The 137145-nt window shown below is 32.9% G+C and overlaps 9 protein-coding genes, 2 long non-coding RNA genes, 1 other non-coding gene and 3 pseudogenes across 13 annotated transcripts; 7 read left to right on the forward strand and 8 right to left on the reverse strand.

The window, feature by feature from the left end:
- Nucleotides 1-16324: 16324 nt before the first annotated feature.
- Nucleotides 16325-17836, reverse strand: LOC123915377 (annotated as a pseudogene).
- Nucleotides 17837-25730: 7894 nt separating this feature from the next.
- On the forward strand, nt 25731-33033 carry LOC123913287. The gene is made up of 2 exons (XR_006811621.1): nt 25731-25860; nt 32982-33033. It is a non-coding gene; the product is annotated as an uncharacterized LOC123913287 (long non-coding RNA).
- LOC123913286 lies at nt 31912-33952 on the reverse strand. Its single transcript, XR_006811620.1, has 4 exons — nt 33811-33952; nt 33611-33705; nt 33428-33531; nt 31912-33077 (listed from the first exon to the last, which is right to left on the reverse strand). It is a non-coding gene; the product is annotated as an uncharacterized LOC123913286 (long non-coding RNA).
- Nucleotides 33953-36064: 2112 nt separating this feature from the next.
- LOC123913288 (putative disease resistance RPP13-like protein 1) lies at nt 36065-40692 on the reverse strand. The gene is made up of 2 exons (XM_045963979.1): nt 36788-40692; nt 36065-36341 (listed from the first exon to the last, which is right to left on the reverse strand). The coding sequence occupies exon 1, from the start codon at nt 40559-40561 to the stop codon at nt 36788-36790; it is 3774 nt and encodes a 1257-aa protein (XP_045819935.1). The 5' UTR covers nt 40562-40692; the 3' UTR covers nt 36065-36341.
- Nucleotides 40693-42760: 2068 nt separating this feature from the next.
- LOC123913289 (putative disease resistance RPP13-like protein 1) lies at nt 42761-47896 on the reverse strand. The gene is made up of 2 exons (XM_045963980.1): nt 43686-47896; nt 42761-43495 (listed from the first exon to the last, which is right to left on the reverse strand). Exon 1 carries the CDS (start codon nt 47734-47736, stop codon nt 43699-43701), a length of 4038 nt encoding a protein of 1345 aa, XP_045819936.1. The 5' UTR covers nt 47737-47896; the 3' UTR covers nt 42761-43495; nt 43686-43698.
- A 6129-nt stretch (nt 47897-54025) lies between these two features.
- Nucleotides 54026-55571, forward strand: LOC123915378 (annotated as a pseudogene).
- An 8512-nt stretch (nt 55572-64083) lies between these two features.
- LOC123913291 (aspartyl protease AED3-like) lies at nt 64084-69006 on the forward strand. Its single transcript, XM_045963981.1, has 3 exons — nt 64084-64694; nt 67075-67549; nt 68267-69006. Exons 1-3 carry the CDS (start codon nt 64239-64241, stop codon nt 68623-68625), a joined length of 1290 nt encoding a protein of 429 aa, XP_045819937.1. The 5' UTR covers nt 64084-64238; the 3' UTR covers nt 68626-69006.
- A 1716-nt stretch (nt 69007-70722) lies between these two features.
- Nucleotides 70723-70796, forward strand: TRNAN-GUU. The gene has a single exon. It is a non-coding gene; the product is annotated as a tRNA-Asn (tRNA).
- A 2305-nt stretch (nt 70797-73101) lies between these two features.
- LOC123913292 (trihelix transcription factor ASIL2) lies at nt 73102-75172 on the reverse strand. Its single transcript, XM_045963982.1, has 2 exons — nt 74283-75172; nt 73102-73687 (listed from the first exon to the last, which is right to left on the reverse strand). The coding sequence occupies exons 1-2, from the start codon at nt 74892-74894 to the stop codon at nt 73280-73282; spliced, it is 1020 nt and encodes a 339-aa protein (XP_045819938.1). The 5' UTR covers nt 74895-75172; the 3' UTR covers nt 73102-73279.
- Nucleotides 75173-78249: 3077 nt separating this feature from the next.
- Nucleotides 78250-82925, forward strand: LOC123913293 (thioredoxin-like protein CITRX, chloroplastic). Its single transcript, XM_045963983.1, has 4 exons — nt 78250-78554; nt 79406-79528; nt 81912-81992; nt 82527-82925. Exons 1-4 carry the CDS (start codon nt 78330-78332, stop codon nt 82641-82643), a joined length of 546 nt encoding a protein of 181 aa, XP_045819939.1. The 5' UTR covers nt 78250-78329; the 3' UTR covers nt 82644-82925.
- Nucleotides 82926-100801: 17876 nt separating this feature from the next.
- Nucleotides 100802-103419, reverse strand: LOC123913294 (transcription factor IIIA-like). Its single transcript, XM_045963984.1, has 6 exons — nt 103213-103419; nt 102835-102972; nt 101869-102160; nt 101509-101744; nt 101253-101396; nt 100802-101168 (listed from the first exon to the last, which is right to left on the reverse strand). The coding sequence occupies exons 1-6, from the start codon at nt 103339-103341 to the stop codon at nt 101022-101024; spliced, it is 1086 nt and encodes a 361-aa protein (XP_045819940.1). The 5' UTR covers nt 103342-103419; the 3' UTR covers nt 100802-101021.
- A 1503-nt stretch (nt 103420-104922) lies between these two features.
- On the reverse strand, nt 104923-118072 carry LOC123913295 (E3 ubiquitin-protein ligase KEG). 2 transcript variants are annotated; one of them, XM_045963986.1, is made up of 16 exons: nt 116875-118072; nt 115019-115381; nt 114693-114923; nt 114169-114291; nt 113742-114078; nt 113493-113650; nt 111017-111174; nt 110368-110489; nt 110153-110287; nt 109173-109297; nt 108868-108972; nt 108525-108758; nt 107727-108060; nt 107460-107648; nt 107045-107350; nt 104923-106596 (listed from the first exon to the last, which is right to left on the reverse strand). In XM_045963986.1, exons 1-16 carry the CDS (start codon nt 117621-117623, stop codon nt 105382-105384), a joined length of 4884 nt encoding a protein of 1627 aa, XP_045819942.1. In that variant the 5' UTR covers nt 117624-118072; the 3' UTR covers nt 104923-105381. The 2 variants fall into 2 exon arrangements, with proteins under 2 accessions (XP_045819942.1, XP_045819941.1); XM_045963985.1 differs by having other exon boundaries at nt 107460-108060; nt 116875-118046.
- Nucleotides 118073-119003: 931 nt separating this feature from the next.
- On the forward strand, nt 119004-123342 carry LOC123913296 (putative disease resistance RPP13-like protein 1). Its single transcript, XM_045963989.1, has one exon. It carries the CDS (start codon nt 119356-119358, stop codon nt 123079-123081), a length of 3726 nt encoding a protein of 1241 aa, XP_045819945.1. The 5' UTR covers nt 119004-119355; the 3' UTR covers nt 123082-123342.
- Nucleotides 123343-126319: 2977 nt separating this feature from the next.
- LOC123915379 lies at nt 126320-129307 on the reverse strand (annotated as a pseudogene).
- Nucleotides 129308-132903: 3596 nt separating this feature from the next.
- On the forward strand, nt 132904-134118 carry LOC123915380 (F-box/kelch-repeat protein At3g23880-like). Its single transcript, XM_045966503.1, has one exon. The coding sequence runs from the start codon at nt 132904-132906 to the stop codon at nt 134116-134118; it is 1215 nt and encodes a 404-aa protein (XP_045822459.1).
- Nucleotides 134119-137145: the final 3027 nt, after the last annotated feature.

The raw sequence follows: 137145 nt of genomic DNA on the forward strand, positions 1-137145 counted from the left end.
CAAGGTGTGTCTTTTACATTGTGAGATAGTCATATATATAGGAGATTACATGAGCCAAGAATATGGGCCTAGACTAATGGACATCCACATCTATATTATTCATAACACTCCCCCTTGGATGTCCATTGATGATATGTCTCATTAAAACCTTACTATTAAAAACCCAGTGGGAAAAATCATAATGAAGGAAAAAGAGTACAACATCCTTTGTGTGTGAACTGCCTCGTTAAAAACCTTACCAGGAAAACCCAGTGGGACAAAACCACGGTGAAGGGAAAAAGAGTGCAGAACATATTTATATCTCCCCCTCATAAAGACAATTATTATACATGAGATGAAAAATCAAATAATCTTCTGTACTAGCTGCTCCAAAGTTTTACTAAAAGTTGACTCTGTAGAAAATTCTGTCATATCTTCTTTATTATACTCTTCTCTAAATTAGCACTGCGTCTGATATTATCTTCATGTTGAGTTGTTGCAGGAACCATCATTTTGTAATAAAACAACGAATTTCTTGTATGTGTTGAATTACAATCCTCAACAAAAACATCTTCTCAGCTTGCTTGACGTAGTGCTAAAATCTTCACATGATTGGATGATATTGTTGTTTCTTTAAAGTATAAATAATTCTATGTTTTGCTTTACTTCAATATTTGGGTTGGATGAATAGGCAAAAATAAAATACTACGAAATTATAGCAAATATATTAGTGAGCTTAATTGAATTAAGATATGGTACTTCAGGACCAATTCAAATTGTTCATCATTTTCTTGAGGCATGACACATCAAATGACATTGCAACCATTTTTAGTATACAACAAATTAGATTTGTCAATGTCAAACTGTTTTAATACTTTTGCTATATAATCTTATTTAAATTATAAATTTAAATGAGAATATCTCATAAGCTCTTCGGGAGTCTAGATGATATTTTATCATTAATATAAGCCTCGGATATAAATAATTTATTGTCAAATATAACTAAATCCTTCAGGGATCATCATTATCAAGTGAGCCAGTAAAATACGTTAAAACACAAATTTCACATGAATTGAGTATTTCAGATGCTACTCAACTTAACTAATTTTTGAATTCACTTCAGGTGAATATGCTTCTTGAAAATCAATGATTGACATTTATCAATATACTTGATAAACAATTCAAACTCTAAACATTTTGTTTTTATTATTTTTCTCTTGAAAACTTATTCATATCGATTTATCTCCATCTGCAGATGAAATGGACTACTGGTCCAAAAACATTTCGCTTTGCAAAGCTAGTTTAATTTTGTATCAATTGCGTCTATCTTATTTAGTCAATCATTTCATTGTCTATAATCCTTAATAGACTTTGATTTATGATCCTCATTGTCATTTATCACATATATAGCGCTTTATTATGTGCAAAAATATTGTCAACGTTGACTTCATCTCGGTTTCATCGTATTCCATTCATGACATAATTTATTGAGATCTCTTTATTTTCATAAATTTTAGGTACCTAATAAGTTCTTCTGGAACTGAAAAATCAATTATGTCAAATGCTCTTTTGAGATTTTCATATCCTCACTTGGGTCATCTTTCTCTTTTTTAGCTCCTTATCTTATTTGAGGAATTTATCCTTGAAACCGATTTGCTTACCATGCTTCAAGCGTGGTTAAGAATCATTTGCAATATTAGATTGTCCAACAGAGACATTCATTTTTATTGGAGCATTAGCAGCTGTTGATTGATTTCATAAACTTTGCAAATGAGTTATCTTTTGAACTTCTGGTTCATATTGATTTCTAAGAGGATCAAAATAACAATTATTAATTTATTTCAAAACATTTCAATTGAACTTCTAGTTCATATTTTTAGCTGCTTATTATCTCCCCCTAATATTGGGAAAACTAATTCACCAATTGATAATCAGCCCATAAAGCTGTAAAAAAAATCTCCAATTATTGGCTCACTTTGGAGATTCATATAAAAATTATTTTCCCAATATTCTTTTACTACTCATTTAAATGCATTATATTGGAGCAATTGAAACGTAGCCAACACATCCAAAAATGTTTATATGGGAAAATATGTTTATAAACTAAAATTCAAATAAATTAGGGGAGAGCTTATGTATATAATAATTTGTTGGCATGATGATATTCAATATCTCAACATACATGTTTGAATGTTCCAAACTATAACTTAGAATGGATCTTCAAGTCCATTATTTTTTTGTTTGTATGAACATATTTCATAAGATGTTTGGTATAAATTTCAATTAACATATGATATTTATCAAATACTTTCTAGAATAATATATATAAAATGATCACTTAAAAATAATCTCACAAACTTCTGGTTGTGAGTTTATAACAAACATACATGTGACCATTTGGTTGATGCATCAATTCAAATTTTAGAAATCTAATCGGTCCACATGATCGGTGTATTGATTTACAAATATCACCTTATATATATTCTAAAAAATAAGAGACACTCGTTTTCTTAATTTATCAATTTTCTTTGCGAGCTAGTAATACACAAAAAAATATTAGATTGAATGAACTTCTGGCCATTCAATACATATCCATAGAAACTTTTCGCATCATAATAGATCAGAGATGACCCAACTGATCTTGCCAATTACAAACTTATTATGATTTGTAAATTTCTGGTTTACAAGAACATGTGCTTCAATTGCACAAATATATATAAATATACCCCAAACTAGAGGCAAATGTTGATAATATGTCTCGTAATGTATAGAGATACAAGATCTCATCCATTTCTTGTTTCAATAGGATATTCATTTATGCGAATATCCTTCAAACATAAAAAAAAATCTTTAAGGCTTAAAAATATACAATATATTGGCAAAGTGTAACTTTATTTCTCGATATAACAATGCATTGGCTCTTCTGGAACCTTCAATAATTTTTGTACTACTAAATATAAAAGTTAATTCCTTCCAAAAAAAATATATAAAATTTAATTTTTCATAAATAGTAATATCAATGAATATTTTCATGCTAACAATTATGTTTATGTGGATTTCAGCAGAATTATAAAACAGTTATTTTTTTTTATCTAATAATTTAAAATCAATAAATTGATTTAAATAAGTAACAGAATAATTAAAAACCAGTTTATATTTACAAACTGTAACCGAATTATAATTATAAGTAATTAAGAAAATAACTGTATTCAAAGCTTAAGAAAACATTATCACCATAAAATAAATTCAAAGTTTAATGTATAAAAAGCTAAATGTAACTTTTTGCTTAGCATATATTTCATAGGGAATAATAATCGTCTACCTCATAGTAAAATATAAAATAGATAGATAGAGATCTTACTAAGTTGTGCATCGAGAAATAAAGTCGAATTATCATGTAAAAACTTTCACATTTCAATTGATAATTATTGAAATTGTACCAATCTAAAATATGATTAACCAAATATTTTTGAAATTATTTTCATAAGTTTGCTACTTCAGGAGCATATTCAAGAGACATACATAATCGTTCTTTTAATTTTGGTCCAATTTATACTAAGATCAAATAGATCATGTGGACTTTAATCATGTTGTAAAAAAAAATTAGTTCTTCAGGAACTCAACAACAAATCTCTATTCATAATGGCTAGAGAAATTCACAATTTTACAATCTTTCATGAATGGTTAAATTATTTGTTCTTCAAAAATTATACCAATAATATTCATAATATTGGTTAAGAAAATGCACATTCTTTGAGCAATCCATCAAAGATGCGCTAATATTAAAGCTTTAGTTTTTCAAGAACTATATCACAAGTGATCTTCATATAATGATCACAATAATCTTCATAATTTCTTCAAGAAAATTTTATTCTTTGAGCAATCATTCAAAGATGCTTCAATATTAAGGTTTTCCTTTTTTTTTCTTTTTCTTTTCTTGTTCTTCGGGAACTAGCTAATGTCACATATATTTTCAATAGTTTTGCTAATTTTCCCACTTTTTTCCGGGGCCATGACTATTACCACGACCATAACCACAATTTTGTCCATGATAATCGTGTGTTGCTACATTCACTTATGTGAATGGAATAACATCAGTGGGTCGGACTTCATTCACTTCTGGGAATGATTTTTCATTCATTTCTCATTGATACTATCATCAAATAAAATTAAGCAAATAATTAGATAAACATAATAAACACAGTCAAATAAAAAATTCTAATTATCTTTATTAATATTAATATAATGTAACATAAAATTTTATAATGCAAATTAAATAGTAACATAATGAAATTAATAATTATTATAATGTAACCTATAATAATAATTATAATGTAACGTATATTAATTAGTAAGTTATTGAAAAAAAATTGGCATATGCATAGAATAGGTAAAGTATGAAAAATAATTTGTTTATACTTTTCAATATGATACATGCAAAATTTGCGTATGATATGCATTTTTTTTTTATTTTTTTTTTATGTTTTGTACAATATAACAATAAATAAATAAATCCAATGAAATTTGTAGATTGCAAAATTTTTATAAAAATCGATAAAGCTATCCCATGGATATGTATATTGAATTCTTCTCGAATTCTTAGGAAATAATTTGATTTTTCTTTTAAGTTCTTCAGGAACTATATAATATTGTTATAATGTAAGAATAATCCTTTATGCAATCCTCATAAGAATAATCCATATTCTTCGTTATATTATAATATATCTAATTGTACAATCCTTCAAAGATGTATCCGTAATGAATTCTTCAGGAATTCGTGGGTAATACAAATTGATTTTAAAATTGTTTAAGAACTGTATAACGGATCAAATATATATTCAATCAGTTATTTATCCAATCCTTCAGGGATTGATGTTCATTTTACTTATATCTATGAATCTTCAGGATTCATATTTTAAAATTTCATCATAATATGAATCTTCAGGATTCATATTTTAAAATTTTATCACACTATGAATCTTCAGGATTCATATTTTAAAATTTTATCACACTATGAATCTTCAGGATTCATATTTCAAAAATTTCACCCCGATACTTCTGGATCGAAGGTTTGTGAATCAATATAAAAAAAAACAAGAAGACAAAAAATTATCTGAAAGAATAGAATAAAAAAAATCATACATAAAATAAAATTGTCACTTCCCTTTGTTGCTATACCTTTCTTGAAAGGGGAGAGACTATCGTGCTGATAACGTGTTATGAACTATTCCTAGAGAATAACAAGAATAGAGAAGAAGAGATGAAGGAGAGAAAGAGAAAAGAGAATAGACTATTGTATTGTTCTATTCAAGGTGTGTCTTTTACATTGTGAGATAGTCATATATATAGGAGATTACATGGGCCAAGAATATGAGCCTAGACTAATGGACATCCACATCTATATTATTCATAACAGAATTATTGTTTCATTGATAAAATTAAAATTGTAAATTAAATTAGTGCAAGACTTTGTTGTTTTACTTTTTAAACTCGATTTATGAAAATAAAAAACTTAAGTCAAACTCCAAACGGCATCCAAACCTTAACAATTTAGATTCCAAAAGTCTAAATTTAGCTAGACATCTAGAGGACGGTTGTCTTTTTGTGAGGGTCACGTTGAATAGTACATGAGGACATTTGTGAGGGTCACGTTGAATAGTAGTAGTACATGAGGACATAGTGGATAACCTCCACTTTTCTTTATACTATGGCTTTACTAAGATGATAATATTTATTTTTATAAACAAAGACATACTATTGATAATCTATAATAGATTATGGGGTAAACTATCAAATCGGTTCTGAATTTATAAGACATTTTTGAATAAGTTTCAAATTTTAGTGAAATATATTGAATTGAAACTTGATTGTTTTCGGACCTAGACTTGAATGATAAAATTGTTTTGGGGTCGTTGATGTCAGACTGATCAAAGAACCTTATTGAGGAGAGGTGATACTTACGCATACCGTGATGATCAATTTAGTAAGTGCTGAAGGTGAGGGGTTGTTGGACATAAATTTGGTATTTATCAATTAAATATAATTGGTGGGTCCAATATTTATTTTGGAGGTCATATTGTCAAAATAAAGCTTTCAAAGGTGGTGTCGAGAGCTACCTGTGTCGAAGCGAAAGAGCGTTTCGAGGGCTGTGGAGGACACGTCCAGTTTTGGTTTGGCCAGGAGGCTATCGAAAGCGCGAGATCGAATCGAAAGATAGTTGGGCCAAGCCCAAAAAAGAAACAACAAACGGCCCAAGAGGCATTGGCGCACGCTGAAGGAATAGAAGATGAAAGTGGGGAACGTGGTCGACGTGGCAGATCGAAGAGCGTCCAGATAATCAAGAAACAGTTACCACTTTGTAGTAGTATTTATAGCAGTTTTTCATTCAGAACAAAGGTCACAAAATTTTATACAAACACTCTCTCTAAAATTCTAAGTACTCAGCGATCGAACGAAAGGAATTCAGAGGAGAAATGTATGTTTTGTGAACCATCTTTATTTATAATTGCTTTTCATTCAATGCAATTTGCTTTTCAGTAATTTTCTTTAGTTTAATTCCAAATACTTGCTCGAGAAACTGCTACTTCGAGGCGATTCGAATTAGTCTCTCTTGTATCAATTGAAAACGTTTTAATTTCTAAGTGTTTGCTTCCTTGTTAAAACGAACATTCAAACAGTTTTCTTAAACGAATAAAACACAAAATTGTCCTGAGATTTACTAGTTGATCTCGCGAGTTTAAATACTTAAACTAGCGGTTGTTTACCAAATTTCCACGTAAACAAATTGGCACGCCCAGTGGGACTGGTTTTGTGTTTATTCAAACTGTGTTCTTTTTATGTTGTGGAATGAAAAACTTGTTACTTGCATATAACTGATGATAAGTTAGGTTATGGTTAAAACTACTCAAAGATCTAATCCTAGTAAAAATCAAAATTCTAGTGCGATGAGTAGCGAAGCAAGTTCGAGTGGTGGAGTCGATCCACCTCCACAGAGTTTGGTAACATCTGAGTTGGTAAATGTGCCAATATTCTCCAGTCCAACCATTTCGACTGTGCATGATGTTATTCCAACTTTGCCAATACCGACTATGGCAATTCCGTCCGTGACTGCTGGTTTTGGACGTTCGAAACCACCATCAGGTCAGGGTTTTATGTATGGGCCTCCCCCTACCCTTGGCTTAGGGATGCCAGTTTTCGAATCTGATAGGTATACTTCGTCAAGGGTGACTCCCACACCCTTAACGACTGCGTCTGTGTTGTCTTTGAGGCAGCAAATGGATGAGAGCAACCATGAAATGGTTAATCTCTTAACACAACAAATTGGTACTGTGTTTAATCCATTAATTCAGAATACCAACGAGAGTTATCAAATGTTGGCATTTCAAATGAGTCGAATTGCAGATTTTTTTGGGACACCCCCACCACCTCCTAGAGTAAATCCTGTTACTCCACAAGTGATATTACCTGCAATGTCTTCGACTCCAGTACAGCAAAGGCCAACTTATGTGGCCAATGAAACAGTTCCTAACCCAACACCTACGCCAGTTGTACAAGAGGAAACCCATTATCCTCACGAGGTTAATCAAATGCCTCAAATAGTAAATCAAAATCCTCCTGTTGTCAACCCAAATCCACAAGGGGTACATCAGAACCCTCCAGTGGTAATGGTTAGGAGGAACCAGGATCCTGATGAGGTAGTGCAAGAGGTGCAGAACAATAACTTGCTTGGCCAACACAATTTGGCTAACATGGTCGAAACAATTTTGGCCCAAAACGGCCTAAACACGGGTTGTCGAAGGCCAAATTTTGTCTCTGCCTTCAATGAATACGTGCTGCAAACAGAGTTACCGAGAGGTTGGAAAGTCCCAAAATACACTAAGTTTGCTGGGGACACTAATGAGTCAACCGTAGAACATATTGCTAGGTATTTAGCTGAATCTGGGAATTTGGCAAATAATGAAAATTTGCGAATGAAGTATTTTCCTAATTCGCTTACCAAGAATGCATTTACTTGGTTTACAACTTTGCCTCCCAATTCGATCCATAGTTGGGCCCAATTGGAAAGAACTTTCCATGAGCAATTCTATATGGGCCAAACCAAGATAAGCCTGAAAGAGTTAGCTAGTGTAAAGAGAAAAAACCAAGAGTCAATTGACGACTATTTGAATAGGTTTCGTTTGCTGAAGTCCAGGTGTTTTACTCAAGTGCCTGAACACGAGCTAGTGGAAATGGCTGCTGGTGGGTTAGATTATTCGATTCGAAAGAAATTGGATACCCAATACCTTCGAGACATGTCACAGTTGGCTGACAGGGTGAGACAAATCGAAAGGTTAAAAGCTGAAAAAGCTAGAAATTCTAAGTTTCAGAAAAAGAAAGAAGTAGGTTTTGTTGACTCCTATGATAATGAAATTGATTATGAAATTAGTGATGAGTACTTAGATTTCGATGATAGTGATATTAATGTGGCTGAACTAAAGCCTGGGCCTCCTTACACTTGCAAGTTGTTGAGGCCGTCGAATGGAAAAAATCCAATCGAACCAAAAAATGATAAGTTTGTTACGAAGACTTATACCTTCGACATTACTAAATGTGATGAAATTTTTGATTTATTGGTGACTGACGGCCAAATTATTGTGCCAAAAGATATGAAAATACCACCAATAGAACAAAGAAAGAAAAGAGGTTATTGTAAGTTTCATAATTATTTGGGACATAAAACTTATCAATGTGTTGTTTTCAGGGATTTGGTGCAAAAAGCGCTGAATGAAGGAAGGATGAAGTATGCTGATAAGGCAAAGCCTCCAATGAAGGTAGATTCAGACCCCTTACCACCTGCTGATGCTACCTATGTCGAAGTCTATGACTGCAACATGGTTGAAGTGATAGATGCTGCTGCTCCAGTCAAGGCTGTGCCCGAAGAGGAGTATGAAAAGAGGGTGCGTGAAGTGTATCCCAATGCTGAGGAAGAACTAGTGGACTTCCTGAATAGGTGCAAGCTGAAGAATGCTGAAGTAATGCTTTGCCCTAGATGCAGTGCTGTGTGCGACAAAGAGGCCACTGCAGGCCTTCAAAATGTTGTACCTTATGCTGAAAACAAGAGAAAATGGCCAAAAGCTAATCCAAACCAAAAAGCTTGGCCTTACAAAGGGGCCAATTGGGGAAAACCCATGACCAAAGGCCTTTCGATCCAGCAAAGGCTAGGTCCCCAAAACACTTTCAAACCATCTGGGAGAGCACCTGTTAACCGATGGGTGAGTGGACAGTACGTCACTTTCAATCGAAGGATGATGGAAAATGGAAGCTCTAGCAATGTCAACGTGAACATTGTAGCTGAGCCCAAGGGTTCAAAAGTGGTAGCCGGAAAGGAAACAGTGAATGCTGCCACAGAAGTCAACAAATACTCTTATAGGAACAACTACAAGGGAAGAAATCCTATGACCCGCACTCAGTGGCGAAGGTTTCAGAGGAAGCAGAAGTTGACAGCAAAAGAGGCTGAGGCTGGGGGCAAGGTTGTTGCGACCCAGAAAGCTGAAAAGGTTGAAATGGCCAAGAGGCCAGCAAAAGAGAGGCTTTCCATAGTATTGGAAGAGCCAATAGCTGAAAATGCCCAAGGAAGGGCGGAAGGTGAAGATGACATGGAGGATGATGACCTCCTGGATGAGGGGTCTGATTTCGACGTTATGGTCAATGTGGTGTCCATTCTGCCTCTAGAATATGATGTGCCTACGGAAGTCAATGAGTTGGAAGAGGACTTTGAGGCCCTCAATTTGGCTGATCATAAGCCAATGTGTTACTATGTTATGCAGAATGGTTGTGTCGAAGAGCAAAAAGCCGTCTTCGAAAAGCCAGACCTGGGAATGCAGAACCACTTGAAGGCTTTGTTCATTAGGGCAAAATTCAATAATGTGGGAATCAATAAAGTCTTAGTGGATGGAGGAGCTGTGGTGAATATCATGCCTCACTTCATGTTGAAGAAATTAGGTCTCTATGACACAGACCTTCATTTCCACAATGTGGTGCTGGCCAACTATGAAGGAAAAACTGGCCATTCCCTGGGGGCAGTGCAATTGGAAGTATGTGTTGGTAGCACAGTTCGAAAGACTTTGTTTATGGTCATAGCTGCCAAACCTAATTACAATCTGTTATTAGGCAGAGAATGGATACATGGTGTTGGAGCTGTTCCTTCAACCATGCACCAAAGATTAATCATCTGGAGAGAAGATGGTTTAGTCGAGAATGTGGAAGCAGATCAAAGTGCATATGTTTCAGAGACAGGTACTGTGACTTTACAGAACTTCGACAAAAACCTGGCTTTAATTGCTCCTTGTGGTGAGCAAGATGCTGCCTTCGATCCAAATGAAGTGGTGTCAAAAAATGTATACCACTCAGTTAAGTTGCATCCAACCCATGGTTTTTGTTGGGAAAGGGAAGACATAGAGAAACCCTTGTGTGAGGATGCACACCCACCAGTGTCTGGATGGGTCAACCATGATGAGTATGATGATTGAGTCCCCAGCATGGGATCGAATTACGGCTTACGTAGCCGAAAATAGAATCAAAATGGCCCTTGAGGCCATTAATGTTCAAGAAGATATGGCTGTCGAAGCCAATGGTGACTTAAGAGACGAACTGGCCTTGGAGGCTAGTGAGGTAAATGGTGGAAAAAAGCAAAGGTTGGATTGTATCTATGATGATGAGCCTTTGGGTTTTGAAAAAGATCCACATAGTTCGATTCAAAGAATGCAAGCCCAAGATCCTTTGCAGGAAGTTGATATTGGAGATGGCTCTGTTAAAAGGCCAACTTATATTAGTGCCAACATTGATTCAGCCCTAAAAGAAAGAATGGTCGAGTTGCTTAAGAAATACAGAGACTGCTTTGCATGGGATTATAACGAAATGCCTGGGCTAAGCAGAAATCTCGTGGAGCATAGGTTACCCCTTCGACCAGACAAGAAACCTGTAAAGCAGCTTCCAAGGAGGTTTGCACCGGAAATCATGACAAAGATCAAAGCAGAAATCGAAAGGTTGCTCAAATGCAAGTTCATTCGAACAACCAGGTATGTGGAATGGTTAGCTAATATTGTTCCTGTTATTAAGAAAAACGGATCACTTAGGGTTTGTATAGACTTTAGGGATTTGAATAATGCTACACCTAAAGATGAATATTCCATGCCTGTAGCCGAAATGCTAGTTGACTCAGCAGCAGGACATGAATATTTAAGTATGTTAGATGGCTATTCAGGTTATAATCAAATCTTTATCGATGAAGATGATGTGCCAAAAACCGCATTTCGTTGCCCTGGTGCTTTAGGCACCTATGAGTGGGTGGTGATGCCCTTTGGATTGAAAAATGCTGGAGCAACATACCAAAGAGCCATGAACTTGATTTTTCATGATTTTATCGAAATATTTATGCAGGTTTATATTGATGATATTGTTGTGAAATCCTCCTCACAGGATGAACATATCGAACATCTTAAAAAATCGTTCGAAAGAATGAGAAAATGTGGATTAAAGATGAATCCACTAAAATGTGCTTTTTGTGTACATGCAGGAGATTTCCTTGGCTTTGTTGTGCATAAAAAGGGCATAGAAATTAACCAAAACAAGACAAAGGCTATCATGGAGACAAAACCTCCAGGAACGAAGAAACAACTTCAATCCTTGCTAGGGAAGATCAATTTCTTGAGAAGGTTTATATCAAACCTAAGTGGCAAAGCTCAACCTTTTTCTCCACTGTTGAGGCTCAAGAAAGGTGATGTATTTGAATGGGGAATGGAACAACAAAAGGCATTTGATGATATCAAGGCATACTTGTCGAAGCCTCCAACTTTAATGCCTCCTATTCGAAACAAAGCAATGAAGTTGTATGTTGCAGCATCAGATTCGACTATTGAAAGCATGCTCGCACAAGAGGATGAAAATGGCGTGGAAAAGGCTATTTATTATTTAAGTAGAATCTTAAGTGATGCTGAAACTAGATATAGTTCAATCGAAAAACTTTGTCTATGTTTGTATTTCTCTTGTACCAAACTTAAGCAATATATCAAACCAGTTCATGTTTATGTTTACTCTCATTTTGATATCATTAAGCATATGTTGTTAAAACCAATCTTGCATAGTCGAATTGGGAAGTGGGCTTTAGCCTTAACTGAATATTCATTGACTTACCAGCCTCTGAGGGCTGTAAAAGGTCAAATAGTGACTGACTTTCTGGTTGATCATTCAGTAGTTGAAATTCCAATAACATATGTGGAATCTAAGCCTTGGGTGCTATACTTTGATGGCTCGAAGCACAAACATGGTACAGGAATTGGAATCTTAATCATTTCTCCTTTAAAGATTCCAACAAAGTTTAAGTACAAGATTAATGGAACATGCTCTAATAATGAAGCCGAGTACGAGGCTTTAATTACAGGTCTAAAGATTCTGTTAGACTTGGGGGCAAAACATGTTAAAATCAGAGGAGACTCTGAGTTAGTAATAAAACAATTGGCAAAGGAATACAAATGCATTCAAGAACATTTGATGAAGTACTTTGTTATTGCCTTCTCGTTACTAAAACGATTCGATTCATGTGACATCCAGCATGTGCCTCGGATCGAAATCCAAGAAGCAAATGATTTAGCCCAAATTGCTTCTGGCTATAAGGTAACAGGGAAAAGATTAGATGAGTTAGTTGAAATTAAAGAAAAACTAATCTCATGTGAGGTAACACCCCATCAGCTGGGGGCAAATGAACCAAGTGTCGAAATGGAGTCAGAAGTGGCAGATGCACACTTTGACGAAGTGATGACTGAGATCTTCGTGATCGACAATTTGGCTGACAATGATTGGAGACAACCCATTGTTAAATACATAGAAAATCCAACAGGTACAACCGATAGAAAGGTTAAGTATAGAGCCTTGAGTTACACAATCATGGGAAATGAGCTATTTAAGAAAACACCTGAAGGAGTTTTGTTAAAGTGCCTCAACGAAAATGAGGTGTATGTAGCGATTTCAAACGCCCATAGTGGGGCCTGTGGCGCCCATCAAGCAGGCCACAAAATGAAATGGCTTTTGTTTCGACAAGGTTTGTATTGGCCGTCCATGCTTAAGGATTGCATAGAATATGCGAAAGGCTGTCAAGAGTGTCAAAAACACGCAGGGATACAACATGTCCCAGCCAGCGAGTTGCATTCGATTATCAAACCTTGGCCTTTTAGAGGCTGGGCTTTAGATTTAATTGGTGAGATTAGGCCTGCGTCGTCAAAGAACCAACGTTATATATTAGTTGGGATCGACTATTTTACCAAATGGATAGAGGCTGTTGCCCTAACAAACGTGGATCAGGAAACAATGATCAATTTTATCCAAGACCATATTATTTATAGGTTTGGGCTTCCTGAGACGATCACTACAGACCAAGGAACAGTGTTTGTTGGTCGAAAGATGCAAGTTTTTGCTGAGCAATCGGGTTTTAAACTAATGACTTCGACGCCTTATTACGCCCAAGCAAATGGCCAAGTTGAAGCGGCCAACAAGGTCATAATTAGTTTAATTAAGAAACACGTTGCTCAAAAGCCAAAGAGTTGGCATAAGACCTTGGATCAAGTCCTATGGGCATGCAGGAATTCTCCTAAGGAATCAACAGGTTCGACACCTTTTCGACTAACGTATGGTCATGATGCTGTGTTACCTGTTGAAATAATGATGCAGTCAATTCGAGTGCAAAGGCAATGGGAACTACCTCCTAACCATTATGGGAATTTAATGTTAGATGAATTAACAGACGTGGATGAGGAGAGGTTACAGGCGTTAGATGCTTTGATTCGACAAAAGGAACGAATTGCAAGAGCATATAATAAAAGGGTTAAATCCAAACTCTTTGACGTAGGAGATTTAGTTTGGAAAGTTATCCTTCCCATGGACAGACGAGATCGAGTCTTTGGGAAATGGTCACCCAATTGGGAAGGGCCATTTAAGATTTCCCAAGTATTGTCAAATGGAGCTTATGAGATTGAAGAGTTAACTCCTGAGAAACGTTCAGTCAACATGAATGGCAAATATTTAAAGAAATACAAGCCAATGTTGCAAGAAATAAGCATAAAAAATGAATAACGCAAGAATAAAAATTTGCGAAATGGTAAAAGGAAATGCCAAGAATCAATCTTTATTCATAAAAAATCAACAATACAACCAATCATTCAAGAATATTCAAGAAAGTACAAGAACTGGTTGAATGTTGAAGGGTAACCATTTAAGGTTTACCCTGAGCTCGAGCTCCTTCATCTTTTGAATCAGAATTGGAGAGTTCTGAGATCTGAGAGTCTTCATCCTCAGAAGAAGGAGTCGGAGTTCCTCTATTTTATTTTTATTAAAAAAAAAAAAAAAAAATTTTGGAGCCAATCCAAAGTTTTGAATGGCAGCCTAAACGATAGGAGAGATAAATGGAAAAGAAAGATATCCATTAATACTTTCAAAAACGCCACTTCCTCTTTCGATAGACACAGTCGAAAATGACATTTTTGGGGGGCAATTTGTTGGACATAAATTTGGTATTTATCAATTAAATATAATTGGTGGGTCCAATATTTATTTTGGAGGTCATATTGTCAAAATAAAGCTTTCAAAGGTGGTGTCGAGAGCTACCTGTGTCGAAGCGAAAGAGCGTTTCGAGGGCTGTGGAGGACACGTCCAGTTTTGGTTTGGCCAGGAGGCTATCGAAAGCGCGAGATCGAATCGAAAGATAGTTGGGCCAAGCCCAAAAAAGAAACAACAAACGGCCCAAGAGGCATTGGCGCGCGCTGAAGGAATAAAAGATGAAAGTGGGGAACGTGGTCGACGTGGCAGATCGAAGAGCGTCCAGATGATCAAGAAACAGTTACCACTTTGTAGTAGTATTTATAGCAGTTTTTCATTCAGAACAAAGGTCACAAAATTTTATACAAACACTCTCTCTAAAATTCTAAGTACTCAGCGATCGAACGAAAGGAATTCAGAGGAGAAATGTATGTTTTGTGAACCATCTTTATTTATAATTGCTTTTCATTCAATGCAATTTGCTTTTCAGTAATTTTCTTTAGTTTAATTCCAAATACTTGCTCGAGAAACTGCTACTTCGAGGCGATTCGAATTAGTCTCTCTTGTATCAATTGAAAACGTTTTAATTTCTAAGTGTTTGCTTCCTTGTTAAAACGAACATTCAAACAGTTTTCTTAAACGAATAAAACACAAAATTGTCCTGAGATTTACTAGTTGATCTCGCGAGTTTAAATACTTAAACTAGCGGTTGTTTACCAAATTTCCACGTAAACAGGGGTATTAGAATTTAGTATTACATATCTGGTCTAGATCATGCGTTAAATATTTATAGATAGATAATTAAAATTTCAAGGTCCTAGAACCTTCTTCTGGAAAATCCCCGAGGACAAGAGTAGGCGGATCACTTAAAGAGTGAAATTTGATAGTTCGTATCTCATAGGAACGTGATCTGATGCGATTATAAGGCGTGCTCATGTGATGGTCTATAGAACTTAACTTAGTTCAGATGACCCGATCCAATTCTCAAATGGACCTTAACTCAATCAGTAATAAAAATGCATACAAACATTATTAATTAGATAACGCAATTAGAAAGAAAAAAAAACTAATTAAAAATGTTGTATTAATTTGAAAATTGAAATGAATCGATGATTTTAAAATAATTTCTTTTTATAATATGTAAGTTTTTTTTACGGTAATGTAGTCCACCATAGGAATTTCAATCCACGAACAAACCGATGTCCAAAGAGATCCAAAAGTACTATTGGAAAGGAATAAGTGATGGGCCGACTCGACCTCTCCACATCCAAAGACACAAAGAAGAGTTGTAGACGATAAGATGCCTCTGGAAACCAGATTGTCTTTGGTGGACAGTCGATCCCGTAATAAATGCCACGCAAAAATAGAGACCTTCAAGGGTACCTGTTTGTGCTAAATAAGATCATAACTAGCATCCAAGATAACCGAGTCATGAGAAGTCGAAAGTTGATAAGCGCCGCGAACAGAGTAAATTCTATAGTTGTACCTCCGGTCAATTTCCAATCTTCCCACTGTAGCATATTATCAAATTCTAGAGTCTCCAAGAAGGAAAATAGTTGAAACAAATGGGAATCACTTCCATAGAACTCAATGTCGACACTCTTTACTGATATCATACCGCAAATCAAAAGCTCTTTCAGATTACATAATTGTCCGAGGGGTGGAAGTCTTGAACAATTTTCACAATGTGAGATCCTTAAACACACCATGTTGCCAAATAAAGAACCACCCAACCAATTTGGAAAGTTGTTTCCACCATAGCCATTTATAGTGAGACTCTTCAAATTTGGAAAGTTGCTTCCACCAACCTAATACAATATGGAGATGAAACTATCACAGCCAAGTCATTGAAGAGGTCATGCATTTCAAAGCCTATTTCATCATCATCAATCGATTTTTGACGTATCAGAGACCTCGACACTAATTCATCAAAGTATTCATCCGCTACCTTTTCCCAACTTTTCTCACTTTTAGGCTGAGGTACTAAGCCTTCTGCAATCCACAACTGGACTAACACTTTTTTCTCTAAGATTGAGTTCTTCGGAAAAATTGAACAATAAGCAAAGTATCCTTTTAAAGAAGCGGGAAGATAACGATAGCTCAATAGCAGAGCTGGTTGCACCTCATCGTCTGTCAATTCCCAAATACTACTTTTTAATACATCTTGTGACAATGTTGTCCGAAGAAGCCCCCCCAATGCTACTGCTGCTAATGGTAAACCAATTTTTTCTAGATTGGATCGTTGTTGGTAGTTTCTTGCTACAAATGCGTGTCTTGCAAGCAAAGACCAGCAGTCTTCCATTCCTAAAGATCTTAAATGGTGGACAGAAAGAAAGGTTTGCATCGCGGTAGTGCAACTCTTTCATCTCGTGTTGTGATGATGATCTTACTCCCTATTTTCCCGACATTAAAGATGTCAATCAGATTATTCCAACCAACATACCTTCCATACCATATATCATCCGATACAAGTAAAAAAAGTTTATTGGTTAAACTTTTTTGCAATTGTTCTTAGGAGAGTATTCAAGTCATTAGCCTGACTTGTTTCTCAAGTTATAGATTCAAGAAGGGTTTTAGGGACATTGACAACATCAAAATCTTTTAAGATATGTACCCACCCTCCCACCTCAAATTTCTCCTTCACTTTAGGGTCATTGTAAAGAAGCTTAGCTAGTGTTGTTTTTCCTAACCCTCCCATACCGACAATGGAAATCACTCCGATTTTACTTCCATCATCACTACCATCATCTGACAGCAGAAACTCTTTGAGTTTCTTTTTGTCTTCATCTCTGCCATAAATAGCAGATTCATTCCCCACAACAGAACTTGTAGGTGTTCCATGCCAAACACTGCCGGAAACACCTTTTAAACCAAGATTCTGGTTTCTTAAATGTTCTAATCTTTCAAATAATGTTTGCAGTTTAGAATTTATCTTCTTATTAAAACTTTTGAAACGAGAAGAAAGTTTTTTCAGCACCTGAGCAGTAGAAGTTCGGGCTTCCACTTTGCAACGCAATGCCTCAGTGTTGATTTCATCAAACAAATCGTCAACTTCAAAGACAGCATCACGCATCATATTCAGCCATTGCTTGACAGAAGGGTTGGCGATCTGTTTCTCCTCAGCATCATGAAGTACAGCTTGAAGACTCAGCACTGTTATGTTCATCTTTTCCAAGAGTGCAACGTCAAGTTTGGTACTCCGAAATAAATCAACGAACTCGCCAGAAACAATCTTTCCCACCAACACCTCCAAAGAAGGTGCAAGAATTGCTTGTCCGACAATAGTCGCCATTAATTAGTTCCTTCAAATTTGCAACAAAAAGAAATAGCTTCAGAAATTAAGTCACAACAAAATGCAGCATAACTTATAGTAGTAATTTTAATTCTGAAGTCACTTACCACACTAATCGGTTGTTATTCTTCAAATTCCAATGAAAATTAAGTTACAACTTACAAGCAGTGTCTCCTGTAAGTAGGTATAAGCTCTAGTTTTTTTTCTTTTGATTCTTAACTGCTAACCCACATTTATCAGTTAACACCTTATAATTCAATGTAACTAGGCAACAACTTATACTCCCTCCGGTCCTTATTATAAGAAACACTTTGACAAAATCACACCGACCAAGGAAGGTAAATTTTCTCGTTAATGATTCTAACATTTTATATTATATTCCAAAACTAACCTTTGACTAGCATGAGAAATAGGTCTTTCTAATTAATGCACTAGCAATATAATGAATTATTTGATTGTATTTAATAAGGGTACAAATGGAATTGTGTCAAAGTGTTTCTTATAAAAAGGACCAAATAAAAATTCCAAAATGTTTCTTATAAAAAGGACCGGAGGGAGTACTTTATTAGTATATATACTATATACTAATATTAGTCCGTGCAAAATTTCAGCAATTTTCATTAATTACATATTATGACATGTGGTCGAATCCAATTGAAGGGCTAAGAGACACACTGGACAATCTCTTAATGAAAAAGTCAACCAGAGAGGATCCATGTCTGTCACGTATACACACAACACAACACAACACAACACACAAATAAAGAGGAAACTCCCAAGATTCTTTCTTCAATGAGCTTGTGAAGATAAGAGTAATGTGAATATGGGAAGATAAGAGTAAATGTTAACTAATACTTCTTTTTTTGAATGGCATATTTTAATTAGTACTAATGCCTAAAGTTCATACTGTTCGTTAGATCAGTTTTGTCCTTTTATGTATGGAATTTTGACTTTTGAGTGCGTACGAGAAAAGTTTCTTGATTAGAATTAGAGTCTGTGCAACTAAACAATGGCATTGCATACGACGCAAGTGAATAAAAAAAAATCTCTTTTGAATTAAAATAAATTAATTTTACATACAAAAATTAATATGTGAATTAAAATCGTGGATGCAATATAAATTTTTATGAGTTGTACTATTAAAGTAAAAAATAATGTAAGTAATTACCAGTCGGCAATTGTTTGAATTTTAAATTGGACCAAACTTATGTATAGTTTCATATACCCAGTTCTTACTATGCTAAATTTTTTGTGGAAAGATGTACCAAAAAAAAAAAAAATTTTTTTGTGGAAAGAACAAGAAAAATTACATCTAAAAAAATGCATATAGATTTTATACTTTTAAAATTCTCCATCTTTTACAATTTATAGTGCATGAATTTTACCACTAAACCACTCGACTAAAAACATATATAAATAAATGAGTAATTGTTTTGAAATGATGTAATAGAATGGATCCCACTTAAATCCTAATATTGGATTGCACTACCTGGCGGTAGAACAACACATTCAAGATTTTGTATTCCTCTAAATATTGACGAGTTTTCAACATGTACCATAGTTCCTAAAAGCCATTTGGCGCTATTAATACAAAAAGCAAAACTCATTATATGGGATGAAGCACCAATGATGCACAAACACTGTTTCGAAGCTGTTGATCGAACTTTAAAATATATTCTCAAGTCTGTTGATGAAAAAAAAATAAACACGTTCCCTTCGGTGGAAAAGTTGTTGTTTTTGGCGGAGATTTTAGACAAATTCTACCAGTAATACCCAAAGGTACAAGGCCAGAAGTTGTTTATGCTACTATTAATTCTTCGGTTCTTTGGAATTTTTGTGAAGTTTTAACATTGAGTAAAAACATGAGGTTTCTCAGTGGTGCTTCGGGTGCAGACGTTGAACAAAGAAGATTGTTTTTTGAATGGGTTTTGGGTGTTGGCGATGGAGAAATTGGAGATGACAACGACGATGATTTAGAACTTGACATTCCATCAGATTTATTGATTCCAAATTCAGGTGATACTCTTGCTTCTATCGTTGAAAGCACCTATCCCCAACTTTTACAGACATGAACGATATAACGTATTTCCAAAATAGAGCTATACTAGCTCCTAAAAATTTAATAGTCCACTCATTATATATGTTGGATTTAATTCATGGTGAAGAAAAAACATATTTGAGTTATGATACTCCACTCACACAAAATGTAGACGGTCAAACAGTGGATGATGTTCATACTCCCAAATTTCTTAACACGATTTATACGTCAGGACTTCTAAATCACAAGTTGATACTTAAAGTTGTAGCTCCAGTTATGCTATTAAGGAATTTGAATAAAAAATTAGGATTATGCAATGGAACAAGACTTATTATTATGAGATTGGGAAAACATGCTCTTGAAGGAAAAATTATTTCATGAAGTAATAATGGTGATCAGGTTTTCATACCTAGATTTTCTCTGACACCATCTGACGTGAGAATTCCTTTTAAATTTCAACGGAGACAATTTCCTATAATGATTTCTTTTGCAATGACTATTAATAAGAGTCAGAGACAATCTTTAAAGCATGTTGGGATATATCTTCCGTCGCCAGTGTTTTCACATGGTCAGTTGTATGTTGCAATTTCAAGAGTTACTTCTAGAAAATGATTAAAAATATTGATCATCGATGACGACGGTGAAGATACGACTAAGACTTCGAATGTGATTTATAAGGAAGTCTTCCGCAATATAACATAATTTTCTTTGTATGAATATTTTTCCAAAATAATTGTTGAACTATCGTTTAATGTTACTCGACTTTTTTCATATACTTTACATTATTGGAATTATCATATCTTATTTAATCATTATATAACTTACAGCTAATCAGACTTGTGCACCGCACGGGTCGATGTTCTAGTTAGATTAATAAATTAGTATATATGGATCTCACTTAAGAAAGTATATGATCATGTAAAAAGAATATGTTGCATCATTTCAAAACATTGATATCATGGATGTTAACGTTTGGAGTATTTTCTTATTCATAGTACAAATGAAATAAAGTTCATTGGATAATTTAGATCAGTTTTTTAGAGTTTTGAGTGCGTGTGAAATACGTTTCTTGACTAGAATGAATCTTCCATCTAGAAAATGCCATTGCATTTAGCATCACCAAAATTCGTCCTGCAGTCATTTACGACACAAGTGAATAAAAAAATATAGTTGAAGTGGAGCTCAATCTAGCAAAAAAATTAAAATTAGGAAAATGTTTAACCAATATCACCAAACACAAATTAAAAAAAGTTTAATATGGTAAAATTATTTTAAAGTTTGTGTAGTTAATATTTTCAATACAAAGTTTTCATTTTTTATTGTTTAACGAGTATTCTAAAGACACGTGTTAATATAATTTTTTAAATTAACCTTTCGTTTCATTCTTTTTAGCTTTTTTTCATGAAATAATTGATGTATCTAAAAAATGGACAAAATATATCAATCATTCCACGAATTAAAAAATAAATTTTTTCTTATATACTAAGGAACTAGAGAGAGTAGGTCATTGTAAATCTATTTTCGGGTTGGTGATTGTCCCGTTGGGTTTGGATTTTCATTCCCCACCCGCCTGATTAATCCTTTTAAAATTGAATTTTGGTACTGTATTATTTTACCCTTGTGACTAGGGGTGTTCAAATCCAAACCAATCCAAAAAATAATCGCAAATCAATCCAAAAATACCGAAAATCGCAAAAAATAAATATTTTTGGATGTGTGTTGGATGTCCTTTTATGAAAACCGCCGGTTCGGATCAGATTTTGGATTAATTTTTCAAAATCGATCCAAACCAAACCAAATCGCATACATAATTTTTAATAGTTATTTAACTTTTTATTAGTATGATATATTGCATTAACATATTAATTGTTGGTTTTAATTTTCTCAATAGTAGTTTTTCTTTTGACAAACAAAAACAACGATATTCATTCATTCATTCAAATGGTAGATATTACATCAATCAAAATCATTACATATTCAAAATCGCTAAAAACTATAAAGGGTGAATCTACGAACAAGCTCACAGCATCCGAGTTAATAGCATAAAACGACTTTATCTTTAAGCCTACAATTGATATGACGAAATACAAGTGTCCGGAATAGTCATGTCTACGAATCTGCAACGTTGAAGACGTTAGAGTCATTGAATCTTTATTGGATATGGATCGAAGCAAAACTGCAAATTTGAACAAAATAAACACCGTACAAAGACGAGATTCAAAACAAACACCGTACAAAGACGGAACGACAAACAAGACTGGACAAATAAACCACAAATATGAAAAACTCAAACAAACTCAAGAATATGTGAAAATCACTTATTTGAATAAAAACGTAATTAAAAAACGATCAAGAGGGGTGATTTTGGATCAAAATTGATCTTAATTTGTTGCACGGGTACTCCGTTTTAGACAGAGTATCGGTACCGGGTACCGGTACACGTATGGTACTCCCATGGTATGTACCCTCAAAATACCGAGTTTTTTTTTTGTTTTTTCATGTGAGTACACACGCGCGGTACTTCCGGGGTACGCGCGTGGTACATATTTCATCAAAAACCTTTTTTTTTTCAACACTTTCTAATGCCATTTTTTTTATTTGTTTATTTTTTTAATAAAGATTCATTTTAGTTTAAAATTAGAATCAATTCAGTCTCATTCTCTTTTTATTTATTTTTAAAAGTAGAGCCGCATAGTCTTACTACTACTCCTAATTTCCTAAATGTGTAAACCACAATATAACTACTTTTAAAGTTTGCTATTTTTTATGTTTAATTTGTTTTAAGAATATAATTTTATTATTTTAAGTATATAACTATATTAAAAAAAATTATACGAGTGTACCCGTACCTTAATTTTTCTAAAAATATCGTACCACATACCGATATCGGTACCGGATACCAGTACCGTACCCGCACCAATGCAACATGCAACATAGTTTGTCGTTTTATTGTAGTGGTTCTTGATAGTGGAAATTGGAAAGCGTGTCGGCGAGTATCATGGAAAGTTTTTGACGTCGTCGAATGATGTTGACAAGTTGGTTTGACTTATTGCCCAAGAAGACTCTTATCAAATCTCTCACCGTCTCAAAATTACATTAATTTGCTTCAAATATTTTTTTTTCTTCTTAATTTATAAGTCATTTGATAGTACTAGTAAGAATTAATTATTTTTTTTCTCTAATTTTTTTTTCTTTTTGAAATTAATTACCCAGTTGATAACTACTCCCTTCAGTTTTTTTTATAAGAAATATTTTGGAAAATTTTTTTGATTCTTTTTGTAAGAAATTTTGACCAATTTAATTCATTTTTTTTTGCCTTTTTTATGTATTTTTTACTTTTCTTGCTTCTTGGTTAAGTAACTTTGTAATTTTAGATATTTGCTTGGATTTGGTCGTCAATCACTACTAAAACTACTAAAAATTAACCTAAAATACTACTAAAAATATCATATTATTGACAATCATCACATTTCTATTTTTTTTGACAAATACATATTTTAATTAATGCTTGCTATTATCAATTATCATTGCGTTTCTTTTTTTTACCATGTCATTTATTTTATTTTTTGATAATTTTTACCATGTCTTTTGTAACAACATGTTGTAATGCATGTTACTTATTTTAATGAATGTTTCCAAACAATTGATCTGTTTGCATAACTTTTTAAAATAATTACAATATTTATTGGTATCGATGTCATTTAACTTATTTAAATTTTGCTTATTCTTTGGTAAAGTCTAACTTCTTTAAACATCAGCGTACGCAAGCCTACGACAGCACAAGTCTCTTACTGGTTGTTCCATTCAAAATTCTTCTATTTATTCTTTATCTTTTATAGATCAAATGAATATTAAAAAGAGATAGTGTTTCATTCCTAAAATAACAAGACTAGACGTAACAGTACATGATAGAATAAGATAATACAGGACAGGACAAAACTGTACCGGAGAGATATATGACTATAATATTTTTATATTTGAAAATAAAATGAGTATTTTGGTACTTTTTATAGTTGTACCGTGGACAAAAAATTGTCCCGTGGTTTAGCGAGAGACAAACAATCTTGTTTTTGTCCTGTCACTTGATACTTAATTTGTTTAGTTCTATAACCAGTTTCAAATCAAACAGAGTACAATAAAAATTGTCCTGTCCAGTCCCCCATTTTTTAGCATATTAAACGCACCCAGTATCGCGATACAATCTTTAAATTTTTATTATAAAACCAAAAATGGCTATCTTTTGTATTATGATGAGTAAGTAAACTATAGAGATCGAGGTTGAGATCAAAACAGCGGTTGTCCAAATGTCCAATTGACTACGATGTTATTGAGTCACCCCACAAGCAATAATTTTGGTTTGGTTGTGTTATTTTAAAAAGCGTTTGCAAACCACATCATTTTTATTATAAAACCAAAAATTGGCTGCTGTCCAAATGTCCAATTGACTACGATGTTAACCCCACAAGCAAAATAATAAAAGGTATATTTGGTTTGGTTTGTGTTATTTTGGAACTTAAAAAGCAAACTATCATTTTTGTTTCATTTAATAGTAATTTTATAGAGTAAATTGACCAACAAAAAATACATTTTAGAACTAAATTGACTATCTGAAAATAGATTTTTCCCTTAATGTGAAAACCAAGTATACATTAGAGTTAAAAAATGTTGGTTTATCCCTTAAAATAACAATGATGTGGACTTTGGGAAGTGCTGAACAAATGCTAGGAAAGTTACTTCACATATTGTAGAAACGGAAACTTGGATAGATAGTATGCTTATGGAGCTATATAAACCAAACAACACTGGTAGAATTGCATAGAAAAAATTAGTTTCAAAATCTCCTCATATGGCTAATGTTGCAAGACCAAGATCAACTCTTAATCGAGGTCAAGAAGTGAGCATCAAATTTGGTGTTGTTAAAGTTTATAAAACAATGGAAGTAGAAACCAATCCTCTTCATGGTTTTGTTTCCTTCATCTTCTTTGTAATCCTTAGTTTCCTCCAAATTAGTTATCCAGATAAACCCACTGCATTTCAAATCCATCCAAAGACAATGTTACTCTCTGTTGCTAGCTTTTTACTATATTGCTTGGCTTATTGGATTAAGCTCAAGTTTTCCACAAGGCTTGATATCCTTTTGGACGTGTTTGGTTCCCTTTCAATAGTCTCTATGGTGTTGATGTTCTTCCCAAATAATTTGGGATTATATATCTACATTGTCATATACACAATATGGTTCATTTGTAATGTTTTTGCCATCATTGTTAGGCTACGTTCAAAAGTGAAAAATAAGTTGCCACCACTTTTGCCAACTAATTCAATAGATTTTGAAAAGTTGCCAAGCAATAAAAGAAAAAGAGCATCACAAATAGGATCGACATGAACGCAGAGCATGCCATGCATTGTTTTCCAAGAGCAATAGCCATCAACTCTCTTTGTTGAATCATATATCTCTAATATGTGTCTATGTTGCATAAATGAACTCCTCCATTTTACCTTTTCCAAGAATGTGGAAATTAATTATGCTTGATAATCATTGTACCTATACAAAGTTGAATTATTACCAATGGTAATACTGATACTAACCAAAATATTAATATTAGTATCAAATTCTGAAGTTTTTTATATATTTACTTGAGAGTGACATATATTTCATTTTTATATTAGTAGTGCAGTCTTACACGTTAAAATTGTTTAATTTTATTTTCTTGACTCATTACCATTTTTCTAATGCAAAACATAAGACTAAAGACTTCACCAAATTCTAGCACTCCATAAAACACTAAAAAGAACAAAAAGCATCACAAATATGTTTCTTATCTTGGCTATCATTTTTCATTCAAATATTGCTTTTCCAATTTGCTCTAAACACATAAGGAGCTGCAGCCACAACTTCTTCCATGACAGCAGTGTACATTTCAAGAAGCTATATATTAAGCAGCTTCCATCTTACAAAAGTGTCAGAAAAGTGTTTGGTTTCCAAGAGGTAAGCTTTCAGATTTTTTAGAAAAGTTGATTGCTACTAGTTGACAAAGTTAAGTTAAATATTGCGGTTTGATTTGATTTTCTGAAATAAAAACTGCAAATCAAACACACGGTTTAGAAGAAAAATAATATGTGCGGTTCAAACTAAATGCGGTTTTTTGCAGTTTTCGATTTGGATTGTTTCGATTTACGGTTTTACTTTTCGGTGAAGAAATGGATAATTCATACCAACTCGTTCTTTCGATATATATAATGTTTTTCCATATATTTTTGTATTAAAATAAAAACAAGAAAAATATTAACTAGTGCTCTTGAGACACCGTTAAGGAAACCAAATATAATATAAATATTTTAGAATTGAGGAGGGTTATATTGACTCCAAGAGTAAGTTATAAAAGCTACTCCAAATTATGGCCTTTGATTTTAATTTCAATTAATGGCTAAGATTGATTGATCATAAAACACAAAGTGAGACTTTTTTTTATTGTATTGGAAAATTATCAAAACATACCTTAAATAGAAGAGAATGAATCAATTATAATTATCAATTGAGACTTATTTTTTGATCACACGGGAAAACAAGGATTCCACGCACTCTGAAATGGTGTAACACTAATCGTTTGACAATCCTGTTTCTTTTCATACAATTTTTTACGGTATACTTCTTTTCTTTTCAATTTTACAAGTGTACCATTTTTTTTTTGTGGTGTATGCTTTTTTGTTACAATATGAGAATCGTTTAATGATTGAGTATAACCTGGACAAAAATGAATGGCTTCAAAGGTTATATAAAATTAGAGAATCTTGGGTATCAGTTTACAATAGGAGTAATTTTTTTGCAGGGATGAATACAACTCAAAGAAGTGAGAGCATTAATTCATTCTTTGATTCTTTTGTAAATGCATCAACAACTTTGCAAGAATTTGTGTCAAAATTTGAAAAGGCGGTTGATAGCCGCTTAGAGTCAGAAAAAAGAGAGGGTTATGAAAACAGACATAAATGTCGCATTCTAATTAAAAAAAATGTTACGCGATATTCGTGAAATGTTAATTCGCTATATATAGCATAGCTGTTTAATTCTTGTTGTTAAATTTTGTATGCATAAAAAAAAGCAAGGGAGGATCTTGTTTTGACAATTAATGATTATAATTAATTCATTCTCTTCAATTTGAAGAATGTTTTGATAATGTTCATTTTCCAGTGTAATCAAAAAATAAGTCTCATCCACCTAATTATTATGAATCAATCTTAGCCATTAATTGAAATTAAAAACAAAGGTTATGATTTGGAGTAGCTTTTATAACTTACTCTTGGAGTCAATATAACCCTCCTCTTTAGAATTTGTATAGTCTTTAAATTAACTTATAAAAAAAAATTATTTTCAAATACAAAAAATTTACTTTTTATCTCTTAACTAGTATCTCCATAACATTAGCATGACCTTAAAGATAAAAAGGATCATAACTTACATCATAAGAAGGTGTTTCTGCAGCCGGGCAAACAATATTTGGTATTTTGAATGAAATTAAAATTAAGAGAGCGAATGAATCATATGTGCATTATTATGAGTTGGCAATTTAGTGTCGTGCGTTTGTGACGTCAATTTTGTTGTGTCATTAAGCATTTTTCATAAATAAATGAGTAATTGTTTTGAAATGATGTAATAGAATGGATCCCACTTAAATCCTAATATTGGATTGCACTAAACAGGTATTAGATTAATTAGATTAGTATATATGGATCTTACTTAAGAGTTAAGAAAGTATATGATCATGTAAAAAGAATACGTTGCATCATTTCAAAACATTGATATCATGGATGTTAACGTTTGGAGTATTGACACTTGTTAAAGATTCAAATTTAGAAAGTTTTCCTTGGAAATAGTGTAGTCAATACAACAAAAGTTTATATTTTGATGTTTTCCATGCACAACTTTTATTTTATTTCTTCTTTTGGTTCCTTAACTAGTGCTTCGGGGGCACCGGTTAGCAAGACCCTTTTCTTATTCATATTACAAATGAAATAAAGTTCATTGGATAATTTAGATCAGCTTTTTAGAGTTTTGAGTGCGTGTGAAATACGTTTCTTGACTAGAATCTCCCATCTAGAAAATGCCATTGCATTTAGCATCACCATTTCAAAATTTGGCCAAAAGAAGTATGTTTGTTTTTTGGGAGTGAGATATTCTATAACTTTAGAGTGCCAAAGTCACATGACTTTCAACCATTTTTTACCATTAGATTAATCTAAAGCTTTAAATGGTGCCACTTCAACCTGTTCTTTATTCTAAAAAAAAGGAGATGATAAATTGAACACCCATCAACTCCATACCTCCGTTGCTCCATTGTTAAGCCAACAATCAGATCTGATGACCACCATCAACTCTGACAACCTCCGCCATCTTGACTTCGTCCTCACAACCATTGTAGATTTTTTTTATCAGATCATTTTCTTCCATAAAATCCTCTTGGTGATGATACCTGTACAGTGAGATAACGGCGGTGGGGATGCAGCGCCGCCGGTAGTCGTTGGACGTCGATGATGGTGTAACACAGAGGAGATGGAACTATGGCCGGACAGAGGCACAACGCAGATCCGGTGGCGGCAGGGTGGTGTGAGGATGGTGTTTTGCAGGTTGTGGAGTTTTTAAGTTTTTTCTTTAAAAAAGAAAGCTGGACACGTGGCTAAACGAGATGTATTTGATTGATCAAGTGAACAACATTTGCTGAAAGTTACTTAACTTTCCCGCACAAACGTTCAAGAATATTGATCCTTGTTTTTTGTCCTTTTCCAGCTAGGATTTTGCTCTGCAGCTCTGTGAGCTTGACACGTGGCCAAAATTACCTTAGAGGTGTGCTGGATGGATACGTGTAGTTGGGGAGCAGATTCTCTCCAGTCACATTTTTCTCCCATTAAATCCGAACCACCCATTTTATTTTTTGCATGTGTTCAATCATAACAAAAAAAGTAATGAAGGGTGGATTTTGAAACTGGATACTCTCCCTGGTATTTACACGGGAGACAATCCCCTCCCGTATAGTTGTAAAGATGAGTAAGTATAAACTATAAAGATCAAGGTTCAGATAAAAACAGCGATTGTCCAAAATGTCCAATTGACTACTATGTTATTGAGTCACCCCACAGGCAATAATAAAAGGTATATTTGGTTTGGTTTGTGTTATTTTGGAACTTAAAAACAAAACCATCATTTTTCTTTCATTTAATAGTAATTTTATAGAGTAAATTGACCAAGTCAAAAAATACATTTCAGAACTAAATTGACTATCTGAAAATAGATTAAAGGACCAAAATAACTAATGAAAGATATATTTGTAAATTTGTTTACAATTTTAATACATTGAGGGCCCGTTTGAATTAACTTATTTTTGAGTTTATGCAATATAAATTATGTTTTATGCTATTTTATAAGTTCACACTAGTAAAAATTGTAAGTAAATTATAAGTTTATAAGCTATTTTATCGTAAACTACCTTGACAAACTTATAATAATACATAAAAATTGCATAAACTCAAAAATAAGCTAATCCAAACGCACACTAATGTGAAAACCAATTATACATTAGAGTTACAAAATGGTGGTTATCCCTTAAAATAACAATGATGTGGACTTTGGGAAGTGCTAAACAAATACTAGGAAAGTTCCTTTGTAGAAACGGAAACTTGGATAGGTATATAAACCAAACAACACTGGTAGAATTGGATAGAAAAAACTAGTTTCAAAATCTCCTCATATGGCTAATGTTGCAAGACCAAGATCAACTCTTAATCGAGGTCAAGAAGTGAGCATCAAAGTTGGTGTTGTTAAAGTTTATAAAACAATGGAAGTAGAAACCAATCCTCTTCATGGTTTTGTTTCCTTCATCTTCTTTGTAATCCTTAGTTTCCTTCAAATTAGTTATCCAGATAAACCCACTGCATTTCAAATCCATCCAAAGACAATGTTACTCTCTGTTGCTACCTTTTTACTATATTGCTTGGCTTATTGGATTAAGCTCAAGTTTTCCACAAGGCTTGATATTCTCTTGGACGTGTTTGGTTCCCTTTCAATAGTCTCTATGGTGTTGATGTTCTTCCCAAATAATTTGGGATTATATATCTACATTGTCATATACACAATATGGTTCATTTGTAATGTTTTTGCCATCATTGTTAGGCTACGTTCCCAAGTGAAAAAGAAGTTGCCACCACTTTTGCCAACTAATTCAATAGATTTTGAAAAGCTGCCAAGCAATAAAAGAAAACGAGCATCACAAATATGCCAACAAATATGCCATGCATTGTTTTCCAAGAGCAATAGCCACTCTACTTCATAAATATGGAGATGTTATATATGTTAGCTGCCAACACTCGGAAACCGGTTTTGTAAGGATGAGTTATACCTCGATATTCGTTACAATATATACACTTTTCCAAGAATGTGGAAATTATGCTTGATAATCATTGTACCTATACAAAGTTGAATTACCAATGGTAATACTAATACTTACCAAAATATTAATATTAGTATCAAATTCTGAAGTTTTTTATATATTTACTTGAGAGTGACATATATTTCATTTTTATATTAGCAGTGCAGTCTTACACGTTACAAATTGTTTAATTTTATTTTCTTGACTCATTACCATTTTTTTAATGCAAAACATAAGACTAAAGACTTCACCAAATTCCAGCACTCCATAAAACACTAAAAAGAACAAAAAGCATCACAAATATGTTTCTTATATATCTTGGCTATCATTTTTCATTCAAATTTTGCTTTTCATTTTTTTTCCAATTTGCTCCAAACACATAAGGAGCTGCAGCCACAACTTCTGCCATGACAGCAGTGTACATTTCAAGAAGCTATATATTAAGCAGCTTCCATCTTACAAAAGTGTTTGGTTTCCAAGAGGTAAGCTTTCAGCCTTTCACCGTGTTTCTTTGATTTTTTACATCTATTATATACTCCCTCGTATAAACAATTTGTGCTTGTTTCACTTAACTTGAACCAACTTATTTCAACTTAACTAGTATTAGGGTATATTGAATTAAGATTTAAAAGGATTTTAAGATACTTTTTTTATGATTCTTAGAAATGGGTGGGTCTCAAGCCATCTCACAACCGATGCGTTGATATAAACGGTGGGTCGCCCGATAGCGGGTGGCCCAATAGATCTTGGAGAGGCTCTGATATCATCTTAGAATTGAGTTTTTGACCTAGAGGAGTGCTAACAACACACTCCAATAACAAACACACTCTAACACACTCTCTTTTATTGGTTAAAATTTATATGGGTCCCATAAAAATTATATGGGTCCACATTTTTTTATGGGACCCATGTGAATTTCAACCAATAAAAAAGAATGTATTGGAGTGTGTTTGTTAAAGAGTGTGTTGCTAGCATTATTCTTTTGACCTAACTTATCCTTACAAAACCGACTTGTAAAATGAGGATTGCCTCTACTTTATAAACACTTAGTCAGACCATCTCTCAACCGATGTGCGACTTCTTAACGATGATAAAACAATATTATGGTATTCAATAAATACTTTCATAAAATTTAAATAAATTCGTTGATATTCAATTGAAATTTTCCAAGACTTTTAAAATGTTCAAAACTTTACAGATTTTAATGGAATCTTTCATGGAATGAATTTTGTGAGACTACCTTGATATCTAGAACCTCTTAATTTATAAAAAAAAAATTTATGAGACTTTTTAGTTAAAAATACAAAGAATACACTAATTCAACAATCCGACTAAAATTCATATTAGATTTCACGACTCTCGTTTTTTTTTTTAATGTTATCTTTCATCAACTATCATAATAATGTTGTTGGTCAATCTTCATCATCTACCACATATTGTTGTGCAAATAAAAAGAAAAACGTATCCCACATGCATATTGTTGTGCATTCGATTTTACCTTCAAAAGAAATATGCTTGTAGTTCAAGTATATTGTTTAGATATTTACCCCGAATGGATATTTACCGGTGTAGTGGTGTTCTTTCTGACTCACACAACCTGATATGTAAATATAGTATCATTTTTTTTAACTACACACTTTTATTAAAAATTTCCTAATATTTGTAACTATATAGCAGAAGAATGGTCTACTATAAACACCTTCAGGTTTAACTGGTTATTAATTTCATTCATTACAAGTGTTTTTTATATAGGTTAAATTGCACTTTTGGTCCCCTAAGTTTCAGAAAGTTGCGATTTTGAAACATAAGGACCAAAAAGGGTAAATATAGGGGGACAAAAGTGCTATTTTGAAATATAGGGGACCAAAATCGCAACTTTCTGACAATTAGGCGGCCAAAAGTGCAATTTAGCCTTTCCATTAATTCGGGTTGAAAGTATTTTTGTTGCAACTGTCAAGGACTCATAGACTGTTTACATAATCTTTGGTTGGCTTTAATCTAACAACTGACATTTCACTAAATTGAGTCCTATATTTTGGCTTTTAATTTACTATGCCATAGTTCCCGCGACATAAAAAATTCTGAACTTTTTGCATTAGTATTTCATTCTTATTAACTATTAGCTAGGTTTTACTTTTCCATAGTAAGATAAGATATATAGAGAATTTGTCTCAAGAATCAAAGATTAATGCTTATTGATGATGCGGTTGGAAAAACATATGGGGATGAGCACTCCGGCTGAGTGGTGGTTTGGGCGTTGGTATTTGCCCGACTGAAAGTTTTTGGAACAAGTAGATATTTTCCTCGAGGTAACTGAAATCTATTTAATGGATTGACCTCTCCCAACAAATTATGCTTCTCCATATGCACCGACCAGGAATCAAACATAATTTTTGAAACATCCAATTTAAAACAAACAAAATCTCACAAAAAACTTGAGTACAACTTAACAGGACGGCTCAACTCGAGCGACATAACCATTTATCAGTAAACTATTAGTGATACCTAACATAAATCAACAAAAAGACGGAGTTGTAGTGTCACTGACAAAAATAGATAGACTGCTGCGATGCTTAATTAACTAAACTCTTTAATCTTGCCAACATGGCTCTCTTTTGTTCCTTGAATGGTTGGGATGCTCCTTTTCTGAATGTGTCAAATATAGGATGAATGTATCTTGACTATTGTGTAGGATCTGTCTGCAGAGGCGTGGAGATTCCCCAGACAAAATTCGGATTTGTGGGGAAAAACATTGGACGAATCTACCTCCAGTCGAGCGAACATAAACCTATCAGGACCAAAACCAATAGCCTTTAGAGAATGTGTAATGCATACGATCTCTGACATTGATGATGATATAATCTCTAAAATTGCAAAATGTTAATCATATTAATTAATACTTTGCAATATTAGAGTGATCATTTTGGAATATTGAAAATGTGAGGGACTATAGGTTGATATATACAATTCTAATTACATGCAGTTCATGAACTGGAAGAATGCAGATAACCAGTTAGAAACTATTATCAAAGATAAGAGCTAACCAGACTCTCAAGGTGGCTTCAAATTTATTCGAGATTCATGTGACAAAGGGACAAAAAATCTCATTAAAATAATTTTGATGGTTCACGGTATTACCTTTAGCAATTTTGGCAGCATCTTTAACAAGCTCCTTCCCAACACAAGTCATGCCAAAATCAATCAAACATATTTTCAGAAAATTTGTAACTCCTTTTCTGAATCTGCAATAAACCAGAAGATAGAATAGAGTAAAAAAAACAGTAACATATAAACTTCCAGCAGAGACATCACATTAAATACCTCAGGGAGGGAGAGAAAGTCATATTGGAAAAAGTCACTTCATGAACCACATGCATCATCATTACTTCCTCTTGTCTCCATAGTCTTCATTTTGGCTTTAACATGGAAATGTGATTAGTTTTGCACATAAATGATGAGCATTGGACCATGCATATAGTAAAAGGAGTAATGATAAAACTTATTAAAGAAGAAATCTATACCTGAGATGCCATATAAATGAAGAATTCTACACAGTACTAATCATCTTTTATGTATGATATTGACCTGAGAAAACAACATATATAAGAATGTCCAGAATTTGTGTAAAATCTCCTATAACATGTTGGTATATTAATCATTGGAAGAAAACAAAAATCATTAGATTTCTAAAATTTTAAAGTACTTAATTACCATCTCTATGGAGGCATGAATATTCTCCGTATATTCGGAATTGTGGCGAAAACCAATCTTCCTCCAGTTGAGCAAATCACACAAACCTAACATAAAAATAATATAGAGAGATAATGTGTCAAGCTTGATGGTGTTCATTTATAATAGAACAAAGCAGTAATCATAAGCAAATAAAAGTAAGAACTAATGGATGAAATTTTAGGCAGTAATGACACTGTGCCAAGCTTGTTTGATTTTGGTCTAATTACATGCAGTTCATGAACTGGAAGATAACTAATTAGAAATAATAATTAAAAAAGATATTGGACCATGAATCAGACAGAATAGGATAGCAGCAAGAAGTAAGATGAAGAATAAAAGGGGTGGTGATGTCAGAATGAGGAAGCATTTTGTTTCAATTTCAGCCCAATATTGTGCCATAACCTGGAAATGGAAGCAAACATTATCCATCAACATGTGAAATTAAAATTATTTATTGATGACATACTTATAACAAGAAACATGAAAGAAGTATTTAGGTGACTCACCTAGAAGATCAACATCTATAAATACGAAGGCAATGTTAGCAATCTTACGCCACTCTTTCCCTTGCTTCCTCTGCAAACTTGCTTTCAATAATGAGCACCTTTGGATATCCAGTAGTTTAAGAGACGAAGGAAAACCCTCTTTTGGCAACGACTTGAGCTTGGGAGCGTCCCAAATCTCAAGTTAATGGAGAGAGGTGAGATGTTGAAGCCACTTCCCATCCAAACATTCTATATCTTCAAGATTAGAGATCTGTAAGATAACGAGATTAGGTGGTAGCAATGGAGCATCCGTTTTCATCAGCACCTTCACAATATCATCACCCCTAATCTGCAACTCTGAAAGAGAAGTATAACGTTCCCAACTTGTATTCCACAAAACCCCTCCAACTTTGCCAACACTCAGATCCCGTAAACTGATAGGAAAATCGTCAATGGTAAACGATTGCAGATTTGGAAGGTCATTAATTACCATTACTTTAAGGCTAGCTAGAGTTTTTAATGATCCGGGTAGCGAACAAAGCTGCTTACACCAACCAACCCACAAAACAATGAATGAGGTTAGGAATAGGAAATCCACCTAGGGAAACTGACTCCAGTTCATCACACTTCCCTATATTGATCATTCTAAGAAACAAGAGATTATGTTGCAATGCGTCTTCTGCGATTAATACTGATTTTAGATTTTTACAGTTCCGAATATCTAGAGTTTTGAGTACAGGGAGGGAGCCCAAGGTAAACAATGTCATTGAATTACAACTAGAGTATATGTACAAAATCTCAAGTGATTTGTAATTGTGCAAGGATTCACGAGGAAGGAACTCCAGATTCCCACAACCAAGAATTTCTAGAGATTGTAAGGTTTTGGGCAGACCATCTCTCGGAAAAGAAGTTAGAGATGGAATGTACCTTAAGGTCATCCTTTGAAGAGAATTGAAACAGATCGTCAATTGGTTGAATACATCTGATGATGAGCTTGCAGTTATAATGTTACTATTATCATATGAATGCCTTGACTCAATCAGTAGAGAACACTTCTCTAACTCAAGTTCACTAAGGGAAGGAAGGTTTGTTGGGTGTCATCCCTTTGAGTTCGGGACAAAATTTCAGTGAAAGACTAGTAAGACTGGGAAGGTTGTATGGTATGTTTCCTTTGAGTTTCGGACAACTTGATAATTTTAGATGTGTCACTATAGATGTACCTCCAATCAACTTCCATTCCTCCCACTCTTGCATATTTTCAAAGCATAGAGTCTCCAAGGAGACAAATGGTTGAACCAAAGTAGAATCACTACTTCCATAGAACTCGATACCAAGTTTCTTTACTGATTTCATCCCTTCAATATGGAGTTCTTTTAGATTACCTAATTGCCCGAGGGGTATGTTTCCTTTGAGTTTCGGACAATATCGCAGTGAAAGGAGTAAATAATATTAGCATAGAAACTCACGACTGATCAAATCTAGCTTGTAAAAATTAAATAACTCAGGGAAGCAGAGAAAGTCATAATATATAGTTGTTGCGGGTTAGAAAGAATGATACCTTTGGGCCTAAACAAAATTCCTGTGCATTAAGGACATGACTGCTCGAGACAAACATGGATTCACAAAAGACAAAAGACAATATTCACATCCACTAGATCAACAAGAATGCACCGAAACTGAGATTGAAGTTGAACTGTTTTATCAATCACTTCATTAACCATATCGATTACTTCCTCCAGAGGCCATAGTCTTCAATTTTGCTTTAATATGGCAAGGAAGGATGAACATTGGATCATCTTGGTGCCCATCAGACAAGTCAATCACACTTGATATATCTGCAAACAGACCAAAGATAAAATAATTGCAAAGATGGTACTAAGCAGTATCAAAACATAATTAAGGACCAAATAACCTCCTTAGGCATTATAGTCCCCTGGCATCAGTTTGTGGTGTAGTGTATAAAAATACATAATTGTTTCTATCTACTTCTGTTTAGTAAAAAAGTTTTGCTTCTTACAAGATGCAGATTGGCACAAGCAGCTGTAACAAAGAATATGCATAATTTCCATGATTAAAAATATTAGTTAACTTCCTTCTCAAATAATTTTCTTGACGTAATCAAACAATTAAGTGCATTCTCTAAACTACCATTTTCCACCATTTGATTTTCATTGAAAACTTGTTTCACGAAAACATTAATCGAAATATATTTTAAGAATGTTTTTCAATGACATATTACAAATGAGACATAAGTATTTTAGCGATTCAACTGTATACTCACTCATGTGATCACTTTGTAGTTGATAATTATGGAGGGAATGTGAGCAATCTTACGCCACTCTTTCCCTCGCTTCCTCTGCAAACTTGCTTCCAGCAATGGACAATCTACAATACTTAATACCGAAAGAGAGGAGGGTAATCCCTCATCTGGAAGCAACTTGAGCTTGGGAGCGGACGTAATCTCAAGTTTTTGGAGAGAGATGAGATGGTGAAGCAACTTCCCATCCAAGCATTCTATATCATCAAGATCATGTAACTTTAAAGAATTGAGAAAAACAGGTAGCCGTGGCACATCCATTTTCATCGGCACATTCACCCTATCACCTTTAATTACCAGCAACGAGAGACAAGTGAGACGTTCCCAAGTTGTATTCCACAAGATCCCTCCAACAGAGCCAAGACTGAGTTGCACTAAATTGATAGGTAGACCATCTTTGGCAAAAGATTGCAGATTTGGAAGTCCGTCAATTTTCATTACTTGAAGGCCAGCTAGATTGTTCATTGGTTCTGGTACTGAACAAAGCTTCTTACAAAAGCGCACCTCAAAATAAATGAGGTTAGGTGTAGGAAATCCACCAAGTGAAAAAAACTGCAGTTCATCACAATGTTTTATTTTAATGCTTGTAAGAAACAAGAGACTTTGTTGTGGCACATCTTCAACTGATATCGATTTCAGATTTTTACATCTTTCAATAAAGAGACTCTTTAGGACAGGGAGAGAACCCAAGCTAAAAGATGTCATTGCATTGCAGCTATGAGATATTTTCAATTCCTCGAGCGATGTGTGATTGTGCAAGGATTCATGAGAAAGGAATTCTAGATTGTTACAACGAAAGATAGTGAGAGATTGTAAATTTTTTGGTAGACCGTCTCTCGGGAAGGATGTCAGATATGGAAAGCAACTTATGGTCAACTTTAGAAGAGAATTGAGAGGAGACAACATCAGTCGTCGAAATACCACATCTGATGATGGCATTATAATCATATTGTTGCTATTATCATTTGAATTCCCAAACTCTACGAGATGAGGACAGTCTTGTAACTTAAGTTCAGTTAAGGATGGAAGACTGTGAGGTATGTTTCCTTTGAGTTTTGGACATGTATCCAATGATAGATGTAGAAGACTAGGAAACTTTGTCGATGTACCTACAATCAACTTCCATTCCTCCCACTCCGACATCTCCTTAAATTGTAGTATCTCCAAGGAGGGAAATGATTGAAACGAACAAGAACTACCACTTCCATAGAACTCATTACCAACTGTCTTTATTGATGGCATCAGAGAAATAGTGAGTTCTTTCAGATTACCTAATTGTCCAAGTGGAGGACACCATGAACAATTACGACAATTCGAGATCTTTAAATACACCATGTTGCCAAATAATGAATCACTCAACCAATTTGGAAAGGTGTTTCCACTATAGTTTTTGATTGTGAGTTTCTTCAAATTTGTTGAAGGCCGCAGCTGTTCAAGTACAACATTTTCAATTTGTGGATCTGAAGGAGTTGCGCAAACTAGTTCACTTTCCCATTCTAGTATCAAGTCGTCAATTTGTTTTTTCATCTCCAAATTTGCTTGAAAAGCAGCAGATGGGTGAGTAACATTTTGTAGCTGTGAGATGGAAAGCTTCCCATGTAGATGGGAAAATTTTCCCAGCTCTCCGACCTTTAATCCATCATGTTGCTTACCGACAATAAAGTCAGACAATGTTTGGAGATTTTCTAGTTTGGCTATTTGTACTGGCAGCTCCATCAACCGCCAAGTGCCTCTGATGTCAAGATGTCGAAGATTCACCAATTTTCCCATGTCCTCCGGCAATTCAATGAGATTTCTACATTCTGTTAATAACAAGGTTTGCATATTGTAAAGCTCGCATATTTCAGAAGGCAGCCTTTTAATCCAAGTGTGAGAGAGGTTCAAGTATCGCAAGTATATCAAATTTCCAATAGAGGTGGGCAACTCAGTGAAGCTTTTGTAGCATGACAAAGACAACACGCGTAACTGTTTCATGGCTGGCAACAAGTCACAAATGACCTTGTCGGACACAGAATAGTAATACCAGTTCCGAGAATCTTGTAATGGTAACGAAAGGAAGGTTCGTAGACCTTTTAACCTATGCAATTTATCAAATTTGTTGTATGGATCAAATTCCTCTCTATTGTATGACAAATGACGTGTCCTTTCATGTAGCTTCTCTTCGTCCAACCTGATACAATATGAAGACGAAACCATTGTAGCTAAATCAATGATGAGGTCATGCATTTGAAACTTTGTTTTCCCATCAACACATCGTTGCTGTATCAGCGACCTCGACACTAGTTCATCAAAGTATTCATCTGCTACTTTTTCCCAACTTTTCTCACCGTTGGGCTGAAGTACTAAGCCTTCTGCAATCCACAACTGAACTAACATATTTTTCTTTAAAATAGAGCTCTTTGGAAAAAGTGAACAATAAGCAAAACATCGTTTTAAAGGAGCTGGAAGATAACGATAGCTCATTAGCAAAGCTGGTTGCACCTCACCATCTGTCAATTCCCAAATGCTACTTTTTAATACATCATTCCAGTAATCTTGCGACAATTTGATGCGAAGAAGACCCCCGAGTGTGGTTGCAGCTAATGGTAAGCCATTGCATTTTTTGGAAATATCTTTACCAATTTCTTCTAGATTGGACCGTTGTTGGTAGTTACTTGCTCCAAATGCATGTTTGGCAAGTATAGACCAGCAATCCTCACTTTCAAGAGGTGTCAAAGAGTGGATAGGAAGAAATGTTTGCATGGCTAGTGCAACTCTTTCATCACGTGTTGTGATGATGATCTTACTTCCTGTTTCTCCAACATTAAAGATGGCCATTAGATTGTTCCAATCCACATAGCTCCCATACCATATGTCATCTAATACTAGCAGAAACAATTTATTGCTTAGACATCGCTGCAATTGCACTTGTAGAGTATTCAAGTCATTAGTACTATCATTTCCTTTTAAATTGACTGATTCAAGAAGTTGAGAATCATTGTCAATTGTTCTTGAAGTGATAGATTCGAGAAGGGTTTTAGTGACCCTGACAACATCGAAATCCTTTGAGATATGTGCCCATGCTTTCAAAGTAAACTTTTCTTTCACTTCATGATCATTGTAAAGTAGTTTAGCAAGAGTCGTTTTACCCAACCCTCCCATACCCACAACAGAGACAACTCCTATTTTACAACCAGCATCTTCTGATAGTAAGAAACCTTTGAGTTTCTTTCTATCACTATCTCTACCATAAATGGAAGATTCATCTACTACAGAACTTGTAGGAGTTTGATGCCAAACACTGGAGGAAATACCTTCTTTTAATCCAAGTTTCTGTTTTCTCAAAAATTCTAATCTTTTAAATAATTTTTGCATTTTAGAATTGATCACCCCATTAAACCGTTTGAAACGACAAGAAAGGATGTTCCGCACCTTAGCAGTAGCAGTTTTGCCTTTATACTTGGCTTTCACTTTGCACCGCAGCGCCACAGTGTTGATTTCGTCAAACAAATCGTCAGCTTCAAAGACAGCATCTTGCAGCAGATCCAGCCATTCCTTGACAGCAGGGTTGGAGATTTGTTTCTCCTCAGCATCATGAAGTACAGCTTGAAGACTCAACAGTGTTATCTTAAGCTTTTCCAAGAGTGAAAGATCAAGTTTTGTGCTCCGAAAGAAGTCCAGAAACTCACCAGAAACAATCTTTTTCAACAACACCTCCACAGAAGCTGAAAGGAGTGCTTCTACCACAATAGTTGCCATAAGTTGGTTAGCTTCACAAAGCACAACAAAATACAGTGTTGCTTATACAACGCAATGCAACTCTCTGATTTTTAGAGTTACTAATTGCAGTTAACAGTTGTTGTTTTTCAATGCAAGTAGGTAAGAAATAACAAAAAGAAACATGGGTTGCTTGTCTCAAGGCAACTAAGAAACAATATTTAGTAAGATATAAATAATGTTAAACAATGTTTAGCAAGGCCAAAAGGGTAGTTTATAAATTATGACTGATATATAACTCTTATAATTGTTTGGTTATAATAATACTTCTTTCACGAGCTTATAACGTTTTTTCCACTAAGTTTTTTCAAATAATATTATGTCAATTTATGTGTGTAACTTAGTTGGTTAAGCAACGTTGGGCTTTTGAGGAAGACTGCGGTTTGATCCTCTGATAGAATTTTGGATTGAGTCTAACTCAATCCTACAAAATCCAACTTGTAAGGTAACGATTGTCTTCACTCATAAACACACTCTCTCATGTCCAACACTCTTTGTATCGGTTTAGCTTCTCTTTTACTTGTGCCTGAAGTTAACCAGTTAGTTAGCTCATCATACAATTACCTACACTATAGCACACCATAAGCTAGGTTATGATATAGACTACTATAAATGTAACTTGTACCATCATTAGTTGATCAAAGTATCATTTCTCTTTAATTCGGTACTTAAATATATAAAAATAAGAGTTACATATGTCCCTCTCTAAATATACAAAGGCTATGTTTGGGAAGGCCAATAAGTTAGCTTTTAGCTTATAGTTAAAAGCAAGCTAAAAGCTTTGTTTGGTAACAGTTTTTAAAAAAAGAGCTTATAGTTTATTTTACTAGCTTATAGCTTATTTTTTAAATGCTATTTCAAGTAGCTTATAAGATTATAGCTTATCATTTTTTCTTCAAATTTTACCCCTATCATCTTACTTGAAAAAAATTAAATATTAATTAAACATATTTTTTTATGTCATTTTATACTTATAAGCTAGTTCAATAGCTAATTTTACCAAACACTATAAGTTTAATAAGCTAGTTTATTCGCTATAAGTGCATCCGTCATAAGCTACCTTATCATTTTTCCGCTATTTTTTACCAAAATGAGTCAAAGTGTCACTTTTACATAGAATAATGATCCCACTAACGAAATCTGATGTGGCACATAGACACTGGACAATGCACATTAACTTGAAATTAGAACCAAATTTTACAAAATCAAAATTGGGGAAAACATAAATCGGGGATTTAGGGTATTTTTACCTAACTGAGTTGGCGTTGACCTCACTCACTCCATTCCTTCAAGCCTTGACCTTGTCTTCCCAAGCGTTGGCTCGTTTCATATGTCATTTTGCAGGTTTCGTAACCATCAACATAGCACGTTTCATAATTGTATGATATGAAGAAATGTTTGATTCCTATTGAATGTAAATTTAGCACATCCATTAAACTCTTGTAAATAATTATTTTCATCTTTTAATTTCTTTTTTTTTTTTTTTGATAAATTTCATCTTTTAATTTCATCCCTTGAATTTATTTTTTTTCTTTCTACATCCGGCATATATATTAATGGCTTTTTCTAACATGAAAGAGTGAAGGAAGTGGTGCATGGTGTACAAGTTCCGAATAACGCTATAACAAATACGAATTTTACAAAATCTACCGTTGGATTCAAAAATTATATCATATAGATCCTCCATAATTTTTTTTAGATAAATTGAAAATCATTTGATATGTTATTGAGAATCATCAAGATTAACGGTAACGGATGACTTATAAAATAGTGATAGTTTATACATGATAAACTAATTGAAGTGTTTGATAAAATTAAAAATTAAATTAACTGATAAATATAAAATAATATAAAAGACATTTTTAATTAGTAATAAAATTTCTATCAAATTTCTATTTTTAATTTACATTTTAATTTATATAGATATACTGTTACCAAAAAGAAAGATGTCTCAATATATATTATGGATGCATGTGTAACTTTACAAACTAACTATGTATATAGAAATTAATTTTTTTAGAGAAAGTAGTAAAGTACACATTTATTTGTATGGTAGCAGTTGCAGAGTGACTGTATGTTATCATTCAGATTCATTGAAAAAACTTATCAGGCCAAGTGGCCAACTATTTACTTGTAATGAACTAAGGCTGATATATGTAGTAATCAGATTAAGACCATGCAGAAGCAAACAACCATAATATATATAGCATAGATAGATGACAAGTATCTAATTATGAACTTTGGTTTCATTTGAAAGCTCAAATGATCAAGTTTTAACCATAAATACACAACTACTACCATGCAAATGGGCAATTATATGTGGTTATGACTTAGAAGGGATTAAAGATCTTCTAAAGCCGTTGTATGGTGCAACGATTGCAGGGGATTCCTGTTCGGTTCTATACGCCATTACACCATGTAGTAGCAGCTGTAATTCCTACACATAAATATCCACTAGGACAGACAATGCAACTCATCTCTAGTAGAAGCTTACCATCTAAAACGACTTTTGGACATCAAAACTTTAATGTCGAATATGGTGTCTTTTGGTTTTTGTGTGTATATTTGAAATATATAGACAATATAAACACATACGGTGTATGTATTTTGATGTTCAAATAATAAATCTGTTTTAACGTAAACTAGGGATTCTTGAAAGTGTACAGGAAACATATATGATCAAGGCCTAACTTGTTGAATTAGTAACCTCTTCCAGAAATTGAATTACATTTAACATAACTGAATACCGACATGAAAAAATGGCAGTTAGATGATCTTTGCTACTACACGCCACATCCAACTGCATGGTAGGGAGGGACAATGATGACATACAAATCAATCTTCAAAGACTGATAGACCAAAGATCCGATTTACTGAGAATGTGATCTGTCGATCCTTTTCAGCGATCCATGACAGCTGCAAGAAGAAAAATAAAGAATGAGAGGGATTGTGATGTGAGAATGAGGAGGCATTTCGTTTCAATTTCAACCCCGGGTGGTGCCGGATCTTGGAAAGGGAAGCAAAAGTTGTTCATCGAAGTGTGAAACTAAATATTTATTGACGACATAATAACAAGAAACATGAAAGAAGTATTTCAGTGACTCACTTGGATGTGGCACTCATGTGATCATTTCTAAGTCAATTAATATTGAGGGAATGTGAGCAACCTTACGCCACTCTTTCCCACGCTTCCTCCTTAAACTTGCTTCCAACAATGGGCAACGTTTGACACGCAGTACTTCAAGAGAGGAAGGCAACTTCCCCGCTTTTGGCAATGACTCGAGCTTGGGAGCTTCCAAAATCGTAAAGTGTTGGAGAGAGGTTAGATGTTGAAGCCACTTCCCTTCCAAGCATTTTATATCTTCGACACCATAAATGACTAAGGAAACGAGAAAAGCAGGTAGCAATGGAACTTCCGTTTTTATTAGCGCCTTCACAATATCATCACCCGCAATTAGCAACACTGAAAGAGAAGTGAGACGTTCCCAAGTTGTATTCCACAAAATCCCTCCAACATTGCCAACACTCAGTTCCCGTAAACTAATAGGAAAATCATCCATGGAAAGCGATTGCAGATTTGGAAGGTCATGAATTTCCATTTTTTGAAGGCTAGCTAGAGTGTTCATTGATTTTGGTAGCAAACGAAGCTTCTTACACCCACTCACAATTAAATGAATGAGGTTAGGAATGCGCAATCCACCCAATGAAACTGATTCCAGTTCATGGCAATTCTCTACTTTGATGGTTCTAAGGAACAATAAATTCTGCTGCGACACATCTTCTGCAATTAATACCGCTTTTAGATTTTTACAGCCGCAAATATATAGACTTTTGAGGACAGGGAGAGAGCACAAGTTAATTGATGTCATTGAATGACAACTTTTGGATATTTTCAAAGTATCGAGTGATGTATAATTTTTCAAGGATTCATGTGGAAGAAACTCCAGCTTCCTACAGTCATAAATAGTGAGAGATTGTAAGGTTTTAGGCAGACCGTCTCTTGGGAAGGAAGTTAGTGATGGAATGTTGCTTAATTTCATCTTTCGAAGAGAATTGAGACCGATCATCAATTGGCTGGATACATCTAATGACGGCCTTATAATTATATCGTAGCTAATGTCGTCGGAATGCCTCGACTCCATCAATAGAGGACACTTCTCTAACTCAAGTTCACTAAGGGAAGGAAGGTTGTTGGGTGTCATCCCTTTGAGTTTGGGACAACATTTCACTGATAGACTTGTAAGACTAGGAAGGTTTCCTGGTATGTTTCCTTTGAGTTTCGGGCAATTATGCAGTGTCAAACGTGTAAGGCGAGGAAACTCTATAGATGTATCACCAATCAGCTCCCATTCCTCCCACTGTGGCATATTCACAAACTGCAAAGTCTCCAGGGACGGAAATGATTGAAACATATGAGAACTACCACTTCCATAGAACTCAGTACCAAGTGTCTTCAATGATTCCATCAATTCAATACGAAGTTCTTTTAGCTTACCTAATTGTCCAAAGGGTATATTTCCTTGGAGTTTCGGACAACGTAGCAGTGACAAACGTGTTAAACAAGGAAACTCTGCAGTTGTGCCATCGGCAAACTTCCATTCTTCCCACTCTGGCATTGCATAAAACTCTAGAGTCTCCAAAATGGGAAACGATTGAAACGAAGGAGAACAAATTCCATAGAACTGAGCACCAACACTCTTTACTGATTTCATCTCACCAATAAAGAGTTCTTTCAGATTAGCTAATTGCCCGAGGGGTGGCAGCTCGGAACAGTTTTTACAATGGGAGATCCTCAAACACACCATGTTGCTAAATGAAGAAGCACCTAGCCAATCTGGAAAGTTATTTCCACCATAGCCATTGATGGTGAGACTCTTCAAATTTGTCGAGGGACGCAACCGTTCAAATACAACACTTTGTATTTCTGAATTTGAAGGAGTAGTGTCAGACCATTGCAGTACCAACTTGTGAATTTGTTTTTTCATCTCCAACTTTGCCTCAAAAACATGGGATGTATCAGTTACATTTTGAAGTTGTGAGATGGAAAGGCTTCCCCGTAGATGGGGATATTTTCCCAAGTCTGCAATCTTCAATCCAACATCCTGCATACTGACAATAAAGTCCGACAAGGTTTGGAGATTTTCTAGTATCGATATTTGTGCAGGCATTTCCTTCAATTGAGTGCCTCTGATATCAAGGTGGCGCAGATTAACTAATTTTCCCATGTCCTTCGGCAATTCAATGAGCCTATCGCAATATGACAACAATAAGGTCTGAAGATTGTGAAGCTTGCATGTTTCAGAAGGCAACACTGCAATCTTAGTGTGCGAGAGATTTAAGTATCGCAGGTATATCAAATTTCCAATACAGTTGGGTAACTTAGTAATATTTGAGTACTGTGATAGAGACAACACGTGTAACTGTATCAATGTTGGAAGCAAGTCAAAAACTAACTTCTCCGATACGGAATAGGATGACCCTAATTCTTCTGATGTATAGGGTAGAAAGCTTCTTAGACCTTTTAATCCAAGCAATTTATCAAATTTATCATATGAGTCATATGGCCCTCTATTGAATGACAAATGACGTACCCTTTCATGTGGCTTTTGTTCGTCGAGTCTAACACAGCATGGAGATGAAACATTTGTAGCCAAATCATTGATGAGGTCATGCATTTCAAAGCATATTTTCTCATCATCAATGGACCGTTGACGTATGAGAGACCTCGACACTAGTTCATCAAAGTAATCTTCAGCTACTTTTTCCCAACTTTTCTCACTTTTGGGTTGAGGTACTAAGCCTTCTGCAATCCACAACTGAACTACCATTTTTTTCTCTAAGATTGAGTTCTTCGGAAAAATTGAACAATAAGCAAAGCATCCTTTTAAAGCAGACGGAAGATAACGATAGCTCAATAGCAGTGCAGGTTGCACATCTTTTGCCAATTCCCAAATACTACTTTTTAATACATCATTCCAGTCATTTGGTGATGATTTGATTCGAAGAAGACCCCCAAGTGCAACTGCAGCTAACGGTAAGCCATGACATTTTTTGGCAATTTCTTTGCCAATTACTTCAAGGTTGGCTCGTTGTTCGTAGCTATAACTTGCTTGAAATGCATGTTTGGCAAGCAAAGACCAACAATGATCGCTCTGCAGAGGTTCCAGTTTGTGGATCGGAAGAAAGGTTTGCATGGTTGTTGCAACTCTTTCATCTCTTGTTGTGATGATGATCTTACTTCCGATTTCCCCAACATTAAAGATGTCGGTCAAATTTTTCCAACAATCAACATATTTTCCATACCACATATCATCCAATACAAGCAAAAACTTTGTATTGCTTAAACAATGCAGCAATTGCACTTGTAGAATATTCAGGTCATCAGTGTCATTTCTTTTTGAAGTAAAAGATTCAAGAATGGTTTTAGTGACAGTGACAACATCAAAATCTTTTGAGATATGTGCCCATCCTTTCAAATCAAATTTCTCCTTCACTTCACGGTCGTTGTAGAGGAGTTTAGCTAGTGTTGTTTTTCCTAACCCTCCCATGCTGACAATGGAAATCACTCCGATTTTACTTCCACCGTCACTACCATCTTCTAACAGCAAAAACTCTTTGAGTTTCTTTTTATCATTATCTCGGCCATAAATAGCAGATTCATCTACCATTACAGAACTTGTAGGAGTTCCATGCCAAACACTACTGGAAGCACATTCTTTTAATTTAAGATTCTGGTTTCTCAAATGTTCTAATCTTTCAAATAATTTTTGCAGTTTAGAATTGACCTTTCTATTAAACCTTTTGAAACGAGAAGAAAGTTTTTTCAGCACCTGAGCAGTAGCAGTTCGGGTTTCATACTCGGCTTCCACTTTGCACCTCAAAGCCTCCGTGTTGATTTCATCAAACAAATCGCCAGCTTCAAAAACAGCATCGCGCAGCATATCCAGCCATTGCTTGACAGCAGGATTAGTAATCTGCTTCTCCTCATCATCATGAAGTACAGCTTGAAGACTCACCAATGTTATGTTCAGCTTCTCCAACAGCGCAACGTCAAGTTTGGTACTCCGAAATAACTCACCGAACTCACCAGAAACAATCTTTTCCAGCAACACCTCGAAAGAAGCTGCAAGGAGTGCTTCTCCCACAATAGTTGCCATTAATTAGTTTCTTAAAATTTGCAGCAAGAAGAATTTAGCTTCAAAGTCACAACAAAATGCAGTGTAGCTTATAGTACTATATGCCTCCAACAATTTTTGTGTCACTAACTGACCACACTTATCATTATCAGTTGTTAGATATGTTTAGGAGAAGGTGGATTGTTTGTGATCACTAATTTCATTTCCTATTCTCAATCAATAATTTGCAAATGAAAAGTCAAAAATATTATTTTTAGAATTTCCATAATTTTTTTTTGTCCGTAGACGAAGTGGTAAATACTGTCTAATTGTGAGGTTCTAAGTTTGAACTCAGGTGATGGTGTTCAGTCTAACAATATCAACATTTTTAGTTGAACTTAGTCTTACGGACTTCGAATTTCCATCTTTATCAAAGTCTCAAGTCACAATCATGCTTGTTTGGATGCAACCAATAAAATAATTTTTCGATCAAACCAATAATATTTAACCATGGGACTTACTATTTCATAAACATCTAAATATAGTACTCCTATAAAATCTAGCTGAATAAATAATAAATACTGCTAGCAAATCGCAATTGAAAAATAAATAACAATAAGACTTGCATAATTGTACGTTAATGATGACTATTTTCAAAATGTCAATCTAAATATAAAGAAATAAAATTATAATGATATTGTTATGAATAATATAGATGTTGATGTCCATTAGTCTAGGCCCATATTCTTGGCCCATGTAATCTCCTATATATATGACTATCTCACAATGTAAAAGACACACCTTGAATAGAACAATACAATAGTCTATTCCTTTCTCTTCTCCCTTTCTCTCCTTCTTCTCTATTCTAGTTATTCTCTAGAAATAGTTCATAACACGTTATCAGCACGATAGGCTCTCCTCTTTCAAAAAAGGTATAACAACAATGGGAATTGACAATTTTATTTTATGTATGAATTTTTTTTATTCTATTTTTTCAGATCATTTTGTTCTTCTCGTTTTTTTTATATTAATTCACAAACCTACGATCCAGAAGTATCGTGGTGATATGAATCCTGAAGATTCATAGTGTGATGAAATTTTAAAATATGAATCCTGAAGATTCATAGTGTGATAAAATTTTAAAATATGAATCCTGAAGATTCATAAGCATACGCTTCTAAAAGTACCGTAAAATATCTTTTAAAATATGAATCCTGGAGATTCATAAGCATAAGCTTCTAAAAGTACCGTAAAATATCTTTTAAAATATGAATCCTGAAGATTCATAGATATAAGTAAAATGAACATCAATCCATGAAGGATTGGATAAATAACTGATTTGATCTGTTATACAGTTCTTGAACAATTTAAAAATCAATTTGTATTCCCCACGAATTCCTGAAAAATTCATTACGGATGCATCTTTGAAGGATCGTGCAATTAGATCTATTATATATGTTCTTGAAGAACTTAAAAATTCAAATTTTATTCTCCATGAAATCTTGATGAATTCAATTGTGACACATCCCTGAAGGATGTAGAAAATATCTGATAAGATCTATTATAAAGTTCTTGAAAAACTCATGAAGAATTCAATGTTATATATGCATCCCTGAAGGATTGCATAAAGAATTATTTTTACATTATAACGATATTATATATATAGTTCCCGAAGAACTTAAAAGAAAAAATTAAATTATTTCTTATGAATTCCAGAAGAATTCAATATACATGCATCCTTAAAGGATAACTTTATCAATTTTTTTTAGAGTCATAGCAAGTTGTAATTTTTATTGGATTTATTTATTTACCGTAATAATAATAATAATCAAAACTAAACATACATATATCATGCGCCAATTTTTCTTATAGAATACTTCTTTGTATATTGCTCATGATCTATACATTTCATGTTTGAATTTGGTGTGCATCATATTAAAAGGCATAAACAATTAAAACTATAAAATTATATGCCAATTTATTTCCAATACGTTACATATACCATGCATATGTCAATTAGTTAATGTCATTCATATACCATCTTTCTGTAAGTTACTATTTGATTTGCTTAAATTTATCATTTGATAATAGTATCAATGAGAAATGAATGAAAAATCATTTCTAGAAGTGAATGAAATCCAACCCACTGATGTTACTCCATTCCCAGAAGTGAATGTAATAACACACGATTATCATGGACAAAATATATAAAGCTAATGAAAATTAGCAAAGCTAATGAAAATTAGCAAAGCAAATGAAAATATATATTATCGTTGTGGAGGCAAAGGACGTTGGTATTGTACTTGTCATACACCAAAGAATTTTGTTGATCTTTATGAACGATTACTCAAAAAATAAAGTGAAAAATATCGAGACTCATTTCATTTATGGTGACTTCAATTATGATCGTATGGATCCTACTTATTTAGAACGTGCTTGTTGAAAGATTGTAAAATTGTGATTTTCTCTGACCATTTTAAATAGAGATTTATTGTTGAGTTCCTGAAGAACTACATTTTTACAACATGATTAAAGTCCATATGATTCATTTGATCTTAGTATAAGTTGGACTTAAATTAAAGGAAATTAACATAAAAATTATTTATGTATCGTGAATATGCTCCCGAAGTAGCAAATTTGAAAAATAATTTTGTGAATACTTTAAAACGTTATTCACATTTGTGATGTGAAAAGCTACATGATATATTTGAGCCTTATTTATGTTGGCACTTTACATTTTGCTATTTTTCTTTGAATACATTAAGTTCTGAGTTTATTTTATGTTGATTTTTTTTGCCTTAAGCTTTGAATAGGTTTTTTTTTACTTATAATTATAATTCGGTTACAGTTTGCAAAAATAAACTGATTTTAATTATTCGGTTACTTATTTAAATCAATTTATTGATTTTAATTCTAAATGCTACTATGGTTTCAAATAAAAAAAAAATAATCTAAATGCTACTATTTTCTTATTTCGTTGAAATCAATAGAAATATTATTTTGTTACTATTTTTTTTACTCTTTTAATTCTCTAACAAATAAATTATTACTATTTTTTTATTATGTTCTACCGAAAAGAATTTTTTTTTTGCTGAAACATATTTTTGTTAGCATGAAAGTATGTATCTATATTACTATTCATAAAAAAAAAAATGGAAGGAATTAAATTCTATGTTTTATAGTACAAAAATGATTGAAGCTCCAGAAGAGCAAATACATTGTTATATCGAGAAATAAAGTTACACTTTGCCAATGTATTTTATATTTTAAGTCTTAAAGAAATTTGTTACCGAAGGATATTCACATAAATGAATATCATATTGAATCAAGAAACGACAGAGATATTTTATCTCTATATTACGAGACATATCATCAACTTTTGTCTCTAGTTTGTGGTGTACTTATAATATTAGTGCAACTTAAGCACATGTTCAAGTAAACCAGAAGTTTACAAATAAATCATATTAATTTTGTCATTGGCAAGATCAGTTGGGTCATTTCTGGTCTATTATGATGCGAAAAAAATTTCTATGGATATGTATTGAATGGCCAGAAGTTCATTCAATCTAACACTTTTTGTGTATTACTAGTTCCCGAAGAAAATTGATAAATTTAGTAAACGAGCGTCTCTTATTTTATATATAAGGTGATATTTGTAAATCAATACACCGATCATGTGGACCAATTAAATTTCTATAATTTTAATTGATGCATCAACTAAATGGTCACATGTATGTTAGTTATCAACTCACAACCAAAAGTTTGTGATATATATATATATATATATATATATATATATATATATATATATATATATATAAAATTCTAGAAAGTATTTGATAAGTATCATATGTTAATTGAAATTTATTCCGAACATCTTGTAGAATATGTTCATACAAACAAAAATAATAATGGACTTGAAGATCCATTCTTTAGACGTCTAAAGTTAATTACATGGTCGATACTTATGAGATCAATACTTCTAAGTTCTATTTTATATTTTGGGAACATTTAAATATATATGTTGAGATATTGATTCGCTTAAGCCAATATGTTATTATACAAAAGTCTTCCCCTTAACTTGCAATTAAGTTTAGTTTTATAATCTAATATTTTTCATATAAGCATTTTTGGATGTGTTGGTATGTTCCAATTGCTCCAATATAATGCAATACGATGAATTATTAAAGAATATTGGGAAAATATATTTGATATGACTCTTCGTCCCTTATAAATTATATTGAGCCAATAATTAGGGACTTGTTTATAGCCCAGAAGGAAAATATTCAAGTGATGATGAATTAGTTTTCCCAATATTAGGGGGAGGGAATAAGCAGCTGAAAAATATGAACCAGAAGTTCAAATGAATCACTTGAAATAAATAGTTATTATTATCTCATCTTGATCCTCATATAAAATAGATTGAACCAGATGTTCAATATATCATTTGCAAAGTTTATGAAATCAACTATCAGCTGCTAATGCTCCAATCAAAATGGATGTCCCTGTTGGACAATCTTATATTGCAAATGAATTTTAACCACTCTGTAGCGTGGTAGGTCAATCGGTTCCAAAGATAAAAATCCTCAAATAAGAAAAGGAGCTAAAAAGAAAGATGACCCAAGTGAGGATATAAAAAGATTATTTGACATAATTAATTTTCTAGTTCCATAAGAACTTATCAGGTACCTGAAATTTATGAAAATAAAAAGATCTCGACAAATTATGTCATGAATGGAATCCGATGAAACCGAAAGAAAATCAACGTTGACGGTGTTTATTTATATAATATAGCGCTATATATGATAAGAAATAACGAGGATCATAAATCAAAGTCTATTAAGGATTATAGACAATGAAATGATTGACTAAATAGATAGACGTAATTGATACAAAATTAAACTAGCTTTGCAAAGCAGAACGTTTTTGGACCAATAGTCCATTCCATCTGCAGATGGAAATAATTCGATATGAATAAATTTTCAAGAGAAAAATAATGAAAATAAAATATTTAGAGTTTGAATTGTTATTCAAGTATATTGATAAATGTCTATCATTGATTTTCAATAAGCATATTCACCTAAAGTGAATTCCAAAACTTCTTTGTAATTAATTAAGTTGAGTAGCATATGAAATACTCAATTTATGTGAAATATGTGTTTTAACGTATTTGACTGGCTCACTGGATAATGATGATTATATGAAAATCCCAGAAGGATTTAATTTTCGTAAGACACATATATATATTGGAGAGGTGACTTAATAAACATGAATAAGTCTCCTTATATACTCGAGCAACATCTATATGCATGTTGTATAATATTCTTGTTGCATTTTGGTTCTAATGGGGACAAATACATTGCTAACCTATTATTTGTTGTCAATATATCATCAAGTATATATTTTTGGTTTAGATATGCAGGTTATTTGTCTAATCCTTATAAGAGTACCGATCACAAACAAGTTGTTTGGTCATTACATGAGGAAGTACAATCACCCATGGAGATATGTGAACCAAACTATAATAACAATCTCATGAAATAAAATGATGCGGAAAGTTTAACACTATATGAAATATAGATCAAGAATGTGATTTGTTTGAAGTACGCTATTCAACAGATACAAGGGGTTGTGATTTTTCTTATAAAGGGTTTTTGCTACAATTCAACATGAAGATCATATCACAAACACTGCTAATTTGAAGAATATAATAACGAAGATATAAGATTGTCAACACGTCATCACCAATCGTCAAAACTTTGGAGCAACTAATATTGAAGATTATTTGACATTTTTCTTCTTAGATATATTTGTATTTATCAGGGGGAGATATAAATATGTTATGCACTCTTTTTTCCCTTCACCGTGGTTTTATCCCACTGGGTTTTCCTGGTAAGGTTTTTAATGAGGCAGTTCACAAACAAAAGACTATGTACTCTTTTTCCTTCACTAGGATTTTTTCCCGATAGGTTTTTTTTCTAGTAAGGTTTTAATGAGGCATATCATCGATGGACATCCAAGGGGGAGTGTTATGAATAATATAGATGTTGATGTCCATTAGTCTAGGCCCATATTCTTGGCCCATGTAATCTCCTATATATATGACTATCTCACAATGTAAAAGACACACCTTGAATAGAACAATACAATAGTCTATTCCTTTCTCTTCTCCCTTTCTCTCCTTCTTCTCTATTCTAGTTATTCTCTAGAAATAGTTCATAACAGATATATCTTTAATTTCTTTTTTTTGGTACAATAATGATATATCTTTAATTATTACAACAATCTAATAAAATTCTAAATTTACCATTTACCTTGAATTAAATAAGAAATGTGTAATCCAACACACCTCTGGTGAAACCGGGAATGGATAAGAAAGACAGATACATAAATTCTATAAATAGTGTCATTTGAACCGATGTTTCAATCTTCTAGCTGTATTCTAATGTAGTTTTAACTTATTTTATTTTATTTTTTTTGTACAAAGTTTTAACTTTAGGGTGATCATCACTTGTGTCATGGCCGCAAGTGGTGGATTAATCTTTGGTTATGATCACGGTGTTTCAGGTGGAGTTACATTGATGGATTCGTTCTTGAAACGATTTTTTCCATCTGTTTATGAACAAGAGTCGAATTTGAAACCGTCTTCAAACCAATATTGCAAATTCAACAGTCAGATATTGACATTGTTTACATCCTCCCTTTATATAAGTGCTCTTATTGCTGGTCTTGCAGCATCGAACATAACAAGAGTTCTAGGTAGGCGTACGACAATGATTATCGGTGGAATGTTCTTTGTGTCGGGTGCATTACTCAATGGATTAGCAATGCATATTTGGATGCTTATTGTTGGAAGATTGTTGCTTGGTTTTTGCATTGGATGTGCCAATCAGTCAGTTCCGATTTATGTCTCGGAAATGGGCACCATATAAATATAGGGGGGATCTAAACATGTGCTTCCAATCGTTGATTACTATCGGCGTTTTTTAAGCCAATCTCTTCAACTACTACTTTTCCAAGATATGGAATGGTGACGGATGGAGATTAAGCTTGGGGCTTGGCACGTACCTGCGTTGATTTTCGTTATAGGTTCATTTTGTCTTCCTGATTCGCCAAACTCACTTGTTGCGCGCGGTCTTCATGAAGATGCGAGAAAGGAGCTTGTGAAAATTCGCGGTACTGATGATGTTGATGCCGAGTTCAAAGATATTGTTGCTGCTAGTGAAGCCTCTGATAAAGTGAAACATTCCTTTCTTCCAACAATTCACCGGATTGAATGTGATCACATTTTATGCTCCTATTTTGTTTAGAACAATTGGCTTTGGAAGTCAAGCTTCTCTCATGTCTGCCGCAATCATCGGAAGCTTTAAGCCCATTTCCATTTTGATTTCAATCTTTGTAGTAGATAAATTTGGACGACGCGCCCTCTTCCTCGAGGGTGGTGCTCAAATGTTGATTTGTCAGATTATCATGACAATTGCGATTGGCGTCACATTTGTAATCTGCACATATGTTTCAGGTTTCGCTTGGTCTTGGGGACCTCTAGGATGGTTAGTGTACCTAGTGAAATTTTTCCACTCGAAATTCGATCGGATGCTCAGAGTATTACAGTTGGTGTCAATATGACTTGCACTTTCTTCATAGCTCAATTATTTACCGCAATGCTTTGTCACTTCAAGTTTGGTTTGTTCATTTTCTTTGGATGTTTTGTGGTCATAATGACTTTCTTCATCTACAAGTTTTTGCCAGAAACAAAAGGTATTCCACTTGAGGAAATGCATATGGTTTGGAAGAAACATCCATTTTGGGGAAAGTTTTTGGAGTCAGAAAATAATAAGATACAAACTACAAATACAAACACCAAGGCCTCGACTTAGTTTTGTATTTGTAGTACATATTCCACTTGGAATCTTTGTGCTTTATGTACTCCGAAGCCATAAAGTACCTACACGGGACTGGATTTAATGCTGTAAGAAAAGACACAGTTTTCACGCTGTTATTCATTACAGACGTCCGATCAAAATTGTACGGTCAAGATTGTTTTAAGGGATTTTATAACTGTGTTGATCTGGACCGTATGATTTACAATCAACGGTGAGGATTTGAAACAGTGTGAAAACTACTGCAGCAAATCCTGGCCCATACATACACTCTTTAAATTAGGCTTATTTCGGTATTGCAAATGTGTCCATCACCGACATATATTTTTTTTTTGTTACACCATCACCGACATATATAATTACATTGAATAATGTTATTTTTTCAATTTATTAACAGTTTCAACATTTCATGGGACCTGAAGATTGCTGGTCTTTACTAGCCAGACATGCATTTGTAGCAAGTAAAAATCAGCAACGATCCAATCTTGAAGAAATTGGAAGAGAAATTGCCAAAAAATGTGATGGTTTACCATTAACTGCAGTGGCACTAGGGGGTCTTCTTCGCACCTTTATTCTCTTTCCAGGTAAGAAAGGTCATTCACATTATATCTCACCTTTATCCCTTTTCTACAATTTGTTTCTTTTGATATTAGGCCATCTGTAGAATATTACTACTGGTTTCTGTTCAAAAAGTCATTGGACCAGTCCTATAACTTTTAACATGTGGCCTTTCAGGAGAAATTACTCATGGAGCAATCTAGACATTCTTGTGCTGTTTTTTCAGGTCAATATTATACATAAAAGATGAGGAAGTACTGTTTAAAATTCATCATTTATGTGGCATCTCAGGTATAGGTCTCCTCTTTGATAAGTTTTATCTTTTAACAATACTCCTTCTACTACATGCTTGATTTAATGCTAATCATTTATGTGCAAAAATTAATGGTCTATTCCCATGTCAAAGCCAATATGAGGACTAATGCCTCTGGAGGAAGTGACTAATAATTGTTATGACATTTTTTCCCTCACTGAATTATTTAATTTTTACATGCTCTTGTTCATGATTTGTCTCTGCTATAAGTTTATATGTTACCGTTATTTACTCTAGTCTATCTTCTGGTTAATTGCAGATTGATTTTTTATTGATTTCTATTGAGTATTACTCAAAGTTTACTTATAAGTCGGCATGTCGCTCGAGTTGAGTTGCTCTAATAAATTGTACTATGTAAACCCTAAGTTTGATTAATAAAAAGGTAGGTAGTGCAGCCACTCTGCAGTCAGAGACGTAAGCACAATTGGCCGAACTCCGTGATCAAATATCTTGTGTTCGCTGTTTGTGATTTCCTAAATATTTTGCAAAACTACCAAGCCACATACCTCTACTATCACGTGTAATTCCAAACGCCACACTTGCCTCTCATATTTGCACACCCTATCCGTATTCAATTTCACCCAAACCTCCATCAGAGGTCTCCAACCAACCATGGTAATGACATGAGGGATTGTAGTAATAATTTTGCTGACAGTATGAGCTTGTAGTAATCCTTGGCACGTTGCATGACATGCTGCACTGATTACATAGGTCTCACATAATTATCATCATTTAATTCCTTGTTTCTCCACATCCGCGCGCAATTACAAACTACTACCCAAAAATCCTTCCAACGTACACTTGATATCACCATTAATATTCAAATGCAGCCACTGTTGTAGATTCCCCAGGAAAAAATTGTCCCTGACAGCAAGAGGAACTATATTCATCCATAGTAAGAGCAATCAAGCAAGTTTCTTCAATGTTACCACAATAATCACACATTGCATGTCTTATTATCATCTTACTATTGTTGTATTTAGTTAACAAACGTTCATGTTTCACCAACCACATAAAATACTTGACTATGTGGCCTTCAACTTTCAAATTGCGTGCCAATCCGCCTCATCTGCATTATTACTGAAACTGCACAGTATGTGTAAATGTCTGATGCTGAGAATTGATGTCACGAATATGGAGGCCTAACTCATCCTTACAAAACTGGCTTGTAAGGTGAGGATTGCCTCCTCTTTATAAACTCTTCTCAAGAATCCTATCTATCTGATGTGGGACTAAATCCCACCGAGTGTTGGCCGCTAACAATTGATTCCCCTTCGTAACAGGTCCAGCCTGTTCGTCATGACCATTCTCTACTGTCGGAGGTAAAATGGCTGCCATTTTTCTTATAATAAATTCAGGTGACCAATCTTGCACAATCTACCAATTCCAATTGCCTGCATTATCAATGAGATCACAAACTCTAGCATTCTGCAGATCAGCTGGAATAACCACATCCTGCTCCTCAACACGCAGTCCCAGCTCAAACCGTGCATTCCTCCAAGCATTCACATCTCGCCCGTCACCTATAGTATAGACCATTCAACATCAGACTAAGAATTGTTTTGGTCTTTTATCTTTGCAACGTTATACAAATTCATTATTATGTTAAATGTGAGCTGAGTTGGTCATTAACAATCTTAAAATATATTTCAAATTACCATTGAAAATTCATAAAACATGACTGCACTAACATCTACATCTTGGTGAAAAATATTTGAAAAAAAAGCGAACGAAACAAACCCTTAACAAAAAATATGATTTGTGATTAAACTTCACTGATTATGTTAAGATTTCAATTCTATTATTAAAATTAATAGCTTATAATTTCATTAAAAATTCTTTTTTTCGTCTATATACAAAGTGACAAACATTACCTAAAACTCACACAGTGAGATTTCATATTCGAACCAGAGTAAATGTGTTCAGCCTATACCAATATTAACATTGTGAGTTAAAGTTGTTACCAACATTTCATTAAAAAAAGGTTAATTAATAAACAAGTTTACCTCTTGTCCACTTAGTGGGGGTCTATCTAAGTTCACTTTGAATAAACTGATGCAGACACAGATAGTTTGTTTTTTCTTTGACAAGACACAGTTAGGTGTTTTGATTAAGGTCCAATATTATGCTATTTTGTATATATGTAAGTATATACTAAAAGAAAAGTAATGCTGATTGAGAATATTTTACACATTCTTTAACAAATCTTTTCATGTGATCTAAATCATTTCTGTACTAATATGTACGGATTTAAGATAAATTCTAATATGGATCATTTCATCAAGTGGTCCATGGTGGACCAGTTATGAATAACATTATAATAAAGAATAATGCTAGCAACACACTCTTTAACAAACACACTCCAACACACTCTCTTTTATTGGTTGAAATTCACATGGGTCCCATAAAAAAATGTGTACCCATATAACTTTTATGGGACCCATATAAATTTTAACCAATAAAAAAGAGTGTGTTAGAGTGTGTTTGTTATTGGAGTGTGTTGCTAGCACCCCTCTTATAACAAATACGAATTTTACAAAATTCACCGTTGGATTGAAATTCAATCCAACTGTGAATTTCGTAAAATTCATTTGGTAGATCACTTGTGATCCACCGTAGCATTGGCCCAGATTTAATTGGGGTTCCTTTTGCAATTTGGGTGGAGCTAGGCATATATATTGACCAATATTAATAGTTAATTGTTATTTTTGTCGGAGAGAAACTCATAAGCTTTTATCAATTATCATTCCAAATTTCCAATTGATGTGTCCCTCCCCTAAACTACCTTATGCTTTAGCTTTATTTTTTAATTTAAGCAAATCATATGACGCATATAAAATTTCCAATTGATGAGTTTAGCTTGCTTAAAAAAATAATAATAATTGTTTCACGGACACTATTTTTTCATACATTTGCAATATCTAATTAATCATGTGTAATAATGTTGATAATTCAATGTGCCTCTCTTATAATAGTAGGCGGTTCAGTGGATCGTAGAGGATGCTGTGATATTATCTTATAATTGAAAATTGAGTATAACTTAACCTTACAAAACCAGCTTGTAAGGTGAGGATTGTCTCTATTTTATAAACACATATTCGTATCATAACTTTTTAACAATAAAAAAATGTTGATAATTTAGTGAAGTATATAGTTAATTAATTAAATACATGTTAAAAATTGTGGTTAATTCATATAATTAAATTAATCACAATTTTGGTTAAAAAATGATCATTAACCATCTACTCAACTAAATTAATACATTTAGTAAAAAAAACTAAATTAATACATTTTTCAAACATATTTAACCATGTGTCGTGTCTACATACAAAATATCAAAATGGATATTGATGTATCATACTGAAGAAAGATACAAAGAGCCTATAAGTCAAGAATTCATTATTAGTATATTCCAACACTTCCAGAGCATATGTGAGATGTCGGTCATGAAATATTGTTAGTTGTTGTCACACTGAAAAAATCTTCATCCACAATTGTACATATAGTGAGATCATGACATTGTAATAAAAGTATATTTTCTCACTATTATTCAATAATATATACTACTTTTTTTTTATCAATTTTGCACACTTTAAAGAGTTAAAATTTGTCTATTGTATGGTGTCATCTCATTGTGAACTTGACTTTATCATCTTAATTAAAAGACAAATTTTAAATTCTCTCGAATATAGTTGAATAAGATTTATTTATGCTATTTTAGTTAATAATGATGATAATATCTTCCTTTCCTAAATTATTATATAAAAATACAAATAATTTTTTACGACGGTTTTATTACATTTTATCGATATTTACAAAGATTGAAAGAAATATAAATAATAAAAATTATATGAAACATCCGATTCAATCTAATCCAAAATAATATTATTTCCACTTCCCTTCAATTTTAAATAACTAATTAAAAATTTTGATTCAATCCGATTGAATTCAATTTAGTACGGTTTAATTTGAATCAATTTTTAAATATAAAAATTATAAATTATAATTTTTTTAATTAAATACTAATATTATAAATATACTGTATAATAATATTCAGTTAAATTCGAATTTATCTAAACTCACACACCGCGCATTAGATTTTCTATAATGCAACACTTTTTTTTATTATGTAGTTTAGTGCCTAGAAATTTAACATTTAAAATGAATAAGTAGAGTATGACTCATACAACCTAATAAATGCGATCTAAAATATTCATGCATATAAAATATGATCTCTTTACTAACTAAGCTAAACACACGGGAACATAAATGCGACACTTATTGTTTTATCAGGACACTTATTGCATAGATGAATTCAATCGAACTAGTTTGTCTAATGATTTGTACATTGTACTTGTACCAAGAACTGAACTAATGAAGCAATCTCACCCGTGACAAGGTAAATCCAAGGACAGAACAGAACAACTCAGCTGAAATCATGTTCATGGTCTCTGGTTTCCAGCTATAACATTTGCTTTGTCTTCTACCAAGGAATTGCTTCAATTTTATGAATTATGATCTTAATATGTTAGTAACTGATTCTGTTAGTTTTTGCGAATCGAATCTTAAAACTCTTTCAATGACCGGGGTTCGAACTCCAACTCCTTGCATATATAATGCAATGTCCCTGCCAACTGAGCTTAACTCACACGACTACGATCGCAATTGTTAATGCGGCAAAAATTTAAAACTTTTTTTAACCGTTAAAATTTGAGGAGAAACTAATGATGAATTGTTTGAAAAGTGTATACAGTCCTATGGTATGGTGCATTATGGTAGTTGCACACCCCCACATTTGGGCCATTTTTCTGGCTTGTGACTTACGACAACAACAGAAGAGCACGCCTGTCACAGCTTTTGGAAATCACACGTAGTAGAGTAGCATACCTCTAACACATGTGATCTTTCTTTCTTTTTCAAGAATTGAGTATCTCTGAGTACAATTGAAGAGATTAAATTCTTGAACTGAAGATCACATAATTGATAAAGTTCTTCCGTAAAAATTTAACCTTGTTGCAATTTTAAGGTTGGTTTTGAATCGATAACCTTTAATTAAACTTGTTGAGTATGACACATATGCATCAGGAAGAGGCTGGGGACGGATTTTAGATGTCGTTTTCGAATTTTGGATTGATTTTTCAAAAATGTTTCAAGTAAAATCTAAAGATGAAAAATCGATCCGGTACTTGAAACATTTTAAATGTAATGAAATTTAAAGCAAATTGTAGAACATATCTAAGAGAACGGTTTTTAAAGCTTAAGGCAACAGTTAAAATTTGTTGCCGATTAAAAAATGGCAAAATGGCTGCCTTCCCATGGACGCCATCTATTCCTTAATGACTGCCTTCCCAAGGGCGTCGAGCGCCATACCAGAGCTGCACAGCAATAGGGACACTACGGAAATTTTTCAGGGAACATTTTGAAAAAAAAATCCCATTATAACTTATAGATTGTATTATTATTTTTATCTCCAGCAATCTAGCATCATCAGCACTAGTGCAAATAAAAATACAAACTATGATAAAATTTAATTTATTATACCTAGTTTATTAGTTGACAATAATAAGATATCCCATGTGAGCAAAGGATTGTGCACTATTCTTGGAAATCATACTAAGAGCCTCAAAATATATATTAAATCTTGTTCCATTATCTAGCACACAAACTAACTTTTTCTTTAGAGCAAAATCATACAATCTTATTAAATAATTCAGCCAAAAAATACATGTCTAAAATCATAGTATTTAATGGAAGGTGCTATTTACACGCTGAATTTTATGATATATACATGATTTAGGCCCAGCAGTTAGTAGCCTACAAAACCGAATGGAGTACAGTCTGTTATTTTCCACTTAAGTCCATTTGTCACACCCCACTACCCATACCCTTCCTTCACCCTCATACCCCAAAAAATCTTAACCCTAAAATATTTCAAAGGAGTAAACTTTCATTAATCATATTTTCGCCCTTAAATATGTTAGCTAGCTTGTCAAATCATGTTAATGTATGTCCTAAAGGCACATATAAAATTACGACCTCATTTGATTAAATGCACACTATTCATATGTCTTGTTTTGACCGTATTTTTCTACAAGTATATAAATGTAAATATTATCATATAAGATCTTGTTTGATTTGTTTCGACGAGTATTTTCAAAATATCAAATTTCTATAATTTTTACTAATGCACAATTAAAGATATTCGTAATCAAAGTTATGCATTGGTGTGCGTGCAGTAGTCAAATAGTTTTTATATTTTGGGACTAAGGGAGTACTTAAGAGTAGTAAATTAGTATTTAATGATGTAAAATATTTAATGTTTAAAAAATTAAATGCATTAATTTTAAGAGAATATTTTTATTTTTGCAAATGTGCCCTTAGGATCAGAAGACACTTTTAAAAGTTAAATTAGCTAATGTAGTATAAACTAGATAACGAGAGGTAAGTAAAGTCGGTAATAATTATTTCTGTTGGGAAATTGAACTTGAGTTTTTTCAAATCATTTATTCTAAGAGTAGATCATTAACTATTTGAGCTCAATTCAATTGTACATATATATAATCTTTCTTCTTCTTTTTTTGGTACGAGTAAATATATTATTTTTTTTGTTTCTCAGTAAACATAATCTTTCTATTAAGTGCTTACGTATATAATAAAGGTGACCTCGTGACAATAATATTGTTTAATATATTACTAAAATATATGAATTTAATATGTCCCTGTAAATTTAGACTTCCGAATCTAGAGTATCCTATTTTCACGCAATTCACAAAGAAATTTATATTTCATGATCACGAGGGTAGTCCTTTTTGTAGTTATTTATGGTATTAACAATCGAAAAATGATAGTACTTGGTAGAAACATTGCATTATATATGCAGGAGTGAGGTTCGAACCCCGTGTTATGAATATCAATCATTTGAAGATCATAAATCATAATCAACAAAGAAGATTACTTTAAATTAAGAACACACAAATAAATGTTGTTTAGAATTCTTGTGTGTATTCGTAACATACATATACTACATTTACAATTAGCTACGGACAACAATATGTGATCTTAAAGGACGTCTTACATTATGCTTGAAAGTTTGTGATTTAGCACCACTCACTCAACATCATGTATGAACGCGCACACCATGTGAGTTTGTTCTTTCAATGGAGAGAGGGAAATTAAGGAACAAGGATGAAGCAAATGAAAGATATATATCATAGATTTAGACACCACACTTTTACTCAAAAATCTTAATGTATTTGAAGAATTTCTCTCACTTATAAAGTGTTCGACGTCTACTTTTCCGTCCAATAATGAGACTCAATATACACTTGAAATACCAACAAATTTCACATTGATCAATACCAACCGATGATTTGAGATGATACAATTTAGATTTTAAAGTCAGATCCGTTACAGGGTCCTGTTATAATTGCAACAAATTCAGTTTCATGACTAAACTAATTATGTAGTTTCTTGGAGGAGGGAAATTACACTTCACTTTTTCTCAAAAGATCAATTTAGGTCTTTGCCCTTTCTTTTATTTAGTACTAAGTCAAGGTTATACCAAGTTTTTTTTAAAAAAAGTACCAAATCAGAGGGTTAGATCTATTAAGATATCCTGCTGTAATTGTAGCAAATCCGGTTCCAAGACTAAACTAATTGTGTAATTTCTTTGAGAAGATAAATATCACTTTACTTTATCTCAAAAGACCAATTTAGGTCTTTGCCTTTTCTTTTACTATATATAGTACTAACTAAGTCAAGTGAATGAGTACCAAAACATCACCTCAACAACCATGAAACTCACACTATCCCTCTTGTTCCTATTCCTCTCCATAGTCCAAGGACTCAACCCCAAATGTGATGTCCAAGACCATAGCTCAACACTCCAAGTTATCCATGTCTTCAGTCCATGTTCCCCATTTAGGCCATCAAAACCACTTTCATTTGAAGAAAGTGTCCTACAAATGCAAGCCAAAGACAAAACTAGACTTCAATTCCTTGATAGTTTAGTAGCTAGGAAATCAACTGTACCTATTGCTTCTGGTAGACAAATCATACAAAGTCCAACTTACATTGTTAGGGCTAAAATTGGTACTCCACCTCAAACTTTGCTATTGGCTATGGATACTAGTAATGATGCTGCTTGGATTCCTTGTACTGCTTGTGATGGTTGCACTTCTTCTTTGTTTGCTCCTGAAAAATCAACTACATTTAAAAATGTTAGTTGTTCTGCTCCTGAATGCAAACAGGTAAAAACTATAATCAACTTCAATTATCTTGCTAACACAAACTTATTTTTCTTTATATGTTCAATGTGGATTCTTGTCGTGGTTTTCATGACTAGGTGTTTGTTTACATTGGCGGTGAGTTTGGTAGAATCATGCTAGCATCGTGGTTTTGTGAAACTCTAAAATGTAGTTTTTGTTAACATTACGACAACTCACTAGAATTCTATCAATCTCACAGTCAATCTAAAATGTACCTATGGAAGAAAATAATGGTTCTAAATTGCGGTTGCACACATGATAACAATAACGCTATGAACTTTGATATCCTGACGACTGACAACTATTTATATTACAACTATAATTGTTGTTACAAACCGCAATTTAAAACTACGAGTTGTTTCAATTTTCAATTTCTTTTTTTTTATAAGAATTTTTTCAAGTTCTTTACCTAACCACTATCATCATATTTGATTTTCTCCTTTTTTTTTAATTTCCTTCACATGTTTTCAGTGCAATGAGTTATTCCAAAGTATTTGTCCTATTAATTTGTTATTAGTGCCTAGCTAACTTTATTACAGTATTTGAAATGTTCTATATAGTTTAAAAAAATCATATTTCTAAAAATTACTTTACAATTTTTTATTTAGTAATCAGCATCATAACATAGGATACTATATTTTTTTTCCTCATCAGAATCCTAAGATACTCTTTAGCTTGTCAATTGTCATTTTTCTATTTATAAATTAAATTAGAATCACGTGACCTCAAATGCCACACTGTACTAATCACAATTGTCAAATGTGGCTGTTTTAATTTGTACTAATCAAATACAATATTAATTTGTTATTACATGACAATTTTAAAGCTAAACTAATTGAAGAAAAAAATTAATATACATAATAGTTTATAAATCTTAACTTTGATATTATTAAGTTGTACACCTTCAATTATATTCAAATATGGAACATGCAGTTTTATTTTTATTTTTTTTTTAAAAGAAATACGTTAAATATAGAACTCAAATTATCCTAGACAAACTGCTAAAATTATCTTCTACAGTACTTGGACAAAAGCTCACATGGCTTAGGACATGGCACGAATCTTTTACCTTAACTTGACGGACAAGGGTAATTTCAGCATGAAAGTGACCCCAAAGAAAGGACCATTACTTACGTTGGACACATATGGGGTGCAGTTAAACTGACCATACTGACATATAGTATGTGTTATTAACTATTTGGACGGTTCAGATATAAACATAGTATTTTTTATATTATTAAATAAAAATTAATTTTTTTTAAACTGTCTAATCTTAATCGAACGGTTATTAGATCTTGACCGATGACTGCATCAGACTAGTGAATATATGTAATCCATTTTCTACTTACATTGAAACTTGCAACTTTTGTCCCATTGTGGGTGGGGTTGACTTACATATATAGCCCAATCTAATGAATCCAAAATCTTTGAAAGCTATGTGCTGGTATATGGCAAGCAAAGGTTCACGGGACTTGGAATTTTCTCAATGCACTTTTTTCAATGTTCTAATCATGTTTTAAAAATTGGACCGAATCAGTCAGATTGGAGAACATATCATCTGCATGTAGTGTTAATTTTTTGCAGTGAAATCTCAATCATTAATTCGCTACTACTCGTAGTTGATCAAACAAAATGTATCATTTAGATAGACACCATATCTTAACACTCTATACTATTGAGTGTGGACATTGGTTCTTAGGTGCGAGAAAAACAATTTAAAACTTAAAGGCTTAATTAGTCTATTGGTCCCTTAAAGACATTTTAGGTTTCACAATGGTCCCTTAAAGAAAAAAAGGCTCGGATTGGTCCCTTAAAGAAAAAAAGGCCCGGATTGGTCCCTTAAAGACATATATGTTTGTCATATTGGTCCTTTCCGTTAAATTTTAACTCCAAATATAACAAAAAATTCCAATGGTTAAAATTTTAAAAATTAATAAGGTTTTTGGTAGACCACTTACACTTAATGGCATCCACAATCCAGTCAACTAAAACTAACGTTTTTTGTAAAAAATTGACGGAAAGGACCAATTGAGAAACAGATGTGTTTTTAAGGGACCAATCCGGACCTTTTTTTCTTTAAGGGACCATTGTGAAACCTAAAATGTCTTTAAGGGACCAAAAGACTAATTAAGCCAAACTTAAAAGTTGAATAAATATATGGTGTTCATGACTAATTTTGTGTTAGATTGAATTGAAGCGATTGAATCATAGTTAGTTAAATCTGATATACTTTTTACATATATAGATTGAATTGAACTAATTGAACCATAATTTGAGAGTCTCGTGTAGACGTGTGTCTACTATATTAGCACAGTCAAAACAAACACCGTACTAAACTCTCTTTTTTTTCATCATTTTTCAGGTTCCTAACCCAAGTTGTGGTGTGAGCACATGCAATTTCAACTTCACCTATGGTAGTTCTTCTATTGCAGCTAACTTGGTTCAAGACACTGTTACCTTAGCAACTGATCCAATTCCTATCTACAAATTTGGTTGTGTTTCAAAAACAACTGGAACATCTACCCCACCACAAGGTCTATTGGGCTTGGGCCGAGGCCCATTATCACTTTTATCTCAAACCCAAAACCTCTACCAATCCACATTCTCTTACTGCTTACCAAGTTTCAAGTCTCTTAACTTCTCTGGGTCTTTAAGACTTGGGCCTGTTGCTCAGCCCAAGAAGATCAAGTATACTCCTCTTCTCAAAAATCCTAGAAGATCATCACTCTATTATGTTAACTTGCAAGCAATTAGGGTTGGCCGGAGAATCGTCGATATTCCTCCGGCTGCTTTGGCATTCAATCCGACCACCGGAGCTGGCACCATCTTTGATTCTGGTAACATCCTTTTACCTAATCGTCACTAATATACAACATTTCTCTCCAACAAAAAAATGTTTTACAACAACATATATTATATAGAAATTTAGTTTGTGCATGACATGGTCACATTTTAATTTTCTTTTTTATCTTGGTGAGTATTTTTATGCCTAATATTCCTTTTTATCTTGTTGATTTCTCAAAATGAAGTGCAAATGAGACCCTTCATAATATATATCTTTTGTGCTACAATATACATGATTGAGTATTATCTTCAATCATTATAGAAGATAAAGAAAAAATTTACTAATAATGATGGTATTCATTGAATTTGTTTATTTATCCAAAAAATGAAGGCCCTACATGTCACGATGCTTCCACTACTAGGTGAAATTGAATTGTAGCAAATTGAGTCAAAATATTGCTATACATGTGATTGGATTATATTATGCATCAGCATCACTACTCCGGGCAATACCATGATTTGACATGCCTTTTGACAAAATTAAACCCTAATTTTAGGAAATTAACCATGATTGAAAGTGAAGATATATGATAATAAGAAATAAAAATCATCTTACTAATTAACATAAAAAGTTACTTATATAGACAATGCATATCATCAATTGAATTTTAAAATTAAACAACATTAATATCTAATTATAATTAAGCTTACTATTTAGTATTTACCATATTCATGCCATGACTCTTTTATTTGTTGTTAAACATTGCTAGGTACCGTATTCACCCGGCTAGTTGAACCGGTCTATGTGGCAGTCCGAGACGAGTTCCGGCGAAGAGTTGGGCCAAACCTCATAGTGACATCCCTAGGAGGGTTCGACACATGCTACAACGTACCAATAGTTGCACCCACAATAACATTCTTGTTCTCAGGCATGAACGTGACACTGCCAGAAGACAACATCCTTATACATAGCACCGCCGGTAGCACCACATGCTTAGCAATGGCAGCCGCACCGGATAATGTGAACTCAGTGTTGAACGTGATAGCCAACATGCAACAACAAAACCACCGTGTGCTCTTCGACATCCCTAACTCTAGGGTTGGCGTTTCTCGTGAGCTTTGTACTTAATTAAACGGTTAATACACATAATCTTTTGTCAATATGGCATTAGAAAAGTTGTTTGGATAATGGTAATATGGTACTCTATTTATATTGATGGGTTTAATTTTAGCATATGGTAAGGTTTGATTCTAACTACATATGGTGATAGATTTTGAGCTAAGAACTCTATATTGTGTTGATTTAAATTCATGTTAATTTCTAAAGTTGAGTTATATTTGTAGCTTTGTAATGGTGAGTGAGTGTCACGGGTATATAATGTACCTGTTAGCTAGCTAGATCTATGTCTTTTTTTGTTCAAGTTGATTGAATTAGTGAGACTTCAATGTTTAATAAATCGTGCAAGTTCACGGATCATGCAATAAATTTCCTATTCTGTTTTTTAGTACATGCAAGTATATATTTCTATGATTTTGTTTGAATATATATGTGTACCTGTTACATTATTAAAGTGTTTAACTTTGTCACAAAAGAAAAACCATATCAGCATGAATTAGACACATATAAAAACATATACTCCGTATAAAATAGGCCTTATGAGATTAAAACAATTATAGTAAACATCAGCTAATCATTGGTTGACTCATAATGCTCTTGGAAAACCATTCTCCAAATTAATGTGCCCCTAGCATTATGGATGGATGTCCCAGTCCCACCAAAATTGGCAACTAAAATTAGGTTGAATGGATCATAATTGGCAAAAAAAACATTTATAGGCAACATTTATATTAAGAGTCCCACAACATTTTTTTTTTTACAAGTGAGTCTCACAATAGGTGAGCTAAATATATAAGTTCTTACTCTATAGTTTATAAAGAGTGGCAACTCTTACTTTACAAGTTAGTTTTGTAGAATTGAGTTAAATCCAACTCTCAATTCTAGGAATAAAATTTTAAAATTATATCAGAGCTATTCAAAATTAATTGGGCCACTTTTTATCAAATCAGTGTTATTAGACCACCCAGGTCACACTTCAAATGTTTTGTCATGAGTGTAAGGTGATGTGCTAAGAATTTTATATTGAATAAAATAAGGCCTCAAAATATGTTAGAACAACCCAAACTAACAAACATGAGCAGTCTTTACATTAGAAGTCAATTTTATAAGTTTATGTTAGAACAACTCAACCTAAATTCTGGTAATTGGTATTAGAGAGTTAAGACTCATTGCAAGACTCTTTTTTACACTGAATTTCTCTTTTTATAAAGTAAATTTAAGATGAGATGATGATGCCTCAATCCAAAAAACAATTATATTTATCTCCTTCTAAAAACACTAACGAAACTCAAATTTGAGGCCTCCCAAATTCAAGACATGTCTCATTTTATTACTAGACTAGACAAGACTAGATCAAACTCTTGAAGTTCACACTCACTATTCTTTTATTTGTGTATCAGTCTTTATCTAGCTAATTTATCCTCAACCGATATGGGTTAATAGTGTTTGTCAAAAGAGCATAATTTTTTTTTCTTAATCATTTGATTTTATCAAAAAGAAATGGATTTTGATAATTTAAAATTCGGCTAAAAAAATAAATAAAATTTATTAAAACGTTGTTTTAATCATAGTTCAAACGATTCATCTTTAAATAAAGTTCATTAAACATTTGAATTCAATGATCACTTACTTAAATTGGGTGCTAATTAACATGTCTTTTGAACATTTTTTTCCTATCAATCACTCACTAATTGAAAGAAACTCATCCGACTCTCAACATTTTATGTGTCAGAAAATGATAATGGTTATCATGTATATAGGCTTAGAGGTGCAGGTGTTATTGTTGTGAAAAATGATGTTGAGTTGGACAATCGAAGTGTTGTTCCATATAACCTAATCGTCATTATGAAGTATCAAGCTCAAATTTTATCAAGTTCACGGATCATGCAATAAATCGTCTTTATCTTCCTTCTTTTCTAAAGGAAAACATTTTTAAATTATGTATTTATAGTCAATGTTATCAACACAAAAAAAAAAAAGTCAATAAATTCTAATATTTCCAAGTGTGGAAAAGAAAAAAGTCAATAAAACGTAGCTGCTGATACAGAAAAGACTCTACAGTACGCTATAGTTATTATTTAATAATGTAAATAAAAAATTTAACAAGATGCTGGAATAGCTCAGTTGGTTAGAGCGTGTGGCTGTTAACCACAAGGTCGGAGGTTCAACCCCTCCTTCTAGCGAAATTCTTTTTTGTTTGTTTTTTTTTCTTCTAAATTTAAAAGAATTTTATTTTTACTCGAACCTCGTTGCTATTTGAGTTATTTGCTGACAACAACAATCCAAGGTTGAACTTTTAAGCATTCCATGATTTATTTTAACCATTTTCCAATACGAAGATAGAGAAGTCGTAAACTCCAGATTTACATCAAACCAAGTTAACAAAATGAAATGCTTCATGCAACTTAATTTCTTGTCACCTATTTATTTACACATGTTTCCTCACTAATGATTTTTAAACTAGAATTAGTAAATGTTTCCTCACAATTTTCTTACAATCCAATTTAATGTTATACACATATTCCTAAATTCAACCCTAACATTTTTTATATAAAGGATAAATTAGTTACCGACCAATTATAATTAAGATACTAATTTGTCTTTAACTTGAAAATGGTAGGGATTCATTTGACATTATAAAAAAATTGTGCACAAAAATGATCTCAAAATTTGATTTCGAGGTTCAACTTTCTGTTACTTTTATCTTGAATTTTTTATGTTTAAAAAGTTCATATTTAATTTATCCCATGTCAAGAAAATTTTGAATTTTTGTGGAGAAACTTTTTATAATATTCTAAACATGACTGCGAAAAGTCATTTAAAAATATAATAATATATTGTATATATTTTGTTTCGATAGGGACTAAAACTAAAACTAAAACTACTTGGAAAATTTTTGTAGGAACTAAAAATTGAAGAAATTTTTCCAATGACTAAAAATGAAATGCTGAGATTTTACAAGGACAAAAAAGTTATTTAACTTTTTTTTTTTGTTTACAATGAGACTCGAACCCAAAATCTCATGCATGTTACCCAAACCCCTCATCACTAGAACAAATCTAGTGGTTTAACTCTCTTTTTTAAAAGAAAGGGAAATAATACTCACATAATTTTCAATGATTTTTAAAAGGAAATAAAACAACTGAAATGTGATCTTTGGTTGAAGGTACCAAAATAGTATTGAAATACATAGTTCAAAATCAAATCGTTCCAGCAAGAGATAATCAATAAGGTGTTTCCTCATCCCATCCCATCATATGTAATGACAAAATTAAGAGTGTTAAATGTACGTTTCAGGGGAACCAAGGAAGGCCAAAAAAAATTCATTAGACTAAGGTCTAGTTTGACCTGACTTTTTTCCTTTTATTTAGAGCTTATGTAAACAATTTATGTAATTTTTATATATTATTATAAATTTGTCAAAGTAGTTTATGATAAAATAGCTTATAAATTTACAATTTTTACTAGTGTGGCCTTATAAAATAATATAAAACTTAATTTATATTGGATAAGCTATTTACATAAGCTAAAAAAAAGCTAGGTCAAACCGACCTGAGCAAATCTAAACTTAAAAGAGGAGGTACGTGGTTTAGATCTCTCGGAGCTTTTAACGAAGTCATGTTGGATAAGCAAGTTTGAAGGATTTACACCCTTCAAAAGAAACATTATTGAGCCCAAACTATCTATTTCCATGACATGCAAATGCTTATAGTGAAAGAAAAAGAGGAGGTATAGAAAACTTTATTTTTATTTTTATACACTTATCTCACTAAATGCATCTCACCCTTAAGCTTCTAACTAATTACTTCTATGCCACTAGTGCATTACAATTCAATTTATTTACATTTAGGTTACTTAATTGATAATAAGTTAACATTTCTAGAAATTTCTAAATTGCCCTTACTAATTTTATGGGTTTACTAATCTATCCTTGGTTAAATTCCTATCCTAATATAAGGTTATATTAATAAATGAGTATTTCTCATTTACTAAATTTTGGGATATTACATTTTCGACTAACTCACTTTCTACTATATTTGCACTCGTCTAAACTCCCAATTGTTTGTCTGACAATTATGACTAACATGAAATTTTTATTTTTTACTTTGTGTGTGCGGGTTTGCAATGATCACCATTTGGTCTATGTACCAACATGTAACTTATTTTTAGGGGCAATATGAAACATGTTTTAAAATTTTATGTTGAGATATGATGTCAAGATCTCTTAGTGGCGATTGCTTTTAGTTTGTTGTTGCTCTCGATGCTCCTCCGATTTCCCTAACAAGTATCAAAGTCGTGATTCAAATTGTTAGGAGAGTGACAAATGGATCTAGATATAATAATGATGTGGGAGACGATGTGTTCCCTATTGAAGTTTAATTATGAGTTGTTTGACTATGAATAAGCTAATGTATAAGAGATTTTTTCCTGACTCCCAAACAAATATATAATTATACATTAATATATAGGTTTATAGAACTATGAGATTAATCCAAGAAACAATAAACAAGCATCCCTTCATTTGTTAATTAATTGAAGAGAAGGTTACAATTAACCATCTACAATTAAAGTTAATTAGGAGAGATTATAATTATTATCATATGGTGATCTCTTCACTAGTTAGGTGAACTACAAAGTTGTGATATAATTATAAATACAACATATATTAACTTCTTCCAATTCTCAATGATGAATCAACATCTTTATCTTTATTATTAACATTTGCAAATATTCTAGCAATCTCAAGTTGTGTATTAGCAAGAATTTCAGTTCTCTTGATTTCCATTTCACCTCTCTTTGCTTCAGCTTCAACTCTCATCTTTTCTATCTCTTTCAATGTCTCCATTCTTGTTTGTTCTGACCTTACAACTACTTCTGCTAGCCACCTTATGCTTTCAGCTATTCCCATTGCTTCTTTCTTTTGTCTCTTGTTATTATTCTTCTCTGTTCGTATTCTCCTCTTTTTCGATCTTTGCTCGTCCTTTTCGCTATAAAGCGCGGGCGTGCTACTATCCGTGTCCACCGGATTCTTGTTAGCTATATGGTCAGATGATTTAGTTTCTAACTCATCTTCCTGTAATCAAAAAATTATAAATATTTAGGTTTGTGCGGAACTCAATTTGTTACTACATTGTAAATAAAAAGAAATAATATTGCAACTGAGGAGAAATATGATCGGATACATGTGTAAAATTCGTTATCAATGTATATAATATTTGTGTCAACTTTGGTTGATCTTTCACGATAATAATATTTGCTAGCTATATTTAGACCTCTACACTGCTTGATTAAAAAATAAATACATTACATTTTTTTGGGAAAAAAAAATCCAATGAAGAACCAAAAAATAATCTTCACATTTACTATGCATAAATTGTTTAACTCACATAAAGGATGAAATTAACTTAAAAACAAAATTCTAGATATTCGTAGAGACTAAAAGCATATTTAACTCAAAAAATTAAGACAAAATTCAAGATAATTTTCATGAGCATAGCTCAATTGGTAGGAATATTGTATTTTATATGTAGGGTCGTAATTCGAACCTGGGATCCCTCACTTATTCACCTCAACGTGAATTTCTAGTCATTAGACTACTTGACACAAAAAAAAATTAAGACAATATATAATAAAATAACCCAAAACAAAAAATTATATAATTAATCTACCTTGGGTAATTTATCAACCCCATTTGATCCATGTGAATTTTGAGCAATTGCAATTGGTGGATTAGCAACACTAGTAGGAGCTAGTGACTGATGAGCTTCTTCTTGTCCTTGTGACACAACAAGTGAAGAAGGTTCCAACAAAACCAAACCATGATGATTATTATTATTATTATTACTACTTACATGTTGCAATTGTGAAGCTACTACTGTTGTTGTAGTAGATAATTGTCCTGTCCCACGAAGAAGAAGATCAAGTCTTGAATACAAAGGCCAAGCTGAAACATCTGAACTAGCTGATTCTGATCTATACCTTTTTTTCATAGACTCAATCTTATTCTTACACTGTGTTTGTGTCTTTGGTGATTTTGTTGAGTTTGATCTTGATGAAACATGTTTTGCAACATCTTCCCAATCTTGTCCTTTGAGTTTTGCTCTGTTTCTTAGTATCCATTTTGATTCATATGCTTCAAGAAGTGTTGTTACTGCTCCTTCACTCCATTCATCTCTTTTTAGTCTCTCATTTGTAGTACTTCCACTTCCTATATTAATGTTTTGTTTTCTTGGTGATTCTTGTGATGTTGGAGGGTTTTGTTGATCTTTGTTTTCATTCATTTCTTCTTTTGATAATAATAAAATCCTCCATCTACTATAGATTTTTTCACACTTTGTTGTGTTTTGATGATAACATGTTTTTGTTACAAAGTTTGTAGTTCACATGAGGCTAAGAATATGAAAGGGTAATAATAAGAGAGAGAGAGAGAGAGAGAGAGAGAGAGAGAGAGAGAGAGAGAGAGAGAGAGAGAGAGAGATGGCCACTAGCATTAGAAAGAAAGTGAACTTTCTTTTTCATTTCTTTTTTGTAATAAACCATAGATTTTGTTCACTAACATAATCTAGTAGATAGAAATGCATTAACTTTTATGAATAAAATGATAGAGTTTATATACCTTAGTGATTATTTATTATTTTTATATATTTTTAAAAATTAAATTAATGATTATTCTTCTTTTTGTTTTATGAAAAGGAAAAGAAAAGAATGGCTAGGAAAAAAAGTTCACTTTTTTGTCAAATAAGTTAATGATGTCAATGCATTAACTTTTTCTTTCTTTTCTTTTTGTTGCTTTATATTATTTTGTGGGAGAGAGGTGGTGTTTGATGGTGTAATGTGATTGTGAGCAATAGTGTGTATGTTGGTTTTTTGGTTGAGTTTATTTGGATGCTAGCGTTGTTATGAAGCCAACCAAGACATCCACTGGCCCTAGCATAAGGGTCATGGTAGTGGTGGGTCTATCACATGGTTCTGTCACCCATTTCCTTAATTAGACTAATTTTCATCACAAAAAATGTTTCTCTAAAATATTGCACATCGGCGCTGAACTTATTAAGGAGGATTACAATTTGATTTCTTGTGACTGCGGTTGGAAGAAGCTGGAACTACTTGATGTCAGAACTGATCCTCAAATCAGATTAAACTGATGGTGAAAGAAAAAAAAATCACATTATTTAATTATTTATTTTTCCCTAGAATTGAAAATTATTGATAAATGACGGTTAGGTTTAGTAGAAGGAACTAAACTTCGTCCAGACATCCTAGTTCAATTAGTAAAACTATTGACTAGTAAAAATATTGAAATTGTTAGGTTAGACGTTATGATCGGGGTTCGAACTCCGGCTCCCTCACTTGTTTATGTGAGTTTATAATGGTTTGATCATTTCGTCTATCTACCCAAGTCATTTTGTCTATTTACCCAAAACAACAAAACAAAAAGAACTAAACTCTCATAATATAAAGAAGTAATGTGAATCACAACTAAAAGAGATATTCATATTTAGTGTCCGGCATAGAGTATTTCAAATAAGAATATCCCTGATGAAGGAAACCTGTGAAAAACTAAATTTATTTTAAACATTTGATTAATTATACCTAATAAGCACATTGTAAAGAGAATAATTATTCTTCTATTGAATTGTCATCACATAGATTTGAGAAGTATTCACCACCAACAACACAATGAAGATGCCTTCTTAATTTCAATTTCCTCCACAACCAGCCAATGTGCTACCGTCACTAAAACTAATATTGCTATATCTCTCTCTCCATCTCTTCTTTATTTTAGTCCACTTTTTCTCTACTTGTCTCTCTCAAAATGCACTTTCTTGATCTATATTCATGTGCCTTTTGAAAGGTCTTTTGGTGATGCACAACCACTAAAATCAAAGCTACTCCAAATGGCTTTCTAATGAAGACTATGGTTGGTCATTGTAGAGAGGAATCATAATATGCCACGTCAATGAAAACAAAGATGTTGAGGGTTTAGTGAGTCATTCCATTCTAAAAGGTATACCTAGCTAGTTATAGACCATTTTGATTTATCGGTTCTTTATGTCTTTTTGTCATTTTTTTTCCCATTAGCTAATAAAATGTCGATCCTTTAGAATATTAAATATCGCATAAAAAAAATATTAAATATTAGTCCACAAGTCGTAGTTACTGTTATTGTTAGGCCAGATATTTTCACTTGAATTTAAACCTAATTTCTCATACCATCATAGAAGGCTTATTTATAGGCAAATTTTAACCCCTCCAACTTTTATTTGAGTGATTTTACCCCTTGTATTTTTCCTCTATGTCATTTAATGAGTTATTTTATAGTTTTCCACTCTTCCTCACAATTTTTCTCCAAATTTACAATGAGGTGACATTATTTATTGACGTGATTATCAAATCTCACAAAATTAATATAACTTACTTTAAAACTAAATATTAAAAACACCTAAAATCGACTCGTACACGGTACATGTAAAGTTGAATGAAATTTAGATCACTGTCGCAGATCGTTAGTGGCTGCCAATGAGACCAAATCATTTAACTAAAAATTTTAGTAAATTTTGAAAATAAAAATTGATCGTTTTAATGATGTTAGAACTGACCTTCGAATCAGATTAAATAGTTTAATGAGCCAGATATTAGTGATGAAAATAAATAAAAAAATTACTGTTTATTTATAATTAACTAATTATAATAGAGTTTGTCTCGATTTAGGTATATTTTATAGTAACATGTGAATTAATGGATTTTATTGCCACTCCTAAACAGGCCTAAAGTTTTTCAAAGTTCTTTTCTTAGGGATTTGGGCTTTGAGTTGGGGCTTTACCTTAATAAAAAGAAAAATAATTTGCTATTTATGCCATCAAATTGATAATAGGACCCCCAAAAATTGATTTTTGTCTTCCAGTAAGGTTTAGATGTCAAAGGAGTTTAGAAAGTCTTTAAAAATGAAGTAACCTTTTGAGACCAAAAAACATGAAAAAAATATGAGCTTTTGAGGGATTCAGTGTCGAAAAGTAAGTGAAATCACAAAAATTACCAGCTAGCATATATTCTCACATTCCGAAAGTTATCTTCCAAAACTCGGGGAGAGGAAGCAGGGGCGGTTCTAAGGCCCAACAAGTCTGGGTAGTTGTCCGCGCTCTGGCCAAAATTGTTGATATTTTTAGGGGTTAGATTTTAGGGCAAAAATGAAATTTTTAGGGATTAGTTTAGGGTAAAATTGAAATTTTTTGTTAGACTATTTATATTTTAAGTCACATGTGAAATTTTGTCCAAAGGGTATAAATGGAATTTACAGACTAGTGAGTAGCTAGGAAGTATCGAAACTCCTCGGATTAGACGTGTCCGTATCGGACACGTGTCGGTGTCGGTGTCCGATACCGACACTTATGATTACACTAAATTATGTCATTTTTCCAAATTTTTATCGGTGTCGACGTGTCAGTGTTCATGTCGTGTCCGGTGTCCGTGTTTGTGTTCGTGCTTCAAAGCTAAGTAGAGACTAAAGAGTCCAAAATTCAAAAGAAAATATTTATAAAAGAGGAAGATAACTTATGAGAAATGATTTATTTTTTTAAGAAACTGAAGTGAAATCTAAAACTTAAATTAACTGTAACAGTAAATTAAACTGGTGAACTGCGAAAGACAAACCGAAGAAGATAAACCCCTTTCACTCAAAAACCCTTTTTTTTTCTCTTCCTCACTCAAAATCATCAATGGCTCTCTTCCATTCTCTTACTCTTCCACTTCACAGACTAACCACTCTTTCACCCTTTTCTTCCAAACCTCTATCTATTTCTCTACCTCACACCTCTTCATCTTCAACACATCAACAACACTCTTATCCTCTCACCACAAAAACAACAACTCACTTCAACAACAATAGAAAATTGCTTTGCAAACCACCTAAAGGAAAACATATTAGAGAAGACTATCTTGTGGTATGTTACTTCTAATGTCTTTGTTTTCTCAATAGTAATTTTGGGTGTCTCTTCTTTTTTCCTCTCATGGTTCCTATGTTATAAAAATTGAAACTTTAGATAATTTGAATTTTTATTTATTTATTTAAATTCAATTTTAGACCCTTTTGGATTCCTGTGGTATCAATATTGGAGTTGTAGAAAAGAATTAAAGGAAAGAAAATCTTCTTCTTTTTTCTAGTTTCATTAGTTCAAATTTGAATTTGATGTTGTAGTAATGACATTGCTTGTTGATTTTCCTGAGTCAAATTTGAATAGGAGCTCTGGCGATTGAGCTCAATTGGTTAATGAGTTACCCTAGGATGAATTGTTTGGGAAACCCAAGTTTGATTTCTGGGAGAAACAATTTTTGGCCGACTTTACTTACCTCCCGGTTGGACTCTGGATTACGAGGGCTCCCTTCCCCTGGGAAGTGGAAGGTTAACACCAATAATAAAATAAAATAGGAGCTCTAGAAAAGAAGAAAATATATACGAAAATTGTTGGGTGTAGATTGTAGTTTACTGATAAGTGCATATTGGTCATTCGAAAAATTCATAGGTATCCTTGTGAACTGGATTATAGTATTTAAGTAGAAGTTGTAATATGTAATTCTAAGCTTGGATAATAGAAATGCATTGCAGCCACTCTGCAGTTAAAGACGTAGGCAAAATTGGTCAAACTTTGTGATCAAATCCTTGTTTTTCTCTGTTTGCAGTTTTCGTATCTGTTTTCTTTTGAACCAGTGTTATTGTTCTAACCAAAATAATAATTAGCTAGTTGATGTTTGGTGTTTGTATTAATGCCGTTGATTGATGTTTTGGATTTTGCAGAAAAAGTTTTCAGCTCAAGAAATCCAAGAGCTGATGAAAGGAGAAAGAAATGTTCCTCTTATTATTGATTTCTATGCAACATGGTGTGGTCCATGCATCTTAATGGCTCAAGAAATTGAAATGGTATGAGGCTTAATTGATTTAGATTCAGAAAATACTTAACCATTGTTCTGATATGATTATGAAGATTAGTTGTGTATAACATGTTTTGGTTTCAAAGTTTGAGCTAGTGAAATGCATGTTTTCTTCAATCATCCCCGGATAAAGAATGTGCTGTTTAAGATTACCATTTTAGTTCTATTATAGTTTTGTAGATTTTGGGTTGTGAAATTAATCATTCACCAAAAAATAGAATAAACTCTTGTTTGGATAAATAACTTAATTAAATGCTTATAACATACTAGTGCTTATAGGTCAAATAAAGACAAATTGGTTTGTCCCCGTGAGCTTAGCTTAGTTGGTAGGGACATTGCATTATGCAGACTGCAGAGGCTGAAATTTGAACCCGAGATTCTCCACTTTTTCGCTTTAAGGGGTGACATTCTAGCCATTAGGCTACTTGACAAAAAAAAAATACAAATTGTTTTTATATTAGCTATAAGTTGTTTCATAAGCTATCATGGAGAGCTTATGCAAATAAGCTAAAAACAAGTTATGGACATGTCATAAGCCGTTTTCATAAGCTCTCCCTCGTCCCTCCCAAACATTCTCACAAGTGCCTATACCAATAGATAAGTTCAAATAAGTCAATTCAAACAACAAAGATTTTCCTGGAAGTACAACAGACTAGTAGAGTTTAACTTGTCTAGAAGTCAAATGAATTGGCAACAACAAGGTTTAACTTGATTATTGGCAGAAATTAACAGTTGCTTTAATGACTTATGTAAGGTATAACTCTAAATTATATTTAGGTTATTCTTTGTACAAGAAGTAGAAAATGCAAGGCACTTAGGCCATGCAAACTGTCCCTTATAGAATTGGGACACAGTCTCTTGGGATTACAAGGCTAAGCCGTCACCAATGCACTAGCACCATGGAATAAAGCATTCAAACATTTCCAAAGAACTTATAAATATAATTCAACATATGGCTTGTTTAGATTGTAGTATTATTTAAGGTTATATACTGGCTTACACACTTGTGTGACTATTTGGAAGAACTTACGGAAACAACTTTTGACATGTTCATTAATTGTTTCCAGCTTATTTCCATAAACTCTTCATGATAGCTTATTCAAACAACTTATAACTCAAATGAAAACAATTTGACTTTATTTTATCTTTTGTTATAGAAATACATAAGCACATATATGATAAGCGTGTATGCTATAAGCATTTATTAAGTTGTTTATCTAAACAGCTACCAATGCTGAGATACACGTAGATTGATATTTTAATAAACAATTTTTTTTTTACCTTTTGGTACTTTACCCATGTGACAATATAAGATGTTTAATGTTTTCAGCACTTCTGAACTTGTTCTTTTACATTTTTCACCACACATAGATGCATTGATACTCAATTTAACGGGAAACGGCTTTGGTTGTTATTGAATGAATGCATTGGTTTTGAGTATGACTCATTCACTGGTAATTTGGAATGTATTATTTAATCATAGCTGTGTACGTTGTAACCTTAAGCATTCCATAATAGAAAACTACAGGATTCACTCTGCTGTCTGATATGTAAGCATAATCAGTTAAGGTCACTGATCAATGATTTGTGTCTTTTGTGCATATTTATCTATTTACTTTAGAGTCGGAGTTTCTGTTCTAAACAATTAATAATAGATGCTCGGATTTTGGTTGCATGCAAATGCAGCAAAACAAGCTTATATATGGAACTTTGTGTCATATTCGGATTTATAGTCCTTGAGAATGATATATTGACACCTTAAGGTTATAATAGATCCGGGAGTATTGAATACTCTTTGAAGGAGCTCAAGCTTATATTGTTTTCTAATCATGATGAATCATTCGACGTGTCTGGAATTAGGTCCATGAGTCCATGAGTCCTAGTTGGTTTGGTTATGAGTTTTAAGTTCTATTCTATGCAAACAACTTTGCAGTTGTAATTGCATTACAATTTTATGAATATAATATACCCCTTTTGACCCCCCCCCCCCCCCCCCCCCCCCCCCCTATTTTTATAAATTCGCGATTTTGGCCCGCTATATTATTTTTCATGAACTTGGTTCGAATACATATTATTATTGTGAATTTGGTCTCTCTACTTTGGTTAATTGCCCTTTTGGTCCTCCAATATTTCAAGGATGTTTGACACTTTTGGTTATTCTTTGGAGACTAAAGTGTCAAGTTCTGGTCCCTCTATGTATAGAGACCAAATTTGTGAAAAATAAAGTAGGAGGACCAAAATCGTGAATTTGAGAAAATAGAGAGACTAAAACTGTATTTATTTTAAGCCTTTTTTATAAGTAAATCACATGTTAGTCAATAAAGAGTAGTTAATTCGAAAGCTCAGAAGTAACCTTCAATAAATTTGTGCAGCTTGCAGTTGAGTACGAGCAAAATGCGATGATTGTTAAGGTTGATACAGATGATGAGTATGAGTTCGCACGTGACATGCAGGTAATAATCTTGTTTTGTCTGCAATTCATACATTTACAAATACTCGGTAAAGATCCATAAAAAGCCTTTTTGACAAATGGAGGGAAAAAGCCTTTTTGACTTTCTCGAAATTGAATTCAAACATGCACATAGCTTCTTTTGCTGACAATAATTGGTATTTCATTCATTGTTTCTTCCAACTTTCAAGTCTAGATTAGACCCCTTATAAGGGACAATGAACAATAGACCTAAACACATGCAAAAATGTGAAATTTGGCATGGAGACATTGTATGTATTGTTGGATGAATGAATGAATGAATGAATGAATGAATGAATGAATGAATGTCTGCAAAAAACTCATGAAAATACAATTTCTAAGTATGCAATTATTAATTACTATTGCGGTTTTTCACGTCTTTTTATTTTAAACTCAGAATAAATCGAGGCCTTATCAGAATGTTACGAAACTTTGTAGATACACTCTATTGAAAACTTGAGTCAAATTTAGATGTGAAAATTTCTAAACGACACTTAAAACTTTTCATGTATTTCAGGTTCGAGGGCTGCCTACGGTTTTCTTTATTAGTCCTGATCCAAAAAAAGACGCTATCCGAACTGAAGGTCTTATACCAATACAGATGATGAGAGATATCATTGACAAAGAAATGTGAAACAGTTAAGGGTACTCATCACCTGACATAGTTGAAATTTCTAGATCTTGCAATATGCTGTTTGGTTTAAATGTAGCCTATTTTGGGACAGATTTGAAGTGCTAACCAATTCATATGAATTTGGCTTTTGAAGTTCATAAATTGTATGATAGTTTATGTAATGTTTGAGCCTTTGAGGTCGACATATGATGTAGTGTATCACGTGTGATGTTTTATAGAAAGACATCTTAGCATTATTGTAAGTTTATTCTATTCAAATATAAAATTTGTTATTGAAAGGAACAACCTTTGTGTCTTAGTGGTGAGTTTAGCTTACATGTTTTGTCAATATCGACATCAGTACACCGATAAGAGTTTGACTTTGTAATTTTAAAAAACAAAATTTAAATCTCATTGAAAATAGATGTAGTTTTGAGAACATAGTTTAAAAATTGTATCAAAATTTATCTTAGATCTATTGTACAACACACAAATGTTTAATTTTAAGAGTTTAGTTTGACTTTTTTTTTTACACAGTTTAGTTTGACTTAAAACTTACATTTTAAGATGATATCAAAACATATCAAGGGATAATTTTTTTTTTGTCAAGTAGTCTAGTAGTTAGAAATTCAACCCTTAAGATGGATAAGTGGGATGACTGATGTTCAAACCCTGGCCTCCTGCATATATGATACAATATTCAGGTCAACTGAGTTAAGCTCACGGGATATCAAGATAAATTCTAATAATGTATATTAGAGTTGATTTTATATATCTAATATGCTTATGTTAGGCCAAAAAAATACTAATTTTAGTATTAATAAAACCTCATATCATATCACTTTTAAATTAGGTAACTGGGTGAAATTGAAAGTGACAAAGTATGGTTGTAACATCCTAGGAGTATAAAATATAAAAAACAAAAGACATGATAAAATGTTTCCCCCAAAAAGGAAACTAACATGTAATTTCATTTCAAGTAATATTATTCACTAGTTGTCGGATTTGAAAGGTACATTAAGGAAACTTCAATGTAACATAGGTATGGGGAGGGTCAAGCAGCCCACTAGCAAAAATTCTCCCATTCAAAGGTGGCTAATTATTTAGTGTTGTACAATTTGCAAATATAACCAACCATAACTAATGGCAAATAATTAGTAAAAAAGACTAATGGGAAGTAAAGTTCTAACTTAACTATTTGAAAGCATGCAAATTTTGTGAGAAATATTAGATGCAATAATAATGAAGTTTGACAAAATAAAGGGATTTGAGTTTCATCAATTTATTATCGTGTCGTAATGTAAGGACAACTTAGCTAGCTAGTAACTACTAAGATATTATTGGAGGAGTTGAAATACGAACCTTGAATTCTTTATTTTTTATTATTTATAGTTTGTTTTTGTTTACAATACAGAGGATCGAATCCAGAATCGCATGCATAATATTTAAATATCTCCGACCAAAAATATTGTTTTAGAAAAAGAGGAAGCAAAGTGCATTTAAATCTAAAATTTTAGAAAGGAATGTTTCTCTTCTAATTGAGATTAATCACTTAACTACTTGGTTAGGCATTCATTAACAAGATTAGGGAAATAAAAATAATTGGGTCTTTTTTTTCTTACACAAAAAGTGAAGTCTTGCTTCCTTTAACAAGAAAAGTGATGGATGATGACTGCATATCTAACCATTTTTAAGCCAACTTATGGCAATGAGTATAAACCACTTTCTAATTTTTCATTTACCAAATACATTTATCTAGGTCCATTTTTTTAACCTTTATTTTGCTCTATAAATATATATGGCAAAGTTGTAACAATATCATTTAATTACTTATTTATTTTTCATTGTTAATGTTTTAAGCTTAGCTGCTGACTACTGTTCAGTCCAAAACAAAATGTTTATCAAGAATTTTGAAATAATAATCCTTCAACTTATCATGACAAATTCAATCATTCTTATATTCTGTTGTCACACTCAAACAACATTAATAAATTTCAACAATTCAATTAAGGTTTTTTTGGTGTGTTTTCCATCTTTCATTGGTAGTCAAACAATTCTTGTTCTTGATTTGGACACTAATCCATTGAGTCAATTATGGTGATTAGACAAATTCCACTCAGATATGATCATTTCAAATATACTACCATTATTTTTTTAGATGTACTATCATTCTAAGATTTGATCATCTAATAGAGTAAAAAAAAAAAATCTAATAGTATACTGCTAAATGAATTTCATCTTTAATTGATATAAAAAAAACAAATCATCTTTAATTACATTTTTTTCCCTATATTTTTCATAAAACAAATTTATTTTTCTATCTGTATTTTTTTATCACATATTTAACGTTCACTTTACTTTACCTTTATTTCTTCACACTAGATTTTATTTTGTGTTGTAAGCTGAAAATATTAAATTCCCCTGATTTTGACTAAGTTGGATGCACTCATTTAAAACATTTAAAATTTTCTAGATTTTTGTTTTTATTCTCAGGTCTAGTTAAACTTCAAATTTCAAACTATCTTGAGAAAATCAATACTACTTTGACTAAAATGTTTTTCATGTGTACCAAATTTTGAACCCTGATTTTTCTAGCTTCTACTTCTATGTAGTACTATCTGATAAGATTTTAAATGTAGTAGTACTATTCTTCAGATTAAGGTGTCCACAATTTTAATATATAGATTTATCTATAAGTAATACTCATTCCGTCCCGAATTATAAGCACCCTTTTAAAGATAAAATTTGTCCTAAATATAAGCTCATTTTTAATTTCCTAGAAATATTTATTATTACTTTTCAAAACATAACCTTACTTTACATTGAAATTTGAAAAGTCAATTACAAATACATCTTTTCACCATGGACAATTTAATAATTGTAATATCCAAAAAGTACACATTTATTACACTACCAATTTTTCTTAATATGCGTGGAAAATCCCAATAAAAACTTATATGATTAATATATATGCACCACAAGAAGGGAACAAGAGAGTAATAAAAGGTAGTAAATCTTTGGGAGGATTTCAAAAGTTTAGTAAGATATATAAATATTTAAGTAAAAATATATTTTAGGAGGTGATCTAAAACGGCATGTAGATACGTTTATCTAGAGGGTATATGAGGGTGTCCATGGCCATATGGGGTATATGACGTAGGAGATAAATATCATATATTTTGTTTTACTTGTTTCTTTTTGTTTTATTATAGTTTATGCTTCTTTAATGAAAGAGATGGAAATATCTTATATACTGCCTTCATATCTAATCATAGAACTTGATTGATTAAATCATGAAAACTAAAAAAAATGCTTATAAAAAAAAAATTGTTCTTGTGAGTTTAACTCAGTCAGTAAGGATATCACACTATATGTGCAGGAGCCTGAGTTCGAATCCAGGACACTCCACTTATTCACATTTAAGGTTGATTTTCTAGTTACTAGGCTACTTGACCAAAACAAAAAATAAAATTAAAAAATTAATTAATAATATTAAATTTATAATAATTTGTCCCATAAGTGCAGCTCAAATGGTAGCTATCGGGGATGTTATTAGAGTGGTCGGGGTTCAAACCCCGGATTTCACGTTTCTCCACATTTAAATGTGTGATGTGAGTCTTGCCATTAGGCTACTTGACCAAAAAATTAATTTTTTTTTTTTTTTTATAAAATTTACATTATTTTATAAGTTTACCTATTATGAGAAAAAATATACTTTATAGAAAATGTATAAAATAATTAGAGTTATGTTTATAAAAAAATTATATAAGGGAAAACATGTCTCTTTAGGCACATATTAAGAAAGAACTCTTTTGGTCTCATATAAAAGTAATAATTAACTTTTTAGAGTTATTGAATAATTAATATCTATTTGAACTATAGTAAAATACATCATTTATTCAATGAATTAAAAAAAAAACATTTTTGCATATATATATGAGACTGAATAGAGTAAATGTGAAAACATTTTTTTTTAAACTTGAGCATTTTAACTTTTTTACATTATTAAATAGAAAATTGTTATATTTTAACACATTAATTTTGTTAGCAAGTGTGACTGGTTAAATCTCACATCGACTATGAATAAAAAAAATGTTGGATTTATAAGAGAGATTACTCATTAACTTAATGTTTTAAGGTTTTGGATGGAGATGCGGCGTCTCCCTCATTTGTGGTGGAGATGTGGTGTCTCTCTTTCTTGTGGTCCTGAAATATAGACCCTTTTGTTTATCCCGAGCTCTTCTGGACTTCTTAACAAGTGGTATCAGAATCGTGATTCGACTTGGTGGGGAAACAAGAGTGGATCCTGGTATTTTATCGATTATAGGATGTGGAAACAAAGACTTGAGAAATAATGTTGGAGTTATAAAAAAGATAATTCATTAACCTAATGCTTCAAAGTTTTAGATGGATATACCATATCTCCCTCAAAGTTGTTCTTAATGAGGCCTACACGATGAAGTTTGTTTGGCAATAATCTGACTAGTAAATTGTGAGCAAGTATCTTTCAAACTAAATATGATTATCTTGATTCCATTGTTCTGAATAATGGTATAACTTCTATTATGTGGAGAAGTATTTCTAATACATGAAATACATTAATTAAAGAAAATATTTAGTTATAGTTAAAACTTTTTTAAAGAGAAAAAGCGCATGGTAAACTTCTCTTACAAGTATACCTTACAAGTATAAAGAACATTTATATTTAAATAAAATAATACAAATCTCTTCTAGTTTAATTAATGTCTAAATTTAATCTGTGATTTAAATACAAAACAATATTAAAACCATTATGAACAGTCAGTCGTTTATTTAAATTTCATAAGACTCGAAAGATTAATAGTATCTATAATCACGCGTACAAAATACCTGATTTAAACTTAAAAAATTAAACTTCTCTTACAAGTATAATAATTTAGACATTTCTCAATATTAAACTGTATTAGCAGCCGGTCGGCAGTTGCAGGAATACTAAAATTAGAAAAATTAGTCAAAATAATTTAAATTTAATTCTCATAAGAAGTAAACGTGTAATCCTAAATCACAATTACAAAAAAAATATATAATAATATTACTAATCTTCTAAAGCCGCAATGATAATACAATGAATCTTTCCTTAATACTACTATTAGTATTTTCCTTTTGATTTTCCGTTATACAATTTCCTTTCATATCAACAAAGTAACCAAAAATTAATATTAGAAATTAAAAATAATAAAAACTGAAAAAGAAAAAGAAAAAACAACTGAATAAATCTTCAGAAACCGATCGGAACATTCGAGAAACTCAAAATGTAGATCCACCGTCAACGATTTCACGAATCCCTAAGACGAATGAACGACGACGTTTTTAACGTTTTCTGAAGGCGAGAAAGCGAGAACAACAAGCGCCGCCATAATTCCGACGGGAAAGAAAAGAAGAACCAACGGCGGTGGAGGAAGCGGCGGAAGCATCAAAGGAAGAACAACCATTGAAGCCGCAATTGCAATTAGAATCAAAACGGAACCTAAAGTGAAACAACGAACCATACTCTTTTTATTGTAACCGTCGTTTCTCTAACGATCATGTTCCGCCGACGGCGATGTAATTCACGATTGTTGAACCGAGGATAGAATCGTAATTTTGGAATATGTGACTACTTTTTTTTTGTGGCGATTGCGAATTTGTTGTGAGATTTTTGGAGTAATAGAGAGAGAAAGAGGAAAGTGAAAAGGGTGAAGAATTTGGGGGAATATTTATAAGAGGTTGTGGCGCGTGATTCATTGGATTGGGTCTAAATTCGATTTTCGATGAATGCAAGTGGGGTAGTGGGACCCATGGGTTAGTTTATTTAATGTTTTGTTTTACTACTAGTAGTATAAGTTTTGATTAAATTAAATTAATTGATTAATTAATTTCGATTTAGTGTTTGGAGGGGAAATCATGTGTACAGTTATGGTCCTGCTACGAATCGGCAAAATCAGAACAGCAGATCCCAATATATACACACACTTGACTTGAGATATATTTTTCAAATGTTGTAAATTTGTTGTGTAGTTGTGCACTTGTGCTTATCAACTTTGCAATGGCTTTTAATGTATGTTATTTGTCAAACATTTAAGATGAAATGCATAAGTTTCGATGTAAATTTATTATATTGAATTTCGTAATATGTGTAAAGTTGTACATAATAGAAAAACCCTATTTAAAATATAAAATCGGTTTATAAATAAGAGACAATAATCATCTTATAAATTGGTTTGTAAGATTGAGTTAGACTTCATTCTTAATTCTAAGATAGTTGTGCTACATGTTATCAGGTTTCTGATCTGATCATCCATAATTTATATCCATATCAAAAGTCCAATAGATTTAGACGCGAGAAAGTGTGTTAAGAAATTAAATCTCACATTGTTAAGAAATCTACATTTTTATTTTCTAAATACATGCTTTGGCAGAGAAATAAATCTTGCTATCATACATTATATCATGGATGTATAACTAAATACAGTATTCAGTGGCTTCATAAAAAGAAATAAAAATGTTTAGTGAACACACCATTCTATCCTATAAGCTAGTGAGATCTACAAATTTAGGAAAAATATAAATAAAAAAGAATAGCAAATTTAGAAGAGTTTAAATAATATCCATAGTTAGTAGTATTAATTGTTTTTGTCACATATCATCCCACTTATAGCATGTGTATCTAATATTAATCGTATAAAGTAACTATATAACTTAAAAAGTTTCAATTTTGTAAGGCTGACTAGGTTTCGACCTAAATGATCCATAAAAATATAAGAAGCTAATCCTATTTTAACTTGCTCGACCGCTTCAGACTTGTTATGCGATTACAACTGATTGTTGTAGCAAGTGTGAGTGGTTAAGTTCCACATTGCTTAAAAAAGTGGAGGTTGAACACTTTATAAGTGAAAGAACCCATAAACCTAACACCTTAAAGTTTTTGGTAAGAGTGTGGTGTCCAACTCACTTGTGAAGTTGTTCGTGAACCCAATGTGGATGATCTCCTTGATTGCCCCCTTGTGACCCAACAGTGGTATCAGAGTCGATGGTTCGACGAATGGTTGAACTGACTTCTTGTATCGAAAGTCTTCTTGACAAAGGTGGTCAGGCGGCGGGTCCCGTTGAGCAGTGTGGCTAACGGTGGTATTAGTGTAGGATGAAGAAAGCTTTTGCTTGAGGGAGAGCATATCCTAGAGTGGATGGACTCACACTTGAGGGGGAGATTGTTGTGGCATGTGTGAGTGGTTAAGTGCCACATTACTTAGAAAAGTGGAGGTTGAACACTTTATAAGTGAGAGGACCTATAAATCTAGGAGTTTGCATGAATGAGAAGAGGTTTGGCATATAGGAGTTTGCTTTTGTGATAGCTCGGGCGCTCCTTTGTACAAGCACATACAATGGTTTTTCCTTTCGAAGTCACGACCTATGCATGGTTTTGAGAGGATCAACATTTTGGTAATCCTTTGATGGACGATTGTATGTATGAGAATGAGCTAAGAACTCTCTTATCCTCCTATAGGTTCTTACTTCACTCTAATGCTAGCTACAACATAGTTTTTATTCGGAGGCAAGCCAACAAAGTTATTCATAATTTTGCTAGAGCATCTCTATTTCAGTCTAGCAAAATTATTACCCTCCCAATTCATTAGAGTGAAATACAGATGCTCTAGCAAAATTATGAACAACTTTAAATTAAATAAATAGGCAAGCCAAGATTCAATGTGTTTTAAAACTAATAGACTCTAAAAAATCTTATTATAGAATTAAATAGTTTAAAACCAATTCATCCTGATAGGATATTTCCCCATTATTCGAGAGTACTTTTATGAGACTGCAAAAGTCTCTTTTAGCTTAGCTAAAGTCTAGAATTCATTCTCTGACTTGGACATGTAATAGTGTTAAAAATTTTAGGGAGAGTTTGACGCTCACTTAAGTTCCACAAAACTCGAGGATTAATCTCTACGATAAGATATCTAGTTTATGAAAAATATATTATCCCCATTAACTCAATTTAAAATCATGTGCCGAAATTCTTTGAGAATCAAATCCGACAACAAAGAGCCTTTGATATCAAATAAGTGCCACTTTGTGGCTATAATTTTTTTTGACACTCTGTTGCAGATATTAGGCCCTTTTCCTTCAAAATTTATGTCTTTTTGTCTTAGTTCTTCATTCTCCTACTTTATGTAACTGCCCAAGAGATTGTTGCAACCAGCAAATCAATAAAAAAGTTATTAAATAAATGACACATCTACTTAAAAATGATATCATGCCTTGACAAAAAAAAATGATATCATGCATAATCCAATTGCATGCCAATTAATTAACTATGTCTATACCTAATTAAAACACACTTAATTAATTAAACCCCAAAACAATATGTAGGACAGAAAAAACTCACAGCTCAATAAACTACTAAACATTGTACAGTATATCATAATAAACATATATAAAGCAGCTTAATCTCATTATTAAAATGAGTTGTCTCTCATCTATGGCATTTTCAATTGATAACACTCCAACAACTTCAAATAGCACCAAGAGTGAAATAGTGCACACAATTAAGCAATAATTAAGCATGAACTTCCTTATCTTATGGAGATTTCTCCCACGGCCTTAAACTTCATTTTTTATAAACTTTGTGGGAATGTGCATTTTAACATGTATTTAATTATTTGTGTGAAAAAAAAAATGTATTTAATTATTATTTTGTATATGTGTACTTTCCGATTTGAAAATAATATATATTATTTAAAAATGATTAATTTGGTTAGGGTATAATGTAACCAGCTTAATGATTTTCTTTTTGAATGATAAATATATTATATATTAAAAAAAAACGAAAACAGTATAAGAGATAATTCAGAAAAATAAAGAGGTATCAGAAGTACACTTAACCAGAATTCAAAAATCTCTATGGTAAGACAGATAAAAAAAACACACAAAGAAAACTGCAAGGAAATCAACAAGACACACCGCCAAAAGACTGGATCCCCTAAAAGGCACCACCATGAGAAAAAAATATCTCTCAAGAAGATAGAGGCAAGGATCAACCACAAATAGGACAAAACAATAAGACGTCCTCCAATCCAGCTTAATGATCTTAATTAAATCAATGATCAAAATCAATTAACAAGTGTGTAAATGCATACTTTTGTAATTGTCGTCAATCTAAATCCTATTAACACGAATAGTATTTGAGAAAGTCTATAACTAGACACTAACTGTTTTTGTTCCATGTCAAGCACCTGACTCATGTATTTAACGTACATGAAGCTATGAAGCTACAACTTGTAGCTTCATTTTAGATGTGCGTTAAATGTCAATTCAACGTAGCCTCAAATACTATATACCTTGAAATTGAAATGCATACAATTAATCTCATTGGAATTCTCTTAAATTTATTTATAAAAATGTCAAAAACATTGGACCTTTGAAAATGTAAATAATGTACTAGGTAAAATGAATCTTATTGCTAGCTAGCTTCGGCTAAATTTTATGACTATACCCCCCTTGCAAGTGATTATGACTACATCTTATTCTTAATTATGACTACATCCCCTTGCCATTTAATTACTCCATCATCCAGCAGAAATATCTGAAATTCAAAATAAAGACTCGTTTAGATTCAATGTATGTTAGTGTCAAAAATAAAATTAGTACTATTGTTACTGTACAAATTTTGAATTTATGACATGCATGGTTATGGTTCAATGCTCTTAGCCATTTAAATTATTACTGTTTCTCACCTACTTGCCTAAAAAGCAAAACTAGAAAAAGCAAAGCTTGCAGAGCCTGTGCTTTAGTTTATTCTCATACAGAATATACTTGATGAAAAGAAAATGACTATTGAACATCAAAATTTTGTTTTAAATATTGTGTAATTAACTTTTCTGGAGTATATGTGTACTTTTTTGTTAAGAAAAAAAAAAAGAAACTTAGTTGAAAAATTAAAGACATTCCAACTAGATTGACACCACTTTAATGATTCAACAGAGAAGCTATCTCTCAAATATATTAAAATGAAGAAAAAAGAATATCAGAAGACTTGGAAAACAAGATCAAAACCCAAAGTGGCCGGCCGAGAGCTTATAAATACCAATATACCATTGCCTCATTAAAAGACTTACATGTAAAACCAAGCGAAAGGAAAAATGAGTTCGGTGCTCCAAAGTAATATTAACAAAATTTATATTCCTGGAAACCAAACCTATTTTTAGCAAAAGTGTGACCTTAATATTATTAGGAATCGTATCCAACGAATGAGAGTCTTGTAACTGAAATCAAAGATTAGCAATACTTTCAATACATTGATTGTCTTATTTATAAATGTCAGAAATAGCGAATTGAGCTCAGTACATTGTAGTACGTGCAATAAAAATTTAAATCTCAATTGAGATACCTACATTTGATGCTCTATACACCACAAATAGAATTACTCGAGTAGAAAAAACTTTTGTAGAAGAAAAAATAACTAGAAATGATGATACTCAAAATGGTGAATTTCAATTTGACAAGAGTAAATAGACATGTTGCCGTCACTTTTGGAACACATCCGTAACAACTAACAACTACCGGTACGTACGTTTCCTCTGTTTTTGTTTAAATGCGTGCATGTATCACAGTACTACTAGTACTAAGTAGCACGTTTTATATGCTTCTTCAAATGCGTTTTAATGCATTCACATTTCTTCAGATTGAGTAATTCAAAGGTTCGGTAGTAATTTTTATTTTACATGCTCTCTTCATAATATTTTATAAGTAAAAATGCATATTTTAGCTTCATTGCATATTTAATTAGGGATGTTATTTATAATTGTAAGTGGGAACCATGTGGGGATTGTTCGGTTTGAGGATTCGAAAAAAGAAAATTTTTCAAATGGGGGAGAAAGATCCTCCACAGGTTTGAGGATAGGGAGGTGATTTATTTCTCGTTTCGCGGAGACTCCGTCTTCATATATTTTATTAAAATAATATTTATACTTATATATTTAAGTTTTTATATATTATATTTATTTATATTTTCAAAAAATACTCCCTCCGGTCCTTATTATAAGAAACACTTTGACAAAATCACACAGACCAAGGAAGGTAAATTTTCTCATTAATGATTCTAACATTTTATGTTATATTCCAAAACTAACCTTTGACTAGCATGTGAAATAGGACTCTCTAATTAATGCACTAGCATTATAATGAATTATTTGATTGTATTTAATAAGGGTACAAATGGAATTGTGTTAAAGTGTTTCTTATAAAAAGGACCAAATAAAAATTTCAAAGTGTTTCTTATAAAAAGGACCGGAGGGAGTATATATATAAATTTTGTTTATATGTGATATTTATTTTGTTTATATGTAATTTTTATGTTGATTTTAGTAAATACCATACTATTATTCGTATGCATTATGATAAAAATGGATAATATTATTCGTATTTCATTTCATATTATTTCTTTGTAATAGTATATATATGCTTGATTTTTGTGCGACAGAATTTTCCAGCTCCTCAAATTAGTCAAACTTAATATTAGCTGATAACATTGGCTACGTATGATCAAGAGCATCATCTTTAATTAAGTACTGTATACTTTTACCAAATCATTGTCAACTTCCATTAGCATTTTATTATCCATTCATTGCATGTGTTTCTAATTTCCGCAGCCGTGATAAAACCCATAAACCACCTTAAAATTTTGGATTAAACTGTGATGTCAAACTCACTTATGAAGTTGTTTTTGAGCCCAATATATCGACTGTCCTCTCGTGATGACTCAACAATATATAATTCGTCTTATGTACTAACAAAAAATACAAACCAAGACTTTAAATTTAAATGGTTAATAAACACCACCGTTTAAGACAAATTATTTAGGATAACTAATCGAGTTTAATTTTTAATGAAAATAATTTTTTATAGTATTTTATTTATCTTGCGGTTGAACATTGAATTATTGAAGCTTTTTTTTTTTTAAGAACCAGAAAGTTAATAAAAAAAATAATCTTAAATATTAAAGAAAATTGAATTACAAATATTAATGTTTTTCGTTTGATTTTCTCTTATATTTAATATTAAAGGGAGTACTATATAATTTTTTTTGAACGAAAGGGAGTACTATATTTTTGTAAGCACATCATGGATTAGATAATTCAACTTTATCTGATATATTTACGAATTAAAGTCGGCAATACAAAAATTTAGAAGAAAAGATACATATTGTCTTCTTAAGAAATTTGAATTATATACTAGTATCATATATACACATTAAATAAATTTCAATTTTGTGACATATAGGATGACTCAATTATATACTTAGAGAATTTCTAATAGGTATATATCTAAACACACTTTAAGACTAAATGTTTAGGATTACTATAAGAATATCATATCTCATACTCCATTTTTTTTTTTGTTTACATGGGAGACGGAGTACCATATTATCTTCACTCAAAACTAAAATATTATATATATGAATCACAAACAATTTATATGAAAAAAAATATATATACACCCATATATATATTTTCTCTCTTCACACACTGTGCTCATTAAAATTTAGTGAGAGAGAGCACGAGGCACAAAGTCATCAATTTTGACGAAAAATTGAAATGTATAAAAACAAAAGGATGATTGAATTCCCATTGTATGAAAATGACATTTACATAAATCCACCAAATGGCGTTCATCTGGTCAATTGCAACACAAACCTACCATTTGGAACTCATGCATGATTAGACAACGTACATTTTAATTCTGGGGCTTTTGTTGTGAATTGGTAAAACATTGCTTGGTAACTTCAAAATTCAATAATAATAATAATAATAATTTAACAATTAACACATACAAATGATTGTGTCAAAAAAAAAAACACATAAAAATGATCGTCAACGTTAAATAATCCTCAACAAAATAGAATCAACACAAAATCGTAGTAAAAAACTTCTTGTGACAAAGATCACACACATAAATTATTTATACATCAAGACAATTATATATTTATATATATAGGTACCTCATAAGCTAAACTCTATATATACAAGAGTTTAAGTTCAACTCCACGAACACTTTTTTTTTTTTTTTAACTCCACGAACGCTTGCTTAGCCTAATGTAATATGGGTTTTTGTTAATTTTAGAATTAAGATTTAGGTCTAACTCATCAATTTTACAAAATTGACTTGTAAGGTAAGGATTGTCATAACTTATATAAAAATATATTCAAGCCATCTCACAATTGATGGAACTATTGCACTTGGTGCACATATATAAATGATGGGTGGCCTGATCAAAGATATAATTGCGGGTAACTCTAAGGATCGTGGAGGAGGCTTTGATACCTTTTTAAAATTGGTAGCTGGGCATAATTTAATCCTACAAAATCGGCTTGTGCGATGATGATTGTGTCTAGTTATAAATATATATTGAAGCCATCTAAAAACCGATATAAGACTCTTTAAGAGTCCAATATTGGATAGAATAAAACATGTATATGAATTTATAAATTAGAGGTATAAATATTAGCATACAAGTCATATTTTTAAGGTTAATTTAAATCAACCCAAATTCTATAATGTTCAAAGATCTATTGAGTCAACTGTTATTAGGTTTTCACTATCGTGTCACTTATATCACTTCGTAGATGTCTGGTCGTGAAGGAGATGTGTATTTAAATTCTCACATTAAATGAGATAAACTTGAGCATAAATTTATAAATATAGAGACAGTTCTTAATTATCTTACAAACTGTTTTACTGTGATACTTAAATAAAACATAGAAATAATTATCTTAAAGTTAAAAAAAAATGTTTATTTATGATAAATATTTATCATTGGAAACAGATACGATGAAAAGAATACAACATGAAAAACCATAATTCCCAACTCCCACAAATAAAAATACATAATCCCATACTTGTCTTTTTAGTTTAAGTCCAATGAGTTGAAATATTCACAAGATTGAGATTTTATTGAAAGATGCTCCCAAAATCCAAGAATGCTTTGAATTGGAAACTGAAAATGGCAACCACAAAAGATATAATTAAACAAGAATCAATATGGGAATAGGAGTGGGAGTAGTGAAGATGAGATTGATATCTCTGAAAACACGGTGGATAAGAGCTTCTATTAAGGATATCTCTGAATGAGAGTGTCCCAATTCATTGCATTTCGTAAGTTTGTATCAAAATAGGAATGGCCTTGTACCTTTTATTATTATTATTGTTATTACCATAATCCAAGAGTGAATTATTAATTTTAATTTGTTATTAAAATTGTAGTTCAAGCAAATTTTGATCTTTAACATTAAAAAACTTCTAAAAATATATAATGCATAAAATGGAATTTGGAATATAGGATGATACCGGCCGGTTGAGAGAATCTATAGGGAAACAAACCCTTCTAAATTTGTGTATAAAATTGAAATTTTATAACTACATTAATCTCTTTAAAATAATTTTAAGGACTAAATTGAAAGATCTCAAATGGTCCCCTTGAGTTTTAAAATATATATTGGTCACTTTATCCACAACTTATCTTTGAAGTAGCATATCGAGTTTATCTAAGTTCAAGCAAACAAATAAGCACTAGTTTCTAACTTTTAGAGACTTGCAATTTTGATCTTTTAATTTTAGGGCAAATGCTAAAATATGCTTTAAGGGCACATGATAAGAAACTTAATATAGAAATATTATTCTCAAAAACCGTGCATTTAACTTTTCAAAAGTCAATTTATTGTATTTTTCAATGTAACTATATATTCTACTTTTGGGATCCTTGCCATGTGTCCTAAGGGCACATGTTAGTAAGACCCTAACTTTAACTCCATTTGCAAAAGAATGGCCTCCACTAATTTTGCCGAAGTCAACACACATGTGATAAGTAACTCACATGTCACATCAGCATGTTTTGCCACATGGACAATATTGACTCACATGTCACGTCAGCGTACTAAGGAGTATATATTAGTATATAACATTTGACAAATTTGATCATCTAAAAGTCATCCTAACTATTTATGGTCACTACAATTGAAGGACCAAGTTGAAGATTTGATTCATATAACTTTGGTTAAAATCAATCAAAGCTGGCAAGTCAGAGACAAGAGCATCACATTATGATTATGAATTGTAATTGCAAAAAATGCATGGAGGGTGGCAGAAATGTGCAAAAAGGGGAGAATATATGCAAGTTGATGTAAATCCCATATGATATGTCATTATTTGTTTTTGGCTTTGTGCAATGTATCTTCAATCACGTGGCTTTTACTTGCCACACCACTCACCAACTCATTCTTTTTCTTTGCATTTATTTATTATTCTATACTTTGCTACTTGCCTACTTGAATGACAATGTGTTTCTTTCCATTTTCTAAAGTTTTGACTAATACATTGCACACTAAGCCCCTTGTTTAGAAAACTCAAATGTTTGATTTATTGATTAATCTTGTTTAGTCTTGTGGTTAATTAAAGACGTGTTTTCTTAATTGATTTAGGTATGTTAAAAAATGTGAACATGTATATTGTAGTCATAGAAAATAAAGTAAAACAAAACTTACTAGATTATGATATTTTTTACACGAGGTCTACTTTTATATAAAAAAAACAAAAAAACTATATTTTTTTCTTCGGATAAATTTGAACTATACCAACTTTCTCTTTATATTTGAAGAATTCTACTTTTATCTTTAGATACATAAATACATTATACTTTAGTGTATTTGATCGTACCAAGGATTTGTAGGAGTCAACATAATTGGGTTATGATGGGTCAACCACGAGATAGGACGTAGTAGCATTTTCAAACAATGGTGTACATATATTCTATAACTTACCAAAAAGCGTTGGGAAACTTTGAATTAATTGACCATCATGGGTATTTTCAAGGAGACATGACATGTGTTTCCGGCCACTACGATTTTTTACCTAGACACGGTGTTGGACTCGTCATAAGATTTTTCTCACACGTATTTGTACTAATTTCCAATGATCGGATACATGAAATATCTCAAGATTCGTGAGATATTTTCATTTATCGGGTGTTGTTAGATTTAAGGTTTACCCTTTATATTGACATAATGTTTGCATCTTAGTGATTGTCTAATATCATTAAGGAAAACCTATAGGGTTCACATGTTTAAATATTTTGGTGTCCATTTTGACGAAAGTTAGACAGATAGAAAATATGGTCTTTGAACGAATAAGAGCTTTGTTAAAACCAATTTTAACATTGAATTTGCAATAAAATTAACATTGAAATCGGATTTAGAACCTATTTGGAGGAGGACATGTTTATAAGATATGAATATGGTTAGATTTTTTAAATTATTAAAAAAAATGCAAATGTATCCTTATTTGAGCGAATGAATTTGGTGGTATGAATATTCTTTCACGAGATGTCACGAAACACATGTTCTAGTTTAAGTAAATTCTTAAAATTGTTAGTTTAGTGATCAGAAATTTCACCTTTAGATAAATAAGTCAGGTGTTCAGGGTTCTAACTCAGACTCTGCATGTGATGTCCCTACCAACTTAGACATTGAGTTAAATTCACGAAAACAATTCTTAAAACTGCTTTGACTCTAGACTTTGTGGAAAACACAGTGTATTAATTGGCCAATCACATTAATTTGTGATCTGATCGTGATTATTCTTATAGTCACATTCATCAATTTCCTCCTTATAATTTGTTCTCTCTTTCTTTCTTGTATTCGCATCCATAGTTTTCCCAAAAAATGGCATTCTATAGACTATACATGCATGTAAAATAAATATTACTTCCACTAACATGATACGTACTTTTGAAAGCAACAAAGATTAGAAATATAATTTAGAAAACATTAAGGATTACTATAGAAAGAAAACGTAAAGATTTTCTTGACAAGTAAGACAATACATCCAAATCTGAGTGTATTAGGTTCTTTTATGTCGTGCTCAAACTTACCACTCCTACTCAAATACATGTAACCATAAAATTATACTCTTCTTCTTTTTCTTTTTTATAGATATATAATTAAAGGTTATCGAGATCTTGTTCATCACAAATATGCATATGTATATTTTTGAGTTTTCAAATCCTAATAAGGGAGATCATCAACTATTCGTAGCCTAACAATTTGAAGGACATTTGTCCTACTCACATTATGGATTTTATTAATATAATAATAAATACATCATTTTCATACAAACTTCACTCATTTTATTCCTTATAATATATGGGAAAAATGTTATTTAAACACAATTTTTTAACAAAAATACAACAAAACTACACTTTTTACTTTTTTTAATATTTGTTGCACGTCTCGATATCCGTGTTGTGAGTGAAGAAAGTATGATGCTGTATTTTTGTCCAACATTTTTGTGTCAAAATATGGTAACCAATAAAGATATATGAGTATGTTCCCGTAAGCTTAAGTCAGTTGATAAGAACATTGCATTATATATGTAGAGTTGAAGTTTGAATCTCGTACACTCTATTTATTCATCTCAAGGATGAAATTCTAGTCAATATGCTATTTGACAAGAACAAGAGACGCATGAACAAACTGCAAACCTCATTTTGAATAGAGACCGAGGCATATTTTCTCAGGAGGTCACCCTACCTGATACTATTACATCTGCAATTGTAGTACCTCCCTATTTATTTTTACCGCGATTTTAGTCCTTCTATTTTAAAATTTTCATACATTTGGTCCCTCTTTTATTGACTTTCAACTTTGATGACATGACACCTAAATAAATGACATGGACATGTCTATTATGATGATTTGTCAGCCACATTAGATATTATTTTGTTTTTCAATTTTTTAAATGACACTTTTTTCTTAAATACAAACATAAATGAAAAATTAAAGGGTAAAAATACAGAAATTGAATAAAAGATCATTTGGGGATTAGGGTTCTCCAAGGTGAGATTTTAGGGTTCAAATTGGTTTCAAATGGCAGACATCAGTATCAGTATAAAGGTAATGGCAGCTTGTTGGTGATTTTTTGGTATTTTTCTATTTGACCACTGGATAGGCCCTATGGATTTGTGTTTAAGTGGCAAATCATTTTGTGCAGTCTTAGATCAAATTCGGTACTGATCATGATTCATGAGTTGGTAATAGGAACAATTTGTGCACATCAAATTCTTTTATTCACCTGAGGGATACATAGCCTCAGGTGACAAACAACTGAGAGCATAATCAAAATACTTAATTTTCACACTATATAAGCATCAATCATTATTCATTCTTACTATACATTTAATCCTTAATCAAATACGTCTAAAACTGATCATAATTCTTTTTTCTTTCTTTCAGTAAACTAATCATAATGTTAAATACATAATTTCTACACACTGCTAACAATCAAACCATGCCAACAAAACTTTTATCCTAGAGTGGAGTAAGATCCATCTTGCTAACAGTGCTGCATAAATAACAAGTTCTCCAATTGACTAGGTGGAGTAACTCTCTTCCTAACCAACATTTCTACCGTAGGACATTTTCTCTTCACCCCTCCCCTTGGCCTTGACCTGAATTGTTCATCAGTTTCTTCAAAATCACCCTATATATCAAGTAAATATCAATGAGCATTTTAATTCACGATAATATTATATACCACAAGAATAAGCAAGGACAGAGAACTTACAAGGGTAAAAACATGTTTAGCAGTCTTCTCATGATTATCTCTCACGTGTTTGTAAGCAAACCTCATTCCACAGTTAGGAAAGCCACACACAAACGGCTTTACTTGAAAGTGCACTGCTTTCTGATGCGTATGAAGATTTGATTTCTGTTGATGCAAACCCACAATTGGATATTCAAAGTTAGAAAATGCAACAAAGTAAAAAATAGAATTCATGTAGCATGTGCGCCATGCAATTTAATGATAGGAGGCATCTTACAGTTGAGAATGTGCGGTCACAACCCTTAAATTCACATTTAAAGGGTTCTAATGAAGTGCTGGTTTCGTGTGTGCGGAGATGCCTCTTCATGTTCTTCTTTAGTTGCTTAGTCCCACAAGTGTCGCAGGTCACATATTGATGGCAAGACTTAACATGAGCTCTAAGGCACTCTGCATTGGTGAAAACTTTCATGCAACCAGGCTCTAAGCACACCACTTCAACCGTATCGAGCTTAACTGCAGAATAAACAATAAACAATTTTTTTAAAATTGTGCCAACACATTTCAGAAATCAAAATAAAGGACAATACTACAAACAATGGACATAAAATTTGCTAATTCATATAGAAAGGAAACTAACCATGAGAATCTTCATGTTTCCGTAGCTGTGATGCATATCTGAAAACCTTTCCACAACCAATTTCAGGACAAACAAACTGCTTCTGATTTTCGTCACTTCTAATAGGGGTCGAATTTTCATCATGAATCTCTTCAACATGTCTTTTCAAATTGCTTTGCAATGAGAAGCCACTTTTGCAATTCTCAATAGGACATTGAAAAGTTTTCCCTTGATGCTGTAGAAGGTGGCGATTTAGATGATCCTTTCTTCTGTAACTCACCTTACAATCTTCAAGGCTACATACAAATGGTCTCTGTAACAAATCACAAGAAATTGTTAAAACTAGAAAAAGAAACAAACGGAAGAGTGACAACTACCAATGAGCTTTGACAAGAACAAGAGACACATGAACAAACTGCAAACCTCATTTTGAATTGAGCGTGACCGAGGCATATCCTTGATGAAGCTTCTCAGGAGGTCACCCTACCTGATACTAATTCAACAAGGCCAAGCGTGATGCCTCGCGCATATTGGAGTTCTTTATCTGGGATCCAATGCTTCACACTATAATGTCTATAATTTTATAGATCATTTTAGTGTCTAAAAGATTACTTTCCTGCAAAAACAGGTATCTTTAGTTCATTCATATTAATATTCTTCCAGCAATAGACTTTTGGTACAAGACCAAACATAGAAATATGCATATGATTATAATCTTCGCATATATGATATATCCATTCAAACTATCAAATGCTATAAAACCAAACTACTTAATCAATAAATGAATTATAAGTATAAACTAGTTATATTTAGAATCCCCAATATTAAGTATAAACAACAAAATCAAAAAGAACAATGCCACATTTATAATTGAACAAATGATAATTGAATTATAAAGTATAACTAGTTAAATTTAGAAGCTCCAATATTCAAGTATGCACAACAAAATCACATAGAACAATGTGACATTTTTATATAAACAAATACCTCAAGTGAATGACTTTGCATATGCTGCAACAAATAAGCATGTTTTTTGAAACTAGCACCACATTCTTCACAAGTATTAGATTTCAAAGCACCCTCTGCATCAGGTTCAGATTCAACTCTTGCCTTCTCCACCTCCTCCTAAAATACACATCACAAACATGTCAACAGCAATATAAAAAAATATACAATATATCTAATTAAGAGACCCAAATTCAAGTAAAAGTAAAACAATCAAGGAATTAAGGTGCTGTTAAACCTAATTAAAAAAAAAATAATCCCAAATTCATACAACGAAAAAGTTGTTCAATATTTAAGAAATCAAGAGACCCATTTCGTTTAAACTATAGATGAAAGATTGAATTTCAGGAAAAATAGTACCTTGTGTTCTGAATTGACATGTGAGGTAATTAGGGTTTTTTTGGATCTACAGATACCACAGTATTGGCAGTAATAGCGTCTGATATCTCTGAATTTCGGTATTTCATCACTTTGCAAAGTTTCTTCCATCGTTGATGAAACGAATTGTTGGGAAATTGCAGTGTTCGATTTGAAGGAGAGTGAATGAGTAAGGTACTAGGGTTGCTGCTAATTGATAAGTGTATATATATAGGCCAACCATACGGTGTCGTTTTTGTTTAGGGTTTCGAGTTTAGTTGGGCTTAGGCCCCTTTCTCGTGTTAGCAAAAATTAAGTAGACAAATCAATAAAAAAAAACTTAAGAAGAAATTTTTTTAATTACATTTTTATTAAAAAAAAATTTATGATTATTGTCTCATGAGCTTAGCTCGGTTGGTAGAACATTGCATTATATATGCAGGGACCGGTTTCTAGCCACTAGACTGCTCGACAAAAAAATTATGATTATTTTTAAGCATATTGTATATGTTTGATTGTTTTTATAATTTTTAAAAATAAATAAATTAGAACCTGAAAAATATTATAAAGGAGAACTTCACTGCAATTTTTATCAAAAGAAAAGCATACCTATTCAACTCAATATTTCATCATTTGTCTTGAGTGCATGAAAAAATATCAGAATAGATCAACTACTTAAATAAATCTAAATTATTTTGAGGAATTAGTCTTAACCGTGAATACCTATATAACAACAAACAAAAAAAATGAGTGTAAAACAAGCCATTTCAAACTATGGAAAAAAGAGCAATCAATTATGCAAAACTTATGTGTTTTTATTCAAAATATGAATAGCTACATGCGACACTTATTACATTTTGCTTAAAAGACATCTCTCAAAGATAATTTTAACTTTTCATTTTAGAGCTTTTAAAAATTTTACTACCGAAAAATTTGTAACAAAATAAGTATACACTTAAAACAACTTTTGAGAAGCTCTATTTAAATCGATTTCTCGCTTTTCTTTTTTTTTTTAAAAAAAAAACATTTTAACAAAAAATTAATACACTAAAAATCATTAAAAAAGAAAAGCTAAAACAAACAAACACATCTCACATGCAACTGCAAAAATTAATCTCTCAAAATTATTGAAATTCATTAAGGTTTTTACCTCTATTTTTTTTTCATATGCATAGTCAAGGCTCAAACTCTAAATCAAATGATCAAGACACTCAAACATTGTCATCTAACCCTCGTGTTACACCATGTTAGTGAATAATTTTTTTTGTTGAATATAAAGGGTAGAAGACCAGCAAAAGAATGAAAAGAAAACGAAAGAAGCAAAAACTCAAAGCTGAAGCTATTGTGTAGAAGTGAAGTCTACTATTTACTTTCAATAATATTGTTAACCGCATCCATGGAGTCGGTCTTGCAAAACACATTAGAGTAACGCAGCTCAAAGCATTCAACCCATGCTTAATACACATCAGCTCTGATGGCAAGACATCTCCAGCTTCATCAAAAGTCAAAACTAATGAAACCAGCCAAGAAACCACCAGTAGAGTCTCTCGAGCAGACCTCCGGACACAATCAATCGAGTAATAGGCAGGCTAACTCCTGTCAATATTTCCTTCAACAGACCCAGCAAGAGGAGGAATCCAACGCGCCATTATGGGCATGTTGGTGAATATACTTGTTCATGTGCGTTATTTTTTTCAATTTGGAAACAAAAAGGAAGGAAAATGCAAATGCTGTATATTGAATCAATTCAATTCATGAATTATGCATGACTGCACAATGAGCGGGTAAAAAAAATGCAATCAAGTTGGCCGCTGAGTACAGTTTGTACAACAATACAGTATTAAATAATAAACATATAAATATACACCTCAAAATCTGGAACTAAAAACTTATGTATATAAGTAATGAATATAAATGGGCCAATCGCCAATAGTTCGCCATAATCTCTATATCTCTGTCAATCCTCCAACTCTGTTCATTAACTAACATAAATAAATCTGGCCAAACTGCATTCCAACCTAGATAGGAGTTCAGAGCACAACAGGTAGCGGGTCACATAAAGCTTTCGATTTGTTGCACAAGATCAGATCCAGAAAAGCAATAGACCAAAGATATGAATGAGAAAATCAAGTTATGATGATACAAGCTTCCATACTCCTATAAAATTTTACATCAGTTCTCATCAAGGGCAATATCAGCAGGGTCTCCTATCCAAGGCCTACCTTCCCTCCAACGGAACCTTATTCTTAGTTTACCATTTGCATCTACTCCTACAACCTGTCCCCTGCTGGCATGTGTCTCCATCCCCCATCCCCACCGCGGCGATACCAGTCCATCTCTGATCCTTACTTTGTCCCCTACTTTATAAGGCCTAACCCGTTCCATTTCGCTTGCCTTGCAAAGCCATAATCTCTCCACAAAACAGAATGAAACCCATAAATTATCATCTTCCATCCGATGCACCACCCCCACGCTTGAATGAATCACTTCCCCCCAATGGTGGGTTGGAGTTGAAACTGATGCTCTAACCCTCACCCAGTCTCCAATACAAAGCTCCTTCTCTTCCACGACGTCCACTTCTGATGGGTCCAGCATCCATGTTTTTGAACCTGCTGGAGTGTATATTCGAAGCTTCCCATCAGCATCAATTGCTTGTATAGTACCAATACTAGCATGGGTGTGCCCCGACCACCCAAATCTAGGTTGCTTTACATATTGTTTAACTCTAACTTTCTGCCCTGCAAAGAGTTTGTCAACTCTTTCAAGATGGGAACTTGGTCCTACCCATTTCTCTTGCTCCCCACAAAAGCCTACGTAAGTACTTCTGTCAGTTTCATCTCCTTCATACCCTATTCCTTGAACGACGCCAACACTACCTGGCCCAATTGATTTCCAATTATTTGCATTTTCTTTCAATCTCACCCACTCTCCCACTTCAAAGATTTGTTCTGCCTGCAGGTCCGAAGGATCGCCTTTCCACAGTCCTGGCAAACCAAAGAATGCAACCCTGACTTCTCCATCCGCATGAATACTTGTTATAATACCTTGAGATTCAGGCTGAGCTCCTCTCCAACCCCACCTGGGTTCAACCAAACCAACTCGGAAACTAACATACTGCCCAACTTTCAAGCTAGGAACCTTTTCAACATCCGTATAATGAGTGATCCACTTCCCTTTACGGAAACAGCAAGCCAACTCCAAATAACCAGAATCCTGTACACTATGCACAACAGCTAAACTCTCTCTGCCAACACTATTCCAGTCATAACTAGGTCTATTTCCCAGGCTTGGTTTAGAGCGTACCCAATCCCCAACCTCAAACCCTGGAAGTCGTTCAGCATCTCCAGGAGACACTTTCCACAAGCTCTGCCTACCGGTGACCTTTGCCTACAAACAGAACATTTAAATCACTTAAAATCTGTGGTAACCTCAAGATGAAATCAAATCACAAATTAAAATTGTCAATGAAATTTGTCATACAACATGTGAGCGAATCCCATAGTAAAAGTGATCAATATTTTAGTATGAATTTCTCATTTCTTATAATGGACATAGATGGCCAGGGGTGCCAGCAAAGCCAAGTAATCTGCAAAACTTTGATTTTAGCCCATATAAAGTAGCAAAATTCTCCCAGATAAATGCTACTACCACCTAGCCAGTTATGGCTTTATAAGATTTAATACTAATCTGGGTCTTTCACTGTTTAGGTCCTGTTTAGTAGTGGTTATGGAAAACTCTTCATAAGTTTAGTAGTGGTTATAGCTAGTTTGAAAATGACTATAGGTCTTCTAGTCACTAGTGCAAAAATTAAAATATAACCAAGAACTAAACTTACATTGAGGGCACCATCCATGTCAATTCTCACTATTTTTCCAACAGTAGCTGGTGATTCATTTGACCACCCAAGCCGTGGCTGACTAACAGATTGCATCACATGAATTTCTTGTCCCACCTCAAAAGGAGGAACTTTCTCCACATCAGTGACTGAGCAAGAAAAAGGCTTGCTTCTGAAGCAAAAGGCAACACCCACATCACCATCCTCCTCCAAACTATGAATTACCCCAATACTGTTCCTTGTAATATCCTCCCATCCATATTTTGGAGAAGATACTGAAGCTTTCACTCTGACCCAATCTCCAACCTGCTTTCAAATTTATTAACAATTTAAATACAGCAAGACACTAAGAAGGCATTACGCAACAAAATTAAAACAGAAGCAAATGATCACCGTCAACCACAAGGATTGTTACCTTAAAATCTTCCACCTTCTCCATATCAGATGGATCAGCTTGCCATGGTATGGGTCGATTTGGTATTTCTATTACTAAGAGACCATCGTTCTCAATCTCACTTATTCTTCCAACACTATGATGTGTCTCACCACCCCAAGCATATCTAGGTTCTGCGACAGATCGCTTCACACATACCTTATCCCCAATCTGTAAGACAAATACAAGTTTTGTAACAAAAACAGGGCATAAATAGTAAGTCAGAGAATAAAATAATCTATATCTTACCCTAAAAGGAGGAACATGCTCAACCTCCTCTGGTTCACAATGCCAAGGATTTGGAAGATAGCTCAGTTCAATTAACAGACTACTGTCAGGTCGGATACAATATACAATGCCAATGCTTCCTGGTGTCACAGCTCCTAACCCATGTTTTGCAGATGTAAGAGTTGGACGAATACGAACCCAATCTCCAACCTTGAATTCCTCAACACGTTCCATCTCTGCTGGGTCAGCTTTCCATCCTCTGGATGCACCAGGAAACCCAACACGGAGAATTCCATCATCGTCAACACATAATACTGTCCCAATGCTGTCACGTGACTGCCCACGCCAACCAAACCTAAAGAGACAATAGTCATCAAAATCAAAGGCAAACGGCTGAAAGCATGCCATCTACAAGGCCCAATTAACAGAATTTAACAGTTAAGGCATAATTTGGTTTGTATATTATCATTCTCTTCTCCTTTATGACCATAATAAATCCAGAAAGAAAAAAAGATTAAAAAGAATAGCCTGCAAGGCTATCCATCCTCCATGACTTTTTCTGTGCTATTAATTTTCATACCAACTTTCTTTGGAACACTTATTTGATACATGTATCTCAGCCACTGAAACCCTAGAACTTTTTTGTCTTTTGATACAGTATATATTTTGTGGTTACTTCTTGGTTCTTTGAAATGCTAGTGTTGAGTAAGAGAAAATGAGAGACATATGGTGAAACCATGTGTTTATTGAGATTATAATACATAAAGAAGCCATTACATTGCATTCACAATTAAGTGTTGCAATTATGCAAAATCATACCTAGGCTCTTTTACATCTCCTTTCAGTTGTACATGTTGCCCCCTGTCCAATGGAACAACTTTTACAACTTCATTTGGCAGAACATGAACCTCTCCCGAACAAAATGAAACGATTAGATTATCCCTGTCTGGAATACTTTGCACAAAGCCAACACTCTTTGGTCTAGCACCTTGCCACCCATGTGTTGGAGTTGTGACAGTTCTTTTAAACTTCACCCAATCTCCCACTTCAAATCTACGTATAGCAATAAGTAAAAATAAATAAAATTAATGCATAATTTTGCATATGGATAATAAATATTATATCCAATAAAAAATTCCAGAAAATAGTGTCTTCCACGCACATTGTAGGAGATAAATGAACGCCTCTATTTGAGAGTGCCTCCATCAAATCTTCGGATATCCATTCTCGGGGTAGAGCCTCTAAGATGTCCCGTAGTGTCTTGCCACTATCACAAAAAAAAAAAAAAAAAAAAAAACTTATCAGTCACAATAATGATTTGGAATCCAATGTGTTTAATATGCTGATGTGGACAAACAGTTAACAGTCAACCAAGGACTCGATGTTTGTTGAGATTAACTTTTCAGATGTTTAAAGAAATTAAAAATTAGTTGAATTAATGTCTTCAGCTGTGAGCTTGTGACTTACCTGTGGTTTCTGACTTCAATATCAGCATCGGGATTCTTTAGCATAACAATAAGCCAGTCCAGATTTTCGCGTATCATTTTTGCTGTTTCTGCTGCTATATGGAAAGCATTATCACCATCATCATCCTGCATAAAAATTACATTAGAACCATAACTGACAAGGATGTAACGGTGAGCTTCCTTCCAAAAGATTAGAGAAAATATTAACTTCCAATTATTTCCACCAAGTAAACAAAATCCAGAGTAAAAATAAGTGCACATCCTAATCTTGGAGCATGCACATATGTAAGTGCAAAAGGTTGAAATACATAGTTAAAACATCTCACTGTCATGGCAGCAAAGCCCGAATATATAAGTAGATACAGTTCATTCCAGAATTCAATTCCATCATTCGTGTTCTTTAAACTTGTTAACCATCCAACCACCTTTAAGAGTTTCATTTATCAAAGATTAAAATTAAATTACTGGACCGGCTACATCAGATACTCAGCTCAGAAATGAACAAGTTATACTATGAAGATTGGGTACTGGTAAAGTAAACAGAAACAACTTTGTATAATGAATGAGAAATCAGGGGTGAAAGAAGCCATCATGAGCAATGACTAAAAAACCATCTTCAATAATGCTACCAAATCAAAATTTTAACATTATTACTAGAATTTGGGTTACACCTTATAAGAACTACTTTGACCATATCTCTAGTCGATATGGGGTCTCAACACACCTCACATGCATAACATGACATCTAGAGTGTGGATAAATGTGGATGGTTTCATAACAGATCTAAGATACGCTATGATACCATATTAAAATTTCAAATAGGCCCAACTCAACTGTAAAAGCTAGCTCAAGGGACAAAATTGACCAAGCCCTATAAAAACTATTTTGGTCATATCTATTGACGATGTGGGATCTTAACATTAATTATAACTATAGTTATATATGCGATCAAATGGGGGAAATGAGAACTTGGAATAGAACCTGCAAATTATAATCCGCTCCAGCATCTAGAAGCAGTCCAACACATGCCTTTGCACCCCTAGCTAAGGCCAAGTGAAGAGGTATACTATTGTGCACATTGCGAGTGTTAACATCAACACCAGCAGCAAGAATAACCTACTCAAAGCAACCAAAACATATTAGCACCATCAAAATATTTATGGACACAATCATTTTAATCAAGTTGATTCTCAAACCTGAACCAATTCCACATCATTTGTCATAGCAGCGGTATGCAAAGCTGTCCTCCCGTTCTGTGAATCCTGAGCAGATGGATCAGCTCCTGCTGTAAGCAATATCCGCACCAAGTCTCTCCCCTCTATATTAAGCATGAAGAAACAGGATCAGATGATTCAACTATTTCATGAAGAGAGGACATAGCAAAAATGATTTTAAGAATATCCATGCATTAACCCTCAAATTTGAAGTGTTCATTTTGACAACAAATGTGGGGGATCCAGCTGAATATTATTGAGTTAACAGACACAAGGGCATACTTCAATTCAATTCTGAATTTCTGATAAAAAATGAGCTTAGCAATTAAACAATCTAACATAGTGATGATACTCTGCTTCCACTCAAATGCAGATGAACAGCATCATTTTACAACAACAAATTAGTTCTAGGTAAAACACTTTAGCATTTCAAGTTTAAATCATAAAGAATTAAAATTTCTATAGTTTTGTTATATAAAATGAGAATGAATTGATACCACATGCACAAAATACAAAGCACTAACACTGATTTATATAAAGAGTTTGATCAAGTAAACTTAAAGCCAGCTACCAAATAATGAAGCGAATACATAGCTCAAATTGTGAAAATCACAATCAAGCAATTGCATACCACTTTCATGGTCTTTCTTAGAAGCAGCTGCCATGCACAAGGCAGTGCCGATATGGCTTGGTATGTCAATCGCTTCAGCAATCTCATCAGAAGTTGCAACTTCCACCCATCTCTTCACAACAGAAACATTCCACGTCGCTACACACAAGTGCAGTGGTCTGCAACAACAGAGTAAAAATGTATGATCATTGGCACATATGCAATAATTAATCATAACAACCAAACTTTATCTCACTGTGTGGGTTCAACTACGAACAAAATGACACATTGAAGGAATTTCTTATATACTAATGTAACTGTGCAACAATACCATCCTAGATTTATAATGTAAAATTCCAGAAGCAATGTGATTCTCAGATTCTGAGTATAGTTAAAATATCAGATTAAGTTTAAATTTGTCCTTTGGAAGAACAATAGTAACTGATCCACTAGTAGAATTCACAATCATTTTCTTAACCATTAAGGAACAGAATTCCTTACTTAAAATAATAAACACTTTTTATGTCATAGCCTTTGCTACTCAAATAAGGACCTAGAATAGGTTGTTACAATTGATTCAAACAGGGATAATGAGCTTTCCCTCTAGGAAAATAGGATAGCGTAGAAATATTGAACAGTACAGTAAAAGCAAAAAAGCTATCATCTTCATTGCTGAACCTAACAACTAATCCCTAACTCTATCATCAGAAAAGTAAACTCTTATTCCTAGGATGCATGCATGAAATTCCAAGCTCCACAAAGGCCAACACAAGAGAATGTATATTGAACTTTTTTCATGAATATGCATGTTGATCAAGGACAGTATACCATATGATATGAGCAAAAATAACTAGAATATCAATAATAAAAGCTTAATAATTAGTTTATCAAAAAACAAAAACAAGTAATTATGTGCAAAGAAGAAAGAAGTATATTGACCGATACAGTAAAATCTTCACGTGAAGTAATGAAGTACTCATTAATTTTATTATATATACGAGACCTGTACTAGAAAACAAGGTTTCCATGTTAACAACATTTTTATCTGGTGCATGTTATATTAACTTATTTTTTCTTACAAAAGGCTATATTATATAATTATATTATATTATAATGAATCCTTCTGAAGAAAAGGGAAATGAAATGAGAATGAATTCCTTAAGAATGTGGAAAGAGACCTACAAGCATCAAGGAGACTTTATTTCTTTATTTTGAGAGTATTTAATTTATCTATTTTTTCAAATTAGGATACATGTTGAAGTTATGGGGGGGGTTTTTTTTTTTTGACTGGGAAGTTATGGGTTTTAGATATAAAGATGAAAAAAATAATACCACTCCTAATCCTGGGTAAATAGGAAAATCACAACAAATAATATCTAAATAATATGGAAATAAATCCTAAGAGATACTCTAAGATTATAAACTGATCTTCCCAGCAAAAAAAGATTATAAACTAATCCTGGAAAATAAACGAAGCTACTCTAATATAATATAAAGATATTGCTAAGTATCTTTGTTTATCTCCTAGGAGCAGTTTCACATTTCTTAGCATGATTTGTTTTCTTATTTCCCTATTTAATTAGGATTAGGAGTCTTTATCCCTATAAAAAGGGATTAGTATTTAGTCTTTTTTATCAAGTTACTATCAGCCAATATCAAGTTATAATCAATAATATTCACAGTTCTTATCATTTTCTCTTCTCCTTTTATCTAAAATCGCACAACTTTAACCTAAGATATATTTGTAATATTGTGACAGAGAGCTTTAAGCTCAAAGGCTGTTTTCAAATTAAAATTTAATGAAATTCTTATTGTGTTTGGATAACTTAATTATAAAAATAGGCTTTACTATACTTGGGTCCATGTAATATAGCACCTCTTTCTTTTGGTCCCTGAATTATTTTGTTACATTTTGGTCCTCGTTTTGCTTTATTCCCTCCCTAGGATATACTTTTTTTATTGTTTTAGTCCCTATAATATGATAGGGACTCAAACAAAAAAAATGGAACTAAAATTATAGGGACCACTTTGAAATAAAGAATACCAGGGACCAAAATGATAAAGTGGGTCTATTACATGGACTAAAAACATATTTAAATCTAATAAAAATGTAACTACAGTATTACCAGTAATGCAGATTCGATGTAAAATGGATTTACAGAAATATATCATCACTGTTCCCATCTTTAAATGTTTTAAATCATACAAGTGGATAAGAAATGATTAAAGTAGTTCATAGCACCTCATCCAGTTGAGCTACATCTTTCAACATGAAGGTGCTATGATAAGGACTGAAAAAGACATGCAGTGAACCAGAACACTATAGATGTGAAACTTCATGTTGATGACAAAGCAACTTCAGAAAATCTGTTTTTCCTCAGTCTAATATATAATCTGTTAATGAATATCCCAATAGTTGATTAAGTTTATATACCTATACACTGATTGGCATACATATTCTAAGATTTAGAAAAAATGAATCTAATTTGTTACTCACGTCAGATTTTTTGAATTCAAGATGGTCATCGATCTACAGCCTCCATTTTCCACTATCACAAGAGCACAGTCTGTGAACTTCTTGGCAATTGCCCTATGCAGTACTGATTCACCTTCATCATCCACTGCATTGGGATCAGCTCCAGCTAAAAGCAACTCCTGTTATTTATCCACATGTAATTTAGGTCAATGCGTTATGCAGCTTCAATAAAGAAAAGGAAGAATAAAGTAAAATTTAGGGAAAACGCACTCGCATACAATCTGGCTGACCATGATATGCACAAACATGAGCTACTGATGGGCCAAACCCATCTCTCAATCGTGACTTCACACTAGCATTTCTTTTGATAAGGCTACGCACACATTCATGGGACCCAGCTGCTAAGGCAAAAACAAGAGGAGGATCCCCATCTTTGTCCAAGACATCAACATTAGCCTCTTCATACTCCAGAATTGTCTCAACAAGTTCTGCACTGCCACGTCTACAAGCCAAGTGGAGAGCCGTTTGTCCATCAGCATTTTGAGCTTCCAACAGAGAAGACATGTAGTTGCTTTCATTTTCTGTTGCAGCCTTTGCCAGAAAGTCTCTGTACAATAAATACAAAGAAAACGAATGTAATGACAAAAACAAAATTTTAGTATAAGCTAGCTCGAGGAGTAAAAATTGGGACACCAACCTAACACCAGTGACATCCCCTTCAGACACAAGTCGATGAAGATGATTTGGGTCCTGATGGACTTCTAATTCAGGTACTGGGGAAGCCTCTGTCACATTTGATACAGACCCCTTAACAAGGTCACTGCATGAAAAGAAATATGTATAAGATAATCGCTGTTCATTTACCATCAAGGAATTTATTGGAATTGGATGAACTTATTTGAAGAGAGTATATGACATGCCCAAAATTTGTTTTCAACTTATTTAAAACTTCCCAAGATAGATATATCATATATGGAAACAACTTATTATTGAATTATGCGCTTATGAAATAAGCTCTCATGTGATAATCACTTATTGAATAAATACTAAATTAAGTAGTTTATCCAAATGTTAGTTGAAGAAGCAAACTGTGCATTGGGCTCAAACGAAATCAAGCTCACATTTCCGTACTAAATCAGAAATACCATAACTGCTCAATCAGATACTAAAAAAACCAACCTTGAAGATGCAGTCATGGTTATAATAACTTAACAAACTTACTTATCCGGGCTTGCAGGAGGGCTGCGTGGTATTTCTTGCAAATGACGGAGAAATATTGCCAGCATTGCATTGAAGGTAGGTCTTTTAGATGGTTTGAATTGTAAGCACTCTCCAATCATCTTCCACAGTTCCCTTGGAATTCCTCCACCAACCACACTAGCATATTGTGGAGGCTGCTTCTTTGCCTTGACAACTGCTCGATAGATTTCCTCTGCACTTAAACCAGCCCAACTGCACAAGCATAGTTTTTCACTAAGGAAATTGAAAAGGAAGAAAGAAGAAAATAAGGAAAAAATCTAGAGTAAATAATGAGTTTCTCCACGTACGGAATTGCACCCGTGCACATCTCCACCAATGTACAACCAAAACTCCAGGCATCTGATTCGGGAGATATACCTATTCCATCATCCCAGAACAAATTTAATGACTTCTTCACAGGTTCCCAAGCCTCTGGTGCTGTATAATGTGGGCTAAGCATTATACATTCCATACAGGAATGGATCTTTGTGGAGTCACACTCAGGTCGAGCCTTCCAACAGGAAGGCTTCTTCAGAATTGTAGCAAGTCCATAATCAGAAACCACAGCATGACCATTTGTATCAAGAAGTAGATTGGAAGGCTTTAAATTCATGCAAATAACGCCTGCAGCATGAAGCTCAACAACCCCTCGTGCAATGTCTGCTCCATATCTACATTTGGCAAATTCCAATGTTACTATTCACTGCTGTAAAAGGCAATTGAAAAGCTATACCGGATAACTCAAATCCCACCAAAATAATTATTTTTTGAACAGCCCACCAAAATAATTATTAAGCTGCCTATATTGCATGAAAAAGAAAACAAACAATTAAATCAGCCTAATGCTGGTTGTTATGGGAAAAAATAATCAAAATGTACTGATATTAATTGATAATCACCTTTTAATCCATTTAATCGTTTTTATATTACTACTTTACCTGTGTATGGTCAGTTATATATAACTTCGTCATATTTCGTGTCAAAAGTCTTCGTAACTTTTATCAAAGGTCAAAACAATTCTAACAAAATCTTCTCTAACCAATTCCATAAGGCATTATTTTTGTATCGTGTTTGCTAGCCCAATAGACATGCGTCTTTTTTAAGCTACAATTGTTAGGCTTAGCTTCACATTTTCACGGTAAAAGGGATTCCAGACGCGCGGCAGAGGCAACCCACCGCACAACCAAACATGGCAAAAGTATTCAACTATTTCACTGTCGTGATGTATTCATACATACCTAAGCAACATAAAAGTAGGAAGCTGGTGTAAAATGTAAAAAATTTAGACATTGAATTAAACCATTTACCATTCTGATTTAGCGAAGCGGTTTCAATTCATCTAATCCTACTGCGGTTTTAACAACCACATAGTCAGTTCATCATTCATGCTTCAGAATAGAATGATTAATTAACACCATTAATAATTGCAACCTCAACATGCAACACAATAGAAACTACATTTAAAACCACGATTTTATTACAAATCAAACAAATCAAGAGAAACATCGCTAATTCAACACAATAGTCACTCACTGTGCTACTTAGCAGTATTGTCAATCTCGAATCATGGAAAATAACGGTTTGTTTGATCAAATTCCACTAAAAAGAGCATATCGCGGACCAACAAAGATTTGTCCAAATTTTGCTACACTATAGCGTAACTATAGCCGCCGCCATTCAACAACACGGCTACTTAGTGGATACTCGCTACCCAGTCAAATCAATTTTATCCAATGAGATTAATCAAAACAATAGTGACTTGACTTGTTCAAATTTTGCCACGCTATGGCGCGCAGCATGCTACTATAACCGTTATTTAACAACAAAGCTAATTAGTTACTAGCTACCTAGTCGAAACAATTTCTTCCAATGAGATTAATCAAAACAATAGTAACCGTTATTTGACAACATAGCTAGTTAGTGACTACTCACAACCTATAGTCAAAACAATTTCTTCCAATGAGATTAATCAAAACAATAGTGATTTGTTCAAAGTTTACAACGCTATGGCGCGTGGCGCGCTACTATAGCCGTTATTTGACAACTCACTACCTATTCGAATCAATTTCTTCCAATGAGATTAATCAGAACAACAACATGAACAGAAAAAGCTAAATCTGAATAGAAAAATAATCAAACCGAAAATGTTAAAAATTCCAAAAACCTTAAAACTTGCTCCAATGTGAGTCTTCCTTCATTCCGCTGCATCTCGGAGCGAACCGATCCATAACATTTATCCATCACAAGACACAAACTTTCATCAACCTTCATCGCACCATGAAAAGTACAAACATTTCTACACCACATCGAAGCCCTACGCAAATCCTCCAATTTCACTAACATCCAATCCAAATCCATTCCCTCAGTTATAACCGCTTTCTTCACCGCCACATGATGCCGACACCGTCCACCTCCGATCACCGCCGTCCACATATCAACACCAGCTCTCCTTCCTTCCGCAATCCGCTTCACTAATTTCAAATCCTGATGCACACCGACCTCAATCACCGGAGCACAACCACCAGAACTCGAAGTCTGCGAGCCACGACTGTTCCGCCGCCGTTTCTCCTCATCATTCTCGTCGTCATCTTCACCATCACCGTCTTCATCATCGTCAGTTAAATCACATTCAAAATTCGAACCTCGGTTGCCGCCACCGGAAGCGGCAGCAGAAGCTTCCACGGCGGAATGGATTAACGAAAGCACCGCATAGTTCTTCCGTAAAGCTAAAACAGAATTACCGACGGTTGATACATGACGACACCGTGGACAGGTGAGAGTAGCGTCTGATGAAGCTGAGAACATTCTAGAAAGACACTCTCTGCAGAAACCATGGCCACATTGAAGAAGAAGAGGAACTCGTTCTTCTTCGTTGTACCGCGTTTGGCACACCGAACAACAAGGGATTTTCATTTCTTTTTAGTTCTCTCTCTCTCTCTCTCTCTCTCTCTCTCTCAATTGTGTTGGAGTTGTAGAATTTAAGTTAAAAAAAACGCTTGGAACAGAAAAGCGCGTTTGATCGGAATATGAGGTGAAAGGATCTTTGTGTTATGAGGAAATGGAAGTTGTTAAGGGTGTGAATAGCAGATCCATCATAGGTTAAGTAAAGGGAAAGGAGTTTCAAGTTTGTAGGATGAATTTTATTTTAAGAGTGATCAATTAGGCTAATGATGAAGGAAATCTAGAGAGAGAGGGGATTCTAGAGAGAGAGAGAAGATTGTGATTTGTTGTGAAAGAGGGGTTTTTGTTGGTATACACATTTTAAGTTTAACTTTTTTTTTGGTGAGAAATGGGGTTGTCTTAGGTGGGTAAGAAGGATGAAAGAAAGAAAGCTATTTGGTGGCTTGGACTTTGAAGTCTTCCAAACACATGGGCTTGGTTGATGGAGAAATGGAAAATAATTTGGTGATTTTTTTGGGGTGGAATTTTTCTTTTACCCAATGTATATATTTGGGTAAAAATAATTTAATACTACTTAGTTTTGTACTATTTAAATATATATATTTCTATAGTTGTGTGTGAGTTTTCAGAAATGTATGAGATTGATGAAATTTTTCTTATTTTTAATATGATTTTGTTTAGAGTTTGTGATGTGATAAGCAATGTGTGAATAGATTGATGGAGCTTTGTTCTTGTAAAATATGGGTTGTTCCGATATCTTTATGAAATATGTTAATTTATTTTGAACTTCTTAATTATTCTTTTTTTTGAAAAAAAAGATGAAGAAAAAAAAAAGTAACAGGAGTGTTGATGGTAACCATATATCTGGTTCAAGTATATGTTCAATTCATTCGTACTATGTTCAACATAAATGCATGAACATTAATTAATAACTAATTAATACGCATGTAATTCGCCCACAAATTCTTTCAACAACTCAAATTTGTCATTGTCTCTGTAAAATGTTTTTCAAATATTTCCGTCTCTCGCTCTGACTCCATGTTGTTATTGTTTTTCTGAATCATGACAACTCATTTGAGATATTATTCATGATAACTCGTGTTGTTTTTCAGAATCATGACACCCCATTTTAGATTTGAGGATTTTGTTGGTGTTATTTTTTTAAAATTTTTGGGTTTTTTATGAAGTTGGTGAACATGATGAAAACGGGTAAAATGAAGTGACGAAGAAGAAATTTAAGGGTTTTAAATTTTTTTTTAGTTTTTCAAAATTTATTGGTTTGATGATGAACCGATGAAGCTAGTGATGAAGATGGTGAATGGTGATGATCTAACTTCTTTTTGGAAAACACTAATAGAAGAGACCAATATGACAAACAAAGATATCTTTAAAAGATCAAAACAAAACACGTTTATTCATCAAGGACCAATGTAAAACTAATTTTTTTAAGGGACTAAAATACTGATTAAACTCTAAATATTTATTCGTCATATTCTATCTTTATCTAGCTCATATCATATCGTGTCTCAATCCTAACATGAGGCTATCAAAGAAACTTTTAAGTTTTTAAAGATCCAAATATTTTTTGCAATATATGAAAGGTTATCACCCTACTCATTGACCTTAGAATTGATATAAAAGTCTTCACCGCTACCACCACCACTACTTTTCTGGTTTCTTAAAACTATTATCAAATTCTATATCTCATTAGATCCAAATATCCAATCCAAGAAACAACATTGCTATGGCATTTGTTGGAGAAGCATTCCTCTCAGCTTCTTTGGAAGTATTATTAGAGAGAATCATTTCTCATGAGTTCCAATACTTTTCTAGAAACAAAGAACTTCTTGATGTTTCACTCCTCAAAAAGCTGAAAATAACACTGTTGAGTCTTCAAGCTGTGATGAATGATGCTGAGGAGAAACAAATCACTAACCCTGCTGTTAAACAATGGCTGGATGAACTCAGAGATGCTCTCTATGATGCTGATGATTTGTTGGATGAAATCAACTTTGAGTCATTGAGATGCAAATTGGAAGCTGAGTCACAAATTCAACAACCCTTTAGTGATCAGGTTTTGAATTTCCTTTCTTCTCCTTTCAAAAGTATTTTTAATGTTATTAATTCTGAAATACAAGATATTTTTCAAAGATTGGAACAATTTGCATTGCAAAAAGATATCCTTGGATTGAAACAAGGTGTTTGTGGAAAAATTTGGCATGGAATACCTACTAGTTCTGTTGTAGATGAATCTGCTATTTATGGAAGAGACGATGATAAAATGATACTGAAAGATTATTTGATGTCAGAAAATGATGGTAGTAAAATAGGAGTGATATCCATTGTTGGTATGGGAGGGATTGGAAAAACAACACTTGCTAAACTCCTTTACAATGATCATGATGTAGTAGAGAAATTTGACTTAAAAGCTTGGGCATATATATCAAAGGATTTTGATGTTTGTAGGGTGACAAAAATTCTTCTTGAATGTGTCGGTTCAAAGCCGGTTGTCACGGATAACTTGAATACTCTGCAAGTGGAATTACAGCAAAGCTTGAGAAACAAAAGATATTTGCTTGTTTTGGATGATGTCTGGAATGGAAGTTATGACGATTGGAACAAACTGAAGGGAGTTTTCAATGTCGGTGAAATGGGAAGTAAGATCGTCATCACAACACGGGATGAAAGTGTTGCATTATCTATGCAAACCTATCTTCCTGTCCACTATTTGAGATCTCTTCATAGTGAAGATTGTTGGTCTTTACTTGCACATCACGCATTTGGACCGAATAACTGCAGGGAACAATCGAAACTTCAAGTAATTGGCAAAGAAATTGTGAAAAGATGTGGTGGCTTGCCGTTAGCTGCTGAAGCTGTTGGGGGTCTTCTACGCACCAAATTATCGGAAAAAGAGTGGAATAAGGTATTAAAAAGTAACATATGGGATTTGCCAAATGTCAAGGTACTACCGGCTTTGCTATTGAGCTATCACTATCTTCCTGCTCCATTGAAACGGTGTTTTGCTTATTGTTCAATTTTTCCAAAGAACTTCGGTTTAGATAAGAAAATGGTGGTTCTGCTATGGATTGCAGAAGACTTGGTACATCAGTCCAAAGGTGAAAAAACTATGGAAGAAGTAGGTGAAGAATACTTTGATGAACTTGTATCACGGTCTCTAATACGTAGACAGATTGTCAATGAAAACGAAAACTTTGTGATGCATGACCTTATCAACGAATTAGCGACAATTGTTTCATCTGGATATTGTATCAGGCTTGAGGATCCAAAGTCATGTGAAAGTCGTGAAAGAGCTCGTCATTTGTCGTACATTCGAGGGAAGTATGATTGCTTCAATAAATTCAATACGATTCATGAATCAAAGCGTCTTCGTACCTTACTAGCCTTACCATTAAGACATTGGTGGTCATCAAAATATCCTAATCTGAGAAGCCATTATCTATCAAGCAAGTTACCATTTGACTTGTTACCTGAAAGGAAACGGTTGAGGGTGTTATCTTTGTCACACTATACCAATATCACCGAGTTGCCTAACTCTCTTGGAAATTTAATACATCTGCGTTATTTAGATCTCTCCAACACTAAAATTGAAAGACTGCCAGATGTAATATGCAAGCTTTACAATCTACAAACCTTATTATTGTCGAGATGTTACTCGCTTACTGAATTGCCTGAGGACATTGGAAATTTGGTCAATCTACACCACCTTGATTTAAGTGGCACTAAGTTGAAGAAGATGCCTATACAAATAACCAAACTACAAAATCTTCAAACATTGTCTTCATTTGTTGTCAGCAAAAAACCAGACGGGTTGAAGATTGGAGAGCTGAGAAAATTTCCACATCTTCAAGGGAAACTGTCAATCTCAAAGCTACAAAATGTTACTGACCTCTTTGATGCCATTCAAGCCAACTTGGAGAAAAAAGGAGAAATTCATGAGTTGACATTAGAATGGGATCATGATACCACAGAAGACTCGCAAATGGAAAGGCTTGTACTTGAACAGTTGCAGCCCTCAACAAATTTGAAGAAACTCACAATCCAATTCTTTGGTGGAACCAGCTTTCCTAATTGGTTAGGAGATTCCTCATTTCGCAACATGATGTATTTGCGCATCAGTGGTTGTGATCATTGTTGGTCACTCCCTCCCCTTGGAGAATTACTTAGTCTCAAAGAACTCATCATTTCTGGACTAAAATCAGTGAAGACGGTTGGTACTGAGTTTTACGGAAGCAATAGTTCCCTTTCCTTTCAATCATTTCCTTCCTTGGAGATTTTGTGCTTTGAGGAGATGCCAGAATGGGAGGAATGGGACTTCGTGATTCGAGAAACTACAACTATAGAGTTTCCTAGTCTAAGGCGTTTGTTTCTATGTGATTGTCCGAAACTCAAAGGAAACATACCAGACAACCTTCCTTCCTTAGTTGAGCTTGAGTTGTCAAAATGTCCTCTACTCAGGACTCAAGAGGTAGATACCAGCATCAGCAGCAGCATTACGATGATTGGAGTTAATTCTCTCAAACAGTTGACTATCTCAGGCATTGTTTCTCCGAGTTCCTTCCCATTACAATTTCTTCCTACAACATTACAATCTCTCACTATCCTTTCTTGCGAGAATCTAGAACTCTTACCTAATGAGTCCTTACCAAGTTACACATCACTTGAGAAATTGCAAATATTCAACAGTTGTGATTCAATGACATCCTTTCAGCTAGACTGTTTCCCAGTGCTCAAAAGTCTTTTCATCTTAGGTTGTAAAAATCTAAAATCTATTTCCGTTGCCGAAGATGATGCATCACGCAGTCATTCCTTTCTTCAAAGTTTATCCATATATGCTTGTCCTAATCTTGAGTCATTTCCACTACATGGACTAAACACTCCTAACCTCAATAATTTCATGGTGTCAAGTTGTCCTAAGCTTAAGTCACTACCTGAACCAATTCACAGTCTATCTAGCCTTTATAATTTGAGTGTGTATGGACTTCCAAAACTGCAGGCTTTTGCACAAGAAAGTTTACCAATTAATTTAAGTATACTTGAAGTGTCAAATTGTGGGAGTTTGTCTACTTCATCTATCACTAAGTGGGGTTTACAATCCCTTACTTGTCTTGTGGAATTGCGAATTCGAGGTGATCGTCTAATGAATTCCTTGATGAAAGCCGAAGGGTCATTGCTTCCGATTTCTCTAGTATCGATACACATCTCTCATCTTTTTTATCTAAAAGACTTAAAAGGGAAGTGGCTTCAGCATCTCACATCTCTTGAAAACCTTGAGATTTCAGATTGTCGCCGGCTTGAATCGTTACCGGATGCACTGCCTTCCTCTCTTTCAGTGCTGACTATCAAACGATGCCTTTTACTACAAGCAAGCTGTCAGAGCAATGGAGGGAAAGAGTGGCCTAAGATTGCACATATTCCTTGCATAATTAATGATAACAAAGTGATTATATGAATGATGCTTCATGTTTGCTTTTCTCCATTAAATTACTGGTCTTTTCAGTATCTGAATGTTAGTAGCTTAGCCCTATTATGAACTTGTGTTAGAACTCTTCAAATCACCATTCTTGTTTTCTAGATTCTAATATATTTGTTGTAACTTATTAATGACACACACTTGTTTTCCAGGATGTCCTATATCCTCTCACATCATTACACAAAGATTGAACAAGAAAAGAGGGTCTTCACTATATATAAGAAGAAAAAAGTGTTCTAGTAATATCAAATTGATTGTAACATGTTTGTGTGTTTTAAGTACAGTCCAACTTTAAGCTTTTGTCTTCAAACCTGATTTTCATTCTCATATTTATTATTGAACTCCCTTTAATGTCAATGTATCTAAATATAAGTTATTTTATATTTAATTCACTTTTAATCAAAATTAGTTTTTGTCAACACATTAAATTTCATTTGCTACCTATGATCATTCAAATTTTTTTGGCCAGGCTACTTTTGATCATTTTGGCCAAATTATTTAAAATTTGTGTCGAAATTTGTGTCATGCGGTTTACTTTTCGTGTGAAAATATTTTAGTCAAAAAATTTAATATATATTAAAATTTAAAATATCTTATTTTTCTAAAATACATTTTAAAACTAATTTATCATTCATTTGTGGTAAAGTTTATCACTTTAGGGCCCGGTTGGTTCAAGGTAGATGGAGGGGAGGGGGTAATCTTGACAAAAAAAATTTTCTTTTTATTAAATCATTTTTTTAAAAAAAAAAACATTTTTTATTCTTGAAAAAAAGAAACAAAATTTAAAAACAATTTTTTTTTAAAATGTTCCCTCACAATTTAAAATGTTCTATGAATTTAAAATATTCCCTTTGCCAATTTAAAATATTTTTTTAACCAATCAAATCTCTCTAATAATTGAGATTTTTTGTTTTTGTTTTTGTTTTTAAATGTTTTTTTCAAGAATAAAAAATGTTTTTTTTAAAAATAAAAAAAAAAAATTAATAAAAATAAATCTTTTTTTGTCAAGATTACCCCCCTCACCTCCCCTCTTCTCCCCTCCATCTACCTCGAACCAATCGGGCCCTTAGGCGGCCGTATGATGACCAAGATACGGAATGAGTAGGGAGGGAAATGATAAGAGCATTATATATAGACCGAATAAATGTTTCAATTGACTTATTTGAATTTATCTAGACATAAATATTTGCGAGTATATAGAAACATCCTAATCCTATGATATACCCAGAATCTATTTTAAGTTTATTTCCATAAATTCTGAAGGATAGCTTTAGAAAATAGTTTATAACTTATGAAAATATTTTGACTTTGGGCTTAGGCCCCTTTTGTATCCACAAAAAAAAAAAAAAAATTGACATTATTATATCTTTTGCTATAAAAATAGCTTATGCACAAACACTTATATGAGAAGAGTTTATGCAGTAAGTTGTTTATCCAATCAAGACCTAAATCATCCAAATCTAAACATACTCCATTTGTACAACAGGCAGTAGATAAATCTGTCAATTGCAAACCTTTTGGTCTTCTATAGAGGAATATGAATTCAACCATAAAACAGAAGGCACATGATAACCAACCAGTGCATAAACTTCTGGTACAATTGTCTCAGAATCACACAGTTTCTCCGAATATACATCATCAAGAAGCTGAAAACCTTTACAAGCAATAGTTCTCCAAGAACACAACCAGCTGATCAGATGTTATGTAAGCTGAGAGGAACTGTATTGCACCTAGAACAAATGTAAGATTTGTCTTGTTCCTCTTCTACCTGTCAAGTATATACAAAATTTCGTCATGATAATTTGCAGGAACATCAATTTTGAAAACTCAAATTTCACACTAACAGTAAAATTCAGAAGAATATACTTTCGTAAATCCAAAGAAACGGTGATGAAAACCAAAATTCTGGTCATGGGAATGTTTATTTTGATGATGACATGTGACCAATATTATTGTCTTATTCCACAAATTATGCTACTTTTGAAGAAACAGAAAGTTTGTTTTCGGCTAAATAGGAAAAATGAGATTTTTTTTAATAACTCACATTTTCTAAAGACAGATTAGAAAGTTAGTACAACAAACAAAATTGAGATAAATTTGTCAAGATAAACAAAACACTCATTGAACAAGCAAAATTTGGTGGAAATGGGGAGCAAATGAAGGTTGGGAGAGACAATGAAATTTTATGATCTCAAAATCTTTTTTTCTGGTAGAAATTCTTGAAAAAGAGTATAATTCTATATCGTAGTATTCAGCAGTGGCTATAAAATAAAGTACAGTAGAACGCATAAAGCAAACACGAACCATTATTTTAGGCAACTCACCAGAAGATTCATATTATCAATTTGTTATCAGTAATAATGCATGGAATATGTGCAACCCTCTTTGACTCCACTGCTTTGACAGCTTGCTTGTAGTAAAAGGCATGTCTTGATAGTCATTAATTAAAGAGACGTAGGCAGTCCCTCTTCCGGTAACGATTCATGCCGGCAACAATCTAAAATTTCACTGTTTTCAAGAGAGGTAAGATGCTGAAGCGAAGCCACTTTTCTTTTAAACATTTAGAAAATAAAGATGAGAGGTCTGTATCGGTATGAGAGAAGTAGGAAACAAATGACTCTTCCATTTTCATCAGGGAATCCACAAGACCATCATCTCGAATTCGCAACTCTGCAAGAGAAGGGATTGCAAACCCACTTAGTGATAGCTGAAGTAGACAAACTCCCACAATTGGAAACTTCAAGTATCCTTAAATTGACAGGTATACTTTCATGTGCAAAAGTCTGCAGTTTTGGAAGTCCGCACACACTCAATTGACCAAGGCTAGATAGACTGTGAATTGGTTCAGGTAATGACTTAAGGTTTGAACAATTTGACAACCAATAAATTGTTAAGGTTAGGAGTGTACATGACTCGAGATAAACTTTGACGAAAGGAATGACTTTGTGAAGCATCTTCTGACACAGAAACAGATTTTAGATTTTTACAATCTAAGATGAAGAGACTTTTGAGGACAGGGAAAAAGCCTAGCTGAAAGGAAGTCATAGAATCACAGCTGTTAATATTTGCAATTTATCAAGTGAACTGTAACTTGGTAAGGATTCATGAGATAAGGATTATAGATTCTCACAAGAAATGCAAGTCGGAGATTGTAATATTATACGGAGAACTTCTAACGGGAAGGACCTCAAAGAAACAATGCCTGAGAATGAGATAGTCAACTGAGGAAATGGCCTACTAATGCTGCTGTTGATGCTGCTATCCACCTCTTCTGGATGTTGTGACCTGAGTGAAGGACATGGGACAGCTTAATTATGTCCAACACCCATTTTTTAGCGCTATTTGAACAATCTCAGCTTCTTTATACCCTTTTCCCCACCAACATCAACAGTGTCCATATTGTTGTCATTTTTTTCATTGCCAATGGATACGGATGCATGACACAATTCAAGTGATTCTCCACCCACAAACTTTTTGGCCAACATGTCATCAATTATTTTATCAGTCTCTTCATAAACTTTGGACAAAAATGCGTAAGTTTCATGAGACTTTGATGCTTTGTTGATCAATTTAACCATTCGAGGACATAACTCACTGCATCGCATCATAAAATTGGCTTTTATGTCCAATTCAACATGTTGTCGTTTCCAATCTCGACTACTTCCCAACCTTGCATCTCTGGTCCATCGCTTCATTATATAGTGATGAGGAATTAGCTTAATATTCATAACATCTAAAACTTTCAAAGCATGATTGCATAAGATGCCATGTGTCTCAAATTTACGACATTCACACGCAACCTTTTGATCCACAAGATTCCCTATTACCATCCGCTCCTTACTATTATCATAATTTGTAACAACATACAACCCTTCTTTCAAATTCTTTATGCAAGTCCCTTGATATTCCTCATATTCTTCTTGAAATTCCTCCAAGATTTTTGGAGTGTAAATATTTCCGGCTTGTACAAGCATACGTACCCTTCTCATTTTCAGTTTAGGTAACTCATGTCTAGACTCATAATCGGCTTCTGACTCATTGTTCCGTATTCCATTGACAACCCTTTCAAAGTGTGTGAAAAATTGCACCAAGTTTAAATCTGACTTTAAATGATTTTTCATCTCAACATTAAAACTCTCACATAATTGAATAGATCTCATACCTGCAGTGAATTGTTTTTTAACGTACGCCCATGCCCATTTTTCCTTCAGTTGAAAAATCATATGGAGCCATGAATCTTCGGAAAAATTATGTTCAACAAGTAAAACATTCCATGCTTTCAGAAACTCACCTTCCTCTTCATGTACATCAATGCATGCTTCAAAATCTGAGTAGAATTGTGAACTCTTTTGACATAGATGGTTCACATGCTTCAAGGCATTTTCTCTTATTTGCCATGTGCACAATCCATGAAATGTTTCTGGCATAACAAAAGAAATAGCCTCAGCCATTGCAGCATCTTGATCAGTTAGAATGGTTTTAGGCTTTTCTCCACCCATTGCTTTGAGAAAAGTTTCAAATAACCATTGAAAAGAAGGGATTGTTTCATCATATAGCAATGCTGAACCAAAAACAACCATTTGCTTGTGATTATTTAGTCCGACAAATACTCCCAACGGCCGATAATCCTTATTTGACTTGTATGTTGTATCAAAAGTGATGACATCGCCGAAGTATTCATAATCGTTTATCATTTGGGCATCCGCCCAAAATATGTTTGTTATTTTCTCTTCAACGTCCATTTGGAAGTCATAAAAGAATGAAGGATTTTCACTTTGCCGTTTGAAATGCATCAATAACGCACCCACTTCACCATACATTAGCGAACGCATCCTTTTAGTTGGAAGATAATTCATAATTTCTTGTCCTGAATAACCAATAATATCTATTCCATCATCATGCTTGGACACATATTCTTGAAAATCTTGTTTTAATCCAAATTCATCATGCTCGGACACATATTCTTGAAAATCTTGTTTTAATCCAGATTCATCAGCCACTACAACTTGAGATGCATGTAAGCGTCGATGAGAGCGAATCATATGAACATACCCTGGCGGTTGAAGATCATGATTATGTTGAGCTACAAAGTCCACAACCTTGTATTTTCCAACCTTTCGATCAAGTGAAATAACCATACGCGCTTGACAACCCGTTCTGGTTTCTGCTCTACCCTCTTTTATCAAGCGGTCTCGTTTGTCAACGCTCCGGTTACCCTCTTTAAAGCACGTGAATCTTCTTGAAGTCAAAATCCCATCTTTTCTACTTTTATTTCCATATTCTCGACGAATACCAAACCCAATTCTCCTACTATACTCATTATAAAAGTCATATGCCGCTACTTCGGATTCAAACTCCATTTCCAAGTGTGGTGTATAATCAACAACACCCTCCTGTCCATGTTGCACAATATTTTCATGGATATTGTTCACCAGTTTCTCAACACCTTCAACTACTGGAAATGTTGAGACATTCATGTTTTCTAAAAAAATAATAGAGACAACTTGTTAATATTCATAAAAAAAATAGAAAAATAAAAGGAGTAAACAACAATTTTGATCCCTCAATATGAGACTCTCTCAATATATATATATATATATTTGAAGAAGTTAAATTAGTCCACTTAAATTGATACCAGAGAGAATCGAACCTGAGACCTTAAGAAGGAGGACACTCCCATGTACCAAGCCAAGTGGGTTCTATCAATATTTCTCTAAATGTATTAAAATTATAAACATATCCGTAGTGTCTCTTCTATTAGTAACTTTATGGACTAATTTGACCAACGGAAAACGAGTAAACTATCAAATTAGTCTCTGACTTCGTAGAACGCTATAAAATAAGTCTATGAGTATAAATATTTCATAAAGGTCTCTGACCCTATTAAACCGTTAACTTGGTCTCTATATTTAACCACTTACTATCGATTGAAACCCGATATTTTAACACTTACTATCAATGTAGAAAAGCATAAAAACAAGGTTAGTTCCATTTAACACAGCTTTTATATGATAGAAAAACATAAAAACGATTAATTTCATTTAACTTTACTGTACCGAATTTCATGAAAAGAAGAAAATCACCTGAAGATGATGCCGTGATTGAGCATTAACGACGTGCAGCGGTGGTACGGCGGCACTAGTTCAGAGTTCGGACTTGTTGAAGAAAGGGCGTGACCTTTTTTTGTTTTTCTTTAATTTAAAAATGAAAATAAAAATTTATTTGAAATAAGATTTGGACAAAATTTATATTTATATGCATTTCATAAGGTCCAGTTTTTCTTAAATGTAGTTTTATCCCTATGTTTTGAAAAATGCGAAATTTTACCCTCCTATTTTATAATTTGTTGGATTTTGCCCCCACCAAAATTCTGTACAAAATCTGTTTTTGAGCCTCAAGTTCAAAGCTTCGCACAGAACTCAATCTGGATCAATAATTCACAAAACAGATACTGAAACGACCGTAATCGAGTTAACTTTCTATAGAAACAAATCCCACTAAATTTGGAGTTACAGAGAGAGATTAATTATCGTTTTAGTGAAGTTCTGTCAAATTACTAATTCTGCAGAAATCTACTTGTGATCTTCAAATTCAATATCGTCTACCCAATGCATCGTAACTCAAAATACGACGAAATTCAAATGCCAACAAGAGTAATTTCGTTAGCTTTCCATACATCTAAATAGTATTAAAAAATGAGCTACAGGGTGAGAGACATGACGAAAATATTAGTAGTAGTTTCATACGATAATTAATTTGAACAGACTTTCACTAAAACGATAATTAATCTCTGTCTGTAACTCTAAATTTAATGGAGTTTGATTATGTGGAAAACTAACTTGATTGCGGTCGTTTCGGTACCAGTTTGGTGAATTATTAATCCAAATTGAGTTCTGTGCGAAGCTTTGAACTTGAGGCTCTTTGTGCAAAATTTTGGTGGGGAGGGGGGGGGGGCAAAATCCAACAAATTATAAAATAGGGGGTGTAAAATTCCGCATTTTAAAATAGGGGGATAAAATTCCGCATTTTTCAAAACAGATGGGGTAAAACTGCATTTAAGCCTAAATAAAAATAACTACTCTAATATAGTAAGAATTTTGCTTATCATAAAAAAAAAAACTCTAGTGACCGTGTATATGGAACTGTATATAAATTTGGTGGATAAGATTTTAAATAACACTCGATTATTTAGTCAAAAAAATAAATAACACCCGTTTATCTTAGTATTTTTGCCACATGCTAAAAAAGTTCTTTTAAAAAAATTAAACACCAAATTAATTCATGAATTTTTAGGACTCTTACAAAATTTAGGTACATTTTTAGGAACTTTTTACGTGCTTCTTCACATAAAATACTCATACTCATGATGATTACCAGTAATTTTTTATTTCACCATTTTTACAAAATTTGTTATAACCACATAATATGAATTTTTTTTTTAATAATCGTAAGAAAATCACTTTAAAAAAAATACATCTGAATTTTATCCCCTTTAAAACAGGTTTTTAACTTTATAAAAAGAGTCATGAACGGAGCAAATTTTATTTACTTTGATTACGTTGGCTTTGTTAGGGTCTCAGAGATGGAATATTCAGGTCGGTTTGAATTAGTTTATTTTTTAGTTTATGCAAATAGCTTATGTAATTTTTATGTATTAGGGTTCGTTTGGATTAATTTATTTTTGAGCTTATGCAAATAGTTTATGTAATTTTTATGTATTAGGGCCCGTTTGGATTAGCTTATTTTTGAGCTCATGCAAACAGCTTATGCAATTTTTAAGTATTATTATAAGTTTACCAAGGTAATTTATGATAACATAGCTTATAAAAATCCAATTTTCACTAGTATGAACTTATAAAATAGCATAAAATTTAATTTATATTGAATAAGCTGTTTGCATATGCTCAAAAATAAGCTAATTCAGACGAGCCCTTATTATAAGTTTGTCAAGGTAGTTTATGAGAAAATAGTTTATAAAAATATAATTTTCATTAGTGTGAACTTATAAAATAGCATAAAACCTAATTTATATTAAATAAACTGTTTGCATAAGCTCAAAAATAAGCTAATCCAAGTAGATATTTAGGAGAATAAGAGAGTAATTTGTGTGAAAGTTTATTGAATAATCAAATTGAACACACATCACACATGTATGTCTCGTCTCCTATATGAATTTGTTTTTTACCCCAACATTTAACCCTTCATCCCTACAAATAATCCAATTTTCCATTTTGCCCCTTTTATTATTTGACTTTTTTTTTAAACAACTATTTCCATTCTATATTTAATTAAAGTTACAAATTTAAAAAGTTTTTTTAAAAAAAGTTCCGGACATATAGCCATAAATATATATATATATATATATATATATATATATATATATATATATATATATATATATATATATAGAGTCAGGATCCGTTGACACCAACTAGTTTGACACCAAATGTTACACCTCTCAATAACGTTTTAACCGATATAAATTTTATAAAATCCACCGTTGGATTGAAAGTTTACATCATATAGATCATTTGTGTAAAATTTCAAATAAATCCAAAATCATTTGATATGTTATTGAGATACATCAAAATTAACGGTTTTTGTATTTTTTTAAATACCGTTAATCTTTATGTGTCTCAATAGCATATCAAATGATTTTGGATTTATTTGAAATTTTACACAAATGATCTATATGATGTAAACTTTCAATCCAACGGTGGATTTTATAAAATTTATATCGGTTAAAACGTTATTGAGAGGTGTAACATTTGGTGTCAAACTAGTTGGTGTCAACGGATCCTGACTCATATATATATATATATATATCGGGCTTTTCCATTACGTTTCATCGTCTAATCATTCTATCAAGAGATCTCCATTTGCCACCCTACTGATTATAGGGCACACCATAAAAAATTACTCAAATACATGCTACTTAGCTAGCGGACACCCCTCAAAACACTCTACCTTTATAACGTCCGCTACTTAAATAGCAGACATTGTTTTTCAAAATTTCTGATTTTTATAACGTCATCTACTTAAGTAGCAGAAGGGTAAAATTGAAAAATTGTAGGACGCGCGAATAACCGATGCGGTGATAAAAGTAATTATCTTCTAACAAATACACCTAGCAAGCCCAAACTAATTTCCTTCTCGAAAAATAAGAAATATAATAAAAGTCATATTTTTTTTATAAAGATCAACACAATTTAGTCAACGATTTTAAAGCCACCAAAGATAGAATTACAGAAAGTCAAAGTCATCGTAATTAAGAGATCTTTTCCATCTAGAGTTGATGTCATCCATAAAGTATGCAATTTCAATATAAAGGCAATCTATTCTAAAGACAATGATAATATAAGAAAATTAATGTACATAAAATCAGACATGAACCAAAAGCTTAGTAAAAAAATCATGTTTTTTTTACTAAAACAATAGTAGCTTAGTAAAAAAAATAGTATTAACCAAGGATGATTAATTATTTTGTATAAAATTTATAGTTCAAGTTTGACTATAATAAATCATCAAAAAAGTCTGACTATAAATAATTGAAATTGATTTTATTTTTTGAATGAACTAATTGAAATTGACTTGAATGGTCAAGACAATTTTTTTTATTTATTTTTTTATAATTGGTCAAGACAATCATAAAGAAGTTGTATTTGAATAGAATAAATAAGGTCCATGTTTCCTAAAATTTAAAAAAAAAATTATATATATTTCACCTTAAGGTGGAATTATTGTTGAATAAGTCAATGTTAATTTGAATTCTCTGTTAACAATTTTTACTTCAATTCTCCAATGGCACAACACTACATTTGTCGTGGCAACAACTCTGGCATTAATCTTTTCTCTTCATCTCAGTCGTGGCGGCGTCAGCTCAAAGTGGATGCATCCACTAAATATGTCCCTGACGACCTTACAATGTATGTTCTTTCTCGTCTTCCTGTGAAATCTGTCCTTCGATTTAGTTGTTTGAGTAAGTCATATAACTCCCTTGTCTCTGATCCCACCTTTGTCAAATTGCACCTTGATCGATCTTCAAAAAATGCGGATCTCACACATGTGTATACCGCAAACAATAGGTCTGCAACCTTCACAGTTTTTCGTTTGCTTGAGAACTCTTGGATTATTACCAATCTCCCCTATGATCCATACTATCAACTTAGAGACCATAAGGATTGTCACTATGTTGTTGGTTCCTGCAATGGATTGCTCTGTTTGTACGGTAATTCTTACATGTACCGAAAGACATGGCTTCGTATTTGGAATCCAGCCACGAAGACAATATCTGAAAAATTAGGGTCCCGTTATGATGACTTTTTCGGCATACCTATTAATATGACGTTTGGTTATGATTATTCAAGAGACACATACAAGGTGGTTTATTTCGTTCCAAATAGATCAAATGTAAGGGTTTTTAGTTTGAACGAAAATGTTTGGAGAAATACTCAAGATTCCCCCGAGGAGGCTCCACATGATCATGCGATGGATCTTGTGTATTTGAGTGGAAGTGTTAATTGGTTGGCAATTCGTCATTCTTCTGCTCGTGTTTATAATCGCGATAACATTACCATTGAGCAATTTGTGATAATTTCATTTGATATGAGCACTGAGACACATGCTAAGTTGTTGCCTCCTCAGGGTTTCAATGAAGTACCATATTATGCACCAAATCTACGTGTGTTAAAGAATTGTCTTTGTTTTTCTCACGATTTCAAACAAACACATTTTCTTGTTTGGCAAATGAAGGAATTTGGAGTTGAAAAGTCTTGGACTCAAATGTTTAAAATTAATTATAACAATCTTCAAATGGATCATCACTTTCATGTGGGATTTATTTTGTTGCCAATATGCCATTCCGAAAAGAGTGATACTCTATTGTTGATAAATATTTTGGAAATGCGAGTAATTCTATATAATTCGAGAGATAATAGAGCTGAAAGAATCCATAAACCTAACTTCATCGGCAACATACTACACAAGTATGTTGAAAGTTTGGTTTGGTATCGTTAATTAAAAGTAAGTTTCTCGATCTACAATGATTTACTTGTTCGAATTTCATTTACTTGTTTGAATCTAATTATCCTTAATCTTTGGTGTAGGCTTTGTATTCATGGAAGCACCGTTGAACGTAGATCAGCTCCTCAATTTTGAATGTTGTTGTTTTTGTTATCTTTCCTTAATTTTGTACTATTATTTATGCCTAGATAGAAAGCTATATGGTTTCAATTAAGTTTTCTTACACTTGTTCTTAATTCATCTTGGATTCATGCATGATATATATGGAGAGAAGATAACTTAAATATGGCCATCATGTACATCTTAATTCTTTTATTTGATTATAGTATATGATGCATAGAGCATTAAAATAGGCTATGTTTGAAAAAAATTGTTCCCTTGATGCAAAATAGGAAGTTTTAAACATGGACGTCACTTGTTGTGAATTCGAACCTCTTATTCAAACCTACAAGAACAAAGAGTGGAGCAAAATTCAATGGCAATCAAAACTAAGTAGTCCAAACAATAATAATTCTAACAACGTGTAAGCAAATCCAACCAAGCTAAACAACAAGTAAAAGGAAAGAGGGACAAAATACACCAATATTGTTTATTAAAATCGGTCCAAAATTGACCTTTATGGATTGAGAGAATATTTCTCCAATCCACTATCAATATGTCTATATGAAATACAAAGGAGTTACAAAAAATTAGCTTCAAGAGTTCACAAAGAACGAACTCTATTTCTCCCAATCTCGAGAACAATGTGATCTCACTCCCAAAGTGTTAATGATGTGTGTTTCCCAACCTTAGATTTAGGGCAAAAAATCATTAGATCTTGATCACCTTATGATCCCTCCGTCTCTCTAAGTGTTCTCAGAAAATACCTCAAAAGCTATCAACAATGTTAGAAAACACTAGTTTTATAAAACATGCTGCAGCGTGCACCTCGCTCAGCTTCCCGTGTGCCTTGCAAACTAGTTTTATAAAACAATGTCATTTTTCTCGAAATGAATGGCCTCGCGTTCCCCTCCATGCGCCTCACACATAAGACAAAAGCAAACTTGTTTTGTGACATTTTTTGAGATTTTAGCTCAACTAGTGTCATAAAAAGTACCAAATTAGTTGTATATGGCATTGGCATTTTTTATGATGAAAACTTGTCCTTACAATGTCCAACATGAACAAATTAAAGTAACCAAAAAAACCATCTTGAAGGTTGGTTTAAGGTTAACCACTTGAGCCTAAATGGATCGAATCAAAAACATTGATCAAACTGAAAATAACATATTTAGAAAGGAAACTTTGTTTTTGCATCAATAACTAGAAAGTAAATTTTGCATGTTACACTTCTTATGTTTAAAAAAGGAAACTTGGTTTGTCAAATCGTGATTTTACTTTTTTAGGAAGTAGAGCATTTGCCAATCTATCCATCTAGATAAAGTTGATAGATAAAGAAATGCTCTATTTTAAGAGAAATTCTTGCCAATCTATATATCCATCTAGATATATGTTCAAAATAGAAATAATTTTCAAGTATCTTTGATTTCAATTTTTTTTTAGAATAAATTTTAATTAGATAAACATTATAAACTTTAGTTACTTATTTGTACTTCATTTGTTTATTTTTTCTTTTAGAAGATTTTTCTTTTGTTCTTTTTAACTGTTGTTTTGATAGTTTAAAGTTGTAATTTTTTTTAAAGCATAAAGCTGCAATTTATGAATTATACTTTTACGTTCTCATTAACTCCACTTCACATTAGGTTTACCATAAAATTAACACATCTATTTGGAAAGAGAAAATAAATTGTTGATTAAAATGAGAATAGAATAAGAAAATAAAAACTCCAATAATCAAATATCTTGGTTGGAGAGCTTTAGGCTAAAACGACACTTTAAAAAAAGAAACGGAGGGAGTATCTTAGTACTCTTCATTTATATTTTCATTTCTTTCATCTTTATTTGCACACATGTGTAAAAATAAAAGACATTTGTACAAACTAAAAAGGTACAAAGATGATAATTAAGGCATCTCAAACAATGTTGGCATCACAAAAAAGGTGAATTTCTCTGTACATATATTATATGGATATGTACGGATATATTTACTAAGATGAATGATTCTTATTGGTTTACAAATAGTATTTATCAATTTTTCTATATTAAATAATATTTATGAATCAATTACAATCATTTACATAAGCATGTATCAGTACATATTCACATAATATGTGTATCGGAATGTTCACCCCAAAAAGTCACCTAATAAGTACCCTAATGAAAAATATATTAAATAAAAATAAAAGAACATTGATACAATGGAACCTTAGTTGTCATCTTTAATTATTTACGTATACTATTAATTATTTATGTCCTTCAAAAATATGTATACTATTACTTTTTTTTTTTTTTTGGTTACATACTATTACTTATTTATATACCCAAAACAAAAACAAAAAAAAATAAAATTAACATTAGACACATTATACATAAATAACAATTTAGTAATATTTCGAAAAGTTTAATTGATGTTTATTGTCGATGTAAAATTATTTTACACTTTGTCGTTGGCCGGCGCCGCCTCCGCCTCAGGCTCTGTAAAATCTCTTCAATTTCTGCATCCGTCAGTATCGTTCTATTGTTAAGTGACAAAGAACTGTTACCGGTTAAAACGACATCTTTCCAAGAGGTTTAAAACAAACTCCGTAAGGAATCGATCTGTGTTACCATTTTCAATGGGTTCTCGATTTCTGAACTTCGGTCTGAACCATTGATTTGAAACGGGAATCTTAGAAGGATCCATTTTGGGAATTTTGGGAATTGGGAATTGGAAAGAGAGAGAACATAGTATTTTTATAAACTATTTTTGTATAAATTATTGTAAAAAGTCTTGTTCAAAAAAATTATTGTAAAAAATAAATAAAACTTTATTTATTTGCGTAAGTTGTTTTACATAAACTTGATTCAAAAAAAAGTTATAAGCTCAAGAATAATTCTGTAAAAAAAAAAAACTCAAGAATAAGCTAATTCAAACAGACCCTT

Source organism: Trifolium pratense, linkage group LG3, assembly GCF_020283565.1.
Source record: "Trifolium pratense cultivar HEN17-A07 linkage group LG3, ARS_RC_1.1, whole genome shotgun sequence".
Lineage (NCBI taxonomy): Eukaryota > Viridiplantae > Streptophyta > Magnoliopsida > Fabales > Fabaceae > Trifolium > Trifolium pratense.

Excerpts from the sequence above, each read along its gene's own strand:
- LOC123913288 (XM_045963979.1), bottom strand. The coding sequence starts at position 40,561 with ATGGCAACTATTGTGGTAGAAGCACTCCTTTCAGCTTCTGTGGAGGTG.
- LOC123913289 (XM_045963980.1), bottom strand. The coding sequence starts at position 47,736 with ATGGCAACTATTGTGGGAGAAGCACTCCTTGCAGCTTCTTTCGAGGTG.
- LOC123913291 (XM_045963981.1), top strand. The coding sequence starts at position 64,239 with ATGAAACTCACACTATCCCTCTTGTTCCTATTCCTCTCCATAGTCCAA. Across the intron at positions 64,695-67,074 it reads CTGCTCCTGAATGCAAACAG|GTTCCTAACCCAAGTTGTGG; the intron begins GTAAAAACTATA and ends ATCATTTTTCAG. Across the intron at positions 67,550-68,266 it reads TGGCACCATCTTTGATTCTG|GTACCGTATTCACCCGGCTA; the intron begins GTAACATCCTTT and ends AAACATTGCTAG.
- LOC123913292 (XM_045963982.1), bottom strand. The coding sequence starts at position 74,894 with ATGAATGAAAACAAAGATCAACAAAACCCTCCAACATCACAAGAATCA. Across the intron at positions 73,688-74,282 it reads GGGTTGATAAATTACCCAAG|GAAGATGAGTTAGAAACTAA; the intron begins GTAGATTAATTA and ends TTTTGATTACAG.
- LOC123913293 (XM_045963983.1), top strand. The coding sequence starts at position 78,330 with ATGGCTCTCTTCCATTCTCTTACTCTTCCACTTCACAGACTAACCACT. Across the intron at positions 79,529-81,911 it reads TGGCTCAAGAAATTGAAATG|CTTGCAGTTGAGTACGAGCA; the intron begins GTATGAGGCTTA and ends AAATTTGTGCAG. Across the intron at positions 81,993-82,526 it reads AGTTCGCACGTGACATGCAG|GTTCGAGGGCTGCCTACGGT; the intron begins GTAATAATCTTG and ends CATGTATTTCAG.
- LOC123913294 (XM_045963984.1), bottom strand. The coding sequence starts at position 103,341 with ATGGAAGAAACTTTGCAAAGTGATGAAATACCGAAATTCAGAGATATC. Across the intron at positions 101,745-101,868 it reads GAAACATGAAGATTCTCATG|TTAAGCTCGATACGGTTGAA; the intron begins GTTAGTTTCCTT and ends TTTATTCTGCAG. Across the intron at positions 101,397-101,508 it reads GTGACCGCACATTCTCAACT|AAATCAAATCTTCATACGCA; the intron begins GTAAGATGCCTC and ends TTGCATCAACAG.
- LOC123913295 (XM_045963985.1), bottom strand. The coding sequence starts at position 117,623 with ATGAAAATCCCTTGTTGTTCGGTGTGCCAAACGCGGTACAACGAAGAA. Across the intron at positions 114,924-115,018 it reads ATGTGCACGGGTGCAATTCC|TTGGGCTGGTTTAAGTGCAG; the intron begins GTACGTGGAGAA and ends ATGCTTGTGCAG. Across the intron at positions 109,298-110,152 it reads GAGCGGATTATAATTTGCAG|GATGATGATGGTGATAATGC; the intron begins GTTCTATTCCAA and ends ATTTTTATGCAG.
- LOC123913296 (XM_045963989.1), top strand. The coding sequence starts at position 119,356 with ATGGCATTTGTTGGAGAAGCATTCCTCTCAGCTTCTTTGGAAGTATTA.
- LOC123915380 (XM_045966503.1), top strand. The coding sequence starts at position 132,904 with ATGGCACAACACTACATTTGTCGTGGCAACAACTCTGGCATTAATCTT.